At 37.6% G+C, this 125,051-nt stretch overlaps 20 protein-coding genes and 1 long non-coding RNA gene across 28 annotated transcripts; 12 read left to right on the forward strand and 9 right to left on the reverse strand.

Moving 5' to 3' along the window:
- On the forward strand, nucleotides 7,965–11,299 carry LOC18789428 (ABC transporter G family member 14). The gene is made up of 5 exons (XM_020555885.1): nucleotides 7,965–8,358; nucleotides 8,596–9,421; nucleotides 9,535–9,717; nucleotides 9,838–10,022; nucleotides 10,123–11,299. Exons 1-5 carry the CDS (start codon nucleotides 8,176–8,178, stop codon nucleotides 10,774–10,776), a joined length of 2,031 nt encoding a protein of 676 aa, XP_020411474.1. The 5' UTR covers nucleotides 7,965–8,175; the 3' UTR covers nucleotides 10,777–11,299.
- On the forward strand, nucleotides 13,277–19,051 carry LOC18793315 (uncharacterized zinc finger CCHC domain-containing protein At4g19190). The gene is made up of 7 exons (XM_020555886.1): nucleotides 13,277–13,603; nucleotides 13,730–13,792; nucleotides 13,922–14,091; nucleotides 14,175–14,297; nucleotides 15,027–15,228; nucleotides 17,659–17,773; nucleotides 17,852–19,051. Exons 1-7 carry the CDS (start codon nucleotides 13,379–13,381, stop codon nucleotides 18,655–18,657), a joined length of 1,704 nt encoding a protein of 567 aa, XP_020411475.1. The 5' UTR covers nucleotides 13,277–13,378; the 3' UTR covers nucleotides 18,658–19,051.
- LOC18794035 lies at nucleotides 20,145–21,406 on the forward strand. The gene is made up of 2 exons (XM_007223735.2): nucleotides 20,145–20,569; nucleotides 20,843–21,406. The coding sequence occupies exons 1-2, from the start codon at nucleotides 20,375–20,377 to the stop codon at nucleotides 21,056–21,058; spliced, it is 411 nt and encodes a 136-aa protein (XP_007223797.1). The 5' UTR covers nucleotides 20,145–20,374; the 3' UTR covers nucleotides 21,059–21,406.
- Nucleotides 23,128–26,763, forward strand: LOC18790212 (F-box protein SKIP31). 2 transcript variants are annotated; one of them, XM_020554609.1, is made up of 8 exons: nucleotides 23,128–23,511; nucleotides 23,799–24,073; nucleotides 24,386–24,461; nucleotides 24,661–24,771; nucleotides 25,280–25,454; nucleotides 25,561–25,679; nucleotides 26,235–26,295; nucleotides 26,407–26,749. In XM_020554609.1, the coding sequence occupies exons 1-8, from the start codon at nucleotides 23,434–23,436 to the stop codon at nucleotides 26,475–26,477; spliced, it is 966 nt and encodes a 321-aa protein (XP_020410198.1). In that variant the 5' UTR covers nucleotides 23,128–23,433; the 3' UTR covers nucleotides 26,478–26,749. The 2 variants fall into 2 exon arrangements, with proteins under 2 accessions (XP_020410198.1, XP_007222722.1); XM_007222660.2 differs by having other exon boundaries at nucleotides 23,129–23,511; nucleotides 23,796–24,073; nucleotides 26,407–26,763.
- On the reverse strand, nucleotides 26,403–30,699 carry LOC18789203 (U-box domain-containing protein 15). Its single transcript, XM_007221907.2, has 4 exons — nucleotides 29,670–30,699; nucleotides 29,440–29,553; nucleotides 28,613–29,038; nucleotides 26,403–28,324 (listed from the first exon to the last, which is right to left on the reverse strand). Exons 1-4 carry the CDS (start codon nucleotides 29,991–29,993, stop codon nucleotides 27,269–27,271), a joined length of 1,920 nt encoding a protein of 639 aa, XP_007221969.1. The 5' UTR covers nucleotides 29,994–30,699; the 3' UTR covers nucleotides 26,403–27,268.
- LOC18788493 (BTB/POZ domain-containing protein At2g30600) lies at nucleotides 31,427–37,653 on the forward strand. Of its 2 annotated transcripts, XM_020565923.1 has the most exons (14): nucleotides 31,427–31,519; nucleotides 31,616–31,771; nucleotides 32,293–33,165; nucleotides 33,529–33,858; nucleotides 34,092–34,322; nucleotides 34,680–34,841; nucleotides 35,044–35,256; nucleotides 35,352–35,399; nucleotides 35,510–35,568; nucleotides 36,002–36,134; nucleotides 36,230–36,304; nucleotides 36,408–36,488; nucleotides 36,714–36,782; nucleotides 36,964–37,653. In XM_020565923.1, the coding sequence occupies exons 3-14, from the start codon at nucleotides 32,368–32,370 to the stop codon at nucleotides 37,180–37,182; spliced, it is 2,418 nt and encodes an 805-aa protein (XP_020421512.1). In that variant the 5' UTR covers nucleotides 31,427–31,519; nucleotides 31,616–31,771; nucleotides 32,293–32,367; the 3' UTR covers nucleotides 37,183–37,653. The 2 variants fall into 2 exon arrangements, with proteins under 2 accessions (XP_020421512.1, XP_007221940.1); XM_007221878.2 differs by lacking the exon at nucleotides 31,427–31,519 and having other exon boundaries at nucleotides 31,604–31,771.
- LOC18788466 (small nuclear ribonucleoprotein SmD3b) lies at nucleotides 37,358–39,400 on the reverse strand. Its single transcript, XM_007223839.2, has 5 exons — nucleotides 39,162–39,400; nucleotides 38,348–38,400; nucleotides 38,169–38,235; nucleotides 38,029–38,085; nucleotides 37,358–37,693 (listed from the first exon to the last, which is right to left on the reverse strand). Exons 1-5 carry the CDS (start codon nucleotides 39,318–39,320, stop codon nucleotides 37,634–37,636), a joined length of 396 nt encoding a protein of 131 aa, XP_007223901.1. The 5' UTR covers nucleotides 39,321–39,400; the 3' UTR covers nucleotides 37,358–37,633.
- Nucleotides 40,278–46,385, forward strand: LOC18790312 (1,4-alpha-glucan-branching enzyme 1, chloroplastic/amyloplastic). Of its 3 annotated transcripts, XR_002269965.1 has the most exons (15): nucleotides 40,278–40,706; nucleotides 41,008–41,133; nucleotides 41,259–41,469; nucleotides 41,548–41,617; nucleotides 41,715–41,984; nucleotides 42,217–43,123; nucleotides 43,346–43,462; nucleotides 43,836–43,898; nucleotides 44,292–44,399; nucleotides 45,028–45,129; nucleotides 45,233–45,300; nucleotides 45,405–45,486; nucleotides 45,651–45,767; nucleotides 45,959–46,173; nucleotides 46,264–46,385. XR_002269965.1 is itself a non-coding variant. In XM_007225158.2 (14 exons), exons 1-14 carry the CDS (start codon nucleotides 40,617–40,619, stop codon nucleotides 46,121–46,123), a joined length of 2,496 nt encoding a protein of 831 aa, XP_007225220.2. In that variant the 5' UTR covers nucleotides 40,278–40,616; the 3' UTR covers nucleotides 46,124–46,385. The 3 variants fall into 3 exon arrangements, 2 of the variants coding, with proteins under 2 accessions (XP_007225220.2, XP_020411641.1); XM_007225158.2 differs by having other exon boundaries at nucleotides 45,959–46,385; XM_020556052.1 differs by lacking the exon at nucleotides 46,264–46,385 and having other exon boundaries at nucleotides 40,586–40,706; nucleotides 41,008–41,130; nucleotides 45,959–46,181.
- On the reverse strand, nucleotides 45,428–48,106 carry LOC18791621 (2'-deoxymugineic-acid 2'-dioxygenase). Of its 2 annotated transcripts, XR_002269966.1 has the most exons (5): nucleotides 47,775–48,106; nucleotides 47,390–47,649; nucleotides 46,955–47,273; nucleotides 46,482–46,832; nucleotides 45,428–45,513 (listed from the first exon to the last, which is right to left on the reverse strand). XR_002269966.1 is itself a non-coding variant. In XM_007222153.2 (4 exons), the coding sequence occupies exons 1-4, from the start codon at nucleotides 48,033–48,035 to the stop codon at nucleotides 46,572–46,574; spliced, it is 1,101 nt and encodes a 366-aa protein (XP_007222215.2). In that variant the 5' UTR covers nucleotides 48,036–48,106; the 3' UTR covers nucleotides 46,387–46,571. The 2 variants fall into 2 exon arrangements, 1 of the variants encoding a protein (XP_007222215.2); XM_007222153.2 differs by lacking the exon at nucleotides 45,428–45,513 and having other exon boundaries at nucleotides 46,387–46,832.
- On the forward strand, nucleotides 48,288–50,723 carry LOC18788725. Its single transcript, XM_007222141.2, has 5 exons — nucleotides 48,288–48,687; nucleotides 48,888–48,938; nucleotides 49,268–49,401; nucleotides 49,675–49,775; nucleotides 49,893–50,723. The coding sequence occupies exons 1-5, from the start codon at nucleotides 48,307–48,309 to the stop codon at nucleotides 50,066–50,068; spliced, it is 843 nt and encodes a 280-aa protein (XP_007222203.1). The 5' UTR covers nucleotides 48,288–48,306; the 3' UTR covers nucleotides 50,069–50,723.
- LOC18788713 lies at nucleotides 50,939–52,203 on the reverse strand. The gene is made up of 2 exons (XM_020562119.1): nucleotides 51,915–52,203; nucleotides 50,939–51,830 (listed from the first exon to the last, which is right to left on the reverse strand). Exons 1-2 carry the CDS (start codon nucleotides 52,066–52,068, stop codon nucleotides 51,133–51,135), a joined length of 852 nt encoding a protein of 283 aa, XP_020417708.1. The 5' UTR covers nucleotides 52,069–52,203; the 3' UTR covers nucleotides 50,939–51,132.
- LOC109946647 (salutaridinol 7-O-acetyltransferase-like) lies at nucleotides 55,173–56,916 on the forward strand. The gene has a single exon (XM_020555094.1). The coding sequence runs from the start codon at nucleotides 55,173–55,175 to the stop codon at nucleotides 56,814–56,816; it is 1,644 nt and encodes a 547-aa protein (XP_020410683.1). The 3' UTR covers nucleotides 56,817–56,916.
- On the forward strand, nucleotides 59,059–63,892 carry LOC18789868 (carboxypeptidase A6). 2 transcript variants are annotated; one of them, XM_007222229.2, is made up of 11 exons: nucleotides 59,059–59,583; nucleotides 59,995–60,052; nucleotides 60,126–60,236; nucleotides 60,487–60,624; nucleotides 61,214–61,283; nucleotides 61,617–61,672; nucleotides 61,955–62,080; nucleotides 62,348–62,487; nucleotides 62,862–62,934; nucleotides 63,028–63,102; nucleotides 63,222–63,892. In XM_007222229.2, the coding sequence occupies exons 1-11, from the start codon at nucleotides 59,438–59,440 to the stop codon at nucleotides 63,537–63,539; spliced, it is 1,311 nt and encodes a 436-aa protein (XP_007222291.1). In that variant the 5' UTR covers nucleotides 59,059–59,437; the 3' UTR covers nucleotides 63,540–63,892. The 2 variants fall into 2 exon arrangements, with proteins under 2 accessions (XP_007222291.1, XP_020415717.1); XM_020560128.1 differs by lacking the exon at nucleotides 59,059–59,583 and adding an exon at nucleotides 59,637–59,848 and having other exon boundaries at nucleotides 63,222–63,740.
- LOC18788795 (pentatricopeptide repeat-containing protein At5g42310, mitochondrial) lies at nucleotides 63,988–69,139 on the reverse strand. 2 transcript variants are annotated; one of them, XM_020560117.1, is made up of 5 exons: nucleotides 65,820–69,139; nucleotides 65,049–65,201; nucleotides 64,866–64,937; nucleotides 64,456–64,650; nucleotides 63,988–64,274 (listed from the first exon to the last, which is right to left on the reverse strand). In XM_020560117.1, the coding sequence occupies exons 1-4, from the start codon at nucleotides 67,596–67,598 to the stop codon at nucleotides 64,543–64,545; spliced, it is 2,112 nt and encodes a 703-aa protein (XP_020415706.1). In that variant the 5' UTR covers nucleotides 67,599–69,139; the 3' UTR covers nucleotides 63,988–64,274; nucleotides 64,456–64,542. The 2 variants fall into 2 exon arrangements, with proteins under 2 accessions (XP_020415706.1, XP_007225185.1); XM_007225123.2 differs by having other exon boundaries at nucleotides 63,988–64,288.
- Nucleotides 69,266–73,925, reverse strand: LOC18791587. The gene is made up of 8 exons (XM_007222437.2): nucleotides 73,729–73,925; nucleotides 72,003–72,534; nucleotides 71,758–71,847; nucleotides 71,545–71,625; nucleotides 71,226–71,357; nucleotides 70,471–70,689; nucleotides 70,027–70,119; nucleotides 69,266–69,686 (listed from the first exon to the last, which is right to left on the reverse strand). The coding sequence occupies exons 1-8, from the start codon at nucleotides 73,923–73,925 to the stop codon at nucleotides 69,525–69,527; spliced, it is 1,506 nt and encodes a 501-aa protein (XP_007222499.2). The 3' UTR covers nucleotides 69,266–69,524.
- On the forward strand, nucleotides 82,743–88,204 carry LOC109946505 (uncharacterized protein At1g04910). Its single transcript, XM_020554590.1, has 10 exons — nucleotides 82,743–83,369; nucleotides 83,448–83,501; nucleotides 83,624–83,714; nucleotides 83,952–84,028; nucleotides 84,526–84,614; nucleotides 84,758–84,947; nucleotides 85,801–85,982; nucleotides 86,331–86,433; nucleotides 86,727–87,058; nucleotides 87,150–88,204. Exons 1-10 carry the CDS (start codon nucleotides 83,181–83,183, stop codon nucleotides 87,592–87,594), a joined length of 1,752 nt encoding a protein of 583 aa, XP_020410179.1. The 5' UTR covers nucleotides 82,743–83,180; the 3' UTR covers nucleotides 87,595–88,204.
- On the reverse strand, nucleotides 89,896–94,576 carry LOC18788990. The gene is made up of 11 exons (XM_007222054.2): nucleotides 93,991–94,576; nucleotides 93,780–93,871; nucleotides 93,403–93,596; nucleotides 93,004–93,043; nucleotides 92,416–92,497; nucleotides 92,192–92,269; nucleotides 91,955–92,080; nucleotides 91,613–91,734; nucleotides 90,737–90,776; nucleotides 90,558–90,632; nucleotides 89,896–90,360 (listed from the first exon to the last, which is right to left on the reverse strand). The coding sequence occupies exons 1-11, from the start codon at nucleotides 94,323–94,325 to the stop codon at nucleotides 90,201–90,203; spliced, it is 1,344 nt and encodes a 447-aa protein (XP_007222116.1). The 5' UTR covers nucleotides 94,326–94,576; the 3' UTR covers nucleotides 89,896–90,200.
- Nucleotides 96,694–101,405, reverse strand: LOC18788630 (WD repeat-containing protein DWA2). The gene is made up of 13 exons (XM_007222172.2): nucleotides 101,222–101,405; nucleotides 101,037–101,120; nucleotides 100,758–100,890; nucleotides 100,051–100,162; nucleotides 99,519–99,618; nucleotides 99,013–99,140; nucleotides 98,412–98,481; nucleotides 97,966–98,054; nucleotides 97,746–97,791; nucleotides 97,562–97,635; nucleotides 97,395–97,468; nucleotides 97,263–97,321; nucleotides 96,694–97,107 (listed from the first exon to the last, which is right to left on the reverse strand). The coding sequence occupies exons 1-13, from the start codon at nucleotides 101,264–101,266 to the stop codon at nucleotides 97,066–97,068; spliced, it is 1,056 nt and encodes a 351-aa protein (XP_007222234.1). The 5' UTR covers nucleotides 101,267–101,405; the 3' UTR covers nucleotides 96,694–97,065.
- LOC18788743 lies at nucleotides 102,082–104,572 on the forward strand. The gene is made up of 2 exons (XM_007222087.2): nucleotides 102,082–102,967; nucleotides 103,577–104,572. The coding sequence occupies exons 1-2, from the start codon at nucleotides 102,407–102,409 to the stop codon at nucleotides 104,354–104,356; spliced, it is 1,341 nt and encodes a 446-aa protein (XP_007222149.1). The 5' UTR covers nucleotides 102,082–102,406; the 3' UTR covers nucleotides 104,357–104,572.
- On the forward strand, nucleotides 107,817–109,527 carry LOC109946593. Its single transcript, XR_002269715.1, has 5 exons — nucleotides 107,817–108,252; nucleotides 108,337–108,421; nucleotides 108,493–108,588; nucleotides 108,747–109,130; nucleotides 109,250–109,527. It is a non-coding gene; the product is annotated as an uncharacterized LOC109946593 (long non-coding RNA).
- On the reverse strand, nucleotides 122,774–123,089 carry LOC18788659. The gene is given in 2 exon segments (XM_007221715.2): nucleotides 122,774–122,851; nucleotides 122,853–123,089. Coding segments are annotated over 2 exon segments (315 nt in total).

Genomic DNA, 125,051 nt, shown 5'->3' on the forward strand with positions numbered 1-125,051 from the left:
TTCTAGCTCGATCTTGAAGCTTCTTGTCCAATCTTGGGCAAACCCACAAGAAAATTCTTTACACCGTTGCATAAAAGTATAATATTAAAAGTCTTTTATCATATAAGGCGTTAAAAAGAATTAATCTGAGTCAGTTCCCCACTTAGAGCACAACGACTTGACTAGAAGTTAAAATTCGTTAAAAACCAAATAATAGACCAATCAATCATTTTTCTATGGGCTTAACCAAACATCAATAGTGGCACGCCTATCAAACAAAACCATTGGATCACTCTGAGACCTGTTGCTTGGGCTCTAAGCAAACTCTCTTTCCAGTTTAATCCGATAAAGAAAAGGACAGTGTACTGTTTACACAGTGTGCCTGACCCCACATCTCCTTATGCGGTGAACAGATGGGACTCTAAAATTTGATGGCAGTGGCATGCTTTGGAATCTACACATGCGTATGTGTAAAAATGTGTTTCGCCCTAAAAGGGTTTGTGAGTAGATATTATATAAATATATTTCGATCATGGGTGGATGCAGCATCCTCAACTTGCGTATAGGTATGATAGCCCAGATCTAGCTCGCTAGCTCCTTTCATTTACGCGAAGGTATTCATTGTTTTGTGTACTAATCCACTCTTCTAATAACAATCTCATCTCACTACGGAGATGGGCACCGAAAGAAATTAAAAGAAAACACCAGTATCCAACCCAATCACTTTTAGCAGATTTCTTCCATTCTTTTTAACACCAGTCACAAGTGCTGTCGTCCTCATGTGATCATTAAGACAACCTCATGTGATCAGAATCAACTTAGTTCAATACTCGATCGCAAACTATCAAAAATCATTTCCATTTTGACTTACTCGTCTATTATTACTCCCGACTTATAATTTATAGTAATTAATATCGACACGTGTACGCTCGTAATTAATATAATTTTTTTGGTATATTCTTGAGAGTGGACAAATTTGAGTAAAACATATTTTGACACGCCGAATGGAACTGTTGTATGTGTTAAATCATGGGATAGTTGTTGGTTGAGCATAATATCATATCATCCTTGATTGATTTGTGATCATGTCCTCTTATATTGTTTTTATTGAGGCTGGCTGAATGCTCTTTCATTTTCTTATAAAAGGCAGTTGAAAAAATAGTTTTGGGTACTGTTGGTGGGGACGCAGAAAAATGACCAGGCAGCAAAATTTGGTAATAAAATTACGTAGGTAGCACGCGAAGCTAAATTAATATAATGAATCTGCAGAAACACCATATCTATCATAATAAACAATTATCACCTGACTGACCTGACCTGACCAAAATTAAAAAGAAGAAGGAATGATGACAATCCACACGGACCATCCAAGATCCATCCAACTACTTTACATTGATCGATCCATCGATCTGTCCTATAAATTATAATGCTCGCTAATAATATTCCTTTGCCTCATCATCATCATATGATAATTAAATTTACTCCAGAAGCTGGCTGGACGATATTAATGATTAATATAATATGTTCAAAGATAACGAAAAGTATATGTATGTGAGAGTTACTAAGGCCGGAATCTGTTGGCTTGGCCAGACAAAACACTTACTTAAAATGAAGATAACATTATTTTGTTATTTTTAATTAATCATAATATATTATACGTGATAACTACTTTCATTTCATACAAGTTTTTCTGGCTGAGCGAAGGTGGCTCATCTCATCTCCACCAAAGTAGACATTAAAAGAAAGTGATCTTCCCTCACCACTCAACTGATTATTCCCAGTACGACACACATCCCATCCATCAAATAATATTATTATATGATAATGACACAAACAAACACTTACCTCCACTCCACGCCACTCCACGCGTGTGCGCTGTGGACTACTTACTTGTATATGTGACAATTAATTAATTCAGCCATCATTTTCTGTGTTTATTTTATTCAGCCATCATTTTCTGTGTTTATTTTATTCATGTGTGTATGTGTAGTGCCTGCTGCTCTCATGCCTGCCTATATCTCTCTTTACTAATCATCAGTAACTAGTTCTTGTAGTGGTACTAGTCCTTTCACCTTTGGTTAACATATCTTTCCAAATTTTAGGTCCAAATATTAGCATTAAGTTAATATGAAAACGAGGCTTCATATATATGTAGTGGAACATTCTGAGGTATATATATATATATATAATATTGGCTCATTGATGCGCTCATTCCTATTATTAAGAGAACCTTCATTTCCTGTTATAAGTAAGTGGGTTCTGAATATTATTTTAAGGACACTGTCTCCGTCATTTCTTGTAAGGAGGCATTTATATTTCTTGTAAATTACAATTTGACATATATATAAAAATAATGCATTAAAAACATAAAATAAAATAAAATCTCTATATACATGTCAAATTATGATTGACAGAAAAAATAAGAACATCGACTTTCAAGATTAATTGATGATTACGGCCTTTTTTACTTTGGGAAATAAAGGAATGGGAAAAAAAAATTTGTAATTTTGGTAGGAAGTTGAGGAGCTAGAATCATTCTCTTTTCTTTTTATTATTTTGGTTAGAAGCTAGAGTCATTCTTAAACATATAGAGAGGGAGAGCACTAAGACTGAGCAGATAATAACATGAGTTGGCGGGACCACCACGAGTCTTCCACCAAATGATTTGAACGATGTCGTAAGGATCGCATTCGCATGTGTAACCATTATGCAAGCTTTTTCGACCGGAAAAAATAAAAAGAAAAAAATATATTATACAAGCAACGCCAAAAAATCCCCACCCATTACTAACTGGCATTGCAGGCCACGTGTAGATTCCCGAACTGCATTGCTAAAGCACACGAGACGAAAATTGTTCGGAAACTCGGCCAATCATTTTATGAACGTTCTGTACATTTCGCATTCTTCTCTCTTATTTTTATGCTATTCTTTTTTTCAAAGGTAAGAAGGGAAGGAGAAATTTACACATACGAATATAATGGGAATTTAAATCCAATATTATTTAAAAATACACAAAAGGCCCTAACTAATTCAACTAACATCCATTGATTCTTATATTTATGCTTTCATATACCCTTTTTATCAACCACAATATATAAAATGTCAGGGATTTGTCCTTTCATTTTTTAGTAAAGTAAAATCAGAAGTTAAAGGTAATATGATAAATAATACCTCCCACAACTTCTCAAATACCCCACTTTTTTTTTCTCACTTTTTTATACCTCTATTTATATATAACTTCCAATATGCGTAGTTCTAATAATTTTTTTTCTTCTTATACAAATGATATTTTATTTTAATTTAATATAAATTATATGGAGAAGGATTCGAACTAGACTGCAGAATGAAGAGCATTTCTGCTCTAACCAACTTGGCTAAACTCATATCAACTATAGCTCTAATAATTCAATTACTAGAAGCATCACATATTTTGAGAAAATGGAACGTTTCTTGTGATTAATATATCACATTATAACTATTCATGTAAACTTTTATATTAAAAAATCGAAAATAAGTAAATTTCATTAACCAAAGCATTGGTTACAATGAGGACATCAATAATACAATTCATTGGCTACTTTGGCCTTCTTCTAACTAATAATTACAACCTTATTCGTGTAAAGCAAAACGGATAAAAACATGAGTCATTGTGTTACAATCCCTAGGTGGATATTGGACTTCCTTTAAAGAAAAATGCATAAGCAAATCTTCCACATCATCCACAATGTTGTCCACAACAACCCAAATAGTCTCCCCCAAATTAATTATCATGATTGCCTCAAAAGAATCATTTTCTGTAAGGAGAGGGAAAAAATCAACATTTGCATATAAAGCGCATGCAATTATGTAGCTAAAATGAAAACACTGCAGTTGCTTGTATAGATATGTTCAACCATAAAAACTCCATTATTGCCTCAAACCACTACTCAAACTTATAGCATTGTCAGCAGCTCCATCACCATTGAGCTTATGCAAGCCTTCATGCGAACATCTCTGAGTCTCATATGGATTCACCTTATCAACACGTGATTGTTCTTGTTGAAATTTATGAAATACATCAAAAAAATCCCTCACAAAGAATATGGGTAGGATTATGCACATCTTGACCATAAAAGTTCTAAACTATTCATGTAACCTATAAACATTACACATTATGCCAATATGATTTAGTCCAGTTGAAAAAGGGCCTTAACTTGCTGACTCATGGTCTCAGGTTCGAACTTCTAGGACATCATAATAGTGTGTGTGAGTGAGAAACCCTCCTCCCATATAGTTTAGACTATTGCTAGTACCAAAAAAAAAAAAAAGACACATTACAGCTTAATTATTACCTAGTTAATTATTTGGAAAAATGAGATATATACTTAAACGATATTTAAGATAATTTTATAATTTATTTACCCAAAAAAAAGTTAGTATAAATTAATTACCCAAAAAAAAGTTAGTATAAATTTTTTCTATTTAGATATCTGTACTATTATTAATAGAACCCTCTTTGTTAACCACATATGATAAAATGACCATTTTGTCCCTTTTCATTTTAATTGAGTACAATAATAGTTTTAATAATTGAGGGTGCTATAGTAATTCTAACTTGGCCACTTTCTATCTTCCACATTTATCTTTTTTGTAACTTTTCAAACAAATAACTTCTTTTTGCACATGCATAGTATGTGACGAATTTATTCTTCTATGAAATTACTTTAAAGCACAAGTTAAATTCAGTATGGTGTCCACGTAAGCAACGAAGGAGTTGACCAAGTGCCACTCCAAAAATAAGTGCTTAACTTGATAGTTTGAATGAGCAAAAGAAAACTTGATAAATTGAATGGAGGGGTAAATGGTGTACGAATTTGTTATTTTAAGTGTGATTTTTATCAAGAAACTGCAGTTTAATTTATATAGCGTACATGATCCTTTTTTTCATTGCTGACAATCAATTGCGAGGAAGCTAAGGGAGGGAGGTGACCACTACCCCTCCTCTCCTCCGCCTATCTTCCCTTTTCTCTCTTCATCTCCTTTTCTTTCTCTCTCATATTTTCCTTTCCTCTATTTTCCTCCATTTTCCCACCCTAGATAGTCTAGATCTGTTTGGATATAGGTCTGTTTGTCTGTTTGTTTTGTTTGGTTATTTTTGCAGTGTTCTAGGTGACATGTGTTGTCTTTGTCTTGGCGGCGGCGATAATAGTGATGCTGGATTGTGTCTCTTCTTGGGAGAGTTGTGATACCTGGTGGCTGATGTTTTGTCTCTATTTTAACGGCGGCGGCAGCAACGACATTGGTGGTAGTTGTTGGGATGTGGTGCTCTTCTTTACTCTGCGCCGACCGAAGAACTATTGCTCTAGCCCCAACTCACTTAACTTCGGAGTTCTCATGACTCCAAAGCCAGTGAGCTCCCAAAAGGCATTGTGTTAGATGGAGAGGGGCATGTACATATAAGGCACATCACCCCCTCTCCGTTGGTCGATGTGGAATATTACAGTCCACCCTCCTTAGGGGCCCGACGTTCTCGTCGGTATACTCGCACGACACGGCAGAGTGGCTCTGATACCAAATTGTCACATCCTGGGATCCGCTCCGCCGTAGCACGATATTGTCTACTTTGGGTCCTCCTCTCTGCCCTCACGATTTTGTTTCTGGGAACTCACGAGCAACTTCCCAGTGGATCACCCATCCTGGGATTGCTCTAACCCCAACTCGCTTAATTTCGGAGTTCCCATGACTCCCAAAAGGCCTCGTGCTAAATGAAGGCGTGTATGTACATATAAGGCACATCACCCCCTCTCCGTTGGTCGATGTGAGATATTACAACGGTCCTTTCATATGGATCTACTGTGTTGGTCTCTAGTTGCAGTTCTCGTCAGAGGTCTTTGTATTAGGTTTTATTTTTGACTTGTTCTTTTATTGTAATGGTCCAAAGTGAATTGAATTGGACTCTCCTGTTAGTCCATAACATGTGTGGTACTCTTTCCTCCCTTGGGATTTGTCCCATAAGGGTGTCCTATAAAGGTTTTAACGAGGCCACTGTATCATGTCGCTCTTTGTACGTCTGTGGTTTTATGAATGAATTTCTCCTTCTTAAAAAAAATTTATATAGCGTGCATATATATATATATATTTGATGACTTTTCCTATTGAGAGGGGCGATAGCATACTAAACTCACACACACTACATGAATGCTAGGATTCGAACTCAGGACCTTGCCTGAGAGAGTAAATACTCTAAACCACTATATTAATGGGTTCTTTGGGCATACGTATATTTTAAAGAAAAGAAGAGAGAATCAATGATATATATATATACATGGATAGATATAATGGAATTAGTAGGGAAGTAAGTAATGAATAAATATATCAAAAGGCAAGAGTAGACTCCAGTGGAATAAAAACTCCATATCTCATGGTCATATCGACATACATTTTTATAATGAAATTTTAAATGGATACTGATACACAAGTTGGGAGAGAAAGAGAATGCACTAAAGTATGATGCGCGCGCCACCCAGCGTCCAGTAGCCAAAGACTTCCAAGTCTCAGAAACGAAAAAGGGTAGGCTCCACTCCACCACGCAGGACCCATTTACTCTTATCTCTCTCAGACCAGTCTCAGTGCTCTGCCATTAGAATTTATTTATTTATTTATTTATTTTTTATGGACACAAATTGGAATATGATTGATGGGTTCTTCCTTTAATCATTCTTTTCTGTTATTCAGCTCAAGTTTAAAATCGAGTAACCAGCAAAACGAAAGTGTGTGTGTGTGTGAGAGAGAGAGAGAGAGAGAGAGAGAGAGAGAGAGAGAGAGAGAGAGAGAATAGGGAAGAAGACTTTGTTTCGCATCTAACTTTTAAAATGAATATAAATTAATACATATGCAATCATAAAATACAAAAGTCATATCGAATTTCGGCGATACGAATGTTGAAAACTACAGTCCAAATTCAATTACTACATATTTAAAGGAAGGGAATATAAGAATCAGTCGACTTTACAAGGAAAAGCACACCATTACTTTCACTTTTAGTTTACTTAAAAATTCTTTAGGGCAGCGTTCAATTCACCATAGCTTTCTCTCGTAATCCCATAACTCTTCTTTTTTCCTCTCCCAGCTTTTACTTTTGAACTTATTCTTGCTCTTAGCTAGAGAAAAAGTAAATTCCATGATCAGTAGACTGTAGAGGCATGTATTTCTTATGCTCTATCAATGAGAATGTACACTGAAATATCAGTGAATCGCATGCCATACCATCCATAGCTCAAATCAAAAGAAGAAAATGCAAAATGTAATCGTCGATCGTCATTCATCACTTTTCCTTTAATCCCAAGAAATAGAAACCAAAATAAGTACTATGGAACAACTAAGCGAGAATTGAAAGGTCATTATTCCTATTCCTTCTGAAAAGTTAAAATATTTCTATTTTATTTTATTGAATTTGAAAGAGTGGGAAGCCTTTTCTAGACATAGTATCGTTTATGATTGTGATGTTTTTTTTCTTCTTCTTCATTTGATACACGCGATATTAGAGAATGAAAATTGAAAGCAATGTTATTAACTGATTCATATTTCAAATGATTGTAGGTATTTCAATATAACCTACAAACCTTTTGCTTTGAAATTAAATGATTGTTAAGAAAGAGTATAGCATATTAGCATATATCTCATCTTTCCCAGTAGTCATAAAGTGGTGTTAGGTGTTTTATGTACGTTATAAATTATCATTCATATGTGTAAAAAAAATTTCTTAATCTACGTCCCATAATATTAATCAAGAAAAGACAGAAAAGATTCCGGTAAAGGAGACTCTATCTTATCTAGCTAGGACGATATCAATATAAAGATTATAATGGTTAATAGTTAGTGTTAGAATATAAGTATGATAAAAGGTGGGATCCCACCATCACCACATGGAATGGAGGCTAAGCCCAGGCCTACATCACCATCACCATCACCATATAGGAGTGCACACAGAGAAGTCAGGAGAGGATATCCTCGACTCGACTCGATCGATTATATATATGTATCTCCATCCATATATAATTGGCTATATAATTATGTGCTCCTAGGTCACTTCACTTTGGGTTGGGACGCCAAGTTAAATTAAGCCAACTCAAGTACTTCTCCCAACCTCACTAACGCACGCAACCAAAAAATCCAAAAAGGGAGCGAGATTTTGTTTTGTTTTGTTTCAGATTTGCCATGTCTCTCAGCAGCATAGTGCCAAAACCAGCAGAATATGGCGGCAGTGACAGTGCTACTGTGGAAGGCACGCCGGAGATGTCTGAAACCCATAGCAAGGCTGTGGTTGCCTACCCGGCAGCCGCCGCCCAGGTTAACTCACAATCTTTCCTACAACTCGCCATGTACCCCATAACTTTGAAGGTCGGTTTCTCTCTCTCTCTCTCTCTCTTTGTAGATCTGATCATCTCATTATAGTTGTAGCCAGCTTAATAATTAATAAATTTAATTTCTGGTCATGAACATCATGATCTATAATTTAATAAATTAGTAAATGAAATGATCATCTAGTAGAATTATGCATGTGCGTGCTATATATATAGTAGAATTAATTATGAATATTGAAGAAAAGCTAATAATAATAAATTTGATAAATTGCAGTTTGAGGAGGTGTTTTACAAAGTGAAAATGGAGCAGAAAGGAGGAAGAGGAGGAGTGTCGTGGTGGGGCACAAACACTAGTAGTAGAGAAAAAAGTATACTGAGTGGGATAACAGGTACGGTCTGCCCAGGAGAGATACTGGCGATGCTGGGCCCATCTGGGAGTGGGAAAACCACCCTTCTTACAGCTCTGGGAGGGCGCCTCAATCATCAGAATAATTGCAAGTTTATGTCAGGAAAGATCACGTACAACGGTCAGCCATTTTGCGGAAGCATCAAACGAAGAACGGGGTTTGTTGCCCAGGACGACGTCTTATACCCGCATCTCACTGTAACCGAGACTCTGGTGTTCACGGCTCTGCTGAGGCTGCCGAAGAGCCTGAGCAGGGATGAGAAAGTGCAGCACGTGGAGCACGTGATCAGTGAGTTGGGATTGAGTGGGTGCCGGAGCAGCATGATTGGGGGCCCACTGTTTAGAGGGATATCAGGTGGAGAGAAGAAAAGGGTGAGTATAGGTCTAGAGATGCTAATCAACCCAAGCTTACTTTTGCTAGATGAGCCCACCTCAGGCTTGGACTCCACTACAGCTCAGCGAATCCTGACCACGCTCAAAAGGCTGGCCAGTGGGGGTCGAACCCTCGTCACCACCATTCATCAGCCCTCCAGCCGCATCTACCACATGTTTGATAAGCTCGTCTTGCTTTCCGAGGGCTCCCCCATTTATTATGGCCCTGCTTCCGCAGCCCTAGATTATTTTTCTTCCATTGGTTTTTCCACGTCCTTGCCTAGTCTCAATCCGGCAGATCTTTTGCTAGATCTTGCAAACGGTACGTACGTTACTGTTACGTCTGTCTTTAAGTCTTGTACGTACCTACATGGATACATATACATACATACATACATACTCCCCTGATTGTTTGAATTACTCACGTACGTACAGGAATCGCCCCTGATTCAAGACATGCATCTGAGCAACGCGAGAACATGGAACAGGATCAGAAGACCGTGAGAAAAGCTCTCATTTCCGCCTACGATAAGAATATTTGCGCAAAGTTGAAAGCTGAGCTGTGTGCTGGTTTGGAGGTCAACAACTACAATAATTACATGAAAGATGCTTCTGCAAGTAAACATATCCTCTCTCTCTCTCTCTCTCTCTCTCTCTCTCTCTCTCTCATTTTCCTTCCTTATTCCCTCTAATTAATTGCTAGATCTTGCAAATGCTAATACCAGTGGTGTAGTGCAGGACAAGGTACAGAGCAACATTGGTGCACAAGCTGGTGGCAGCAGTTCAAGGTGCTGCTTCAGAGGGGGCTGAGGGAGCGAAGGTACGAAGCATTCAACAGGCTAAGAATTTTCCAAGTAATAAGTGTGGCCACGCTTGGTGGACTCCTTTGGTGGCGCACACCCACGTCTCACATTGAAGACCGTGTAAGAAAAGAAAAGAAATAATTAATATGTATTATTTATTTAATTTAGTTTTAACAATAATAAAATGAATTAATAAAATTGATATTTGGTAAATTTGCAGATTGCTTTGCTCTTCTTCTTCTCCGTGTTCTGGGGGTTCTACCCACTTTACAATGCAGTTTTCACATTTCCCCAGGAAAGAAGAATGCTGATAAAAGAAAGATCATCAGGAATGTACAAGCTTTCGTCCTACTTCCTAGCAAGAACAGTTGGAGACCTGCCACTGGAGCTGGCACTCCCAACAGCATTTGTGGTAATAATTTATTGGATGGGAGGGCTTAAACCTGATCCCTTCACTTTCATCCTCTCCCTACTGGTTGTTCTTTACAACGTCCTTGTGTCCCAGAGTCTTGGCTTAGCCATTGGAGCCATTCTGATGGACATAAAGCAAGCCACTACTTTGGCATCTGTTACAACACTTGTTTTCCTCATCGCCGGCGGGTACTATATTCAACAGATTCCTGCCTTCATTGTCTGGTTAAAGTACTTGAGCTACAGCTACTACTGTTACAAGCTTCTTCTTGGGGTTCAATACGACGAGGATGAATATTATGAGTGCTCCAAAGGAGTCCTCTGCCGTGTTGGAGATTTGCCTGCCATCAAATCAATGGGTGGCCTCAACCACTTGTGGATAGATGTCTCCATTCTCGCCTTAATGCTACTGGGTTACCGCCTTCTTGCTTATCTTGCACTCCATCGAGTGCGCTTGAGGTAACTCATGAATTCACTTCCTTCATCATGATTCATATCATCATCGATCATATCCTTCCTTCTTTCCTTCCTTCCTTCCTTCCTTTTGGATGCATATCGTACGTCGTTCATGTCCACGTCTTTGTCCTCCTCCTCCTCCTCCTCCTCCTCCTCTGCTAATTATAATTCATAATCAAGCTAGCTATACTTACAGCAGCACATCAGTCTCGATCCATCTGAAGAGTTTTCTCCTTTTCTTCAACCGATCGATCATCGATGAAAAGTCATTACAGTCGATCGGGGGTTTAGTTAAATTAATTAGCGGGAAAATCATCATGTGCTGAAAATTATGAGCCAACTTTGATATGTATATATCCTTCTGAGTTCGTCCTGATCAGTTGGATATACAATATTATTGTACCAGAGCTTTAGATCGATATTCCTAACTTGAAGTTTCTAATTTTAGAATACATTGACTATATGCTGCTCGTATCGTATAAAAGGAAAGAACATATATAATATATGCTCTCCAATATCTCAATCAACCATATGAAACCGTTTAATCATTTTCATTATTTTTGTATTCGTCCATTTTGTTAATTATTTTCTTGACAAAGTGTTTGGCAACACAAATATTTGTATTGCAAAACTATGCATACGAGTCGTTTTTTTAATTATACTTTTATTAGTGTTTATTCTGATTTTATCCCTAAATTTAATGGTAAAATTGACTTTGACGGTAAGATCAATTTGATACTAAATGGAGAGTTAGAGGACTATTGAAATGAAAATTTTAGTTCGTGGACCAAAATGAGACTGAAGTAAAATTTGGGGGACCATTTCGGTCAATAACCTATATTTTTTTAAAATTTTCAATACCCATATAAATTGTAGTTTCTTCTTACCCGTTTGTTTCAAACAAAGTTTTGTTGATCTATTCTTTAGTTCCTTTTCTATGTAACGAGTATTGCAAATTTGTCTCCTTCTCTATGGTTTATTACATCATCTAATGCTGAAATTGATGTCAGCTTATGAGAGAATATAAAATCGATGGTTGACATTATACCCGATGCCTCTGTGCGCAAGGCAATGAATGAGATTAATGCATGTAATTTGTTTGAATTTTTTTTCTTCACAATCTTACATATAGGTGTTGTTTATAGGTTTATTTTGGGGTAGGAAAACACATTTTGGAACTCATTATATTATAGGATTATAAGTTTTTAACAGCCTTACATCAAATTTTCTGTACATAAGATATTTTTTTAGAACGTATGTAAATTAAGTCCACCATGTTTTCAAATCATGGATTTGTCCCTGGCTTCTTTCATTGAAAGGATAGGAGACCTTTGTTCCAGTGTGCCTTCAAATACGTTTGAAATAAACAAAACAGTAAAAGAAGAGGCCCACACTAGAAGGAGTTTTTGTACGTGCCAGTTCCAGGAACACTAGACGGTGTGAATCCATAGATGATAACTGAAATTGGGTGGAGGAGCAGCATGCAAAGGAATGATGGCATCCAGAAACGAATGTCATTTCATTTCCTACTTTGATATAGTGGAAAATCCACGCCATAAATTATCGCCTGAAGCAGTAGAGAAGGACAAGAATTCATGTACTATCTTGTCTCTTGATAGGCTGTAGACTTGTGGTCTTCGTTGGAGTATAAAGAAAGTGGTAGCCTTTTCCTTCTTTTTTTAAGGGTGTTAAATAGAATGTACTACCTTAGTCAAGGTCTCTCCCTCCCACCCCCGACACTTTTATATCTACATGTTATTTTGGATAACCTTATCTCTGAAGTTTATTGAGAAGTTTAGTTATATACTTATTTCGAGCACTAGTATTATAAATTAGCACCATACTCTTTAATTTGTATAAATAAATAAAAAAAAAACCCTACTACTATCCTAATTTCCGATTTTACTTAATATACTAATTTCAGATTTTACTCTCTTTTTTTTTTGAGTGTTTTGAGTTTTTTTGTGAGGTTTTGAGGTTGTGCTTGTTTTAAGAAAACTGATGGCAGTTTTGTAAATTATAGAAAGTTCAAAGCCCCTTTGTTATGTTGTAAGTGGGGCTTGTGTGTGTTTCTAAAGCCCATTTCATGTAGGAAACACACCCAAGTCCCATTTACAAAATAACAAAGAGACTTTGAACTTGCTATAATTTACAAAATTGTCATCGATTTTTTTAAAACAAATACAACCTCAAAGCATTTTATAATTTGGGCCTTATATTAGTGAAACTCCCAAAGTTGTTAATTTGTTTCACTTAGCTCCCTAATAATTTTGACCCAAAAAAAACTCCTTGAACTTTATTAATGAAGATGGGAATTTGAATTTAAAAACCCAAGTTGTCTTAGTGCAAAATTTAGAAGCCCAGATAATGGGCCAGCCAAGCAGTAAAGCCCAATATGCCGAATCCACCTGAGGCAGCATGGAGAATGGGCCAAGTCGTAAAGCCCACTATTTCAATTTCCACAGAGCGTGCGCGGAGTACCACAAGTACCTCTACTCCTACCGAGTAGCCCTGGTTTGTTTCAGAAGGGAAGAAGACCACATTCTATTGAAAAATACGAACAATAATAAAAGAAGAAGAAGAAGAAGAAGAAAAATAAACGAAAAAGGATGGAAGGTGAAGAAGAGGGAGGAGGGATAAGGCTGAGCAAGAGATTTTCGGACAAAGGAGGAGGGGAGGTTGATTACAAGACCAAGTCAGGTACGGCCTGGAGCCACTCCTACCTCAACCAGAAGCCATGGCACCCTCTCTCTTACCCCAACCAACGCCGCAAGTGGATCGCAGAGCAGATCCAGGCCCAGCACCAGCGTCGCACCGAGGAGGTCTCCCGCGAGGCATGTCCCCACCGCCCCCTCTCCCTTCGCATCCCTTCACCTCAATTTTCATGCTTTCCCTTCATCACAATTTTTTTTGGGTCTGTTGGTAATTTCAGTTCTCTCTCTTTCTTATCATTTGTGCAGTATGCCCAAGAGCAGGAATTCTTTCGCCAGGCCGCTCTCGTCTCCAAGAAAGACAAGGAAAAGGTGCTAAAACTTCTTCTTCTTCTTTTTTTTTTTTCGAAAACATTTGATTATTCTCTTTATTTATGCCATTTACTACTTATTATTCCAACTCCGAAAGGACCCGTTCCCATTGCTTGAGTTAATGTGTAGATTGAGATGATGAAAGCTGTTAGCTTTATGTATGTTCGTCCACCCGGTTACAACGCCGAAAGTGCCAAAGCTGCAGAGATTGCTGATGAGAGTGTAAGAGAGCACCATAATAACACCTCCTTTGAAGACCCACAAACACAAACGCAAACAGATGCCCCTTCCACTTCAAGGTACAATGCATTATATTATTTTCTTCCTTATTGTATGATATGTTTTCATTACATCTTTGAACTAATTTTCTCTTGCTAATTAGGCCACAGCCACCAGAGTGTATGCCTCCTAGTGGCGAAGAAGCCAAAAAACCAAGACTCAAAGACGTGTTTGGCCGTCCTTTACCAACGGAACAAGAATTTGAAATTTTGAAAAATGCTCCAAGGTGTGCCTGTTGCTGCCTTTGCAGTAAGATGCAATGTTTTTATGTTACTTTATAGTTTCCCGATTGAAATACATTAAGATGCTGAGAAGAAAAGGGGCTTAGTTATGACAATGATCTTTCACGCACTTTGGGTTGCATTGATAACTTTGATAACTTGGCAATGCTTTTAGGAAATTAGATTATAAGATTCTTAGATTTGGTTTTATCTCAGTGTAGGCATTTTCAGAGTTTGGCTCAGTTTCTTGTGATCCATCAACTTCTTCATAACCCAGACTTTAACTGAATACCCCGGAGTCCTTGCTGGACTGTTTAAAAGTATAAAGTTGATGGGTTGTGATTCTAGAAATACATACAAGAAGCTGTTACATCACTCGAGTCAGAATCAACAAAATTTGTTATGCAACTCTTTCAAGTCAAGCATATCTATGACTAATATATTGACTTATGCATTTTATTATTAAAAGGAGTTGAGATCTCGAACTGAGATTTCTCCTTCCTCACAGATGCAGTTGTCTCTCTCTGTACCATGGTTGGTTTCTCTTAGTGTCTATTTATATTGAAAGTGACCGAGGCTCACAGTTGGTGCATGTAAGGGTACCTTTGAGCCTGGAAGTCATGCTTTATTATTTGCAATTGTTGCCCACGGTTACATTACAATTTCTACAGTCAAGTTGATACTACTCTATTGTTTTGATGATGATAATAATAATAATAATAATTTTTCTAAAGGATGGAGACTGGTGTCCCTACGAGGGCAAAGCCATTTGGAGTTGAAGTGCGCAATGTGAAGTGCGTAAGGTGTGGAGCATTTGGTCACCAAAGTGGTGATCGTGAATGTCCGTTGAAGGATGCTATAATGCCTAATGAGGAGGGCCGATTGAAAAGGGATGACCCTTTGACTGCTATTCTTGCCCACACAGATCCTAGTGAGGTTTGTACTTTTGTTTTTATCTTGAAACCTAACAGTGGGGGATTTTAATATCCCTTGCTCACAAAATTTTTCTTATCTCTGTCAAATTGGTGAGTGCTTGAGGTGACGCCTTGCATGGTAGGCTGGCATAAGGCTCAAAGCATTTGGCTTGGATCTTTGAAGTTTTTTTTTTGGTTTTGTTTTTTGTTGTTGAAAGAAGTGCACGTTATATTTCCTACCCAATAAAAAGAAGTGTGGATTTCTATTACCATCAAAATTTGTTTAGATCCCTTTGGAAAAGTAGAGATTTAAGCTCATTAAGGTTACTCTCTGAAGTTTGCCTTCTAATTCTATAAGCTTGTTTTTTACTATCTTAGCATCGCTGGCTAAGAGTTTGGGAAATTGGAATAGGGTTTTCTTTGAACAGGGATGGTAGATTACATTTTATGAACTGGGAGAAAAGGATATGTTTGTTGTCACTTTTGTCTAGGGTTTAGGGTTGTTTGGTAAATAAAATGTCTAGCTTAAGTTATCTAAAAAGGGAAAAAGTCTTTATCAAATTTGTTGTCCCCATTATGGGGTTAGCGTAGCCATAAGGAGGGTTCAGTTGTTTAATAATGCTTATAGGGGAAAAATGGCAGTACAATGTAAGTAGGGGGAAGGATGGTTTATGGAATAGAATTATGGTTCATTTGGACATGAAGACTTGGGGATTTTAGCAGCCACTTAAAGAAGAGTGGCAGTTTTGAAGTATAGACAAGGAAGGCCTATTGTTCTACTTTTGCAAATGGGAGTGTTATTTAGTCTATGGGAGACCATAAAAACAATTGGGAGGATGATTGTTACATGTGGTTTAGTTGGAAGCTTGAGGTAAGAAACTGTGGTTTTGGTCATAGCATTCAAACTACTGCCGCTGGAAAAGTAAGGAATAAAAGGGGAAAGACTGTCGATAAACAGGTTATGGTTTTGATCACTACTAATTAGTACTGAAAAACAAAGGAAGTAAAATTTCTAGGATTCTCACGTAGAATCTTATACTCTTATAGATTGGGAAGACCTAGGTTGGGATTGTATCTCAGAAACCTCAAGGAACACCTCATAACTTCAAAGATAATACTAATCTAAGAGAATTTGGTTTTCAATGTGTCATTTCATTTACTAATATTTAAGTTGTTGCAGACTGCAAGTACTGTTCTCTTAGTATTATGAGAGATCAGTGAGTACCAAGTATAATAATTTTCTTGAAGGAAGAATTTTCTTTTTGCTTGTGGTTCATGTTATTTCATTGTTCTTCCAGAAATACTTTGGTACATGATCGAGCTCATCTTTAAGTTCTTTGCGTCTATAATTTATGTAGCGGAAGAATTAGTTGGTGTTACTTACGGATTTGGAGCAAGTTTATGAATTGGGGATACGGTCACCTCGTTTGGGCCAGTCATTTAATTCAGATTGTGACAGTTGTTCATTATTCTTTCCATGAAATTGTAAGTCATGACCAATATACTGATAGGTAACAGCTTGCAAGAGTCAAACATTTGTTATACATGTTAATTTGGGTTAAATTAAAATTGTGTTGCTCAGAATGCAGTTTATTATGGCTGGAGAAATGGAAGCATGGTAGACCATTGTCAGGATGTTAGACAACAATTGTAGAATATAAATATAACTTAAAGTAAATTTCTAAGTTAGTGACTCTTAATTTTCACAATTATAACCTCCTTCCATCCATCATTGTTAAAGGCAAAATGCCTTATTTCCCTGATGGAGGCACATCTACAGAAATTTCAACCATATATTGGTTGTATATTGCCAGAATTCTATCCAACTTCTCAACTTACCTGTAGTATTTTTTTCTTGCTCATCCAGATGCAAGAGAAACTAATGAAGTTGTGTAGAAAAAGCCTTCCAACAAAATTATAGCTTGTAAATGAAGAAATTGTAAAGCAGCTGTGAATCTGTGACAGGAAAGGTAGTATATTTATATGTTCTAGACAGTGGTGGAACACTTTCTCTTTTGCCTACAGTTATGAAGTGGATTGGTTAATGTAACCGATCAGTTGTTTGTGTGTGTGTATTTCTGGTTTGTTTCTTTTTCCAGCTTGTTACTTTGCTTCTTGGTCTGTTTCGATTGTTCCATCCTTTGATCTCTACATATGTTTGAGCCATATTTATATCTTCTGTTTTGCTGTCAAAAGGTTGGCTCTAACATCAACTTTTGTGTATTAGTACATAAATAGATTAATTAACTTGTCTATTTGTTTGTTTAATCTCAAAATTATGCTTACGTACGATAACGAAGAATTCTCCTGTTTGCTCTGTTTGAAACGCTTCTACTATACATATAGTGCCCTACATCCCTGGAAACTGAGTAATGCATTCTTATATGATTATGATGCAAAAAAGAAAAAAAAACACTAGGACTATATATATTATATCTTGCTTATTTTGCAGCCTCTAAAGTGGGAGCTCAAGCAAAAACCAGGAATTAGTCCTCCACGTGGAGGGTTTAAACCAGATGACCCCAACCAACAAATAGTTGCTGAGGACATATTTGACGAGTATGGAGGTATTTGCATGATGATTTCTTTCTTGTATCTTTGTATTGCATGTGAGGTAACTACCACCAACCTCATTCATTTTTCAGGCTTCCTCAGTGGGGATGTCATCCCTGAGCTACTGACCAACTTCTCAAGCCAACCCAGGGACAAGTCCAAAAAGAAGACCAAGCACAAAAAAAAGCAGTCATCACCAATGAGTGGGGAAGACGGGTTGTCATCTTCTTATGAGGATGATAAGAGGTCAAAGAAGAAAATATGCAAGGTAAATAAAAAGAAGCATGGTCATTCTGAATCGAGTCCATCAGAGATTTTGGAATTTGATAGACATAAAGTAAAGAGTAGAGACAAGCATTCTTATTCATTTGAGAATTCAAATAATGAAAAACATCAGAGAAGTACAAAGAAAAGACAGAAGCATTCTCATTCATATGAAGATTCCGAGATTTGTAGGCATTACAAAAGGGACAACAGCAGTGACAGGTGTACTAATTCATTTGAAGATTCTGAACCTGACAAGCACCATAGAGATGTCCAGCGCAGACGCAAGCATTCTTTTACAGTTGGGGATTCGTATCATGAAAAACATCATAGAAGTAGAAAGGTCAGACAGAAGCATTCTCATTCATATGAAGATTCCAAAATTGATAGGCATTGCAGAAGGGACAAGAGCAGAGAGAGCTTGAATAATTCATCTGAAGATTCTGAGCCTGATAGGCACCTTAGAAGTATCAAGAGCAGACACCGGCATTCTTATTCATCTGAAGATTCTGGCACGAACAGGCAAAACAGAAATAAAAAGAGCAGGGATAGGCACTCCTACTCGTATGTTAAAACCGAAGATGAGAAACATCATAGAAGTAGAAACAGCAGACACAAACACTCGTGTATCTGAAGATTCAGTTATGAGGGGGATGGTAGAAAGGGGGATGGCACATGTGGGCACCCTATTGTAGTCAACGTCGCCACTATCAAGTTATCAACCTCACTGTTTATCAGAATTAGATTTTAAATATCTTTACAAAGAGCTGGCTTAGCAAGTGTTGTGGTGGAAATGAGCTCGCTACTAATTGTAATGACGAGAAGGAAGCGAGACAACTGACATGACCGATTATCTGTCTCGTGTTCTTGTTGTGGCTTAGCAAGTGTGTGTGTTGTTTTATTTTTGGTATTCGAAATAAGAAAAAACATGTATGTAATCAGGCAGCTGCTTTTCTTCTGTATGCAAACATGTATGTTATTGACTCCCAGAAAGAAACCCAAAAAAAAAACAAAATGATTAAATTAAAGTGTTTTTTATTTTTATTTTTATAATAATGTGGCCAATTCCAGCAGCAGCAGCCCGGTCCAGCCAAATTAATTGAAATAACAAGGCTAATTTATTGTAGTATCTCTTGAAATTTCGGTCAAATTTTATTTTATCTTTTTAAAGTTAAAATGATCCACTTAACTTCCTTGACTGTGGTTTTGTGTTTCACTTTATCTTCAACTGTTATCTCTGTTACTAACTCTGTTAATTTTGATGACATAGCATGGCTATTTAGTCTTTTTACAACAAGTGTTGATGTGTGATGTTTGAGCCCTTTTTTTTTTTTTTTTCCTTAAGTGGAATAATTTTTTTTTGTTCGAAAAAGTGGAATAAAATAATGTAATTCCTTTTTTCTTTTTTCCTTTCTTTCTCTCTCCCCATCTGGATCTATTTGGTTATCTTTCAAATTCAATCCCCATCCTCAACAATAACAAAATCTTCAAGTTCTTCACACCCAAACCCAAAAACTCAATTCACCAATTTCCCCCATAAACAACTCCCAAAATAATGAAAAATCTGATTTTGGCCTTTTTGATCTGCCTCATGTTTGCTTTGTCAAATGGGTATGGAGGAACCAAGGTCAGAGGCAGGCGACAGCTCGAAGACGTGAAGACGAACAAGGATGTTTAGGAGTCGGGGGGGTTTTCGATGGTGCAAGACAACCAGAGCCAGCGAAAGAGCCACCAAAGCAACGTCGGTGAAGGGATTCAGTTCTTGGAGGTGGTGGATGTGCATAGGTAGATGGTTTTTGGGATCAAGTACTATCTCAAGGTCTTTGCCGTGAAGGTGGTGAAGCTCGGAATAGAGAAAGAAAAAAGGGCGAGATAAAGAGATATAGAGAGGAGTTGTTGGGAGGGGGTCGGGTATAGAGAAGAAAGAGGGAGAGAAGAGAGAAGGGGAGGGGAGAGAAGTAATAATTTGCTAAACTTTTTCTTTCCTATTTGTTATATTTATTAAAATAAAATATTTTATTATTTTTTACACATGGCATACAAGAGTGGGTTCTATTTGTGCCACATCAGCGTTTTAACAGAATTTTTTAATAGAATTAACAGTGGAGGGTAAAGCGGAACACAAAATCACGGTCAAAGAGATTAAGTGAGCCATTTTAATTCTAAGAAAAATAAAATGAGATTTAACTAAAATTTCAGGGTGGTACAGTAAATAAGTCAAATAACAAATCCAAATTACAATACAACGAAGATTGATTCCGAGGCGGAATAAGGAAAATAAAAAGGGCGTGGTGCGAGAGAGAGAATACTCCCATCGCATTCGCATCGCATCCGGCAATAGGGTTTGATAGATGGCGGGTGCTAGTGCTGCTAGGGCAAGTAGATCAGTAATGGCTGCGGTTATTCCGGAGTCGAAAGTAATTGCGGCGAAAGTGAAGACAAAGACTTGTTGTTCAGAGTTGTGCAAGTTCCTTGGCATCCCTGAACGCACTCGCTCTCCCACCGCACTCTTAATTTCCAGGTTCATTAGTCTCTACAACCATCAGGTATATTAATTAATTTAATTTATGCTCTCAAATTCTCTATCATTATTCATTTTCATTTGACAGACAGACCTACTACGATTTATTTGATTTGATTGATGCAAGCAATGCCCCCATTTCATTTCATTTCACTTGCATTGCAATTTGCATTTCACCGCTAGTACTAGTGTAAATCTATGGTTCTTCTTCTTCTTGTTGTTGTTGGATAATCAAATCATCAATCAACGCCTCAGATCATTGATTCATATTGAATTGTTAGCTATTCCGTGTTTGCAGAGTCCCGGTATCAAGGACCGTAATTGGGAGGAGAACTTGAAGACCTTATTGCATGGGAAAAACAGAGTTGGACTCTCTGAAATCACCAGATTGCTCTCCCCCGAATTCACCTATTCTCGTATCAAAAGCACCAGCGCACCCACTGCCATCGCTGACCAGAAACAGCACGATCTCAATAAATCCAAGAAAACCAAAGGGAAGATGAAGAACAAGTAGCAAAAACTGCCTTCAATTTACATTTTCTGTTTCAAATTTAATCTTTGAGAACCTTTAACTGTTCTATTTCGATTACCATCTGTTTATGCATATTAGAATTACTTTGCGTCATTGGACTGTCTTCCAATGAAATGAAGTGATTAAAAATTTGAATTTCGAAGAAGAAGAGGAGGGGAAATGAGAGAGAGATCCACCCAATCTTTAATAAAGGATTCCGTGGATCTCCACCGAATGACCAACTATACTATAGGATGTGTTTTTCTGGGTTGGTTGATCTAAGTTATGTTTCGTATAACGTATTAGACTTTGGATATGAGTAAATAATATATGTTAGTTGTTTGGTGTCAACTTGTATTATTTAATTACCTGACTATGTTAAACGGATTGGGGTTTTTTGGTTGTTGGGAAAGATGTGTTATTAATACATGTTAGTCATTTGATACACACTCCGCTTAATTATAAGGTTAGGGAAAAGAAAAAAAAACCGTTTTGAACTTCAACCTGTCTAAGTTCGAATGAAAAATACTTCTTATCATAAAAATGAGCGTAACTACAAATTTGGTATTTGTATTTTGGTTCGGAATTTCGTAGTTTCAATTTTCTTATTTTGTTAACGTGCATCAGTTCTAGACTTGATAAACATGTCGTATCCAACGCAATTGCTTTCTTAATGGGTCGGTTTCATATAAATTTGGAGATGATTGCATAATGCTTTTCAATTTAGGGATTTTTAAGTGTTTTACGTTGAAATATACGAAAAGAAGCCCATTTTGTTCACATAAATGAATTGATGGGAAATCACTCCCCATATATTTTCTTTGGGGAAGGGAAATACACGGACGAGGAGCCACAAAGAGTCTGGACAGGCCCAAGCCCCTTCTCTTTTTCTTCTTTTATTTTTTGGTAATGAGAAGAAATATAAGTATAGGCTATAGAGGCAAAGTAGCCTTAAGGTTTCAAAGAGTTCTAGTTAGAACTTCGAATACAATCCTATTACTAGATACAACAGTTAGAACATATATACAATTGGTGTGTTGAATAATTGAGATATCTTTGCTAGTCTTTTTTTTCTCCTTCGTTTTCTCCTCTTTTTCTTTCTAATCAGATGAAATCAAAAAAAGAAATGAATCCAAACATAGAAATCCTGCACTTTATGTTCTACTAGCCCCTTGATATATGCTTACGCATGTGCCAATTGATTTTATTTTTTATTTTTTATTTCATTTTTGGATTTAAGAAAAGATAATATGAGTAATTATCTATATATATAAAGCAAAAGGCAGAGAATGGTGAAACATTCAAAATACCAGAAAATGCCCTTAAGAATTAAAATTAATTCAAACATTAAGAATTAAAATTATTAATTAAAAGTAGGACCTATTATCTGGTTTTATTTTTTTTAGGAAGACTTTGGAAAAGACCAAAGGAGAGAGAAATTTTTTAAAAGAAGTCAAAATAGACAAAATTGCCCTTATTTATTTTTGGATTTCCTAAGGAATTCTTTACATTTGTATATCTTTGTTTTGAAAGTTGAGAGTTTTTTTTTTTTTTTTTTGAAAAAGCTTTGGCTTTTTTCAAAAGTGAAAGTTTTTTTTATGGCTAAAACCTAAATTTACTTTTTTGTTAATATGAAACAAAATGAATTTACCATATTATCCTCATTTAATTAATAATTTTAATTCTTAATGTTTGAATTAATCAATGACATTTTCTAGTATTTTGAATGTTTCACCATTTTTTACCTTTTGCTTTATTATGTTCTATTACTAGATTGTTTCATTTTTCTACATTTCGATAATTTTTTTCAAATAGTCTAAGGTGCCCTTTCTAAAATGATATCATTTTATTTATTTATCATATTTAATTTGTGCAAGAATTTGAAACAAATTTTTTATATAAAAATTATACCCGTAAATTAGAAATATACAATAAAAATATATAATTAATGTTTGTTTTGATATTTTTAATTGTTAATATGGACAAATTTGTTACTGTGGCTAGGAAAAATGAAACTCAAATGATTGGAGGATTTCATTTTAGCCTCTATTTTTCTATGACAAAAAAACCTTTTCCTATGCCATGACTTACCAAAGATGAAAAATCAAATAATTTTCCATTTTCTAAAAACCTCTGTTCCTCCGCCCTTTACCGTCCTATCGCATCCGACGCTCCTCATCTCAGCAATCGAAAACGTTGGTAATCTGAATTTTGAAGCTTTGGTGGGTAAGGAAGTTGGTTTAATTCCACGAGCAGGAGCAGGGGCCTGTGAAGATATTTGATGATGCGTAGAGAATCAGACAGAGCCCACTTGTGGTGACCACAACTTCTCCGTTAGAATTAGCCAGTGCTTGTTCCTGCAGTCTACGGCCACCGACATGACTATATCAGAGGATGAGGACGAGATTTTGGCTCATTTCCTTGAATCGGAGGTGCTCTCCGAGGTTTCAGACCAGGTTTATCTTATTCGTTATTCTTCTCATCTTCGATTCTGTTTCTGTTTGATCTATTTTTGTGCCTAAACAATTCTCTTAATATATCGCTTTCATCCATTTCAAAACTTTATATTTCCTGTGGCTTTTGAAGACATTCAACTTGCGGAATTAGGGTTTGTTTTTCTTGAATTTGCTCTTTGGTTGTTTGTTTTATAATCATATTATATAGATAGCGGAGGAGAAGAATATCGTACATTGGGTAGGACTAAATAAATGATGTTGTTGGGTTTTTGATTGCATGGTAGGAGGAGGAGGATAAAATGAAAAATGAGTCCAAAGCAAAGAGAATGCGAGTAGTAGAGGATAAGACTGAGGAAGACCCTAAATTTCACAAAAACCCAGAAGACAGAGGAGCCTCGTCCTCATCTTCTTCAAGGATTGAGACTGGCATTTTCGGCAAAATCCCTCCTGAACTCTTCCCTCACATCCTCAAGTTCCTCTCTTCTGAGGATCTTATTGCTTGTTCTCTCGTCTGTAGATTTCTAAATTATGCTGCATCGGATGAATCCTTATGGCGCCGCTTGTAAGTAACTCTTTCAAGTCCTTGTATAATTATTTAAAGAGTTTTCAATCTTTCTAAGCTTCTTGCTTTTCCTTTGTTATCTTGCCAAAAGTTCTCTATGAAATCAATCAATCTATGTATCTATCAAAATAGGATAAATGGCTGCTCTGTAAAATCTTTTAGCTCCACCTGTTCGCATTTTTAAGAGTTTTACATAATTGTTATTTAACAAATTCCTTCTTAGTATAGATATGTTGATTCTTTAATGACTGATGCATTGAGTTTATTTACTTCATTTTCATGAGAGTAGTGTGCTTGTACGGCTATTTGCAGGTATTGTATGCGATGGGGTCTTTTACCTCCTACTAGAAAGTTACGTGAATGTCCTTGGAAAAAACTTTATATTCAGGTACTTTATCTTTTTCATTCATCATTTTGAAGTGTTGTGGTAGTTGCTGAAATCATCATGGGCATTTACAATAGAACATACTTTCAACTCGAAATACAGAATTTTCTATATTGTGTGAGTTTACATGAAACCTGAAGCTGCTTGCAGCAAGCAACCTAGATAGATGATATTAGCCTATAAGAAATTCTCTCTTTTGCAGCGTGATGAGGAGGACATGGTGGAACTTGTTAGGAATTGCTCACTTGAGTTCAAGGAATACTATATACAAATGCAAGCTGCCAAAAGAAGCCAAGCACCTCTTCCTTCACAGGTTTGGGGCTTACTTTGTCTTGAAATATTTCTCGATACATTTATGGTGATCTTTTTGTGTGAGATTATGAGAAGAGCCTGCTGTTATGCTCATTATTCCATGTAGTATACTTCTATGCTTCTTGAAACCTTATGCATAATTGTTTTCTCGTGTTAACTTGAGATCCTTCCCGTGAGTAGTCATTGGGTTTTAAAACCTTGTGCATAATGCTTTTCTCTTGGGTTAACTTTGAGATCCTTAATGTGAGACTTACTTTGTTAGTAGTTTTCTAGTGCTGAAAATCTTTCATTCACCCTTTTATTAACTTATCCTTTAGTTGGTTGTTTGTGTTTTTTTTCTACTTATCTCTCTCTCTTTCTGTTTATATACAATAGTAATACTTCTGCACTATATATACAATAGGTTTTCAAAACAGTATTATGTGCAGCAATGTGAATTTTAATGCTCTGGATGTGCTTATTATGAGATCCCTGTTAACTATTTGGTTGTTTGTTGTTTGCATGTGAAGGTGAATGACGATGGGATAATTCTTGACAGGACAGTAGCTGATCAAGTGTCTATGTGGAAAAGTAGTAAAGGCCTGACTGATAAGGTTGTAGCTGATCATGCTTGTTCTGGTGAAATCTGTACTTACTACCAAATTGGAGATGTATTTGTTTGTGAGAAGACTGGGCAGGTTCATGGTTTGTATCAATGATCTTCATGAACTTTGTGTATTCATGCATGTATCTAGTAATTTTATGCAGTACTCAGGTCTCATCCAATTATTTGTTATGATTTTTTCTTCAGTATGTGATGATAACTGCAGAGAAGTTGTTATGGATCCAACCAATGAGCTTTGGGTCTGTACAATATCTGGGCACTGTTTTGATAGGCTACTATCACCAGCAGAAATGGAGCCAGATTCTGTGAGTGAAAATCTCCTCTACCTTGCAATTTGTAGTCATAATATTACAAATTTTCAAATTGCCACTCATTCTTCCTCATGAGATATTTTGAGGTTTATAGAAATAGGTAAGAACATATTTTATTATGGGAAGAAATTCTAGTCTGCATATACAGATGCTAATGAATCCTCATGCAATTTTGTTTCTATTCTTTATCTATTATGCTTGCCATTGTTCTATAGTTTGATGTGCATGGCATCTCGTCAATGAAAATAGATGCAAATATTTTGTGTTTTGAGTTCAGACTTTCCTGTCAGAACTTGCGAGATGCTCAGTGAAAGAATGGCCTATACTTGGTTGAAAACCACTTATATTCATGCAATAGGTGATCTTGGCTATATCATGCCTAGGTGATATTGGCTATATGTGGTTGACAATCATCATTTTCTCATTTCTTGTAATATTGTCAAACGCCACTAGGTGATTTTGTTAGTTGTTACCCATGTAGGAAAGTGTTTGTCTCATTTGCTTTATATAGTTGCTAATGCCTTTTCATTTCATTCAAATAAAATTCAGGAACTGCAACAAGGGGGTGTGACAGATGAGGCAGAACCATTCATGGGATCTGGTCGCTTTGGTAATTAAGTTGCCTTTTTGGTTTTTTGAGAAGTGTAATGTTAGTTATCTATGGGTTTTTCTTCTTTTTGTGTACACACACCTTATTTTGCTGTTTTTGACGTTGTGGCAGCAAGAGCCTATCAGTTGGGATACAATTGTGCTGATGAAAAAGAGCTAGAGGATGCTTTGAGGTTTTGTTGAAGAAATATAAGGTCCCATCCATCTAGGTGGATGCCTTTTATGCGGCATATGCAGAAGTTGCAGCAAATCTTAAATCTTTACTATTTGAATTATTTGGTCAAGAGATTATCCAATATAGCTTAATCTTCAATGTTGTGCATTAATGAGTATGCTACTGTGCATTAGGTTAAAACAAGTGTAGTTATCGGTACAGTAGTGCTATTGTATTGTCCTGGGCCGTGCTGGTGTAACTTGAATCAGTATACATATGATATGTGTTCGTGTTCCTATGCTTTTTTTCTTTGTATTCATATTTCCATGGACGGGTCCAAGAATTATCTATGACTATGGGCATCATCCAATTCCTTTTAAAAATGAAAATAAAAGAGGATGGATGTATGAATCTGATGCGCCGCTGATCAATCTACTTACCTGCCATGCCAACTTCCCCCTCTCGCTCTCCTTCTCCTTCCCTCTCTATCATAAACCGAGTGTGAGTGAGACAAAAGATTATTTACAAAAACAGAAAGACAGAGAAAAAGGGTAGAGGAAAGGGGTGGCCGCTGTCACTTATTAAACCCTAAACCTAAGAGAAAACACACGAATTTTGAACCCAATCACCAACTTTTTCTTTGTGCTAGCAGCTAGTCTCTAATCTCAGAGGAACAAAGTAAAAAATAGAAAAAGAAAGTTGACCAGTAGACTACAACTTTACTAAGCATGTTGATTTCTGGTGAGAGGTGCATTTGACCCAAGAATGAAATAAAGAAAAGCATAATCAGCAAATAAACGAGAGCGCATTTTACACAAGTTCAAGGAATTTGTTCAGTCTTGCTTATCAATTGCATAAGTGCATTTGCCTTCCTCTGAGCTCTATTGGTTCCGCTCCCTGTGATCTCAACCAAATGCTCATACACTCCAAACTGAAGTGCGGCCAGTAAGAAGGATGAATTGTTTGACCCCAACTCCAGAAGAACTGATGTTGCACATTCCTTGTTCTTGGGAGTTCCTTCTCGGATAAATTCAACAAGAGTCTCAATGAACGAGAGCTGTCCAATCTCTTGCCGTCCATCTGGATGTGATGCAAGAAGTAAGAAGATGGAGAGGGCTTCATCGACCATGCCCAAGTTTCTGTCCTTGAGTATCTGGAGTAGAGGTGGTACAATGCCAGCATTAATGGCCCTCGACCTATTTGCTTGGTTCAAAGATAAGTTGAACAGTGCTGTGGCAGCATCTTTTTTACCTCTAATCGTCCCATTCTGCATTAAATCGACCAACGGCGGAATGCCATCTGATAACCCCACAGTTACTTTGTTCTCATCCAGCATTGATAAGCTAAATAAAGCTGCTGCAGAATTCTCTCTAGCTTCTGTGCTTCCATTCTGCAGGACTTCTATAATAGCTGGAATCGCTTCTTCTCCGGTTATCAGTTTCTTGTTTGTTTCGTCAATCGATAAATTCAAAAGAGCCGTCACTGCATGCTGTTGAATTTTAGAATCTGGATAGGAAAGAAGTTGCACCAGTGGTGGGATTCCTCCACTTCTGGCAATCAAAATTCTGTTCTCAGGATTCTCTTTTGAGATTAAACGAATCTTCATCACCGCCTTCCTCTGCACTTCTAAGTGACTGGAAGATAGCCGTTCAACCAATGATAAGATCTCCTCTTTGTGTTCGGTGGAGGAGCTTTCCTGGCCTGCGGAAGTTTCTTTCTTTGGGAGCTGGAAATTGTTCTTCTCACACCACTGCATGATTAGATTTTTGAGAGCATAATTTGGTGCAAGTGACAAGTGAGCCAGAGTTTCCCTGGTCTTAGGACATGTTCTATGATTGGTGTCAAACCACTTTTGTATGCTTTCTCTGTCATATGTCTTCAGTAAATAACCAAACCAGGAAAAAGAAAGAAAAACAAAAAGAGTAATTAGTTTCCGTTTCGTTATGCTCCAACACATAAGTTAGTAGAAGGAAGAAGAGCCCAAAAATCTCTGCTATATATACATATATTTTTTTTAAGACTTGAATATAGTATCACAAAATGAACTCAACTCAAAACGATGGTTTCTAATCCCTGTGATGCGAAATACTTTATTAATCTACCACATATTTCATGTTTGGCTAGTGTTAAAAGAGTTTGATCCAATTTGCACATGTAAACTCACCTGTCCACTTGCAACAATAACAGGATCCGTCATTATTTCTAGCGTGATTGGGCAGAGGAACTCGTGAGGGATCATCAAAGATGGGCACTTCTCAAGCATTTTAGGCATAACAGGGTCGTCAATAACATTTGTTGCTTCCATTCCAGCGATTTGTCTGAATCTGTTAAAAAGATCAATGATTTGCTGAGTAGTCTCTCCACTTGGCCCTCCTCTTTCTTTAACAAGGTTCCTTATAGCTATTGCTTCTGTGTTAAGGTCCTCAATTTTATGGAGGTCTAGCTTTTGCGCCAACCTCTCTATAATGGCACTATCAGCATTTCTGTCTTCTTTTTTGGACAAAACCACCATAATATCCATTGCAAGTTCTATGTCCTGTGTATCTGTTCGTTTCCTTGCTCGTCTAAGTTGCATGATCATGAGTTCAATCTGAACCGAGCAAAAACTTATATCAGAAAGAAACTACAATTCCATTCAGAAATTACCAAGCTCCTAATGGCCCCAAAACAGAAAGAGAGCAAAAGAGAAGAAAAGTGAGAAAGAAGCATTTAAGAACAAGTTTTTGATATGCAAAATCTCTATTAAACGCGCGCAGTGCAGAAAGAATAGTTTGAATTGAATAAGATCTATCTTTATGTATTCAAGTGCTAGCAGGAGATTTATGCTTCTTAATTTGTGATTTCAAAGTTAAGCCAACCAGACCATTGGAATATTCTTACATGCCGGAGAAAGATCTTACCACTCTAGTCTAGATGCACAACGAAACAACACATGGAAGCATAAGCATGAGCTAGCCAGAAAAAAGAAAAAGAAAAAGAGGACATATATACCTGTTCCTTAACTTCATCTGAGATGCAAAGTTCATCAGGCAAACCACCTAAAGCCTGACTGAGTTTTTCATGAACTGCATGAAATCTAACCATGATTCCTTCACTTTCAAGTGCCTAAATTGCCAGAACAAAGACAAAACAAATAAGAGTCCTACAATCCAATTCACATTTCAGAAAGAAATAACTTAATTTGAAAAATTAACTTTCATTTTCAAAAAGAAAACCCTAACCAGATAAATTTTGCTCCCCTCATTACAAGTCTTCAACAATTTCTTGGCCATAAGAAGCACCTTCTTCAAATTAGCCAACCAAGCAACCCCCCCCTCCGGAATTGGCCCATCCAGCTCTCTCGTCTCTTCGAAAAGCGGCAACAAGAGCTTCATACGCCGCACCAGGTTATAGCATTCTTTCCTCTGCGTCCTTCGGTAATCCCCGAATTGAGCAACCAATTCTATCACACCCTCGGCAGTTTCCTCTCCTCCTCCTCCACCTCCGCCTCCACCTCCGCAACCTCCACCTTCACCTTCGTCTCTGATATCTCCATCCATCACCATGGGCCTCGACCTTTATACATATACGTATATAACCGACAACAAAAACACACACACACACACAAAAGAAAAACGAAAAGCCTAGTTTCTAATTATATTCGTTGGTTTCATGACGAGTAAACTAACTAGCTAGGGTTTATGCAAGTTTCATTCGCGGCCTGAATAGAGGGCCAGGTCGAGGGAAAAAGAAATGTGAAGGAAACCCTAACCTTAATTTCCATGGATTCTTTCTAGGTGGTGTGTGTGTTCTTGGTGCCTGCCAGAAGCTTTTCGCGGGCTTTTCGGGTCTGTCGCCCTTTAAATTGGAAATACGTGCAGCCTAAAATAGACTGGCATTTGAAAGTTAGTTAATTTCTAACTAACTTACTTTTGGGCTTTCCGGTAAATTGCAATTGCCTAAACTCGGGACACATAGCAACAGCGTGCACCGATATGGAACACAAACAGAAAAAGGATACTTAGTAATATTATATAAAACTATATCCTCTTAACAGATGTTGGTTTAAATCAGTTAGCTAGGTTAATATGTCCCCTCCTTTACATTCATATATGATTTCACATTCTTATAAATAAATTAGTTTGGAACAATTTAGAATGGTTGCTGATTTTTCAATTCTTTTTTTGTCTACTTACTTTGTTTTTAAAAATTCTGATTTTCATCAGGCAAACCATCAAAAGCCTGACACTCCTCTTAGAAATTCTCCTTACCCCTCTTAACTTTTTCTCTCTCTCTCAAACAGACACAAATAATATCAGTGATTCACCCTCCTGTACATGTAAATATGAATAAGTTTTGCAAAAGATTCGTTAATGTAGTGGTTTGGAGCAATTGCCTTCTAAACAAGGTCTTATATTCGAATCCTAACATATGTATAGTTTACTTGAATTTAATATATTATCATCATTTTCAATAAATAAAAATTCCTGGAAAAATATGAATAAGCTTTTTGGGAGACTTTGGAAAAACCCAAAGGAGAGAGAAAATTTTTAAAAGAAGCAAAAATGGACAAAATTACCCTTATTTATTTTTTAATTTCCTAAGAAATCCTTTACATTTGCATGTCTTTGGTTTGAAAGTTGAGAGGTTATTCTGTCTTTTTTGAAAAAGCTTTGGCTTTTTTCAAAAGTGAAAGTTTTTTTATGGGTAAAACCTAAATTTACTAAGCTTTTTTGACAAGATGGTAAGAAATGAAATAATAGTCAAACAAAACGCCTCCTGAAAGTACTGACCCAGCCCCAACCCAGCCCAATCCCCTACCTTCCACTGGGCCACTACCAAGTGTTGGCCACCAAAAATCGAAGAGCAATACGAGTAACGAGGATGTTTTATTGTCAACAGTAACAGTAATTGGTTAAAAACAGAAAGAAGAAATTAAAGAAGAGGACATACTATGTCAGAGATCAAAGCCGGACAAAATCTTGACCATGCTCACTCACACATGCACGCTATTTGATTGTGATTGATTCGGAATTTCGGATCAAATTGAAATGCATGCACAACTGCCACGTACGTATCTACCAGACCGTCAGTAAGTGTTCTTCTACCATTGTCAATAAAGGGAATTAATTATCTTGATTTTAACTATCAAATTCGTTGTTTAAATTGCCTTTCCCAATTGTTTAAGGTCTCTGTGTTCTTGAAGGGAAGGGGTCAGTCAGGTAATGTCCCATTCGCCGACAAATAAGGACCCATCCCATGAATGATGATTGTTCAACTTCAACCAGGTGAAACCAAAACATTCCCACCACGAAATTTTCCATTTGTCAATAAATTTTTAGAGGTGGGTTCTTCCCTATTCTTCTATGTCTGAAACTGATTTTCTTCTTGTTATTATACATAGACATAGGCATGGCCTGGCCTTCATTTGTCGTTTCTGGGGAATTTTTTATTTTTTATTTGGGGGGCGAAGGGACTGACTGGATGATGTTTTCCTTCTAGATATTTTTATTTTCTTTGTTGTATTGATCGTGTACTTGGATAAGAATGTGGTCTAGGATTGACAGCGATTTCTGATTGATCTTTGTCATTGTTAGTGGGTTCAGATATTTGTGGCAAGTTGAGGAGGGTATTGATCTTCTAGCAATTTCCTGCTTACTTTTTCAACTGTAATAGCTTTCTGTTGACCCATCAAATCTTAGAGTTACAACAATTACGTCAGAATTTGAGGATAAGGTTCATCCTCACGTGATTTCGATTGATTGAAATTGAAATTGATAGCCGATTATAAAAGCCAGTCATATTTTAAATTCTAAGATGTTGTATATGTTGTTGCCTAAATCAGAATCTGTCCTTATTTTCCAGATAGTCAGGGTGGTGTCTAAGGGTGCACTGCGAGGTGCTGCCCATCTATGGGAGATTGATATTCAGTAGGAAGAGATGATGGATAAGAAAGAGAAAAAGTTCCTTACTGTGGCGCCGTTTGAGTGTGCTTGGCGAAAGGATTTGAAGTTCCGGGAAGCCGGGCGGGGTTGCGTGGCTTTTGAAGCTTTTGCTCACAATGATGTAACGCTGGTGTTCCGGGAGAATGTGGGGAGCCAGCACAATCACTACAAAAGAGATAATAGTCCTCACTATACTGTTATTCTGGGTAGTCATAGGAATAGGCGGTTGAAAATTGAGGTAGATGGGAATACTGTGGTTGATGTGGAAGGTGTTGGACTTTGTTGTTCTTCTGCGTTTCAGAGCTACTGGATCAGTATCTGTGATGGTTTGATCAGTATTGGTAAGGGAAGATACCCTTTTCAGAATCTAGTCTTTCAGTGGCTAGATTCAAATCCAAATTGTAGTGTTCGTTATGTTGGGCTTAGTAGCTGGGATAAACATGTTGGCTATAGGAATGTCAGTGTATTGCCATTAACTCACAACCATATATCCTTGTGGAAGCATGTGGACTGTAATGAGTACATTTGTGAGGAGGATGGTGAAGAGGAGTTGGATGATGAACAAACGGTTTATGAGAAATGGGGGATTGAAAATTTCCTTGAAAGTTGGGAGTTATCTGATGTTCTTTTCATTGTTGGTACAGAAGAAAGCCCTGTACCTGCTCACAAGACTATTTTGGTAGCATCTGGTAATTTTCCTTTGAGTTCATCAGAAGATGTTATCCAGCTGAAGGGGGTAACTTATCCGGTTCTCCATGCACTGCTTCAATATATTTACACAGGTCGAACACAGGTATAGCTTAAAAGTATGGGGAAATCAGAACTGCATATATATTGAAATCTCAAAAGCATGGGATAATTTGTATGAATATGCAAAAGATTACAAATATATGTTATTTTCTGCTACAGATGCTCGGGAATCCTTGAAAAGTACATGTTTTATGACATTCCTCTCTCTTTCTCTCTCTCTCTCTCTCTCTCTCATTATATATATAAGAAAAAACTTCATGTGTGTTGTTTTTATGTGAAGTTCATCATCCTTACTATTTGATACAGACATTTATGCTAAATATGCTATCCTAGATGACTCTTCGCAGTTCTAACTTTGTTTCAGAGGTGCCAATTCTAATAGGTCTTATGGAACTGTTTGATATAGATTCCAGAACCACAACTTGGTTCCTTAAGGGCTCTAGGCTTACAGTTTGAAGTGATTCCATTAGTGAAGCAATGCGAGGAAGCAATGGAACGATTGAAACTAAATAAAAAGTTGTTTGACTTTGGAAAAAGTGTGGAACTGTCATATCAATGCATTCGGCCACATTGTTGCACAGCCTTCCCCTTTGGAGTTCCCGTCAATATACTGAGGCTTAAACAATTGTATTTAACGAGCAGGTACAGTGACGTAAATATCCACATCGAGGGTCATGGCCTTATTGCCCAGTCACATAAAATTATTCTTAGTTTATGGAGTCTCCCATTCGCAAAGGTGAGCCTATTCATTTTTATTCTGCTTCATATTTTTATTCTGTTTTGTGTACACCCTTGTGCTTCTCGGATAAACCACATAACTGCATAATTTTCCTGGAGAGGAAATGCATCGTTTTAAGAGTATGATGTTGGTCATAAATGTGTTCTTGGAGTGCACTCTTTTCTGTTCCTGCACATTTGTTTTCTTAAGTCTCATGGATGACAATTCTAGAAAAATGTTTCATCATGCAGATGTTCACAAATGGAATGAGTGAAACAATTGCCTCTGAGGTCTTTTTAAGAGATATATCACCTGAAGCATTCAAGGGTTTGCTTGAGTTCATGTATAGTGGGGAACTCAACTTAGAAGCTACTATTGATTCTGGTGCCTTATTACTCCAACTTTTTCTGTTGGCTGATCAATTTGGAGTCACTCTCCTTCATCAGGAATGCTGCAAAACACTTTTAGAATACCTCTCAAAGGTAGTTTGGTAATCTTTATCTTTCTACATAGTTTAATTCATCTATAGTAGTTCAAATCAGGCCTATGATTTGTCAGTTTTACAGTATGGCACTTGCATGACTAGAATAAAAGAATGGAGAAGTGACCTGCGGTTTTGGACTTCTGAAAACAAAAGAAGAGATTCCTTTTATGATAATGAATTATAGAGATATTGATACCTCTCATGTGCACATTATATGCAGGGATGGAGTTCTAGTGGAAGGTCATACAGCAAGAGTTTTACTATTATGCACAAGTTTAATGGACGTGGAAGCAGACTGTTTTGGCAAATTAATTGGACTGTTACTTTTGATGCTAACTGTTGACGTTTGTTGCAGGATTCAGTATGTCCGATCCTTCAAGTTGTTTCATCAATTCCATCATGTAAACTTATTGAAGAAACTTGCGAGATGAACTTTTCAATGCACTTTGACTATTGTACAACTGCAAGCATTGACTTCGTTTTGTTAGATGAGACAACCTTTAGCAATATCATTCAGGTAGAATGCCACTGTTCTTAAGCAGAGTTGTTAAATAAATTGAAGTTTGGTATGATAACCTAATATAATGGACCAAAGTAGTTGTCACTTCAGCTGCTTAAAAAGATTATATGAATATGGAGTTGGAGGAAACATTTAGAATTTGGTACCTTTTCATAATCTATTTTTGAGTATTTTCTTAAAGTAGATTATGTTATTGCAGCATCCAGATTTGACTGTAACATCTGAAGAAAAAGTTCTCAATGCAATCTTAATGTGGGGTGTGAAAGCAAAGGAATTGTATGGGTGGGAGGTGGTAGATGAAATGATAATTTATTCCACCCCGGAACTTCTTTTTGGGGATAGGCTGCAGACAGTTCATGACCTTTTGTCCTTTGTTCGATTTCTGTTACTGCCCTTGGCCTTGCTTGAGAAGGTATGCTGACCTTGGATATAGAGATGTATCACTAGCCTACCAAAGACTTGAAATCTTTTGTCTGACTTCACCATTATTCAATAATAATCTTGCAGTTGGAGAAGAGCAACATTAGCAGGAATATTTCTACTTTTAATAATCTTGTGAGTTGAGCATTTCTTATGATTAGTTTTTGAAAAAAAGAAGCTCTAGGCCTGTGTGAAAATAATTATCATTCCTGAAGATTTTTTCTTTTTTAATGCTAATATCACAGGTCAAGGAGGCCATCAATTGTATTAAGCATGGATTGGCAGGGCCAGAAAATGAGCATAAGTGAGTGTTGAAGTATTACATTGTTCTTTCATGTTCAAACTTTTTGATCTTTGCTTTAAGGAGGCCATCAAATTAAATTTTTTATTTGGTTGCTGAGAAGAGAAGAATGTACAGGAGAACCAACCTTTTACTTCCATAATTTCTCATGGTTCATGGAAATTCTACATGCATGAAATAGTTTAAAGAGAAGTTATTACATGGTAGAGGGCCATGCACCATTATTATTGAAATAAGACCTGCATTATGTCAATTTTGAAGAGATTTGGAGTCTACATGGTGCATCAAAGGTGTATGGTGTTCATGATCCAAGCTTGAACTTTTGGATTTTTAATAATTTGCATGCTCTTTAATCCTATTGATAATGTGCTTGAGAAGGATTCCTGACTAATGTCTGGATGGGTATTTAGTCAGTTAACATGGTTTTACTTTGTAGCCTGAGAATCCAACACAGACGATCTAGTTATAAGGAGCTCCAGTACATACGTGATGGGGACAGCAATGGAGTTCTGTACTTTGCAGGCACATCATATGGGAAACATCAGTGGGTTAATCCTGTTCTGGCCAAGGTCTAATTCTTTCATCTTTCTTCCCTTTTATGACTCTCCATGGGTTTAGTAGTTTTTAATGCAGCTGTCCATTCTTTATAAATTGCACGTTTCAGAGAATTACTATTACAGCCAGTAGTCCCCCTTCTAGGTTCACTGATCCCAAGGCTTTGGTCTCAAGAACTTACCAGGTATGGTAAACTGAAAGATTAAGGTACTGCGAATTGAAATAATGTAATAAGTGGTTGCTGGAGCTTCTTTGCATAGTAACTGAACAGTATATGTCTACATCAGGGAACATCCTTTGCTGGGCCACAGATCATAGATGGACACAATTGCACCTGGTGGATGGTTGACATTAGTGCAGATCATCAGGTATTTCTGAATGTTCGCTCTCCGTCGTTCATTAATAGATATCATCGATGTGCTTTTTACATATAAACATCATCATTTTGTAGAACATCATAATCTAATAAAGTTGACAAATTGAAAATGTTTTACGTCCCCCTAATCATATTCTTTTGGACTACCTTCGTGTCTAGTACATAGGAGTAACTTTGTTTTGATTGGCTTTCTGATGCATGAAATTGGCTGATACAGCTTATTTGCAACTACTACACCTTGAGGCAAGATGGGTCCAGGACTTACATGAGATATTGGAAGTTCCAGGTAAAATACCTTTTTTTTCCTCGGTTACATGAGATGAGATATTGGATGGGAAAGACCTTCAAAAATGAGATATTGGAGCCGTTTTTACTTTTTTTATGCTATTGGTTTTGGGGGTTTTATGAGTATTGCTGGATATGGAAGAAGAATGTATGAAGTGAGCCTTTGTTTATGTCTATGTTAGGGATCTCTGGATGGGAAGACATGGACAAATCTGAGAGTACACGAGAATGACCAAACAATATGCAAGCCTGGGCAATTTGCATCATGGCCTGTTACTGGACCGAACGCTCTTCTTCCTTATAGATTTTTTAGGGTTGTTCTGACCGGTCCTACAACAGATGCTTCCAACCCCTGGAATTTCTGCATTTGCCTTTTGGAACTATACGGATACTTCCACTGATACTTGTGCAAATTTGGTCAGTGGTCACCAGTCTCCTTTTTTTTTCCTCCGTCCAATTCATGTAATGTATATCCACGTATATGGTAGTTAAACTGTATAAATAATAAATGAAGGGAACTTGGGGGCTTGCATCTTTCAATTGTTTGCTCGTTGTGCCCCCAAAAAAGCGCAAAAGTTCAGCGACAAAAGGGACATGTATACTTTCGATTCAATATAAAAGATGTCATGATAATTTCGACTGAGCATGTTAATCTTCACAGGAATGGGTCGATTAAAAAAAACATAGCTATTACATTAACAATAGAAACTACATGAAAACCAGACACAAGCGTCAAAAGATTTGGCAATTCATGCATACAATAAGGGAACAGCCTGCCAAGATGCTCTCTGGTTTCTTCTCTTCTTTTACACCATTTTTTAGGGTTTTGAAGGTACGCACGCAACAGGCTGATTACCTCCGAACAGGTGGTACAACACCCCTACCAGCTGTTCCACGGCCGGCAGCTTGAGCCTGCACAACAATATATAATTAGCGAAGCCAATTCCATTTTCTTTTCTTTTTTTAAAGAGTCGGTCAGGCTTGACAAGCAATATTTTCAGAGTTTTGTATATCTATGCCTCAAATATGATGGTAAAAGACCAAACTAAGGAATACAATCTGCTTTGTCTCCACATTTCTCACACGGGAAAGTCCAAATGGAAGGCATCAGGCATGTCAATTTTTTAAACTAAAATGTTTGTCAACGCACAGATTCTATATCACTATGCTTTTAATATAACCTGTTTTTAAAAGGTTCTATTGACAAAAATAAGAAATAGATAAAGATTCAGTAAAGAACAGCTTACTTTAGCCCGCATTGCAACAGCTCTACCTCTGCCAACTCCTAGCGAAGCACCCTTACCCTTCAAGATTAAAAATCAAAGGTTAGTTAAACACAATGTACACACTAGGGAGAATTCAATGATCATTAGAAATGAAACGTTACCTTGATTCTAGAATCCAGACGCTTGAACATTGGAGCATTCTTCAGCATGTCCGGTATGACCATAAACCTATCAAAATTTCACATCAATTTCAGAGGAACAGTCAATTTGGAGTAGTAAAGCAACATAACTCAAAACAAATTATGAATGGATGCTGTCAAACCAAAAGTGACCTATATACCTTACTTTGCTCCCTCGAATAAAAACATGCTCAAGTTGTGAAACCTTTCCGTCCTGAAGAGGAGTGTAACAAGATCAGAAACTAAATGAAAGAAGAAAAAAAAGGATAAACCAATTGTTCAAGCTTTGAAAATAAGAACAACACAATAGCATATTCTTTTCAAAATTGAGAATCATCATCAGGACATGGAAGAAGATCAGAGAAGAGGAATGCATGTGACAGACAAAGGAATTAAGGTGTCAGTTTTTTTCGTAAAGAAGAAAAGGTATTTAAGTGCTTGGTTTAAGCCAAGGAGACCAAAATCCAGTTAAACTAAAATCGTTTGATCCAATTTTAATCTGTACATCAAAGGAAAAGATTTTCGATATTAGCGAGTTTAAACCTTACTGGCTCATTCTATTCCACATTTTGAAATTGGGCAATTAGACCATCTCTTAAGATTCTGCACCACCCTTTTTGAACCTAAAAAAAATTGAAACAATCATTCAGCTTTATCTAGGTAAATCGCCTCACACAGAGTAGAACTTCAGATCCTTTACAATTCAATCGACCTTTTTCACCGGATTTTAGGGCTACATCGCTAAAAGCCCAGGGTTTTGGAACACTACTATGCATCGATATTCAACCACTCTAGGGACTAAAACAAATTCGCTAATCTTGCAAGTGATAGGTCAGATTCACATTAAAGGTGCGGTCTAACAGCAAGCCCGTGAAATCTAGGGTTTAACGTGGCAGCGGAGAATGCAGGACTTGAAAATTAACAACACATTGAAAATAAAGGAACAAAAGAAAGATTAGATTGAGTAAGTGATACCTTGGCGGTGTAGGTGATGTTCTCGAGCTGACAGTTCCAGTTATCCTCGCACTCCACCATGCTTCCTCTGTAAAGCTCACCGCTCTTCAGCTCCACTGTTACCACGTGCCCTGACGCTTCGTGAAGAAGCTTCACTGGTATTCCCAAGCTTCTGCTCATGACTATACTCTCTTCTCTGCTGTTTTTGGCTCTGCAAAACCCTAACTAAGACCCACCCTTTACCGTTGAATTCCTTCTCCCCCTAATTTATAGTCGCACACATTAGGTCGTTCCTTTGCGGGTGGGTTTTTCTGTAATTTCAAAGTGTAAAAATACACGAAGACGACATGTCGTTCCTTGTATAAAAAAGTAAAAAAGAAGATGTTTTAAAACTATCTGAGGTATACTAGTGATTTGTCACATAAATTTGTACTTAACTTTCGATTGACCCCTATCCTTTTTTTTAGAAAATTAAGGATATGAACTTCTTTTTTTGACCAATTTCCCCCATGCCGTCTAAATATGCAACATTTCATGTAGTTTGCCGTTAAATATGAGGGCAAAATGGTCATTTTATACATTAAAAATAAATAAATAATGAAAAATAAAGTAAAAACCAGAAAATTCAAAAAGATCTCTTTGGGCAGGGGTCTGTGGGGTTGGGGATTGGTTTGGGAGTGGAGGGTGGTGGTCATGGGAGGAGAAGAAAAACCAAGAGGAGGGGGGGTTTTGTGGGGGTGGGGGATTGGTTTGGTAGTAAAGGATGTTGGTCATGGGGGAATGAGAGGGGGAAGGGATTGACATTAAGTTTACTCTTTTTCTTCAATTTTTTAAACTTATTTAACTGAAAATTAGATGAAATGTTGAGAATTTAGATGGTAGGGGGGAAATTAGCGAAAAAAAGAAGTTAATATCCTTAATTTTTTTTTATAAAAAAGATAGAATGTCAATCGAAAATTAAATACAAATTTATGGGGCAAATCATTAGTATATCCAACTATCTGAAAGCAACCAGTTACACGTAGCGCCCAACCAACGGTTGTAGACGACTTTGGCCAGCGGAGGGAGCATATACTTGGTCCCATTCGCAAGCAAATCCTTTACCCAGAAACAGAAACAATCGAATTGAACGACAAAATGTTGGGTATAACTCAAGTCCCACGGATCTTTCTTTCACGCATTGCCATTTTCTATTTGTTACTTTATATTTATTTAGATTTAGGCTTTTATTGTCATTAGATCACATCAGTAATGTAGTTGCTAAATATGATACAATTAACACCACTTGCTGAATAAAAACATGAAATAACAGTGTTGATTGAAAATTAAGATACAGAGACATGATAATATCACATGCTATTGCTACTGTATTGAGAGAGAATGAGATTTGTGTCTAGCTCTGACTCACAGGGAGAGTGAGTGAGTGACAGTCTGACAGATAGGCCGAGAGAGAGAGAGAGAGAATAGGTGAAGAAGATGTTGGGTTCTTTGGTTCTTCATCATCCCAATCCTGCTGCTGCTGCTGCTCTTGGATCCTTAACCAGCAACAACTACCTGAGACTGAGGGTAAGCAACTCAACCGAAATGTTTCCTTTCTTGGTTTAATTATTAATTAATTAATTTCTACCCCTAAACCCTAAACCCTAGTCAGTTGGATTAATCAGAAAATACGTTTCTAGCCTTCCTGGATGGTAATCTGCACTATTCATCATCTTCAACCACAACCACAACCACCATTTTTTTTTTTTATAAAGAATAATTTTTTCTTCCAGCCGCATAAATTGTGATCTTAATTAGTTTCTGTTGTGTCTTGAACCTTGAAACCTCTTCTTCTTATCATCTCTCTTTTTTATTACTATTATTACAGGCCTTGAAGATTAATCGACACTCTGGCAAAAAGCAAGCACCACCAGTAACCTTTGGATCTCAAAACTCATCGCTTGGGTACCGCAGACTTGTTTCCCCGTCAACAAGTTCAATATGTGCCGCGGTGGTATCTAATACCTATGCTATGCTTGACATTTTTATCATCAACTGCTAGACGACAGCCAATCTTTACTTCCCAGTATCGACTTTTAGTAATAAAAAATAACCCATGATCTGTGCTTTCCTTGTTAGGGGGAGGATAGTTTCAAAAGTTCAGCTGTTTTCACAGACGACAGCTCCGCAGTGACAATGACTGATGAAGAGATGGAAAGTATTGGAATCTTGAGCATCGATCAAGCCTTGGAACCATACAAGGAGCACTTCAAGTATAGAATAAAGAAATATGTGGATCAGAAAGGGCTTATTGAGACATATGAAGGAGGTCTAGAGGAATTTGCTCAAGGTGAGGTGACTTTTATTGTTACCTTTCTTTTTGGTATCTTAGAACAGATTACTGAAAACGTGTTTGCTTCATCTCTAGGTTATGTGAAATTTGGATTTAACAGAGAAGAAGATGGAATTGTGTACCGTGAATGGGCTCCTGCTGCTCAGTGAGTTCATTAGCTTCTGAACTACAATTTCATAACCTCTTGAGGCATAATATTTGTCTTAATCGCTTAAATAGAAGCTATATTTCTTGTACCTTAGGGAGGCACAGCTTATTGGGGACTTTAATGGATGGGATGGCTCCAAACACAAGATGGAGAAAAACCAATATGGGGTTTGGAGTATCAAGATACCAAATTCTGGTGGAAATTCAGCCATTCCTCACAATTCAAGGGTTAAATTCCGGTTCAAGCATGGAAATGAAGTTTGGGTTGATCGTATCCCTGCTTGGATTAAATATGCCACCGTGGACCCAGCCAGGTTCGCAGCACCATATGATGGTGTGTACTGGGATCCACCACCATCAGAAAGGTGCCATTTATTCATACTTTCCTCTTCTAAGCTGCATTAGTGAAAAAAATGGTTAATTGATATGCAGAGTTTCCGGGGAACATAAATTCTTGCATCTAAGTCCAAAAGCTAGAAACATGCTTCATAACATATTATAAAAGTCAGATTGCAAATTACACTTAAATAATCTTTTGGAACTTCTACCTTGGCTTGGCCCATTTCATCCAAACAAGAGAGTCTTTTGACCATGCAGGTTTCAGTTTAAGCATCCTCATCCTCCAAAACCCAAAGCTCCGCGAATATATGAGGCTCATGTTGGAATGAGTAGCTCAGAACCCCAGATCAGTTCATACAGAGAATTTGCTGATGATGTTTTGCCTCGTATCCGAGCAAATAACTATAACACAGTCCAGTTGATGGCTGTGATGGAGCATTCCTATTATGCATCATTCGGCTATCATGTGACAAACTTCTTTGCCGTAAGCAGTAGATCTGGAACACCTGAGGACCTTAAATATCTAATTGATAAAGCCCATTGTCTAGGCCTGCGGGTATTGATGGATGTTGTTCACAGCCATGCAAGTAACAACGTTACTGATGGCCTCAATGGCTTTGAAGTTGGTCAAAGCTCACAAGAGTCCTACTTCCACACAGGGGATAGAGGCTACCATAAGTTATGGGATAGCCGACTTTTCAACTATTCTAATTGGGAAGTTCTCCGCTTCCTTTTATCCAACTTGAGGTGGTGGCTGGAGGAGTTTAAATTTGATGGGTTTCGATTTGATGGAGTAACTTCAATGTTATATCATCACCATGGGATAAACATGGCATTTACAGGGGATTATCATGAGTATTTTAGTGAGGCAACAGATGTTGATGCTGTGGTTTATTTGATGCTTGCCAACTATCTGATCCATAAGATTTTGCCAGATGCAACTGTAATTGCTGAAGATGTTTCTGGTATGCCTGGACTTGGTCGGCCTGTCTCTGAAGGTGGTATTGGTTTTGATTACCGGCTGGCAATGGCCATCCCTGACAAATGGATTGATTACCTGAAAAACAAGAATGATGAAGAGTGGTCAATGAACGAAATTTCATGCAGCTTGACAAATAGGAGATACACTGAGAAGTGTATCTCCTATGCGGAGAGTCATGACCAGGTATGAGGTTTTGCTTTTTGTGTCTATGTGTCGTTCTATCATGGATGAAGAAAGAGACAAAAACAAGACGAGAGTTCAAGTTTTATTGTAGTGAATAGGCTTTCCCAAACTGCACTTATAATATCATTCCACTTGTTTCATTTTCTCATTTATTGTTGCCAAAATTGCTCCCCCTCCCCCCTTTTCTATCTCTTACTTACTTTTGGTCGTAACCACTTGCAGGCAATTGTGGGTGACAAGACAATTGCGTTCTTTTTGATGGATAGAGAAATGTATTCTGGCATGTCTTGCTTAACTGATGCTTCTCCTACTATTGAGCGAGGGATAGCGCTTCACAAGGTTTTTTCTGTTACTTCTGTACAAGAAGCAATCTGACGCATATTGTTTTTTGGTTCATAGCTGTCTATCTGAACAGTCTCTCTCTTATACTCTTATATTGTTTTTTGTTGTTTTTTTAATGTATGACTATCAGACTGCACCAATCATGTTCACCGCCTATATAACTGACAAAATTGCAATTTATTACTCTTCTTAACAATGATTGTGGGGCTGACTTGGATTTTTGGATATGGAGAACTGAACTACTGTCAGATTTGTTTGAAGATTCATCTTTTAAATGCTTTTTACCATAAATCTTCACTTCATTCGTCTTCTTTATAAAAAAAAAAAAAAAAAAATCAATTTGTTGTCATTGTTGTCTCCATTTTTGCAGATGATACATTTTCTAACTATGGCATTAGGAGGTGAGGGCTACCTTAATTTTATGGGAAATGAGGTAAGCACATTGGCCAAGTTTGCAGCTATTGTTTTTTTATTGGAGAGGAAATTTTGAACATATGAAATAGTACTGTTGCAACCCAGTAGAAAGTTTGGTTCTTTATCACTCTTAAATTGTATGTAACACATGGAACTGAGAATAACGGGCAAAGGAGATCTGGCTGTGTTCTTTATATTACCACCTTTTGTCAAGTGTGGGGAGGGAGAGACACTAAGGGTTACTAAATAACTTGATGTGAGTTCCCTAGAGAAGGGCTTACTGGCTCTTCCTATCAATCATGTAAAACCCACTTTTTCTAAAGAGTCAAATGTACATCCCTATAATTCCTTCTGCTAGCTTTGTAGTTTCAAGATTTCTTTTGATAGTTTTCTTACTGAATGATTTGTGTAGTTTGGCCATCCTGAATGGGTCGACTTTCCAAGAGAAGGCAATGGGTGGAGTTATGAAAAGTGCAGACGCCAATGGAACCTGGTGGATACAGATCACTTGAGATATAAGGTTAGAAGACAAATGTTTAGTTTTTGGCATTTGCTATGTTTTGCATACTTTATTATTCTTTTTGTCAATGGGCTCCTATTGCACTGTAATCATTGAAGGATGAAATGATAACTGGCCACATAACATTCACATAAAACTTTAATTACTAGCAATATTTGCATATAAACTAACACAAATTAGATAGACATCTAGGCCGACAAAGTATTATTTATTATCGTTGCCTATATTTAAATGAAGCTCTTGTCAACAAGCTTCCTCTTTTTTGTTTTTTTTTTCTTCTGAGGTCACACTTATTGCAATTGAGGACCATACATGCCTTTGACCATCTGATCTATATTTCAGATTTGATGTCCTAGATTCTTCTGTTATAACGGTTTGATCAGGGGCCATATCTAACCTAAGAATCTGCGCATGTTTATGATTGATAACTTAAGGGATGGAATCGTGGTGGGACATTATTGATGGACTCTGCCACTTCCACCTCTGTATCATGCAAAAGGGCACCCATGTGTACCATGTATTTTTGTAGGATCTTAATATATGATTTCATGTTGCATAGTTGATTTTTCTGCTTTTACTTGCAATATATTTACCATTTCTTACATCCTTATGCTTGGAACTTGTCCAGTTTATGAATGCATTTGACAGAGCTATGAATTTGCTTGATGAAAAATTTTCATTCCTGTCATCGACACAGCAGATAGTGAGTAGCACAAATGAAGAAGACAAGGTCAGATAATCTCTTTTTTAACCCAATTAGAGATAAGCCAGTTAAGTGATAATGTAAACAAAGATAGATGTTTGAAACATTGAGTAATTGTTGGATGTTACAGGTTATTGTCTTTGAGCGTGGAGATTTAGTTTTTGTGTTCAATTTTCATCCAGAAAACACATATGATGGGTATGTTTGTTCTTACCTTTGCAGAAGTATCTGCATGCTTGTTTGCTTCTGCACAAATAACGTTGTTTATTTGAGTGACTTGTGTTGTGTGATGAAACATACAGGTATAAAGTTGGGTGTGACTTACCTGGGAAGTACAGAGTTGCACTAGATAGTGATGCTTATGAGTTTGGTGGACATGGAAGAGTAAGTGATTCCTTTCTTTACCTATTCCTGGTGGGGGTGAAGGAGAGTACTGTTAAGGATAATGCCTACCAAAAAGAAACGAAAAAACAAAAAGGGAATGCATCATGTCTCTTTTTGATCAGATGCAAGCCTATTGATTATGTTGATTTCACTCTACCTGGCAGGTAGGCCATGATGTTGACCACTTCACATTCCCAGAAGGAATACCAGGGGTTCCTGAAACTAATTTTAACAACCGTCCCAACTCCTTCAAAGTACTCTCACCGGCTCACACATGCGTGGTATGATAATCTTTATAAAAAAAAATTTTAAAAAAGTTATTTATGGTTTTATTGAACATTATTATGATGTATTTCTTATTTCAGTGCAAATTTGCAAATACATATCTAAATGTCACGTCCTGCCTAAAACTTCACTAATGAAATATCAGTGATTGATTTGATTTTTAATTGTTTCTTTGCAAATTTTTTAGGTTTATTATCGAGTGGATGAAAGTCTGGAGGCAGATGTGGATGAGACATCAATAGCAGAAGTTGTGGTTGGGAAGGAGAATTTTGAAGAGTTGGGTTCCGTGATAGATGATGGCAATGTTGGTCCAAGAGCAGAAAAGAGTGGCGAAGGGTCATCAGATGACTGAACTGAAAGTTTTACTCTCTGTAAATTGTGGATGTGAATAAAAATAATGGGGTTTGCTATCAGTGTTAAAAACAATGTAACTGGGGACTGAACTGAAAGTTTTACTCTCTGTAAATTGTGGATGTGAATAAAAATAATGGGGTTTGCTTTCAGTGTTAAAAATAATGTAACTGGGGTCATCAGATGACTCCCAGATGACTGAGCTGAAAGTTTTACCCTCTGTAAATTGTGGATGTGAATAAAAATAAGGGGGTTTTCTATCAGTGTTAAAAACAATCTAACATATTATAATAACAATTGGCTTTATCACACAAGTGCTGCAGAATGAGCAATTTAACATATGTAAATTGGATACACACCTTGATCTTCTCTTTTTGCCTCCGCAGAGAGCAAAAGGACATTTATTCAAATGAGCAAGGCTCAACAACATGAAATTCCTTTTCACCCATTCAGCTAGCTAACCTTGCTTGGAGCTTAAAGCGATCCAGTACTTGTTCGGTTTTACCTAGCTTTGTACCGAAGTTGAGAAAGAAGTCTTTGTATTGGAAGCCTTTATAAAGTTGGGGATTGCTTGCATTAATAAGAGCTGCAGCAGGTTCTATAAGGCAGTCATTGGAAGGCATCACGAAAAACCCAGCTGAAATCCGAGCTTCACTTGAATTCGTCACTGCCCGATGTTCAGCACTTTTCAACTTGCCATTGCTGATAATCTACATCCCCATTCCAACCATAATTTGTCATGGTAAAGAAAAGAAGGAAATGAGGAACAATGCAATAATCTTCACAATAAAGAAGGGTGCACTAGTCTAGTACTAGTAGTAGTGTAGTGTACCTGTAACTGATAACCTACATTAACCACAAGTGCATGTGGAAGAGGCTCCACACCAATCCATTCCCCATCCTTGAAAACTTGAAGACCATTTACATCTCCTTGAAGTAAAATGGTTATGAGGTTTGGGTCACAGTGTTTAGGTAATCCTAGTGTCAAACTTGGTTCTGGGCAAGGTGGGTAATAATTAACTGAGAGTAACATTTGTTGGCTTAGTTCATCCCTGAAATACCCAGCTCCAACCCCAAGTCCTTCACCGATTAGCTCCAAAATGTTTGAAGCCAGTTCCCTCACTTGTGTGGAACATGCCCCAACAAGCTCTCTGTAAATTTCATTGTCATCATCACTAAGTATATATATATATATATATATATATATATAATATGTGAGATATATCTAAAGGTTGGTCTTGGACAATCATCATCATATGTCACTCACCCATATCTAATTGGTTTTTGAGGCCAAACATGCTTGCATTCCTCAAGAGGATGGCAAGGGTGTTTTAGGCAGTCACGCCAGATATGAACATCTTCCCCATCATAATTTCCAGTGCTGCTGCTGGTGAAGAGCCTGCAGCTTTTGTTGGGGTCCTCAGAGTAGAGGCTTGCTTTGTCCTCTGCAGGCAACTCTTCAAAAAACTCCTTGAACACACGCATTGTCTCACTCAACAAATGTTCTGATATGCCATGATTAATTACCTGCTCTATAAAATAACATTAACATAATTTTGTACTTAATTATGACAGTTTAACTTTAAGCAGAGTTTTAAGTTATCAACCCTAAACCTAAGAAGAAGAATTTAAAGCCTAATTAAATAAATAACCTGAAAAAATCCAAATTCTTGGCTAGCCTTGAGTATTTGCTCTAGTATATAGGTTCTTCGGTCATCAGATTCAGAAGCTTCTTCTGCTCCACCACCCAAATCAATCACTGGAATGTTGTTGCACAAAGGAACGGCAAGCTTCCCTGGTCTTGCATCAGGTGGGAATATGTAAGTCTCAGGGAAGGGTCTTTCCTTGTAGCTGCTTGAAATAAGCTTCTCCATTGTTTTCAAGCAGGTACAAGGAAAGTCGTCCCGTTGCATAAAGATAAAGTCGTCTTAATTTCGCTCGGTTCGGTTGCATAAAGATAAAGTCGTCTTAATTTCACAAACATAAATAATATAAAACAAAGGGAACTGGCCCACTTTTTCTTTTCTGCCAATCAGATGACAATACTGAAGTAGTCGAGTTCTCTTTTGTAAATTAACTTCTGTTATTCTGCAGTTAGCAAGAAGCAAGCATCAGGCCCCAGCTTATCCAAAATGGCGGCTATTCAACTCTGAAGCTGAGCTCCTAATTAATTTTGATTGCAAAATGAAATCTGCTCACTTCTCACACCTCTCAGCCCCAATACGTGCCCAAAATCCTAAACACACTTCTTCTTCTTCTTCTTCTTCTTCTTCTTCAGTTAATCTTCTCCAGCCCTGCAAATTCAGCTCTGTTTCTCTGACTTCGCCTTCAAAATCGTCCCGTTTATTCACGGTTTTTGCTTCCAATTCCGCTAAAACGTCCCCTTCCCTGTCCGACCCTGCCGTGACGGAGCTCACCAAGGATGCTTTTCTTCAAATCGATAACGACGTGTCGCAAGGTCCGTTGAATGTGGAAGTCAGAAACCCTAGCGTTCCGAGTCCGTCGGTGGCCAAATTGAGCTTGAGCGACCAAGCTTTCTTTCTCCTGACCTTCATCGCCTGCACGGTATTGGCCTCAATTCTGTTCTTCCATATTTAGATCACTTAAATTTTTATTTTTGATGTGGAAATTGGGATTAATCTGTAAAATAAATGATAAATTTGAAGACTTTTTATTTATTTATTTTGATGCAAGAGTCACGGATCAAGAAGTTAATTTTGTTCATCATTGCTGATACGAGCATGGATTAATTTCATTGTGTGCAGACTTCTGTGGCATTTACGAGCCTTGTAATTGCAGCTGTACCAACGCTTTGTGTAAGTTGTCGTCTGCTCATTCTGCATTTCAGTTTAAAGGAAAAAGCAAGTGCTTAGAAAATCAGTTAATTTGTTTTAGGGAGTTTTGACTTTACAATGGGATAATATTTTTCACTTAAACCCTAAACCCTGAATCATATTCTATTCACTTCTATTTCTATCTTTCTACTATTTGTTCTTGGGTCTTGGTTCGTTTGTAATTGATCGTTCCATCCATTCTTTGATAGCTGTAAGTCACTTTTAAAATCTTTTCTTTGGTTTGAATCTCATGTTTGGAATTTGGTCCAAATTCTGGTTCCATTGTGGCTCGTCTCTTGTATATTCTGTAGGCAATGGGGAGAGCTGCACTATCTCTTTCAAAGCTGGCAGATACAGCTCGTGAAGAACTCCCTAGTACTATGGTTGCCATTAGGCTTTCAGGCATGGAAATAAGTGATCTTACACTGGAACTGAGTGATCTAAGGTGATAATTACATCTTTCTTTCTGATTCGTTGTTATGATCCATTGATTAATCGATTGAGTGCTATTGAAGCAATTATAAAGAGAAGCTATAAAGTAATGCTGAAAGGTTCAATAGTGAAGATTTCATGAGGCAATTGGCTATCAGTCATATCTGTCAAGCCTTTCTTATTAATTTTCTCCTTTATGTGTGTTTCATTCATGTCGTGTGAGTTTTATATCTCAATTGCTAAATTGGGTTATGTATTTCATGCTTTTATTCCATTCTTCGCTCAGCCAAGAGATAGCTGATGGGGTCAGCAAATCCACTCAAGCTGTTCAAGCTGCTGAAGCTGGGATTCGGCAGATTGGTTCACTTGCTCGACAGCAGACTATGTGTATGTTTTAAGCTCCATCTTGTATAGAATTTGATCTGCTGCTGTTTTGCGTAATACAGGCTTTCCATTGATCTTCACCCACTTCTAAACAAGTACTATTAATCTATTGTGATACAGCTATGATTCAAGAGAGGGCGAGCCTGCCCATCATCTCTTTGCAACCTGCTGTTGTTGGAGCAGCAAAGAAGACTTCTCGTGCTGTTGGCCAAGCCACCAGGACGCTCATGAATATAATCTCTCGAAGGGACTTAGAGAATAAGGATGACATTGGAATTGATAGGGTGGAAATTTGAGTTTGCCGCACTTAAAATCAGTAACACTATTCTCACCAACTTTGTGCACATACTTGTATGGACTCCATTATTTCCACCACTAAGTCAAATATTTTATGGGTAATATGGAGAAGAACTTTTGCACAAACGTTTGTGAAAATAGTTTATGCTGAAAAGTTTGCGCGCTTGATACAGCTTGTAGAGCAGTTATTGTAAGTGCAAATGCCCCGAAGTTAGGGATAAGTCGTCAAGATACCGTTGACTTCATAGTAGCTCATAAGCTCCCGTTGCAGTGGTGGTCCAGTTCCTCGAATTCAAGCTGTCAAAGGAGTAAGAAGTTCCTAAGCTCCTATTGTGATGCTGGTCCAAATGTGAGATTCCTATATTACCGTTCCAAACTAAGGTTGGCCGGTACAACAACATTGATGATGTAATGGACTCTTTGTGGTACAGAGGTGCTGTAGAACCGAAAGAAAAGGAAATTGCTGAGAGAAAATGAAAAAGAGGATAAGTTTGTTGTTCATTCAGCTGTTGTTTATTTATGCTTGCCAACTATCTGATCTGATCCATCAGCTGTAATTACTGAAGATGGTTCTGGTATGCCTACACGTATGCTCTCTTTCTGAAGTATGAACTTGGTATGGTATTGGTTTGGTCATTACCATCATTAGTTTTTTTTTCTTCGTAATTGCTCTTTTTTATTGCTTTCACAGTAGAAGAGACCTCCTCCTCCTCCTAATTCAATGGTGGACCGTCCCCTGCTCCTTTATTGTGTGGTTGAAAAGGAGCTAAGCGACTTGAGAAACAAAGAATTTATCGCAAAGATAAGGGTTATTTCAAGCAATAACTTCTTCCTGTTCCGAATAATAACCTAAATTAAATAGCAGGAAGAAAGGAAAGAGGGTGATATGATAATATTAATAGAATAGGCATGCAGGCACATCAATTTTATATAAGTTGAGTTTCAGAAACAGAGAAAACAAAACAGAGGCGAGGCAACCCAAATTTGCCTGCCTGAATGAGTAAGATACGGTTCATCAAATCAAGTCAATCAACTAAAACATCCCAAACTAATGAAATCTTGCCTAATAATACCCAACCCTTGGAGATGGAGTTGGAGTTGGAGTTGGAGCTCCGGTTTTCCGTCCCCCACGGTTTGCAGATTTATGATTTTGATGAGAGGAGTACAAAGTAGGCTGAGGCAGAGGAGGCTTCATATTCTCTTTGTTCATCAAGCTTCTCAGCATATACCTGGGAGTCGGAGCCGGAGCCGGAGTTGGAGACGGAGCCTGTTGAGTCTCCACCACCGAGTAAGCAGCAGAGACTGATTTCCTCAAGCTTTGAAGCTTCCTGCTGCTAGTAGTAGTACGAGTGCTGGTAAAACTGTTTCTTTTGGCAGATTCTACTGTAACACCCAACTTATATTTAGAGGCGGACGCAGACGCGGCAGTTTTTGAATAATTTGTCTCACAACCGCCCTCCTTTACCTTGATCTTATTCTTCCTATTCAACCGCTCATTCCTTCTAGCAGAATACTCCTCGTAAAACCTACCCCTTTCAAACAAAGGACTCGAATTCAACGAACTCAGCCTATGGCTGCTGCTGCTATCAGTATCTCCACCACCACCACAATAATCTTCCTTGCCCAATTCCTCTCCAGTTACCATCTTTTCTAAAGCCCTCAGTTCCCACGAAATGGAGCGGTATTCAGGTCGAAGCTCCGCTTCTTCCATCTCCCATGTGCCTGAGCGCCTTGCTTTCTCCGATTTTCTTAAAGATCCGCCTGAGCCAATTCCAAAATTATTGATATAATCATATCACTTCAATGCCAAAATTAAAAACCGAATTCGAAAACGAAAAACCAGACCTGTTAAAATTTTATCGGTTTGCTCGAACCCGATCTCAGACCGCCCTGCTGGGGTTGGCATACAGTTTGCGTTTGATCCGAGGACCCGACGGGGTCGAAGCCTGATGGGTGATTTAGCAAGCGGAGGCTTGCGATCCGGTTTCATCTTTGACATTGATGATTGATGGTATTCAAACTTCAGAGCAGATTACAAAATACCCACAGAGAGAGAGAGAGCGCAGAGAAGAGGAAGGTGCTTAACTTTATCGTTGTATTGGTATCTGTGTTGCTTGGTTTTATTGTGTGAGAGAACTAGTGGCTTTGAAATATTGAAAGGTCTAGCGCCTCCAACGGTCATATTTTTTATCGGACGGTCTAGCGTGCATTCTTTGAAATTTAAACGGCAGAGTAGATTTTTCATTAAATACCTGGATTTTCCTTTTATTGTTTGAGGATTTGTCAACTACTAAAGCGCTCATCTATACTGAGAAATTATAGAGTGTTACTGTCCCAAAATGAGAAAATTATTTAGCGAAACTCTAAAATGCGAAAATTCATTGGAATCCCAAAATATGAAAAATCCATTAGTGAAATCTCAAAATGTGAAAATGCATTCGCTGAACACCAAAAACTCCATAACTTGAAGTTTTGTGAAACCCCAAAAGTGAAAATTTTATAACGGGGTCCAAAATGTGAAATTTCATTCTAGCAACCCATATAGGCAAAAATTTCTTCATGATAAAATTCATTCACACAGCCCCGAAAATGTGAAAATTGATTAGCGAAATGCTAGAAGGGTAAAACCGTTCACAGAGCTCCTAAAATCTGCTTATGAAGTTTCTCATTTTTTTGTTTGGTGAATTGCAAATAGGAACCCTGAATTATGAAAATTCATTTAAGAAATGTCAAATGCGACAATTCATTTGCACAACCCCAATGGGGAAACCCGGGGTCTTAAAAGAGAATGCTTAGGGCATGTTTGGGAGGCCTCACTAGACTGGACTGGATTAAATAACACTTGAAACCCATGTTTGGTAAGAGAAGGGACTAACTTGAATGAGATTATATAGTCTAACAGTAAAAAAATTGCCTCACTCGCAGCTAGCTTGAAACATGGCTCGCAAAATAGCGAGCTCTCTAAACAGAACACGCGAGTCCAACTCGATACCAGTTTCTTCTTCTTTGTCACCTAGACACGAGTCCTGGCAATGGACATCGAGTCCTTCACTTCTGAGTTCATCGAAAAGGCTTGAAACCCAGTAATCGCCTTGAGATCTTGTTGCTACTGATGGTTGCCGAAATAGGCCGAGCTTTGGTTGTACATGTGGGTCAGGGACGACGAGTCTTGGGTCTCTGTTTGGCTATCAAAATAGCGCACGGTGTCGACCCTGAGCTTGGAAGGCGACGACCATGGGCCCCAACTTTGGGTGGCCTCTAATAGAAGCCATGATTCATTGAATTGATGCAAGGGTCGAAGCAGCCATGGTAGACACAAAGAGTGGAGAAGATAATGGTGAGGCGTGAGATTGAGTTGAATCGTTCATCGTATGAACAAATTGAGTAAATGAAAAGTGATTAGGAAAAAAATAGAGAAAAAATTGATGAAATTTGTGAGAGAATCACAACCGAAGAGTGTTTGGCAGGGAAGAAAATGTAAGAAAAAGCTAAAAAGAGGGCAGGATCAAAAGTCGTGAGGTGTTCAACAAGAAGTTTGATCGGAGAAGTTTGCACGTTTTTTTTTAAAAAAAATACAGAAAAACATCCAAAGTTAGATTTGAGAAGTTTGCATATCTTGTGTTGAGACTTCGGGTTCGTCTAACCTTTGAGAAATAGAAGAAGAAATTAAAAGAAATTAAAAACAAAAACTCTGATTATTCGCGCATGTAGTTGAGATCAAGCAAAAATACCATAATTTATTAAATAATAAATTATATATTTTTCATTATTTATGATAATTTTATCCTTTAAAAAAATATCAAGTTTTATTTGTTTTTAATTTTTTTTTAGAACATAAATTAGCAAAAATACACTTGAAAAATATGTAAATAATTATTTTTTAGTCCGACAGAGCATCAAACATAGGTCTTCACTATTTTTACAATTCAGCTTCGTAGTTCGACGTAACACCAAATGTAGGTCAATACTTAATCCAGCTTAGGCCAATCCGAGCTAATGAGAGACAATTCCAGGATTTAGTCTAGTTCATGACAGTTCGCCGTACCAAACGACCCCTTAGTAGATTAGCTGAAGCCAAGCCTCGTGCTGAATGCACTTTAGAGTTTCGTGATGATTTACAAAACTCCAAATTACAAAATTCATTTACGAGGTAAGTTGTATAACCCTAAGATAACATGCCTTTTTTTTCCAGCAATCTATGTAACTTTTTGTTTATTGATTCCTATTACTTTATATGTCTACTTGCTATAGTGCCTCCTGACTCATATTGCCCTTTGGAAGTTAAAGTGATTCACTTTGCATCCTTGACCAGAATTTGGTGTTCTATGTTGCCCCTTGCTATAACTCCATTTAAATCTCTGTCAATTTTGATCCATGGACAAATTATATGTAAGCCATGGGAAAATTCACCCACTTCCCTGTTGTATGTAGGCATAGGAGCAAAGTACTGATTCGATTGATCCATGGAGTACGTCAACAAAATGTTTGATTGTTAGGACTTAGGACAAACACAGTGGCTCTGCTGGCGGAGCTTCTTATTAATCGCTTAATTAGCAAAGGGTGCCTAAGAGCTTAGCTTAGGAGAGGACGATACCCTACCTACACTACATGATATCAAGTTAAAAGGGGGTCTGTCTGTCTAAATCATGAATCATGATTAATTCAAGGGCTATATAGAAAACGAATAACTAGAGTGAGTGTGTACGCACGTACCCAGTTTGGTATCAAGTCGATCGGCAATGATTTTCATATCATATGTCATATGTAATGGACTAGCAATAGCTTTTTTAACTGCAAAGAGGTTGCTATCATGCTTTTCGTCAACTCTTATCTAACATGTGTAGTCATGGTGATCATCGATCGAGAATCAAATGCGCGCACGCTTCACTCTGATAAACATCACAAATATATATAAAGAGAGAAAATTAAAGAGGGTAGCTTAGCTATGGAAAGGGACTGATACGCATTTCACATAATATTCCACAAATAATATGACAAACAAAGCTGGCGCCGCACCTAATGCATAAAGATGCCTTTCTGCCGCTTATAAACCAGCTAGCCAGCTAGTTGAAATGACAAATTCTTTTGCCAAACACATTGAAAATGGAAGTAGAAATTATTTCCAAAGAGAAAATTAAACCATCTTGCCCAACACCCTCTCACCTGAGAATTTTTAAGCTTTCACTTCTGGACCAGCTCATACCAGCTCCCTATGCTCCCGTAATCCTGTTTTATCATCCTCCTATAAATGGAAATGACGATGATAATATTAATAGCAGGTTACATTTGCTAAAGACCTCTTTGGCAGAAACCTTCACTGGGTTTTACCCACTTGCTGGGGAGATCAAAGATGACCTGTCCATTGACTGCAACGACCAAGGAGCTCATTATGTGGAAGCCCGAGTTAACTACTCTAGTCTTGATGAATTTCTCAGCCGACCTGACCTTTTGCTACTACTACATCGCTTCCTCCCTTGTGATGTAACAACTGCAGGTGCAAGTGTAACGAACATTCAAGTCAATGTGTTCAAATGTGGTGGCATCGCCATCGGCCTATGCATCTCACACAAGATCCTTGATGGTGCTGCTTTGTGCACCTTTCTCAAATCCTGGACTGCCATTGCTCGTGTGCGCAGCAGCACCAGCAGCCCTGGCCCCGGCTCTTTGTTAAGAACATCCTCCTCCTCCTCATCATCATCATCAGATTCAATATTAATATCATCAGATTCAGATTCAGATTCAGATGATCATCAAACAGAAGACGCAACAACATATGCAAGCGTAGCTTCTTCAATAATAGGAGGGCCCAATTTATTTGCTGCAACTCGTCTGTTCCCCACCAACGATGATTTATGGCTTAGAGATTCATCAATTCCGATGTGGGGTTCCTTGTTCATAAAGGACGGCAAGTCCTCATGCGTCACAAAAAGATTTGTATTTGATGCCTCAGCTATAGCCAACCTCAAGGACATGGCCAAAAGTTCATCATCATGTGTGCAAGTACTGAAACGTGGACCCACGCGTGTTGAAGTGGTTTCAGCTTTCATATGGCAATGCGCCATGGCTGCCTCTAAACAAAAATATGGTTTCCAAAGGCCTTCAGTGCTGACTCACACGGTGAACTTGCGCCCAAGGATATTCTTAGATGATGCTTATGAGGCTGCAGCAGCATCAGATACTGCCGCTGCTGCGGATTTAAATTTGGAGAATTCTATTGGAAACCTCCTTTGGATAGCGGCTGCCCGATGTCCGACGGTAATGCTAGATGAGGAGGAGGAGGTGGTTGTGGTGGCTAATAATAATAATAATAATAGCTCCGCCTCCGGATCAAGAATATTGCATGGGTTGGTGAGTGAGTTGAGAAATGCATTGTCAAAAGTTGATGGTGGTTTTGTTAAGAAAATGCGATCAGGCGAGGAGGGGAAGTCTCTCATGTTGAAATGTCTGAAAGAAATAATTAAAACAAAAGAAGAAGAAAAAAAAGATTATTATGGGTTCAGCAGTTGGTGTAAGTTTGGGTTGTACGAAGCTGGTGATTTTGGGTGGGGAAAGCCAATCTGGGTCAGCAGCATTGCTTCCACAGGTAATTCCGTCTTCATGAATCTCATCATTTTGGTGGACACCAAGTCGGGTGATGGAATAGAAGCATGGGTCACGTTGGACCAACATCACATGGCTCTTCTCCAATCCAATCCCCTACTCCAAAAATTCGTTTCATTCGACCCCACTCCTTTACTACTCCTTTGATATCATATTATTGTACTATATATCATTAATCTTTATTTTATGCAAACAAACAAGACAGGTTAACTTGTTAATCTCATTTCACATTTTTGTGGTACAAAAATATCACCTTCCTACTAACATTACTCTTTCACAAATAATAAGCTTAACTCAACCTGGAAACATAATAGCTCACACTTGTAAATTATAAGTCTAACTGAGAGACTACTAACACATTTAATGAATGCAATTCAACGGTCGAGATTAGAAGTATGTGTTGAGGCCCAAAAAATCAAAGGTTGGGCCCAAATATATTTTCAGCCCAGTACAACACCAAGCGGAAAATCCTTATTTAAACAACATGCCACGCTACAAGCTTAAGTGGGCCCAAGCCACGAGAATGCCTGGAGCTTGTAGAGCGGGTTGTGGTATGAATGATTACGAGTATTCACGAGGCCCATTGATGGTCCAAGGAGTGGAAGTTTTAGGCTACTTGGGAGCACCAAAACTCAAGCTCATTCCTTGATCCCAAACATATGGGTAAGCATGAGAGAAAACCTAGTAGCCCATCACCTTAAGAAAACCTAATAGCCCATAAAAATCCCTCATCAGCCAAAGCTTCCAGCAGTCTGACAAAAATGGGAACTCATAAGCCACTGGAAACAAAACAGCCCAGCCCAGCACCTTATAGAATATCCAACATCGTGCATCTCTTTAAAACCAAATCGCAGCCAAACTACCAAAACCAAGCAAACCCATGTGCTGATCACCTTTTTGACCAAGCACCCTTACCTATTCTTTCCTCTTCAAGCTTTGGTGAGAAAACAAGAAACAAAAGTGGGTGGCTCCTCACCCACATGGAGAAGTCCAGTTGCTTAAGGACCTTGGAACTCCAAAAAGCTTCATGCCTACATGCTCAGGCTATAGAAGTTTCACCAAATAAGGTGGAATGGAAGAACGTGAAGGAAAAGGGGAGAGGGTGGCTTGACAAAATTAAGGTTTTCAGCACCTATAAAAGGAAGCACTTTCTACCCAGCAAAAATAACTCACCTTGGTTGCTGCAAGCCTCCCAGCAACCATGAGAATTCATTGAAGGCAAGCATCCCCTCTGGAACCCTTCAATTTCATGCTTTGTTCTTCCATCTTCCTCATTTCTCTCTTTCAAAACTCACATCCAGAGGGAGCAAGCATCATCTCTCATCTCTGGAACCCTTCGATTTCAAGCCTTGTTCTTCCATTGCTTCCTATTTTCTCTTCTGTCAAATCACCTAGGAGCTTGACAAAGCTTTCGTCAATCTGCTAGAAATATGCTAAAGCCACCCATGCTTCCATCTTCTTCATCTCTTTCCATAAACACACATTCAGAGAGCAATTATTATATCTCATCCCTGAAACCCCTGCAATTTCGAGTCATATTCCTCCATCTCCTCCCATCTTCTCTTCTGGAAATCTCAACTCTTTCTCTCTCTCATGCTAAACTCATGAATGCTCAGCTCCCATGCCTCAAGCTTCTCATGCCAAGCCAAGAATTTATCTGTAAGCGACTGTTGGTTTCATTGGTAAAGAAGACCAAACTGTTTCTTAAGGCTCAGCTCTCCTTTCGAAACACTCTTAGGGCCTGATTCTTGAACTCAGACATAGGGGCAGCTTCACCTGTTTTTCTTTTTCGACAGCCCAAGCCCATTCGTCAGGCTGCTGGAATAAAAAGACCCCTATTGTATGTAATTAATCCTTAACACAAAATATTTATTGGAGAAAAAAAAATTTATTTCACTTTTATTTTTTTGTTTATAATAGTTATGATAAATAAAGAAATAAATAAAAATAAAACACACATAATAATATTCATTAATTGATATGACATGACCATATCAGCTTCTACTTAAAATAATTTGCTATTGCAAAGGACCCACTAGTGTAGTGGTTTGGAGTATTTACTCTCTCAGGTAAGGTCCTGGGTTCGAGTCCTAGCATCCGTATTGTGTGTGTGAGTTTAATATACTATCGTCCCTTTCAATAGGAAATGTTCTCAAAAATAAAAATAAAAATAAATAAATAATTTACTATTGTGCTCAATTTTATGTGTCTAAATAGCATTACTTATATACATATATATATATATGTATGCGTGTGTGAGATATTGTCTTCAAGGAATGTATGCAACATTTAACGAAAAAGGCAGACAATAATTTTAATTTAAAAAAAAAAAAAAAAACTGTTGATTTTTCGGGTCAATTCAAATCTAACTGATCTCCTTGTTGTGGGACGATCCACAGTGGATCGAAACCAGCCAAGGCCGGTCTTCTTGCTCTTGAGGACCAATTAAAAAATGTAATGAGTGTCTGACTGACTGAATTCAGAAAAAGAAGTCGATCGATGTATACCTTGCGTAAATAATAATTTAAAGGAAAAAAGAAAAAGAAATAATAAGCGAAGCTATCAAGACCGTTGAACGTGGAAGTTGGAACAAGAGGACAAACTGACAGAAGAAGAGTTAACCCTCTTCCCTTCTCTTCTTTTGCCACACAGCTTGAAAATGGAATAATGAAAACTCAACGACAAGAAAAAAAAACTAAACTAGAAGAGATCAACTTTCTCCTTCATTTCTTCTTCTTCTTCTTGGTTTTGGTCTGACTGGCTCTGGCATGGCTCATCTCCTTCTCCTCTCCTCTCCCTTATCCATCAGTTTGTGTTTCTTTGCTTGGTTGCAAGGTTTCGTGGTCGTTCATGGCAATACTAATCTCACCCGCTCTTCTTTCACGCCCATTAATCGTAATCTCTACCATTCCAGGTGACGTCTACTCTCTTTATCAACAATTTTTCTTTCCCTTATTCTATTTTTTACTGTGTTCCGATCTTTTTGCACTTCCCATATGTCTTTTTTGCCTGAATTAATCTGGCTCCTCTGAGTTGCGCTGAATTGGAAGTAACAGATTCATTGATTTTTCTTTGAATCTTAAAATGGGTTTTCTGTTTATTTCTTTCATTTCTTGTTTTCTTCGTGGAAGGAATTAGGGCTGATACTGACTGACTCTGTGGTTGGCTGCTCAGAAATTGTAGGGAACTGAATGCCTGAATCTTGTTCTGGCTATTCACTAACATTTCATATCTTTGGTTTACTTGATGTCAACTTGTTATGAATTTATCAGTTTATTTAACCTTGAAAACATCATAATCAAACTTTCCTTTTATTGGTCTGCAGTGGGGATTTGATGGAAGAAATAAAAGCTTTGGTCTTTCGTCACCCAGACCGGCTCACTGTAGGTTGCCTTTGCCGGTTTACTGTTTTCCTGATATTCATTTAGTTTCCTAAAACTTTGATGTTAATGACAGTTCGATACAATTAAATCTCGAAACAAGGGCTACTCTGCTGAGATCGCAGTAGTTACCTATTGCCGGAGAAGGCAAGAGACTGATGACAGGCCAAAGTTTCGGATCCTTCTTGTAAGTTTTTAATGTATTTTTATGCGTTGGATTCCTATTAATTAGATTTTGCATTCAGGGTTGGCTGTTTATAGGCGTTAATGTTCTTTGATTTTTCAAGTTAAACCAAGGCAGGGATTTCCATGTACTTCAACACTATATCAAACTGTAGTAATGAATTACAGAATATTTATAATCTGTTTTTTAGTGTATAGATAATCTCAGATTGGTAATGGCTGGTGTTTTTGACAGATGATTCCTTGTCTTCCAGAGTTTTGGACAGCATGGAAGGGAGCTCATTACATCTGAGCTTGCTTTGCGAATCCTTTCAATCTTGAGTAAAGAACAGTTTCTACCCAACCTGGACCCAGCCTCCTTAGACCATACCCTTGACAAACTCTTAATAAAGGTAACTTTATGATAATGTGCTGCAAGACTCTTTCCCTAATAATTATTAATGTAGATGCAATTTGCTTTTACCAGATGATGTCAACTGTTTATGTAAACGCTTCTGCTTTTGCTTCATCCATCTAAGCAGCATCCTACAACATGAGCTAGAAATATTAGGGCCACTAGAATTTGAAATAATGGATAGGCACCTCCTTCTCATATCTTCATCTTCTTCCACTTCAAGTATCTGGCTTTCACTTCAATCTATCTGGCATTTCTTCAGAAATTATGAGCAATATTTTTATGCCCTCTGCTGTTTACCTCTAGTGTGAGTATATGAACTCAAACTTACAAGTTGGCAACTCCTTATATGGAGATGATTTGTTTCCATGTTTCTCGTGGATCCTTCTGCATGCATTGCTCTTGAGAATATTATATTATTTGTTAGGGGGTTTACAACTGGTACACTTGATCTATAGTACTCATCGTTAGAACCTGATGCCCCAGGGCTTGAAATACTTTCCTCTTCAATTCTGATGAGCTATTTCATTGGAGATATTTGAAGAACTTTGGTATTTTTTGAGTTCTGATATCTAATTTTATGTCAGATGGTTCCTATGGAAAACATAAATGGCCGCAGAATTGTTGAAGCAGGAGATCTCTGTGAGAGGAGAAATGGTAAAGCAGTTGATTTTGTGGATTTTGAAATATACATATTTATACACACACTCCATTATAAATAGAATCCTCTTTGTCAATCAACATATATGCAATATCAAATGTTCCCCTATTATTTAAACGGAACTAATAATAGATTTTAAAAGCTAGGATAGCATGGCAATTGTATAAATTACCCCATTTTCCAGTAGTCCATACTTTTACTCCTGTTCCTAGACCAACTTTCTGCACTCACGTGTGAATATTCTTCTAGCATGTATTATGTATGTGTGTGTGTGTGTGTGCCCCATATGTGTGTGTGTATATTGTGTTTAAGTTTGCATCTTGTGACAGGGAGAGGAGTTGATCTCAACCGTAATTGGAGCGTAGATTGGGGCAAAAAGGAGAAGGTTAATCACGCATGATAGTCTTATTTTCTTATTCATGCTATACGTCATTTATCATGTTGCTTGTTTATTTCATCTTTTAATTGTCTTCTTTAGGTGGACCTTGTTTACCATTATATAGCAGTGCACGTAATATATAACACATCATTAGATGAAGCTGTAGTCTCATTCATTGTTCCTGCTTTCCCTCTTTAAATTAAATATTCAACTGTCATTTCGTTTCTTGTGCTATTTTGTGCTTAAGACTCTTCTTTCTTTCATTTTTATGTTGTTTTTCTATCACAGGATTATGATCCATATGAGGAAAATCCTGGAACTGCTCCTTTCAGCGAACCTGAAACTCAGATAATGCGGAAAGTTGCCATGTCATTTGATCCACACATATGGGTTAATATACACTCTGGAATGGAGGTATGTCAGACAAACTTTCAGTTATTATTCTCTACTGTTGACTCTGAAGTCATATTCACAATTTCTGGAAATTTCCGATTAAAGCACTTCTGTTTTACAAAAGTGGCAATGTCACCTACGATTTTGTCACTTACAGTGTATACAGTTTTATATTCTTTTACCAATCACCATTAAAGGGTAGTGACCCTTAATTTTTGTTTAATTTTCAATTTAGGGTTTGTGTACTCTGCATATGGCACATTTCTTATATAGCTTCTGGTTTTTTAGGCTCTATTTATGCCATATGACCATAAGAACACAACCCCTGATGGAGTTTCCTCGCACCAGATGAAGTCATTGCTTGAGGAACTCAACCATCTGCATTGCCAAAGGCGTTGCATGATTGGGTCTGGTGGAGGTTCTGTTGGGTTAGTATTACTAACAGTCACTATTATTGTTCAGCTGTTCGTTGTTATTATTACCAATGATATCTTCTGTTTTTCGCTTGCCCAATATGATTGATTACATGGTGGGGATGCTAGCCTCAATAACCAATTGAATTGTGCTGGAGGATGATGAGGTCTAGAGGGTTTTACAGAGGAAATTTGGCACTCGTGAGGGCATAGGGGTAGTTGGACTGCAAGGCTAAAGCCCAGCTGGGTCTAAAATTTTAAGTAGTTTAGTTGGCTCATTAATCTTTACACCTCAACTCATGAGCCAGAGTTTAAAGGATTTAAAGCTCACTATTTTAAAATGCTTATTGTAAGTTTTTCCATTAAGTTTTAATACGTCTTAATTGTAGGTATCTGGCACACGGGACAGCAACTGATTATATGTTTGATATTGTAAGGGTGCCAATGGCTTTCACCTTTGAGGTTTGTCAAATTATCCCTCTTTTTCCTTCAAATTTATGATCTCGAAGAAAACTTGACTAAGACAAATCTGCATCCTTTTTCATTTTGACTAAGATATATGGAGATGGAGCAGCATCATCAAGAGATTGCTTCAAAATGTTCAATCCCACCGACTTTGGTACCTTCAATGTATGTTAGTTTTTTGGTTCATCTTTTAAGTTTCAGCATATACAGAACCAACAGTTAATGAAATGGAGTCTAAATGAACCAACAGTTAATGTTTAACAGTGTAAAATTTTCGCTTTCAGAGAGTTCTCAATGAATGGTCTGCAGCTTTTTTCACAATTTTTAAATTGGGGCCAAACCAGCTTGGTGAAAATTATTCCAAGACTTCTGTGCCCACCTTAGACAAGTGGGTATCCATAGATGAGTATCTTGACGGGTACTTAGTTGAGAGGAGTAGCAGATATGGAAAGAAGATGGAGGTGCTTGAATTAGGAATGCAGGAGATAAGAACATATTTCAGGCTCTTCTTGTTATCTTCCGTCCTGTTATTGTTCATGTTCTGTTCCAGAATTTCAAAAGGCAAGTGTGCTAGACCAATTGTTTCTGCTATTGCACTCTGATATTGAGAAACAACCCAGCGTCAGCAGCTACCTCCCGCACCGGACCGATCGGATGTGGTTCCCCACGTTCCACCACTTCTCCATTTGTTTCCAATAGTGATTGTGAAACACCATGAGCAGCAAGAAATTGAGGTCCATAATTTGAAGTGAATCTTGATTTACCTGTTCCTAGTCGTCATGGGAAGAACGGGAAAAATAAGATATGCAAAATTTTTGAGATAGGATGTCTCTTCAAATTTTTATATGTACAAGTACACACAATACGAACAATTTTTTTAACTCATAGTGTAATTGTTTACTCTGTAAAACTCATCATATTCTTTTCAAGTGAAGCATCAATGTATTTGCTAACCGAGTCTTCGGATGTCTTAATTTTGCATATCATAACACCGGACTAAAATATAATGCACATCTCTTTGCAGACAGAGAAAAAAAGTGGAAAACAAAATGCTGCCCAAATAATCACGCTCTTCCTATAAAGACATTAAAAAAAATATAAGCCGATTTAGTTTTATAATTACATTCCACTTTATGAAAACAAGTAATTGGCAAATTTTTACAAGATACAAGCAACAATTTTATCTGGTGCTTAACCTATGATTATATTGAGGGGAAGGGGGTGGTTGTTTCTTCAACGGTTCTCGTCTTTGTTAAGAGGGTGTGGCAGGTCTCTTTCTTCCCAAACTCTGGAACATGATCGTCCTTGAGGTTGAATTCCATTGCATGATGGCCAGCCTAAATCATGGTTCCTGCAAATTCATCAGACAAAGAAAAAAGAAATGTTTGGAGATGCTGACATTCGTGAAACTTAAATTCATGCTTGTGTGTAAATACGCGGCTTTGGCCTAACCTTCCTATTAGACCCTAAACTACTGAAGGAAGAAAAAAATATGTCAATATACAGTTTGGGCCTAACCTTCATATGAGACCTGACTAGATCAAGCATGATTAGGTGAACACAAGTAAATTTGGCTATACGATACGACTCAAATCATATCATTCATCATCTGAGTGTCTGTTTCATGTATTTCAGAGCAGACCGCAACATTGCCCTGGCTTTCCTATCTGGAGTGCATCTAGACAGAATCATTTCTTCATACACAGCTGGAACCTGAAATCAAACAACGCAACCTATGTTGAAATATACCAAACATCCTCAGATACTGGAATTATCTAACACGTATATAAGTCACATGGCAATATGTACAATTAAAACTTTATATTAATGCAATAAGAAATGGAGGCACCACAAAAGCTGAAGGCCTATTATGCATACAAAATGCAGAGGTCATCTATGATAAAGGACATTATACAAAATTCATATACCTTGTAAAATTTATCAACACGGATAAGGGTTTTCATAAGTGTAGTATATGTAACTACATCTGGTTTCAGGTCCTGCAGTTATAAGGAAGCAAGTGAATTGTAATAAAATCGCACGATCAATTGTACCACTTTGTGCAGTAATAATAAATTACAAACTGTGAAAAACATTAGAAATTAACTTACATTTTCCTTCATGTACTGCAACACAGAAAAGGCCTCAGCATCCCTTCTATCTTCACCAAATGCATTGATTAATGAATTGAGAGCTAAGAGACTGGGTTTTAAGCCATCTGCTCTCATGACCCTAAATGCATTCAGTGCTTGCTCAGACAAACCCTGTCAAACATTCACATGGAAGATCAAAAAAAGGCCCAACCATCACACTCATGATAAGACTATCCAATTCATTATCAGAGAATAGAGATCCAAATAGAAAGATAAAACGGTAGTTTGAACTGAAGTAATGAGAAAAGCCTTTTGGTTGGAAATTAATCAGCATATCTAAAGCTTCAGCAGTCCAAATATAAGTAAATAAATGGTATATTCAGCAATATTTTTGAACTTCGTCACTGGTAGTACTGAGGACAGGTTTGAGATTGTGTCAAAGCTAAAAACTGAGGGAGTGCAACTTTCTCAAATGGTAGGAGAATCCACTTGAAGCTGGTCATGTCATTACGAATAGATATGACACTGAATAAAAAATTTGTCATATGATGGTTTCAATTCACAGAATAATGTTTTTTCAGAAAGAAAAAAAGAAGAAGAAGAAAGATCAATTGTATAATGCAAGGGAAAAGTGAAGGTAAAATCACCTAGGATAAGATGGTTATATGCTTAACATATTCCAGTATTCTACATTCTGAGAAATGCCAGCAAGTGTAATGTAACTCAAGTGAGGAGGGTGCATAATAAAATTACATAAGGTGTGTCAGAAGTGTAGAGAATACAACTTACTCTTTGTGCATAGGCATTAATTAAGGCATTGTACATAGTCGGGGATGGTTTCAAGCCTGCAGACTTCATGACCTCCAAGCACTCTATTGCATCATTAAATCTCCCCGACTTTCCATAAATATCAACTAGGGTGGTATAGGTAACTATGTTGGGCAGTAAACCCTGAGCCTGCATCTTCCCCAACAAGCCCTTCACCTCAACCCATCTCTGCTGCTCCCCAAAGGAATTTATCATGATGTTATAGGTGGTGGCGCAAGGGGCGCACCCACTTTGGTGCATTTCCTCAAATAATTCCTCTGCCCTTTTATGGTGGCCTGACTTGCAATGACAATCTATAAGCGTATTCCAGGTGACGGTGTCGGGTTGAATTCCCTCGGATAGCATCCTTTCAAAGGTAGCCATAACATGATCAAGACAGTTGGACTTTCCAAATGTGTCAATCATGACATTGTAAAAATGCCTGTCGGGTCTTACCCCGCTGCTCTTCATCTCCCTCAATACTTGGAACGACTTTTGCCACTCTCCTCTATCACGGTAGCTCGCTAAGATCCTACTGAAAACATAGGAATTAGGCTGCACATTGCTGGCTTCCATCTCTTTCAGCACAATTCTTGCGCTTTCCCACCTCCCCGCATTCGCATAGGCATCAATGAGCAGGCTGTATGTGTGCTCATCGGGTGAAATGCCGCTCTTCTCCATCTGAGACACGATGGATTCGGCGTCTTTCAATTGAGCAGCCTTTACATAGCCTTTGAGCAGGGCATTGTAAGCCCTGGTCCTGGGCTGCAATCCTCCTTCTTTCATCTCCTCGAAGATAGCTTCGGCTTCAACCACCCTACCGCAATTCCCCAGGGCGGAGATGAGGGCAACCAGAGTGGCGGTTTTGGGGCTCAAGCCAGTGGCCTGGACCATGGCGAGCAGATGCATAGCCTGCGTGGGCTCACCGGCTTTTGCGAAACCAGCAATGATGTCGTTGTAGAGCTGGCCATCAATCTCAATGCTCTCGGACTCAATCTCCCGGTAGAGCTTGAGCATAATGGGGGAATCAATCTTGTTGGAGCGGGAGAGGGATTGAATGATCAAGCTGTAATTGACGAAGTCGGAGCGATAACCGTCTTGGCGCATGCGGGACATCAAATGGAGGGCCTTCTCGAGGTCGCCATTGCGGGCACAAGCGCCGATGAGAGCATTGTAGGTGAGCGGTGTTAAGGATTGTCGCTGGGAGAGCAAGAAAGCCTCGTAGAGTTTCTCGGAGCGGCCGAGGGCGTGGATGAGGATGGAGTAGAGGAGTTCGTAGGAGAAGCAGAGGTTGTGCTTTTGGAGCCAGGAAACGACGGCGTAGGCTAGTTGTATGTCGGAGGAGGAGGAGGAGCAGAGAGATTTGAGGAGAGAGTGCCAGAGTGGGGCGGGCACGGCCCGGTACGACTCGGCGAGCTGGAACTCGGCTGGGTCGAGTGAGGTTGGGGAGGAGGCGGAAGATGACATTGACATTGACTTGGCGGCGAGGAAGGTGAGGAGGGGGCTGAAGTCATAGCGGGAAACGGCAGCTTGGTCGTCGTCAAAAGAGCGCCGTCTTGAGTTTGAGGTTGAGGTTGAGGATGGAATTGGGGGTAGATGGGCTTGGGATGAGTTGGTAACGGCAGCGGCTGTGGTGGCGGACAGAGACCACAAATGGAACATATGGTGGTGGTGGTGGTGGTGGCGGATGAGTATTGGAGAAGCCAATTGAAAGGAAGGGAAGCGAGTCGACCCTGGTACTGGAACCGGAAGAAGAAGCATGTTTGTTTGTCGATAATATTTGACTGATTGCTTGCTTTACTGAGAGACTATCTAATATCTGTCTGTCTCTGTGTTAAGCCAGACAACCCCAACCAACTAGCATACTATTTTATCGGTTTCGTTTCTGGCTCTGGCTCTGGGGATAGTTTTAGTGGAGGGAAGGCGAAGAAGAACAATAGCCAGCCAACAAGACATACATGATAGTAAGTACACTAAACGGAGGAGGGCCTATCCTCTGTTTTCCGGAACAGGGATATCAATCGTTCACCTGCCACGTAAGCTTTATAAGATTCCTTTTGTACTCGGGCGTGCTTCTTGCGGAACCACTTGATGAAGTTGGATTTTCCAAAATCTCGCACTCGCAGTATAAAAATGCTTCGCCTTTAAACTTTTTAAACCCCTCCTCTCCCCCTCACCCTTGGTTGCTCTTGCTTGCTGTCCGTCAGGCTTAGGGTTTCTCTGCAACAGTCGCTTTGAAATTGGATGTTTTGTGTTGATATTAGAGTTATTAGCACTCCTGCTAGATTTCCGAAGTATCTAACTCAATTTATTCTTTAGATATTGAGATTTGAAACCATCTCACGGACATGGAGCCTGCGATCATGTATGGAAATGGCCATTACCCCGCTTATTGTGACACCAAACTTGTGTTTGAGTTGAGTTGTAGCTTGCTCAATGCTGATAGATATATCAGCGCTGTTGTTGTTGTTGTTGTTGTGGCTTCAGCAAGCTCTACATCTGAAGAGTCCGACTACATTGACTCATTTGGAAGTCAATGTCTTTCTGTATTTGGGTCTCTTGGTTTCGTGTTCATTTGAACTACAGGCTACAGCTAGGTATAGGCTTTCACATATGAATATAAGCACAAGTTGTCTATATAATCACCTTGACCACGGATTTCTCCCTTCCTGTATCCAACTCTTCTATTATCGGATCATAATTATTATATTTGAATTCAGGTTGAGTCTGATGATGATGATCATGATGAGCCATGGCCTCCCAAGCTTTGAGAAAGACACTGAGCGAAGCCCCATCCAGGAGCATCCAGAAGCATGTTTGAAACGGTGGCAGCAATGGCTAATCCACCACATGCAAAGACGGTGACCTGTATCATAGCAACTGGAGCACCTGGAGTGGGAGCATCCCATGTTCTTGGAGATGGAAGAAATTTTGAGATTAAGGAGGACTGTTGAGAAAGTGATTCAAATGGGAGTTAGTGCGGGCCTCAACATAGTAAGCTCCTTGGTCGTTGCAATCTATGGAAAGGTGGCCTTTGATCCTTCCTGCAAGAGGGTAAAAATGGGTTAAAGTTTTAGACACAGACTGCTTCAGCAGTTGCCATCTTTTATCATCCACTATCTCCAGCATAGGATTGGGATTGGTATAATAGAGGAGCATGGGGAGATAGACGAGAGGAGCGAACTGGTCCAAGAGAGACAGATTGTATATATAGCATGGCTTCTAACTGCTGCTAAGCGCTAACGCTCGCTCCACCGTAGTTTCATGTACCCGCAAAATCTTTATTAACTTTCCCCCTTGCAGTCATAATCTCTTATTAAACTTACTGTCACATTAACGCAATTTTTTATTCATCATCAGTATGGTTAAATATATATATCTATATATGGCTTAAAAGTTAATAGCAAAAAAAAAAACAGAATTTATGATTAAAAATAAATAGGACAAAAGTTTATTGCTAGAAAAAATTGCTGTTTGGGGCTTATGCTAAAATTCCCCAGCCCTCCACCTAATTGGTGTCTGGTCATCTCTCTATTGAACCCTCATCTACTTCCAGATTCTAAAGGCACACACTCACAGACTAAGTAGTAGATCTAGTATCACCATTAGCCAGGCCTTGTGGAGCCTTGTGATTCATGAACTTGTGCCACTATATTGAATTAGAAATTCCACGAGGAGTAATCATAATTAAACATTTTCTCCTGGAGGCAATTCTGCGAGCTTTGGAGGAGTCCCAAGTACTCTTTCCATATCAAAACGAACTTCAATATTGCGAAGGCTGTATCCCACAACCATCAGCCAATACAGCAGTTTGGCAAGTTCCGGTGCACTTGTCTCTGTTACACTTGTCTGTAGCAACAATTCAACAAGTTCAGGTTATATTCAATTTAAGTGATTCAAGACAACTTAACTTGATTAGAACAAACATCACTGATTTTGAGAAGAAATAATATGAGATGCTCGGCTTCAGCTCATGACATGAATTGACTTCGATCCAAGGTGCATGTAACACAGTTACTAGTTTTCAAGTTATTGCCCTCCCAACAGTCCAACCCGCAGCCCCCCACAGTGACTCTATTTCACCTTATTTTTTTCAGCACATAACATATTATGATATAAAGAAAATTATGGAAAATACTTCACTGAAACTTCAACCAGAAACTTCAACCAGCTCATTGCAAAGGCAAACCTTCATTTGGCCAGGATCTGAAACAGCCAAAAGCCGCTTGATGAATGTATTCATTGCAACCACAACATCGTCTCCAGCACTGCTTGTCAACTCCTACAAATTTGAACACATTTAACCAGAGGTCACAAAGAGATTTATGGCCCCTTTAATACTAATATACAAGCAATAATAGCCGATTCTCATGACATGAAACAGAGCATAGTTCACATTATTCCGCTACCATATCCTGGGGACAATGGCCCAACTGACTAGTAGCAGGTAGGATCTTCCCAATCAGTTTTACATCGAACAATAACAGAAATAATAATAGTGCTCGTCTTCAGATATTCCAACAAAAAGCACCTAGCCTTTAGCCACGAACCTACCATTCCTCAGCTACCAGCCACGCACCCAGCATCTAGCCAATAAAAAGCAGTTCAGATAAACAGAGGGGAAGTTGTTTACCTTTAAATTTTGGGGCTCAAGAGACTTGAGATACTCCAACAGTTCATTTTGTCCACTCGCAGATTTCCTCCCAACTTGATGATTTAGTTCCTCAATCTCTGCTTCAAGTAACTCAATGTACTTCTTAGCATCTATTCTCTCGGGGCCAGAAACATTATTCCACCTAATAACTTCACCTGACACATTCTTCTGTGTCCCAGGTGCATAATCTGGTGCATCCTGTAAGTCACAGGGTACCAATTAAAGGTTGTACAGAGGAACCTCTCGAAAATAAAACAGAAGCATCAAAATGAGTGAGTAAACAACATAACTAAATTTTTTTTTTTTTAAATTTTTTAAAAAGATTTATTGTTTACAGCTTTATGAATTTTCCTAGACAAAAACAGCCTTGATTAGAACCAGTAGCTAAAAGTGCACAGCTTTGAAGATACATCTCCATTAAGAATCACTGGAATTTCACAAGCTCTGCATTTTATTTAAAGATGTGGTACTTTCTACGTTAGTACGACAAGGGTCAGATAATTAGGAGTGACATTGTAGCCTAATCTCAATGCCATCAGAAAAATACAAAATGACTACATGGTAAAGAAAAGCCTTCCCAAAGCACATAGGTCAGAGAGGTAATGTCCGAAAGTGTAGCCACCACAAGGCTTCTCCTCAGCAAATGGTGATGTAGCAAAAGGTTTCCGCAACCACACAAAGGATAAGAATGTTCATAAATATAAACTGAAAGATAAAAAGGGAAAAAATATCACCTTTTTATCTTGCACATCAGGAAGAGCAACTGGCTCTAAACCTTGCTGGAGTTCCAACCTGTACTGTGCATTCTGAAACATATATCCAGTCATCATGATACTGTACATGAGTTGTGCAAGGTTTTCGGCAACCTGAAATGGAAGTCAACCAATCCCACTGAATATATAAATGGCTTAAGCACAACTATTATGAAAACATGAACAAAAGATTTGCATCAATAAATCAGTCAGCCACCAAGTATAGAGAACCCATCAGATCGTATGATACTCATGCTGCTAGTTCTATGATGAGAAAGAATATTAAAAGCTATATACTTACGGTGGTCACTGTGACTGCAAAAAATTGTGGGGGTAGAGTTCCAATCATGTTTGTGACTGTTTGGCGCATTGCATCAACCACCTACATGAGTAACCGTGAAAAGTGGTTTGATTTCAGCCGATTAGTCATGGAAATAGAAATCCATAGCCTCTATCTAGTCAGACAGATATTTTATTCATTTTAATGGGTTTGTGCCGAAGACGAATAAAATACCTGCTGGGGTGCCCTTTTTACAAAGAGCTCCATGAATTCTGGCTGCACATTTTTGACATACTCCAAAAGAATTTCTCTCCTGCTCTTTGGCTGTTGAGTTCAAGAAATTTAATCAATCATATGAGTTGGGTTGGCAACAATATATGTGTTTCAACTAGACAATGGGTCTACTTTAGTAAGATTAACAATTCAGAAAAGAGAGAGGGAGGCATCTAGCAGGCCAATTGGGAGAGATAAAGAAATACCAGAGTGCCGTTGGGAGGCTTGGAATCGCCAGACGCATTGGGACTGTCGCTCTTTGAAGACTCGTAAGCGTGAATTCTCAACCTGCTTCCTCTGTTTTTTGTCTTTATTCGGAAGGTAACCGAAGAAGAACACGACCCAGCCCAAAAATGTACAGAAGAAGAAGAAGCCGACGAAGAAGAAGTAGAAAATTTTGGTAAAAAGAAAGAGGGCTTCACCGTCAACGAATACATGTTAGTTAGCATAGCAGCCTCCAAAGAATCCAATAAACTTGGAAAACCCAAAACTAAGGGATTTACTAATTCCTTGTTCCCTAATATCCTTGTTGCTGTGCTCTTGCCATCAACAACACCACCACCACACACATACACAGTGGGTGAGGGTGCACAGTGCAGGGGTGGATGAGGAGGGTTTTCACGTTTGCATAAATTGAGAGCGTGTAATACAGTCCATGGAAAGTACCATGCGGCTGCAGTATTGGATGATACCTCTGTCCCTTTTTTAAATTTGTGGGATTTTTGGAAAAATCTCATCCTGTTATAGAATTAAAATAATCAGAGTATGAGAAGTACCACTGAAATATTGGGAGTGGAATTATATTTCTCTTTATGGTGTTTACCCTGACAGAATTTCTCCTCATATAGACTTCACTCTTTCTTTTCTTCTCTGACTCTCACTCTATTCTCTTCTCTGACTCGTGTGTGTTTACAAGCAGAAATAATGCCTATTATAGGCAAAGCAAATGGCTTCTAAAGGAAACATAATGATTTCTCCCCAACATCATAATTTCATCTTTTGACTAATACCCCCTAGCTTTATCTATGTGAGCTTTACTTCTTTATAACACTCCCCCTTGAAGACCACATGTCCCTAGATTGGTTGCCTTATTAAAACCTTGCTTGGAAAAACTTAATGGGAAAAAACCTAAGCGAAGGAAAAAGAGTACAACTTTATTTGGGACATAAGGGTAATGCGCTCATGTTACCTCGTTAAAACCTTGCTAGGAAAAATCCGGTGTGAAAAACCCTAATCGAAGGAAAAAGAGTACAACGCGCATATGTCCTGTGTTAGAGGACTCTTGAATGATCCCCTTGATTTTGCATGCTCCAACTTGATTGCTTGCAGAGTTGTCATAATCCGATGCCATGCACTAACTTTTTGAATGTACATTTTGGCAATGATTTGGTAAAGAGATCTGCTAGGTTATCGCTTGAGCGGTTTTGTCTGACTTTGATTTCTTGACTCTTCTAGAGCTCATGTGTGTAGAAAAACTTTGGTGATATGTACTTGGTCCTGTTACTCTTGATATACCCTCTTGTGATCTGAGCAATACAAACTACATTGTCCTTATTCAGGATTGTTGGAGTGGATGTTGCTGAGGGTAGGGCACATGTGCTTCGGATGTGATAGATCATCGACCTTAACCAAACGCATTCACGACTGGCTTCATAGAGGGCAAGTATTTCTGAGTGATTGGAAGATATGGCCACTAGTGCTTGTTTCGTTGAGCGCCATGAGATTGCAGTTCCTCCACATGTAAATACATACCCAGTCTGTGATCATCCTTGATGTGGATTAGAGAGATATCATGCATCAGCATGGCCAACAATACTCGGAGCGTAGGTTGATTCATTGGAATAGAATAAGCCCACGTATGTTGTCCTACGAAGGTATCGTAGAACATGTTTGATGCCGGTCCAATGTCGCCTTGTTGGAGCAGAGATGTACCTTGCTAACAGATTTACTGAAAATGCTATGTCTGGTCTGGTACATTGTGCTAAGTAAAATAAAGCACCTATTGCAATAAGATATGGTACTTCTTGGTCAAGGATCATTTTATCATCCCCTTTTTGACGATATGGATCTTTCTTAGTGTCAAGCGACCAAACGACCATTGGAGTGCTAAGTGGATGGGCTTTATCCATGTCAAACAGTTTCAATACTTTTTCATTATAAGTTGATTGATGCACTAAAATTTCATTAGCACTGTGCTCAATCTATAAGCCAAGACAATATTTTGTCTTTTCAAGGTCTTTTATCTCAAACTCACGTTTGAGATAATCAGCAGTCTTTGGGAGCTCTTTAGGAGTTCCAATTAGATTCATGTCGTCGACATATAATGCCACTATCGCAAATCTAGATCTGATTTCTTAATAAACACACATGGGAAAATAGGATCATTTATGTATCCTTCCTTCAATAGATACTTACTGAGACGATTGTACCACATTCGCCCAGATTGTTTTAGCCCATATAATGATCTTCTCAATTTAATTGAGAACATGCCTCGTGGTTTATTCCTGGGTTTCAGGCAGCTTAAGTCCTTCTGGGACTTTCATGTATATATATGTATCCAATTCTCCATACAGATATGCGATAATGACATCAATGAGTTTCATTTCAAGTTTTTCTAAAACCGCCAAACTTATTAAGTAACGGAACGTAATTGTGTCCATTACTGGAGAGTACGTTTTCACATAATTAATTCCAGGCCTTTGTGAAAAACCTTGGGCAATGAGTCGCTCTTTATACCTTGAGATCTCATTTTTCTCATTGCACTTTCTTGTAAATACCCACTTGTAACCTACAGGATCCACATTGGGTGGAGTTGGAACAATAAGTCCAAAAACACTCTTTTTTTCCAAATAATTTAATTATGTCTGGATTGCATCTTTCCACTTAGGCCAATCTTGCCTCTGTGTGCATCCATCAATAGAGCGCGGCTCAATATCATCATCTTTTATGATCTCAGCAGCCACTGAGAACGCAAATATATCATCGATGATAATCTCGTTCCTATTTCACAATTGATTGGTGGATGTATAATTTATAGAGATTTCTTGACTTTCAGCTACGGCGGCCATTTCAGGGGCACTTGTCTCATCAATGACATTTTACTTTTCAGGAAGTACTTGTCCCTCTTGGGGGGGCATTTGAATTATGAATTGTGAGCTCTTCATCTATTTCATTTGGATTCATTTTGGCCATCAACTTCCTCTTCCGGAGAACTAAATCCTTTGAGCCTAGTGGTCTGCCACGCTTCAGGCGCGCAGCAGATGAACCATTTGCTGGCACATTGCTTTGTCCATTATGGACATCAATCCTTGCGAGTGCATTTGCAGCTGGGATATGTGATTTCGTCACCTTTGCTGCATCATTAAATGTATCTGGCATCTGATTTGCAATACTTTGGAGGTGAACGATCCTTCTCACTTCGTTTTCGCATTGAGCAGTACGATGATCAAGATGAGACAATGTGAGTACATCCCACGATAATTCATGTCGTTCTTCAGGAACGAGTTTGCCTTGTTGTTCTCTAGAAACAAATTTTTCTCCCCCTAATGGTAGGAAGATTGTCTCATCAAAATGACAATCTACAAACCGTGCGGTAAAGATATCACCCGTCAGGGGCTCCAGATATCTAATGATAGATAGTGAATCAAAACCAACATAAATTCCCAATTCGGATTGTGGGCCCATCTTAGTACTTTGTGATGATGCAATAGGCACATATACCGCACAATCAAAAACTCTTAAATGGAAAATGTTTGGTTGATTACCTAACACGAGTTGTATTGGAGAATAATGATTGTTGGCTACGGGCCTCAATCATACCAGTGATGCTACATGTAAAATGGCATATTCCCAAGCAGAAACTGGCAATTTTGTCTTCATTAGCAAAGTGTGTGCTATTAACTGAAGACGCTTAATTAAATCTTTTGCCAAGCCATTTTGAGTAAGAACATAGAGAACAGGATGTTCAATGTCATGCAATAGTCATCAAAAGTCTGAGATGTAAATTCACCAGCATTATCGAGTCTGATTCACTTAATAGGATAATCTGGGACTTGAGCTCGTAATTTAATTATTGAGCCAAGAGCCTAGTAAATGCCATATTCCGAGTGGACAAAAGGCAAACATGTGACCATAGGGTATATGCATCCACGAAGACCATAAAGTACCAAAATAGTCCACAGGGAGGATAAATAGGACCACAAATGTCCCCTTGGATTCTCTGCAAAAATGATTGGGACTCAATGGTTGTGATGGTCTGATCACCAACTTCCCTTGTGAGCAAGCTTAGCAAAAGCTGTCACTTGATGCCATAATGTGTTTTGCCAATAAGGAATGACTTTTAGAGTTGGTGATTATCCTACGCATCATGGTGGATCCAGAATGACCCAACCGGTCATGCCAAAGCTTCAAAGCATTTGAGTCAATAGACTTCTGGTCCACGACACTATGTGCCTCAATTGTCCGTATGGTTGTATAGTACAACCCTGATGACAGCGCACAAAGCTTCTCCAGTATACGCTTCTAGGTATCACTGGAGGTAATGCAAAGATATTCCATGTTTTTCTCATTCTTTGTTTCAACATGGTAGCCATTCAAACGTATATCTTTGAAACTCAACAGATTTCTTCTGGAGTTGGATGAATACAAGGCATTTTGAATGGACAGTATTATTCCATTTGGTAACATAATTTGGGCTATTCCTGAGCCTTCAATCAGATCTGCAGGACCTGATATGGTTGCTACCTTTGCTTTTGTAAGCATCAATTTTGAGAAATACTTTCGATCTCGAAGGATTGTATGAGTAGTTGCACTGTCTGCGAGACAAATATCTTTGCCATAGCCTTTGTTTTGAAGGCACCCATAATTTACATTCATGCCTTCAAATAAATAAAATAAGCTGAATCAATAAACAAAAAAACATTGCCACTTTTATTGGATTGAAACGAAAATTAAACAACACTTCATATAATACAAATAGTACATTAAGAAATTTAATCTAATTCAGACCCCATAAGCTTCATTCCCTCTTTCAGTAACAAAATCAGAAACATCTAAATGCGTCTTGTCTAGCTGACGCGATATTTCTGATGAGCTATCTGTGGCTAGCGGATCTGATATAGCATGATTAATGTAATTTGTCTCAACTTTCCTGTTCTTAAGTGAAGCTTGATAGAGATCCGTCAAATGCTTGGGCGTACGACATGCACGAGCCCAATGTCCCTTTGCATCACATCCGTGACAAGTGCTTTCAACATTTCTAGGTACATGGCTCGTCTGTGCCTTCACCTTATTATATGATGCATTTTTGCCATTCATGGATGGACTGCTCCTTGGACATAAACCATCTGAACGAGCACCACGATCTTTTCTGCTTCCTTGCCAGCGGCCACGCTTGCCCCCTTGCCCACATTTATGGATACTGCCACGAGATAAAGTGGCATTCACTTCCTGAGATGCAACATTTATTTCAGGAAGTGGTGCTGAGCCCGTTGGGCGAGATTGGTGATTCTTTAATAAGAGCTCATTATTCTGCTCAGCTAACAACAGGCAAGATACAAGTCCGAGTACTTCTTAAAATCGCTATGTCTGTATTGCTGCTGAAGGAGGACATTTGAAGCATGAAAAGTGCTCAGAGTTTTTTTCGAGCATATCCTCCTCAGATATATTTTCACCATATAGCCTCATCAAGGAGGTAATTCTGTGCATAGATGAGTTGTACTCGGACACTGTCTTGAAATCTTGAAATCTCAAGTGAGTCTATTCGTATCTAGCTCTTGGGAGAGTCACCATCTTCTGGTGATCGTATCTTTCACCTAGAGCTTTCCATAGAACCAACGATTCATCAACCACCACATATTCGCTCTTCAGCACTTCATGGATGTGGCGGCGAAGAAAGATCATGGCCTTTGCATTTTCTTCAGGCAAAGCATTATTCCCATCTACAATTGTTTGTCCGAGGCCATTAGCACGTAGATGGATTTTGGCATCTAGGACCCATAATAAATAGTTGTCCCCAAAAATGTCTAAGGCGGCAAACTCCAGTTTTGCCAAATTTGTCATCCGAAACTTTAGACTCGGGATATGGGACATTAAGCCACTTATTAATAGGAATTTCAGGCCCTCATTATTCAGGTATATTAATTGATGATAAAAATAAAGTGCTATGAATTTGCTGGTATGGGCGATAAACCCGCATCATACCTTAAATAAAATTAAATGTGCAGTAAAGTAAATTCATAAAGTAAATTGCTTGTTGTATGGACGTTAATTCCATACCATACTTTAAATAAAAGTAAATGTGCGATAAAGTAAATTCATAAAGTATGAGGGTTAATTCCACATCATACTTTAAATAAAAGTAAATATGCGATAAAGTAAATTCATAAAGTATAAGGGTTAATTCCACATCATACTTTAAGTAAAAGTAAATGTGCTTGTATGGGCATTAATTCTACTCCATACTTTTAAATAAAAGTAAAGGCAGCTATGTGGACGATAAACTCGCGCTACACTTTTAAATAAATATTGCCGTATGGGTAATAAACATACTCCATACCATAAATAAAATAAATGTGGGTATAAAAACCACTACCTAATATATATGAAGTGCATAACATATCATATATTGCGGGCAATATAACTGCGCCACTATTCAAGATATAATAGATGGATTTTAATATCACACCATCATTTTGTTATGATAATTTGTGTTACAACGCGATGGGTAATAAAAATTACACCACCATAAAATAACAGAATGGGGGGGGTATAAAAACCGCACCATTCCAAATTACGTTACAAAGAAGTAAATTAAACAAGCATGGATGAAACAACATAAAAATTGTGAGAACACAAAAAAGAAAGTTTGCATGTCGTCATAGTAGTAAAGTGAGAGTAGACATATGACAGAGAGGAGACAGAGAAATAACCACATAGTGTTGAGCTGGAAAAAATTCAGAAATAAAAAAGAGAGACTATCGTGCTGATAACATGTTATAGAACTAGAATAATCAGAGTATGAGAAGTACCACTGAAATATTGGGAGTGGAATTATATTTCTCTTTGTGGTGTTTACACTGACAGAATTTCTCCTCAGATAGACTTCACTCTTTCTTTTCTTCTCTGACTCTGACTCTATTCTCTTCTCTGATTCGTGTGTGTTTACAAGCAGAAATAATGCCTATTTATAGGCAAAGCAAATGGCTTCTAAGGGAGACATAATGATTTATCTCCAACATCATAATTCCATCTTTTGACTAATACCCCCTAGCTTTATTTATGTGAGCTTCACTTCTTTATAACACATCCGAATTTTATACCTCAGTTTTAATTTGTCATTTTAAATAAAAAATTTAGAGAAATGTAATCTTTATGCCTCTATCCCTCTTTCCACCACCCCAACCTCACCCGCCCCCAGGACACATCGCACATGAGCCCCCCTCCCCTTCTACTCTCTCTGTTTGTCTCTCTCTTTCCCTCTTAGCATGTATAAATTTTCTTATGGTGTTCATTGAGCATGTCTAAAATTTTCAAAAAGGAAAAAGAAGAAGGTGGACTCGGTTTGGGTGGTCTGAGGAAATTTGTGTGTGGAGGGTAGGTGTTCCATGATATAGAGAGAAGGAAAAAGGGGAAGAGTGAAGGGGGAATGGAGGAAGGGGTTGCGAAGAGGTTAGAGTGAATGGATTTCATGGTGGGTGGGGTTCAATGGAGCTGCCGGTGGCACATAAGGGATGAGGGAAGGTGAGAATTTTTTTTTTCTTTCCAATTTTAATTATTTAAAATATATACAATTTTTTATATAATAATTTTTTCATTTTTAAAGTACCATTTAAAATGGATGGAAAATTGGATAGTGTTAAAATCATATGACAAATCATGAATTTTGAAAAATTAAGGTGACATTTCTCTTAAATTTTTCATTAATTTGACAAATTAAAACTGAGGTATAAGTTCAGTTGACATTTGTACAAAAATCCCTAAATTTATTTTAGTTTTCTAAAACAAATAGCACTCGTTGCCCTTTCAACATAATTGATAGCATCTACTTAATAAGTAAATAAATAGAGGACAGATTTAAGCAATAAAATTGTGAGTTTAAAATTTGCTAATTAAAAAACAAATTAAAGAAAAAAATGATTTTGACATAAAAATAAGTGGTGAACTAATTAGAAATAAATAACTGAAAATAAGCCTAAACAATTACCACATACCAGCATCAATTCGGCTGAACCAAATTGTAATTACCGGTTTGGTTTGGTTTTGACCTAAAAAAAGTCAAACGTTTTAAAAATCGAACCAAATCATATATGGTTTCGTTTGATTTGGTTTTGAATTTTTGTAAATCGGCCTAAACTAAACCAAACCGTTCATCTGTATATTTATTCATTTATATTATATTTTACATATGTAATACTCTAATTAGGTAATAACTATATATGGATATTTGAATTGAGCTATATTAGTTATTGAAATTTGAAGTGTTATGGCATATTAAGCTTTAGGACAGTTTCGTACTCTAGAATGATTTAAGTATGGAGCAAGTTGTGAATTTGTTGGTTGTAATTGGGCTAACAATGTTGAAGAAATGCAAAAAGAAAGAGAATTAGGCTTAGGCCCAAACCGGCCAAAACAAACCGTCATACATTGCATTGGTTTGGTTCAGTTTTCTTTATGGCTTTTTTCAAAATCGAACCAAACCAAATCGTTATATTGTAACTGGTTTGGTCATGGTTTTGAGGTGAAACCAATCGGAACTGTGCCTACTCCTAGCAACAAGACATCAATGAGGTGCACATTCATATTATTTGTTTGGCAATCAAATTAAATGAAACAATGTACTTATAAAGTAGGGGGTGGGTTGTTTTTTGTCTCAACCCGTAATCCAACTCGATATATAGCGGTTTATGATTTCTTGGACTCAAGATCTACTAGGATAGGTTCAGTTCGGCAACCAAACAGAGTGGCACAACCCGACTACCGAACCAATGGTGGTTAGAATGCTAAACACGGGACCACTACCAACACCGACGGCGGTTTGACGTGTGTGTGTGTGGTGATAAGATAAGGCAAGAGAAATAGAGAAAGAGAATATGAGAGAGAGAGAGAGAGAGAGAGAGAGAGAGCACCCATAGATGATGGATGAGGAAGAAAAGGAGGCTTTAGGGACTATAATAGTGTTAGGGTGATATTAGGGTTTTCTAATAAATCTCTTTTTTTAATTTTATCTGAATGATACCACTAAATATATTAGCAATACGTAATTTGAACAAAGAAGCGTTATGGTGCAATGATAAATGGTTGAGTATGTGAGTTGGAGGTTAGGGGTTCGAAATCTTCTGTCGATTCAGTTCAGTCGTACTAACGGTTTGCAAAACCCAAGCTGGGTGTCTAATCGGTTGACAGCTGTCCAATTCAATTTATGTGCCAAAACCGAACATTTTAGAAATAACATCAAATTGGACCATTCGGTTCGATCAGTTTCCTAGTTCGGATCGAGTTTTGGGTTAAAAAATACCAACTCTATGATCCACTCATTATTAGGCTAACCCAACTTAACCCAATTCTTTTATAATCGAGTTGAGCGGTTCGATCGAATTAACTCAAAATTAAGCCCACTTTTAAGTTTTTATTCTAATCCATAACTCAACTCGTACATACTAGTTTATAATATTTTTAAACTAGGACATGCTCCATATCCAACCCAACTCAACCAAATTCTCTAGTAATTAAATTGAACGGTTTAATTGGGTTGACTCAAAATTGTCCTCCCCCTCCCCCATTGTAAAGTAGGGATTAAAAAGGGATCATTTAATTACATGTACACACTATTTTAAGCTCAAAACTAAAGAGTGCTGCTAAACAAACCCTAAAATTAACTGAGTACACCCTACTATCAAACTATTTATTGAATTACTAATTTATCCTAACATAAAATGACCAAAAAGAATATTTTGAATTGTGAAACAAATGTAATTTTATTAAGTACACCCTACTCACCACATTCAACTCTAATAAAACATAAACGAAAAATCCTACTCCAAAAACTGTGTTATTTCCTTTTATTTGACAATAAAAAAATATTAAAATACCAAACGAGTTCATATGTGCTTACTTGGAATTGAAACATGAATTCAGTAATTGTGTATGGAAATTCTAAAAAATTGAAGAAACCCAATTCAATTTGGGTGAAAACTAAGAAAATACAGATTGAAACTTTTGAGATTTGAGTTGAAGAATCTGCTTACATGGGGAAAATAGATATAAACCCTATTCCATTATGTGGTTGAGTGAGGTACATGGGCTAATTCATTCAAACTCGAATCTGGGAAAGTGATGCATAGAGAATTCAAATATAAGGAAAATTAAAAGATAAAACTGAGGAAGGCCCATTTAGTGTTGAAGGAGAAAAGGCCAGACACATTAATCATACAAAAATAGGATTTCCTAGGGGTATCCCAACAAGGTCATCACGATACATGCATCCCTAAATTGAACTTTTTATCTTTGTTTTTGTCCATTCTAATTTAAGATCCGGTAAACATCATTTAATCAATTAAAGAACCACATGGCAATGACAAATAATAAATCAGAGAGAAAACAAGAGGCTTTCTGCTACCTTTGAATCAAAGCTTCTCAGCCATGATATCCGAATAATTTAGTATGCCACTTGACCTTGACGAATGCTGTTACCAAATTCTAATGGGTTTGATGTCGTGTGATAGAGTGAATTAGGTTGTATTCGGAGTATTTTTGGTAATTAAATAGAGTGTACATAGTTAATTTTATATTTTAATTTAAATATTATAGTGTACTTAAATCATAAAGTGTACTTAGTTAATTTTAAAGTTCGTTTAGCAACACTCAACTAAAAACTGGCTAGGTTAAAACAGATTTTAAAATTTTATATTTGATTGGTTGTTTGTTTGTGTCCCCCGGTGAAGGGAGTATTTGATTTTGATAGGAAAGGATAGACGGACACGGCAGCACCAGAGAAGAGCAGAGAAGTAGTAGCAACAGGCTGGCTGCCAACCACAATCACAAGCACTCTCCTCCTCCTCCTCCTCCTCCTCCTCCTCCTCCGAAAGGCCAAAAAGGCCGAAACTCCAAAGCCAAGTCTTGATTTGAGAGACAATGTTGTATTTGTATTTGTAACAGCAACAGTCAAGTCTGCGGGTGCGAGGGAGGGACGGAGGGAGGGCGATTTGTTTCTCCGTGCTCTCTCTGTTTGCGTTTGTGTTTATAGCAGCTCATTCTCTTTCTTTCTTTGTTTGCCTCCCTCGTTCATTTCATTCATCCAAATTCCAAACCCAACGGATTTATTCATACATAACACACAGGAGACTGAACGACTCCAAAATACCAACAACAAAAAGGAAAAAAACGAAATGGCCTTTCATTTTCAACGCCGCCGCCTCCACTACTACCACCGCTTTCGCTTTCTTCTTCCCCTCATTTCCGCCATCTCCGGAGCCCTTCTCATCCTCTTCGCTCTTCTCTTGGTTCTTGCTCCTTCTCCTTCTCCTCTTGATGTCAATCACCTCCATCAACCACGTCACCAACACTCTTCCTCTTCGGTACGACAGTACAATTTCACAATTAATTTCATTACATTCTTATCCTAATTGCTTCTATTTTCATCTTTTTCTTTCCAGTTCAATGTTGGCGTGGACGATGATGCGATTGGAGTTCCAGTCTTTCGTGTTCCGGTTAGGTTTTTCCTTTTCTTTTCTTTTTATTTCTTCACTTCGTTATTTCCTCCGGATTTGAGTCTAACAATGTCAGGTATTGGTTGGATCTTTACGCTTCTCGCTTACTTCTTCAAAATCAGAGCCGTGGAGGGAGATCAGATCGCGATATTTGGACTTCTAGGAATTCAAACTTCTACTATGGATGCAGCAATGCGACCCACAAGTTTCCAAGTGCGTATATTTTTCCGCCGTTTTCTTCTTCTTTTATTCCAATTATCTTTCCATTTTAAGTATTACCAAGGTCTAGGGTTTTGTAATTGATTGACAGTGCCTGTTTGCCGTTTCTATCATTTTTCTACTGTTATGAATTTATGTACATGGTTCGTAAAATGACAGTTCTGTTTGTGTTCACAATGACACTCTTGTTTTCGATTTGATCCTGAATAGCTGTCTTGTTCATATTTGCAGATGTTGATGAAATTACACCTCCTAATAGGTACTTGGCAATTGCAACCAGTGGAGGTTTGAATCAACAAAGAACTGGGGTAACTTTCCTTACTTTTTTTTCTCAACTGCAGCATTCCAATCATAATTAGTGCATTGATGGTTCTTTCAGCATGTCGGAGAGGATGTTTGATTTCACCTGAACTCTGACAGTTTAACTGATGGCATTAACGAGGGTAAATGGAGTAATTAGGTAGACTAGGAGTTTTCCTTGTGTTAGTTAAGATATTTGATGCTTGGATGTATGCATTTCTAACCGTTTTATTCCCTTGTATTTGTGAGAACTCTGGAGACACAATGCTCTATTTAATTGGTTGATATGTTTTCTTAATCCAAGAGTAGAATTTGTGACGCAGTTTGTTGCCTTTGATTTAGTTGATTTTTACTGTAAATAGTTTAGTTTCTCCTTATATTGGAATCCAGAAATTGCTATTCAGTGACATATCTTGTGACCTATCTGTGTCGCATTTGTGCTAGAGTTTTGGCATAATCTTTTTTACTTTTGGTATGGAACTTACTCTACCTATACTTTGGGCAGATTACAGATGCCGTTGTTGCTGCTCGTATACTGAATGCTAGTCTTGTTGTTCCAAAGTTGGACCAGAAGTCTTTCTGGAAGGATGCGAGGTCAATCATTGAATTGCCTACATATTCTACATATGCTGCCCTCTTTACTTACACTCTGGATTTTGTTATTACAGTAACATGTGACATGTAGAGGTAGTGTTTTCTTTAATTAAAATTTACAAATCAATTGTTTTCTTTTGCAGTAACTTTTCAGAGATCTTTGATGTTGATTGGTTTATATCTTTTCTATCAAAAGATGTTAAAATCATTAAGCAGCTCCCTAGAAGGGGAAAGGGAGGTAAAACATGGACACCATCAACTATGCGTGTCCCAAGGAAGTGTAGTGAAAGATGTTATCAGAATCGTGTATTACCTGTTCTTTTGAAAAGGCATGTAAGTTTTCAGTTCTCTTAAGCTTCTAATTTCTTGTAGAGCGTAGAAACTTCTTTTATTATTTCCTCTCTAAGTGGCAGGGACCTTCTTTTTTGCTTATTTTTGTATCTTGGTATTCACTTTGCTTTTCAGTTGTTACTTTTAAGTTTTCACTTTGCTTTTCAGTTGTTACTTTGAAGTACATGATATTTCCATAGTTCATGCACTCACATTATCCAGTGCCCAATCTTGTGGACCAAATGATGGAGTTATTTTCCTTTTGTGAAAATCAAAACATTTCTTAACTGCCATGAATCCAATGCGAAGTAAACACGGAAAGGCATAACAGAATGAATTTCTTGGTCAGACGTTTTGTTTTCCCTAAGTATAATATTTGTAAACTACCAACCCTGTTCATTGATACAAGATTAATAGATTAATTTATCTGCACATATCCTGTTAAATCAAAAGACACTTTCTTATAGACTCTTAATTCATGAAGGTTTCGCGTTTTGTAATAAAAAAGGTATTAACTCCCAAACTTATATTCACATCTAATATGCTCAAAAATATGAATCGTTGTAATATTATTTATTGCCTATACCATTTAGAAATGTCCCCTTTCTGGCTGACTTCCTTATATGTTACCCAGTTTCAAATTGAGTTCCTATTATTTCTATAATACATTTAAGGCTGCAAGCAGGGGAGCCAAACTGAGCTTTAGGCTAACTAGACTCGGGTCTCTAGTCCTTTATCGATCCCTTGATGAGTGGCTCCCCTTTTTTGGCACCCTGAATATGTCTTCTTGAATAATCGTTGTACAAGTATCTAAAATTTACAGAAAAGGCACTTATTAGTTTTCATTATGTGACAGGCTGTTCAGCTCAACAAGTTTGACTACAGACTTGCAAGCAAGTTGAGTACAGATCTTCAAAAATTAAGATGTAGAGTAAACTACCATGCTTTAAAGTTTACTGACCCAATACAGAAAATGGCTAAAAAGTTGGTTCATCGAATGAGGATGAGAAGCAAGCATTATATTGCATTGCACCTGAGGTAATCTTATCTGTCTTTTAATTTTTGTGTTTAGCACTACCATATGGTCTTGGTTTGTTGCTGTCTTTCTTGGATATATGTAGATTAATCCATGGAATTGCATGTCGATTCTTTGTTCCAACAATCATATATTTCTGTGTACATTTGTATACTTGGATTTCCATATCTATTTGATACATCATACATTTATAGAAATACATGTTCATGAGTAGACTAACAAAACCCATTAATTCCTTCACACACTTAGGCAAGTAACAGGTTGTGCCCCCATTACTTATAAGATTCTGCAAATTTTAAGGGTTACTTGTGAAATGGTTTCTTGATATAATTAAACGTTTACTGTTACAGGTATGAACCTGATATGCTTGCATTCTCAGGATGTTATTATGGTGGAGGAGATAAGGAAAGGAAAGAACTGGGTGCAATACGAAGGAGGTGGAAGACTTTACATGTAAGGCTTAAGTGATGTTCTTTTGGATTTGTGTAATCTTATGTCTTACCCTGAAATCAAATATTTAAGAATAAGACATTTAAAACCTAACTCTCTGTTTTTAAAATTTTCAAAAATGTGCAAGTGCAAGTTGTATTTACATAGTGAAGACAAACAAAAACGCTACTATCAGGGCAAATGAAAAGAAAATGTTAATCGATCATGCGTATGATGTGTGTATTGAGTTGATTTCTATCCCATTGATCTGGATCTATAGATTGGTATGTATAAGATGTATTTGGATGGAGTTGCAGATAAGCAATCCTGATAAGCCAAGGAGGCATGGGAGATGTCCACTTACTCCAGAAGAAGTTGGTCTGATGTTGAGAGCACTGGGTTATGGCAGTGATGTTCATATCTATGTGGCATCAGGGGAAGTGTATGGAGGAGAAGAAACATTGGCACCCCTTAAGGCACTATTCCCCAACTTTTATTCAAAAGATACAATAGCAACGAAGGAGGAACTGGAACCATTTTATTCATTTTCTTCTCGCATGGCTGCACTTGACTTTATAGTTTGCGATGAAAGTGATGTCTTTGTCACCAACAACAATGGTAATATGGCTAAAATATTAGCTGGACGAAGGTATGTTATCTTTCTTTGCCCTTTCTACTTCTCTTCTCATCTTATTTTTCTTCCCTCTGCCTGCTTAGTTCACATTTTTTATCTTTTGCAGGAGATATTTTGGACATAAGCCTACTATTCGTCCGAATGCTAAAAAACTCTACCGGTTGTTCCTAAGCAAAGAGAACATGACCTGGGGAGCTTTTGCTTCTAGCGTTCGTACTTACCAGAGAGGCTTTATGGGCGAGCCAAATGAAGTGAGGCCAGGCAGGGGTAGCTTTCATGAGAACCCACACACCTGCATATGTGAAGATTCGCAGGCCAAGGTCAAGAGGGATGTGGGACCAAGAAAATATGGTAAGGGTATTAATGAAACAAGAAGAGATGAAGTAGAATCTGATGCCCAAAACGTGGAAGATGATCCAGAATGGCCTGATACTGATGAGGATGAGGATCAAAGTGGCCCTCTGGACAATGATATGTTTAACAGAACAGGTGTGGATTATGACGCTGTCAGCTCCGAGGAACCTGAATTGGAGGAGTTGCTTTCGGATTAGACGATATGTTCAACTGATTATAATGTGCAATTTCTTCCTCATATCTTTCCCTTTAGCTATTTCCAGCTCTAGCCTGCCCAAAAGTTTTGAATATGGACCCTCCTACCTGCCTATATCAACTGTATATAAAACTGAGGATAGATAATGTGCATCCCCTACTTTTGTGGGTACTGGCACGAGGCTCATTTGATGACAGCAAACTGATTTTCGGCCTCAAAACTTGCGAAGCATCCTATGTGCAATTGCAATGGTCACGAACGGAAGATGGATTTTGATGGGGCAATGAGTCGGAAGCGGATGTGAGCAGTCAGAGAATGGATGTTTGGAAACAAGGTTGGATTGAGCCTCGACGCTTATACTAAGAATATTTGAACTACTCACAAGAATGTTTAGCTTCTTTCCAAATCACCTGAGATATCATAAAGGTGCAAGGGGAGTTGGTTTTGAGGGGTTTGGTTTACAGTCTTTCTAATATTTTTTACCGAATTGAGAGACAGATGGCAGTTGTAAATTAATTATAAGACTAGACCTGTTTTTCCCTTTTTCCTTTTGTCTGGAGGACTTGACCAGTTTAAAATCTAGAGATATATATTTTCCTTTTGATGTCTAATTTTTTTTCTTTTTCTCATCAGTATGTACGAAGTTGGAAGACTTTGAAGGTGAAAATTCAAAATACCAAGAAATGTCATTGGCTCTCAAATATATTAAGAAGGAAGAAATTTACTAAATGAAGATAATATAATATTAACAATCTTTTAAACTGAAATTTTTTTAAAAAAATTAATCTATATATATAAAGCAAAAGGTAGAGAATAGTGAAATATTTAAAATACCAAAAAATGACATTTGTTAATCCAAACATTAAGAATTAAAATTATTAATTAAATGAGAATAATATGGTAATTTCATACTTTTTCATATTAAAAAAAATATAAAATAAAATAAAAATCAGATAATGAATCTTATTTTTATAGAACACAACTATCCATTATTTTTTTAATTCTAAAATAAATTAAAATTTTTTTTTTAAAAACCTCTCTCAAGCGCGAAAGCGCGTGCTGAGAGGCTAGTAATAAAATAAAGCATAAACATTTCCTCAAAAATAGGAAACGATTTTCTTTGTTTTCTTTTAATTTGTTTCCGTTTAGAGTTTAATTAATATTTGCATAACAATGAGAAAAAGGCCGCAATATAGTGAAAAGATTAAATTAGACAGATTGAACGAGATAGTTCTTCGACCCAAAAAACACCAAGCCAGTTCAATAGCGTTGGATTTTTAGTGTAAAACCACAAATAGGAGGACTTTCAACCATTGCTGAAACTAAATTTTGACTTGGCATGGCGAACTCTAAATTTTGATTTTTAGTCCAGCGCCTGAATACTATGACTCTATGTTGCGCCGATACTTCTAACTGGAGGGGTATGCTAGTATTCAATACTCCAATATGGGTAAGATACGCCTTCGATACAGATATAGGAGTGTCGTTGACTTTTTTGAAAGTTTGACCTTACGATACTTTTCCAATACTTCAAGGATACGATCCTGATACATTTATGATACTTTAAGGAGTAATTTTGAAAATATGTTCGGTCATTTTCAAAATTATAAAATCCTATGGAGTTAGAGAGATTTGGGAAGTGACTTCTCAACGTTTTAATTTGTTTTTGTGGAGACTTATATTTTATGTTTTGTTTATAGACATGTATTTTGTGTTTTGTTAATAGACTTGTATTTTGTGTTTAGTTTTATGTTTGGTACTTACGATGGATGATTATAACACGATAGATGCAATATTAATTTTTGCTATTTATATTAATTTTTAAATATATATTACCGTATCGGTGCCATACCTGTATCCTAGTTTTTGAAATTTTGCCGTATCGTCAAATCCTATCGTATCGGCGTACCCGTGCAACATAGCTATGACTTGAACCCCGACCCTCAAACGATGGATAAGATATCATTGCAATAGCAGCTAGGCCTAGGTGCCAACTTCGCCGGAATGTTTTAAGTCTAGCCCAATCAAAATTTACAACATTCTTCTAGTTTTAGGTTTTTAGTGGTAAGCCCATTTTAATATGACATATTATACAATTACCCATATAGAGTTTATGTGGTATTTTTTAATTGGTTTTTAGAAATTTTTTAACACACTAAGAACCAATTAGAAAATAACAAGTGACTAGTTTTATATTTTTCCCTCCAAATGGGCTCTATATGGGTAATTGTATAATATATCATGCTAAAATGAGCCTATTAATGAAAGCCCTTCTTTTCCTTTCCTACTCGAAAATGTCGAATGAATCTTTAACAAAGATCACAACTTGAAATAAATTAATCCTAATGTGTAGATTGCTAACAGAATCCTCAGTGCCCACTTTGAACCCTAGCAATCTACGTTGGGCCAGGAAAAATTACAATGCAACTCCCAAATAAATAATCCGAAAAAATGTAGCAGTCGCCCAAAATGAAAATAATGACGATTGAAAGAATGAATAAATTAAAGACTAAGGTTTCCGTTACATGAGAAGAGTTTCAGCCAACATAATTGGACTTGGAATGGAACAATATTCTAAACTAAGGCACCCTAAACTTCGTCACCTTTTCATTGTGGAGAAAATTCCTCTGGTGGTTCATCAGCTGGAGGTGGCGTTGATCCAAACTCAAGGTTAGGGTAGACGCCAGGTGGCCTTTCACGAGGTTTAATTGAAAGCAACTGGCTAGAATCGCCAACAACATCTGCCCATCCGTAATGCGGCTCAGCCCTTCATAAAAAAGTGAAGATCAAAATTACTATACAGTAGGCAAGCATTAACAGAAGACTTTAAAATCTAAATTTTTATTTGAGCCCCAGAGATCCTTTTCACTGCTTCAATATACTTAATCTCTAGATAGAACCAACTTCTGAGTGTGTGTGTGTGTGTGTGTGTGGAGAGAGAGGGATACGGAGAGCAACTCTTACTCGTAATAGGTCTCCTCATCCACAACAATATCCCAGCTTTCACCTGTTGTGCTTTTCCCATATTTGTGCACCTTACTGCAAAGAGAAAGGAAGTTGACTTCTCAAAACAACGTTTATACATGGCTGATTTCTAAGAATAGATAAAAATGCAGTTCAGCAAGCTTATCCCTTTTGCATACCCATTTCCGAAGTGCTCTTCTCCCCATGTCCTTGACCAACCTAGACATGAGAGAACAGAAAACAGAGTTTCATCAAACTTCATAAATAAAAAAACAAATGAACATGAAGATCTGAATATTGGAAGGGATTCAAGACAATTTCTAATTTTAGGGAATAGACAACTGAGAAAAGCAGTAACATAGATATTCCTTTAACATCTTGAAAGAGAGGAACAATAAATCAGGCCTGTTACATTTGTGCTAATGATTGTACCCTGCAAATCAGGAGTGCTACAGTGCATAAACACACACAAAAAGCAAAAAATAATAGGAGGCTAACATTATGTCTGATACGAAGTATCATAAATGGAACATTCTTGTAGCTCTCCAGGGACAAAATAGGTGGCCGGGCTTGCTTATATAAACATGTAACCCATGACCTGTGGCTGAAAATATATAGGTACCAGCTCATTACTGGAGGTTTCAGCAAGGGTGATGTGTGCTTATGTGCAGTGATCATGGAATAATCCTTCACCCACAATATAATACATCATGTCTTCCATCAAGACTGTAAATGGGGCTTGAAGAGTGAGGCAAAAACTTATTCCATAATATAATATTTCCAGCATTTCTCAGGTTTTGTTGCCATATACCTTTGAAAGCACGCTGTACGTGTGACGTGCACTTAAATAGATAATGTGGTGAGAAAATTTGTATTATAAATTGCGATATGCTAGAAAACCTTAAGGAGAAAAACAATATGGATACTAGCAGCTACACAAGGAAATTCTAAAACATAATATAAGAATGCCGCATGATTTAATGGTTATAGAAGGAAACAAAAGAAAGGCAGATAAACTTCGTGGGTTAATCATAGTTCAATTTGCTTGCACATACGTTCACCACTAGGAGATACGTGCCATGTCTCCCCTTGTCGCGAACCTATTCCAGCAAAGAACTTCTCTTCCCACTTGTCTCCCCATTTGGTTCCAAGTTCAGTCTCAGCCCATTTATCAGTCCTGAAAATTATAACAGCCCATATATCAATGACTGGATACTTTTAGCTGGCTGCATTCAGCTACATACTTTCAATTGTAAATTATCAAAATGCTAATAGAAGATGCCAAAAAAACTTTTTAAATTTCAGAGAGGAAGGATTGCACAATGAAGTGTCTTTCAGTATAAAAAAAAACACTGAAGAATTAAATCAAGTGGATCAGAAAATGTAATTAGAGGAACCATTTGAGAACAGATCCCCTTCCGTCATAATGCTCTCCCCACTTCTCCCACCATGACTGCTCATTGAGTCTACCATATTTGTGTGCTCCTTTCTCAGTCCAGCCTTTAGCGTCATATTTCTCCCACCTGTATCCAAATTATAAAGTATGATCGTCCATATATTCCACATATTTCATCATTTCTTTAAATGCATTACAATGTGAATAAAGATGAATTAGCATCCAGACTTTAGCTTACCATTTCTCATACCATCCAGCATTCTCAGTGCCTGATTTTGCTTGTTTCTGTGCACTTCTCTCAATCCTTGCTAGGTTACTGCACTTTCAAAGTTTCCACATTTATTGTATTGGGAAAAAATGAAACAAGAGGTTCAAAAATCCTATAACTACAGCTCAGTTAGTAACTTACAAGTAATTCTCTAAATTTTAATATGAAAAAAAAAAAGAGCGATAAATAAAGACCTCCATTCATCTTGATGAAGAACTTCTTGCCAAGTTTCCCACCATGAATCGCCTTGAGCATTTCTACCAGATTTCTCCACACCTATGAAAAGATAATAGATGTGAATTATGCATGCCTATTTGTATCCATGCCCCATGATAGATAGTAGTGAAATTTTCTGAAAGACTACTGACGGTAAATGTATACATGACAGAACAGTGGCTTCACAAAAACAGATATTGATTAATTAATCTCGTATGTTATGAATGATTGTCGCTCAATGCCCTCAGACATTTGGCCTGTTTGCCACAGCAGTGGGAAGTGTTTAGTTGAAAAATTCTAGAAAATGGATGAATATAGAGACTACAAAGACAGTGCCTACAATTTTTATTTATCAGATGACCCACAATGTTTAAATTTGGTAAAAAAAATTCTCCTGTATTTAAAAATGATTGTGTTGCTTTGTTTATGTGGATTTCAGTCTAAAATTTGTGGTTTTTTTTGGTAAGAAAAAAAATATACAAAACATAAATAAATCATTGAAATGTCATGGTGATGGATAATGATAGCCAACATTTGAACTTTGAAGATAGACAAGAAAGACATACCTAGCTCTTTGTATCCGGTCCAGTCACTTTTCTCCCACCACTGTCAATGAGATCAATAAATCCAATTAAATGCATCCACCTGGGATGATACTTAATGGGGTTATAAAAAAAAAAGCCAATCTAGCAGAGTTAGTTTTTATGATAATGATGATGATAGTTTACAGGTAGCAGGATGTCTAAATCCCCTCTAGTTGTTTAAAACTTCCTGAGTACGAAACAAGAGGAACCTAGAGAGTAGAAACGTAGAATTTGATCATAACTATTGCTAAAGTAAACAAATGAGAGAGATTGCACGAGTGCCAGTCCCAGTCCCCAGAGAGGTGAATAAGAAGGATAGTCAAGTCATACATGGCAAAGGTTAAGAAAAAGTATAAGTAAAAGCCGAAACCATTATGATACCGTTTCTTTCCATTGTGAAGAAGCATCATGGGAGGTACCGCCCATCCTTGTCCACCTACATCTGTATCCATTGTCGCCAATGTCCTCCCCACTTTCTCGATACCATGTACTGCCATCTTCATTAGTCCCAGACTCGTTTACATTTTCGGTTAACAAGCTGATGCCCCAGTCCTTCTCATTGGCAATACCAGTATCTAATAATAGAGTAGAGTGAATCAATATCAAGATGCACAATCGCCAACCAAATATGTTATTCTTATTATCATCCATGGAACAACAACAAACCACTAACTAACAGCAATCTGATTCTGCGCAGTACAACATATTAATATTACTATCTTATATCCTCAAATAGATTGATTGATTGATATAATTACCTCGTTTGGGTGGAGTGTCACGAGATTGTGGACCAGAGTTTCTAGGGGTACAGCGGGGGTAATTTTTCTCTTGTCTAGACAAAAAATGAGATCTGCAGCAATCGACAATAGGCAATAGCAATTAGACAATTGATTCATTATAGACACTAAAATAAAACCCAGCTAGCTACAAAACAAAACCAGCAGAATAGATTTGAAGTTAATAAGGTACTGAGCAGCAGAAGAAGAAGACGAGGACGACGAAGCAAAGAAGGGCAATGCAGCAGAGGCTTGCACTCCAGCTCTAGGAGGCCTTTTCTTCGAATCGAACCGCCGCTCTTCCGCCTTCTCGGCGTTCTTTCCGGAGCGAATCGGAACAACCGAGTCTGAGCAGCAGCAACTGATTCGACTGACTCCGCGTCGGTCCCCCCGAAGGCTGAACCTCCTCCGCTTCCTCAGCTCCTCCAAGCCGCCATTGCTGGTACTAGAGTGAGGGCGCGGATGGAAAGCGAGGCGGCGGAGCTTGAAATCGAGGTGAGAAGCGAACCCTCTAGAAGTGGCTGCCATTGCATTTACGAAAACGCCATAATTCTCAAGCGGAGGAAGTTGAGGAGTCCTCAGAGAGCTGAGTTGAGGGCTGAGAGAGAGAGAGAGAGAGAGAGAGAGAGTGGGAGTGGTGTTGTGTTGGTGATTGTTTGATTGTTTCTTTTAAGTAAGGAAAGGGGAAATAATAAGGGAGTGGAGAGTGGAGAGTGGAGAGTGGAGAGTATACTCTCTCTGGTTTTTGGATTTTGGGGCAACTGATTGATTAATAATAAATAGTAATCTCCTTGTTAATTTATTTACATAGAAACTGAGTAAATTGTATATTTATTTATAAAGAGCCACCTGCTAGCCAAAGAAGGGAAGGAAGGAGAGGGGGGCCAATGAAAGCAACAGATAGAACATTTGAGCCACGATTGAATGATTTGGGGCTTTGAATGCAGAAAAATTTATTTGTAATGTGAATAATAATACTGTTTGATTATTTCTAACTAATAATATAATGATATGTAAAATAATTACTTTATATGTCATTAATTGAAATAACAAAAAAGTGTTATGAAAATCTTTCTCCTACAAATGGGATGCAGCAGAGCCTAGGAGGAGCTCCCCTCTCTCGAGTCCAGTCTCCTCAGCTCTCCTATGAAAAAGGTTGGCAACTTGCGGATGAGATTGGTGGTTGCAACGCATCGCAATCGGCCATGGCTCCGCATCGAATCCCGCAATTTAATCTCATCACCGTGACACGTCAGCATTGTGGACCCACTTTGAGTTTCTCTCCCTCCCCCTCATGGCGCTCTCTCTCTCTCTCTCTCTCTCACTTTGCCACGTGTTACGCGCTGAGCCATCAATCCTATCTTAAAAATTCAAATCAAATTCATTCCACCTGTGAATTTTATACACACATGTTCGGTGTTCACCTATTTCAATTTGCACTCATTATCACATAAAAATATGCGAACAAAAGGTTTTTCTGAAGGATGAAGCATCAATAAAATATGTTATCATTTTCTATTTTCTCAATTACGTAGCTACATCAAGGAACATTGAACCATTTTCAACTATGCATGTTGAGGTGACAAATTATAATTTGAGTTAAAGTTCAGTTGTCCAAATTTTCCTTACTATCAAAACATGTCATTACCTTTTATTCATCCTTCTTTTTCTTTTTGGCTCAAGTTTGTTATTGTTTTCCAACTAATTCAATTGAAGGAGGTTTCTTCTATTAAAAAAAATACGTTTATGAGCTCAAGTTATCCAGAATAAAGTTCAAAAGACAAGATATAACTATAATTATGGTTCACTTATTTAGAACAAGATTCAATTTGAAGTTTGGTTTGTTATAAACTCAAACAAATAAAAGATACATGGTTGAAGAGGCTTGTAATAAAGTTGCAAAGTGGCTAAAAATATAAGGGGAACTTGCTGATTCCAATTCCCAAACAGTGGATTTTGCCTCGGAAATGGAAATGAAAATCAATGTTGGAAGAGAAACTTGTCTGCAAGTAGATTTTCTAAACTACGGGAATACTGAATGAATAGGGATGAGAATTCAGAAACGAGCATAACTTTATCCAATTCCAATTTCCAAGCAGGACGGAAGGGAGGGATCCGCTTCAATTATCCAATCCAATCCTAGCAGTACTAGTCACTCCGAGTCCCTCTCCACTCTACTAGCCCCTAGCCACTAGGCAGAGTAGTTGGTAGTTAGTGGGCACTTGTTTGCTGGGCCACGCGTCAGCAGTTTGCACCATGATGACATGGCGAGGGCACCTGTTAACCATGAGCTTCTTTGTGGATAAAATATCTTACGTGTAAAGCAGAACGTGTCATTATTTGAGTATTTGTGGATAAAATATCTTACGTGTAAAGCAGAACGTGTCAGGTAAGCCGTGGTGAAGTGAGTGCCACGTGTCTGGCTGATACAACATGTGCGAAAACTTGGATCTCTGCTGGTGCTGTCGGACGAGGAAACCAAACACATTTTTGTGATCACAATACAAAGCAGCAAAAGGGCACGTGTTTGGATAAGCTTAGTGTCACTTCGTGAAGAATATTTAGGCGCCAACAAATCTATTTTTGTCTTGGCATGCTACAAGCTTTTGAAATTTGAACACCAAGTTATAAACCAAACAAAAAATCCAACTTCAACAGTCTCCTCCGAGTTTGACGTTACAAGTTTTCCCTTTTTGGGGTAAGATTGGAGGCCTTAGCCTCTGCAAAGAAAAAGATAATTGAAGTATATGATCTTCTTGGCTTAGGCCGGCCAGCAATGTCAACCTTGAGAAACTCCAAAATCGGAGGAGAGAGATAACAAGGTTTTCGCCAGAGGCTCAGTAAACATTTACCACATGAATCACTGGTTCTTTTTTCTTAATTCTCTCCCAATCGATTAAGAAAGGAAATCAATCTTTAAAATTAAAAAAAACCCAATTCTAAGAAGGAGGAATTGTACTCTTAACACATAAATGCCAGTCCATCTCACAACATTAGCCCTGCCTCTTTTGCAGTTTTGTATTCACAGCACCCAAAATTCTGTTGATGTTTGAATCGGAATAACATACATTGTTGTCATGTGAGGCATGTAATCAGGGAGTGTATGGTACACTCAAAAAATCTGGAACTAGAATCTGATCATTCAGAAGAGTTTTCGTGGTCTCCTTGAGTGATTTATCTACCAGAGACGAGACAAGAGGCAAACAAGGATATCTAGAATCACGCACCCAAGTAGACCCATCATAGCAATCGACCAGTGTGCCAAACCTTATTTCCTCGAGAGAAATGGTTTCACTGATTCTACAACTACCTGTTTTCCATGGAAAAGAAGGAATTTACATTAAATAGACTGAGTTCAAATGGTCCTACAGGATGCCTCATTTGACACATATGCAAATTGCAATTGAAACTAGCGTCATTTAACATGAAAGAACTAATAGAATTTAGCGTTACTAGTGTTCTTACCCTCCCATCATAGGATAATGATGCAAAGATCCAAGGCTCGCGAGAGCTCCAAGCTAGGCCTGTAGTGTCAAGTAAAAATATTTAGTTTATGGTAGAAGTTCAGGTATATACCTACGGAGTTGCAGCAATTACCATAAATACTATCTTCATAGTCGCTGTAAGAGTTCAGCGATGGGTCAATCCGCCTAGTTGGTGAATCAACCAGGCTGCCAAAAACATGATAAGAACGACCAGTATAATCAAGGAATGTAATTAGTCAGCACAAAAAGTATTCATGGAACATCAGGCAAGAAAACTACCTTTCAGATATTGAGCCATCATTGCTAGATGGAGAAGCCAACCACAGGTTGACAGTTGAGTCTGTACCAGAACTCTGCAATAACATATTTTTATCAGAAAAGCTTCAATTTAATAAGCATGCAAACCAAGGTTTTTAGTCTCCTCAACAAAGTCAACATGTCCAGAGAAAGAGAGAGAACAAACCAAAATCAGCCCGTCATACTCAGGGTTATACCTGACAGCCCACGTCCTGGAAACATTTCAATGGGTAACAATCAGAGCATTAAAGTTTGCAAGTATTGAAACTTCTTCAACACAAGTATGAGCATCCCAGAATTTTTGAACCATACACTGATACACAAAGGCTCATCAAGCAAAAACATGGTTGAAGAGACCAAAATGCAACAGTACACAAAATAGTTACCAGTGTGTGTGTCCAGGAAGCTCCTGGATAGGGACCTTTGGCTTCCTAAGATCCCATATGCGTATCCCAGATTCATCTTCTGCAGTAATCTGTAAAAGTGTTAACAATTTGCGGTATAGCAAAGGAACAAAAGGTAGTGATATGCGTCATATTGAGAAATGAAAAAAAAAAAAACACTTCGTCTTGACTTGGAAGATACAAATGCATCATGTAAATCCTTGTTTGTGTGAAAATGTTCAAACGTCATTTTACTAATATTGTAAATAAATATCCATACAAAGTTGAAAGAAGATATATTTCTTATGAGATAAAAAGTACTGTTACTCATTTTCTATGCAACACAATAAACTACTAATCCATGTCTTTGTGTGAGTGCATGTGTACAGACATGCAAGTTACGTGAACATGAGCATACTCAGAGAATGGATAGAAAACTAAAATCTTACAAGCACGTGTTTCTTCTTCGGGTTATAATCAACATTGCGGACATGAGCATGCTCAACTGAATTTGTCTTCCTGCATATAAACAAGTACTATTATTGATCAAGAAAGGATATTGATGCCAAAACCTCAAACAAGTAACAGCCCCTCAAATAGTTTCCTTCATTCTTGGTTGATATAAATTCTAATTTGCAAGATGATGAGGCAGTCCATATAGCAGTATGGCAGTACCATGGTAGCCATTTGTACAAAATCCTTAGTTTGAGCTATTTCATTGAAGACACACTTCAAATGCCAAAGACAACATGTTGTGACTATCAACTGGAACATTAGTTTGTAAGAAACACTTGGCAATACTTTTGGTTCATTATAAATTTCCTCTGTTGAGAATCAATACAAAACACAAAGCCTGGAGTTGCAAATGACTAAGGACACTGTCTACAACAAAAGCTATTCGACTTATGTGCTGAATTTACCAAACAGAAAAAATGAGGAAAGGATACATGCTTCAAACGCACACCTGACTTTTTAAGTTTTGGACATTCATGTTGGTCCTGATTAACAAATAAAAGCAATGCAATTACATAGTATCAAAAGAAAACATACTTCATTGTCCGCAAATCCCAAAATTGGATGGATGATTCACAAGTTGCTGCAACAGCATTCATATCATGAGGATCCCATGCACCACCAGATAAGTAGTGCATGACGCCAGCAGACTCCTGTGATTGTACCTGGACCCAGAAAAAAGACCTAAATAAGAATCAGTCTGAAATTCAAAGTGATACTCCATCAACTACTAAGGCTTTTGTAGGAAAAGCTTTTAAGGTCTTAAAAGGCCCATAGGTTTCTTATGGTAACAAGATTGAATACAAAAATTGTGAGAGAGAGAGAGAGAGAGAGAGGACAAACATCCTGTCTTTTTTCCTCCCCCAGTTAGTCAATAATATGCATATTTTCTCCTTCTACAGTTCATGCATAGTAAATTTTGATGAAGCAGGAATCATATTAATTTCAAATCTTGGAAAGAGAAAGAAAACTTATCCTAAAACATATACTATAACTGCAGATGATTGACAAGAGATCTCATCATCAATTCATTATAAAAATACCTGAGCAGCTTTTTTGGATAAATCTAAGCTCCACAGGGACAGATTTTCTTCATCAATGCTGATCAGCTTATCATGTCTTCCAGATGGCCACCAAAGAATGCTGTTCAATGCATATATACATTGAATAAGAGAGCCACAAAACAACATGGTAGGATCAATGAGTCCAACAGAGGATACACAGTTCATACCAAACTAAATCTCAAAACAAATAAGACAAGTTTAAGCTCAAGTTATATTCCAAGAAGTTATAACAATATAACACATGTTACCACAATAGTACATGAGTTACTTCAAAAGAGTGTATGATCCAAGAGCATTACATAAGCATCTTCCGTTTAAGCATATTATAAATGATTTTGTACCTTAAAACTTAATTATTAGAAGCAATGATTTATTAGTGGTCCTTTCAGTTTCATTCAATATTTTTACACACTGTAATATACAAATTAAGAAAAAAGAATAAACTGAAATTCATAAAATGCAATTGGGAAATTAAATATGCCCAGGGATAGACAAGGGTAGGCATACTGACCATTTAATCTTGCCAACTTGTGAGTCAAGGGAGGTAATTCTTTCCAACTGAGGGGAATTCAGTTCACCATATAACTCGGGGATCTGCCATATTGCTGCTCCATATGACTCACCTTCAAGTACATGGAATTTTATATAAAGAAAACAATCCCAATGTCCGACATACCAGATTTGCAGAGAATTGAAAGAAAAAATATATACAGAAAAAATAAATTAACAGATGATGATTTCTAGTTAACATTATTAGCATAAACATATAGAGCAATAAGAAAAATAAAAGAGTAAACCATCCAACTAATAGTGGAAATATGTAATCAAAGTATTTTGGTGGATATACTCACTCAAAAAAGAAAAAGAAAAAGAAAAAAAGACCAAAAAGCTTTATTGAAAGGTTAAATGATATCAGGGGAAATACGACTCCAACACTCAACCAGCCGTCGTTGTTTATATTTGGATTTCAGCTATGCAATTGACAAGCTTATCCTAATGAGTTCAAATACCAAATTATGAAGCAATCAAATTCCCAATTTTGACTTTATGGACCACAGAACCACAAAACATGATCCAGCTTCAGGCATCACTAAGAAATCATTCACAATATGGCAACGCATAAGCATCAGGTTGAGCGCCAATCATATTGCAGCAACACAAAAGGTGGGACAAACAAATAAATAAATAATAAAAAAAGAAAAATGGAGAAGAAATTACCTGTAGAATAAACAGTAGAGAAGATGCGCTGGTCGAATGGACAGGAAGCAAGGTCCCAGATCTCGTTGGGGTGGGAAAACAAACCCTCGCATACGAGTTCGGTTCCATCCGAAGAAAGCCGAATCAAATGCACCTATTCAATTTCAATCCCATTCATTAGATCAAATGCACCTATTCAATTTCAATTCCATTCATTAGATTAAAAGATCCAGATCCAAAATACAAACTCCCATTTTATATATTTATTTATAAAATTTGTGGAAGACGAAGAAGGTGAACCTCATTTTCTTCTTTGAGACTGAGAGTGCCGGTGATGAAGCTAGTATGATCTGTGTCAGCTTTAACATCCGATATACATCTAGCCTGGACCTCTCAGAACACGGGGATATAGTTACAATCAGAAATTCAGAATCAGAGGGTTTATGAATTTGGGAAAGGACAAAAAGAAGAAGAACGGAATTGACCTGGTATTTCAGACCATATCCGATGCCCGACGATCCTCCTTGCATGGCTGCTGCTGATGCACTGCCTGATTATACCACCACAATCTTTGTGGACTTGTTGCATGCAACCCAACCCCGCGCTTACAACACCGACTGATAGAGAGTGATTCCTGCATTTCACAACGGCCAATTACCAAACAAATACCTTCCATTTTTTATTTTTTTCATTATTTCATATTCCATTGTGGGCTAATTCGTAAAACCAACGTAGAAGTCCAACATAAAATGTTCAAAATTTTGTTCCATGTTTGAGTCAAACCAAAGCCCGACAAGCAGAAAACATTTGTAAGCCCAGAGCCCAACAAGCCACACTAGCATCAAATAAAAGACCAAGAAAACCCACCCATCGGAGAATAAAAAGAAAAGATCAAACGCTAGGTCAAAGATAAACAGCAGCCTCTGCAGGATAAAGGACCGAGTTGCTTATACTCTTCCAAACTCTTACTTTTCCTCTCTAACAAATAAATGGATATTGATTCTCCTTTTATGTAAGGAGATACTCTTCCTTCTTGCGAATCATTATCTGATATATGTGCAAAAATAATTTATTAATTACATAAAAAGAAAAAATTATACACACATATTATATTACTATTAGTAAGGATGTAGTCTCATGCAACGGTGATAATATCTTTTACTATTTCCGTCCAATAATATAATAAACATAATGACATATTTAAAAAAAATTTCACGTATCATAATATTATTAGTTGAGAATAATAAAATAATATTATTCCAGTTATAAATAAGTTTTTTTTCCCCACTTACATGATGATGATAATGAGGAAAGTATTTTTCTAAAAAAAACCACCATCTCTGGCCAATATTTATTTAGGTAAAAAAATCATTTCTTTCATTTAATATGGAAAAAAGGAGAATTGAAATCATCGAAGATCACCATAATTATCCTCTAAACCTCATGTGACTCACACCAAAAGTCCTTGCCATCTCCCTTCACACCCAAAAGAGAGTTTGGGAAAGGAAAAAGGAAATAAAAAAGTTGTGATTAAAGTTCAGGTGAGGAGTAAACCCAAAGTCACCCAATTTTCTCCTTGTGCGCAAATTGGTTGGGAATGGAAAAAATTGGATCCAACATCATCAACAAGGGGAGGAGGAGGTAAAGAGGAGTTCCTTGAACCTCAGAGAATGATGGCCAAGTATTTCACAAAATGGTTTTCCGATCTTGATTGGCGGCTACTTCTGTTAGTTATCCCTCTCCTCTTTTTTATCGTCTTCTTCTCACTCTCATCTTCTTACTCTCCCACCAATTTCCCCCTCTCTCCGTTTGCTCCCATTCGATCTTTCCTTCGTGGCCGTGCCTTCCAGTTCCAGCAGCCGCCCCTCAACATAACAACCCTAAACACTCTCAATTCTACAACTAGTGAGTCCAATCGGAATGGGACCGACGAGTCGTTGAAGAAGCGCAAGGATGACGATTTGCATCGGTCCAGAATAGCCGTGTGTTTGGTTGGTGGGGCCCGGAGGTTCGAGCTCACGGGGCCGTCCATTGTCGACAAGATTCTAAACCAATATCCGAATTCCGATCTTTTTCTGCACAGCCCTATGGACCCCAACGCCTTCAAGTTCTCGCTCCTCAAGGCCGCGCCTAGGATCGCCTCCGTCAGAATCTTCCACCCCAAACCCATGCTCGAGACTGAGTTCCAGCTCCGAGTCCTAACCGCTCACAACTCGCCCAATGGCATTCAGGTTTTCTTTCTCGATTCTTGTCCCCTCTTTTCTTTTTCTTTTTCTTTTTCTTTTTTTCCTCAAAAAATTATAATTAATATTTACTGATTAATGTGATTAATATTTGATTTATGATAGTTTTGGTATGTATCTGAATCTGATGAACAAAGACAAAGTAACGATGAATTAATTTTGGTTCGTTGACCAAAAACCACTAAGAAACGAACGTGTCTAATCGTCGTATCTGTTGCTTTTGTGAATGGGAATTGGAAATAACGTGTTTGCATTTATTTCTTCTTACTGCCGTTTTAGTTGTCTATTCCCACTTTTCTTGCTACCGTAGCTATTTAAAAGTAAAATTTGAAACTTGTTTTTTTAATTAATTCATTATAGTATTTTTTTGTTCTTTTTTCTCCACCAAATAATTCAAAAGTGTTTCGCACATACCAATTTTAAATGTTTCAATAAAGTCGTATAAGGTCACTGTTCTCTTTTTTGTTTTGTTTTTTCCCTTCTGGTTAAAGATTTGTTATATATTTTTAATCTCAACTCTTGAATACGGCCAAAACTAGAATTACGTGACTGATGTATTATCTTAATTTCTGGGTCGTGTTGACAATGTGTATGCAGGGCCTTTTGCAATACTTCCACCTGGTTGAAGGCTGCCTTACTATGATCCAAGCATACCAAAAACAAAACAACTTCAGCTACGACTGGATAGTCCGAACCCGAGTGGACGGCTACTGGAATGCCCCGCTCCACCCTAAACACTTTGTGCGGGGACAGTACCTGGTCCCTCCGGGCTCCAGCTTCGGCGGACTCAACGACCGCTTCGGAGTTGGCGACCTCAACAGCTCCATAGTCGCCCTGTCGCGCCTCTCCCTCATTTCCAAACTCCACGCGGATGGGTTCCGCCAGCTCAACTCGGAAACCGCCTTCAAGGCCCAACTCACCACCCGAGGGGTGCCATACGTCACTAAACGACTTCCCTTTTGTATTGTAACGGACCGCCAATACGGCTTCCCACCAAGCCGTTTCGGAGTGCCAGTGGCGTCGCTGTCAAGCCCGGGCCCATTGAGCGGGGCCAAGTGCAGGCCCTGCAGGCCTGTGTGCCAAGGCCCCTGTGTAGCGGATGTGATGCTTAGCCTGCAAAGAGGGTGGAGCTGGACCCCCTGGGCCAAAGGCACGCTCCAGCTTTGTGATGCCCATGACGCATGGGAAAAGGGTTGGGAGACCACATTTGACCGAGTTGCTGGCCAGAAATTCGCTGCCGAGCGAAAGCGAGTTTTGGGGTTGACGGTGAAGCAGTGCATTGATGATTTCAACCAAATGAAAAACAGAACTGCTAACTGGGAGGCACCGCCAGTGGACGAGATTTGTAGCATTGGGGTGCTTGCGCCACCCCACTGAACAAAAATCCTGCCTGGCTCGGTAACTTTTTCTCAAAAAAAAAAGAGTGGCAAAGATAGGGGAAAGAAATATAGAGAGTAATTTTGGATTCGTAAACAATATAGAATATTGTTAGGACAGAGCATCTCTACTCTACATGTGCTTCATAATTGAAAACTTATACAACTTACGATGTGTTTAGGTTTTTTTAATGGAATCTTGGGATTACTTAGTCTTTGTCTTGTTGGGTTTTCTTGGGTTTAAGGCTTGAGGCCCAAAAAAAAAAAAAAATTTGTGGAGAATTTCCGGTGGCCGTGAAATATCTATCTTCCTGGGACGCCTCAGTCAGTGACACAGAAGCTCCACTCAGACTATAATGAGTGGAAAGTTATAAGGGGTAAGTTATAAGAGGTTCACTTTATAGCCATCAGATCAATCCAAGGGCTGGGGAGAATTGAGATAAAGTTTTACAATCGGGTAAGTGAGGAACCCAAATTCGAATTTAATATCCAACAGGTCCGAAAAAGAAGAAGAAGAGGCAAGTTCGAAGTTTGAACAGAAAAAACTCATCGCTCTAAAACCCATAGCTCTGAGAAACGGTTGAAGGCAACGGTTAACGACGGTTGAAGGCCATTCTGTTCTCGAGACCCTGAAAAAGTATTTATTTTGAGTAGAAAGGGCAAAGGTGTGGATTCCGAAACAGTGAAGGGGCGAAGTAGTGGAAGGGGAAGGAGAGAAGCCGTATTCGTTGGAAGTGGTAGGTTCCATTTGTGGAGCAAAGCCACACAAAGACCCCGCACAGACACCTTGCGATTGTTCAATAACCATCATTTGGTGAGTAATTTATGGAATTTGAGTTTAGGGTTAGAGTAATGGTTTTCTCCAATTTGTACCATTAATGTTGTTAGATTTGGCATCTCTTCTTTGTGCTTCACTTGCATGTTAATTTTTGCTTGGGTATATGTTAAAAAACGAATGAAAATCAAGTCAATAACATATCAATAACATGTTAATAATGATATGAATAAGATAATGGTGTTGAATTGGAGGAGGCCCTCAAAACCTTCCACATTTGAAGCAGTGCAGAGTGCAGAGTACCTCTCTGGCACTATAATTTATATATTTTTTGAAATAAATATTATTTCATTTGTTACTAAATTTGCCTATGAGAAATGAGAACATATAATAATAAACTCATGAATAAAAGTGCAAAGCATTTGAAATAAAGGTGGATCTATGACGATTGTGGCTGACTGAAGAAAAAGCTAGAAAGAAAGAAGGATGTAGCAATGGCTTAGCAAGCAGATAGTAGAGTAGATGCTTTGCTTTGCTTCCTTCCACTATATTTCTTATTTATTTATTTATTTTGTGTTGTGTATGAGATGACAATAATTGTCATGTGTGTGAAGTGCAGAACTTGCCTAGATTGCACTCACACTCACTCAGGCATCAACCACTGATTGGAGTTTGGATCCATAAATAAAACACATGAAATTGTTTGTAATTCACATAATCATTGCATTAACAGGTATTTGCACAAAATTTGTCATATGCTTTGATGATATTAAAGCCTGTGATCAGTAATCCCTATACTCATGTACTTTGTAAAATTTGTAATGTGCCTAGTTGACTAGTTGTGTAAATACCAATGTGATTGTGCAAATACGTGGTAGTATATGTGTTCACGTTATTTCATCTTGTATTTCAGGAAATGGGATCCAACGTGGAGCTGGTATGGCCAGAGTCAGAGGCATATTCGTCACGGGTGAACAACTGCTCACATGCAAATTCATCTCTAGCTGCAATTCGAGCGAAGTTGAGTGCGGAACAATTAGAACAATTCAAGACATCATGCTTTGGCCATCTTCTGAATATAGATAAGATTTAGTTTAGCGGGCAGATTGTGCATGGGGTTGTGTTGCGTAGAGTAGTGGGGCAGGGTGTGAAAGACTTGGATGGACAGAATTTCTTAATAGGGTGTGACGTTGCTCAATTCACTCGTCAGGATTTCTGTTTGATCACAGGGCTTCGTTTTGGGGAAGTGCCTGAAGTTTCCAGTTGAGAGAGTGATGAAATTAGACTTCAGAAAAGATATTATATAGACGAAGGAATCACATATAATGCTTTAGAAGAAGCATTTCTGAGGTGCACAGAGGAAGATGACATCTACAAGCTAGCTCTTGTTTACTTTACTGAGTTAGTGGTTTTGGGAAGGGACAAACATTTGAACATCAATCTAAATTACCTGACCCTTGTAGAGGACTTGGATGTATTTAACAGGTATCCGTGGGGTTCGGTGTCCTTTGACAAAACCCAAGACAGTCTATTTTCTGCACCAATAAAGTATGTGAAAAGCTTTGAAAATGAAGAGGGAAGATGGAAGGGAAAAAGTAAGGTAATGTGAACAAGCCGGAGAAATGAGAAGGGCAAGAAGGATAAGCACGGTGAAGCGCAAATGAGTGGCTGAAGTTCTAAAGGTTTCACGTATGCTTTCCAGGTACATGGTAATAATGTTCATGTCAGTTATGTTTTATGGACTTTAAAACTTAAATAATGACTTTTGTCCTGTGAATTGTATAGATTTGGGTATATGAATTAATTCCTAGAATGGCGGACCTAAATTACTGCAAGGTTGTTGATCCGACAGCTATCCCGCGTATTTTGCGATGGAGAACTACTATGTCTGTTCCCTAAATGAGAAAGTTGAACAATTATTTTTTCCAGAGCAAAGAGGTTTGGTTTGCAGCCCTTGGAACTATTTATAAGATTCAATAAAATTATGAAGTAGAATGATTGAATATGACTCTTGTCTGTATTCTAAAACAGTCAGTTCAGTTGCGGGCGCTATGTCTGAGTGAAGAGGAAATGAGACAACCATATTGGAGTTGGCCACAGGATCGCCTTGTTGTTGTCTCGGCAGAGTCAATTTTTTCTTCATGTGCTGACGTTGATGAGTTGAACAAGGTGGTAAGCTTGTTGAGGTCCGAGTTGTTTCAAGTAAAGCGGGAAAATGACGTCCTTAAGTTAAAGGTCAAACGGATGGAAAAACTTTTGGACCACTGTTTAGGTCCTCAGTTTGAGCAGGAAGTAAGGAGGGACCTAGCTTTACTGAAAGAGAGGACAAATCGTTGTATCATCTCACATCTATTTAAGGGAAGTGAGGAAATGGATGACATTCAATAGGATGAAGGGCCAAGTAACAGAAATGAGGGAGAGGAAAAGGAAGATGAAGGGATTGAAGGGGGTGAAGGGTCAAGTAATAGAAATGAGAGAGAGGAAAAGGAAGAGGAGGGGATTGAAGGGGGTGAAGTGCAAGGAAAACCAAGTGAGGTAGAGGAAGCTCAAAGGAAAAAAAGTGAAGGAGAGCAAGTGAAAATAAAAAGCAGCAAGGGAGAGGAAGCGCAAAGAAAGAGCAGTGAGGGAGAGGAAGTGAAAAGAAAAAGCAGTAAGGGAGAGGAACTGCAAAGAAAAAGCAGTGAGGGAGAGGATCCGCAAAGAAAAAGAAGGGAGGGCAAGGAAGTGAAAAGACAAAGAAGTGAGGAAAAGGAAGTGCAAAGAAACCAATGTGAGAAAGAAGTTAATGAAGTTATGTTGCTTGGCGATGAGATTGGCGAGAGCACGGAGGGGACAAAGGTTGAGTTTACTCTCGGGGACATTGATTTGGATCAACCTACAGCTGTGCTATCTCAGTTGAACGTTTGGTTGAATGATAAAGGTAAAGTTGTGGAACAAGCGGTCCAATTACGGAAGAGGAAGAGGATCATTCCTATGTGGAAGATCATTGAAGATAGTGAATTGGTTCAAAAAAATCTGCCAGAGACAACCCGACTTCAGATGTTAGACCCAATGAAGGCGATTCCGCATGATGATATGTTAAAATTGCTGAAACTTTGTTAGGAATGACGCCATAACCCAAAGTAAGTCCCTTGTTTTTTAAGATAGAAGGCATGAGTGTATATATTTTTTCATTGTTGTGTTCTAAATTTTTTTTATATTCATAGTTTGGTGATGCAATTTGGCAACGTGGAAGGTGAGATTGAATTCTTCACTTCCCTCGTCAAAGCTGACGGTTGGCTGAAAGCAGATGTAAGTTTAATTGATTATGCATTTGTTTTAATGTACATAGATTATGAGATTAACAAGAAAAACATGTGCAGCACATTGATTTGGGGTTGTATCTCATTCGGAAGCGACAACAAGAGTTGGAAGAAGTAGAAATATCGGACTGGACAACGACCGATGTATTTTTTATGGTATGTCATAGCCCTTGACCAAGTGCTGTTAATAATTACAAATTATCCATACTTGCTTTGTGGAGGTGTTTAACCATTCATTGTTTTCTATTTCATATAATCACATCCATACTTGCTTTGTGGAGGTGTTTAACCATTGATTGTTTTCTATTTCACAGAATCGCATTTATACTTACTTTGCGGATAATAAAAGAAAAAAGAGAGCAGGTTTGGTGGAAAATTAGAAACAGTTTACTGAACGTTGTAAATGGCAAGGTTCCGGCATGTGGGATGGATTGGCAGAACGCTTATAAGGTGTATGCCCCTTGTATGTTGACGAAGTACAAGCATTGGGTGGCTGTAATGATTGATCTGGTTAAGTGTGAAATTGAAGTGTACGATTCACTGGTTTCACTTATTCCAGAGGAGATCTTAAAGGAAGAACTCGCCCCGCTTTCAATTACGATTCCAAATCTTCTCAACACCATCGACTTTTATGAAGAAGGTGTTTATGCAAACAATTGCAGCCGGGATTGGTGGTGTCCGTGGCCAATAGAATGTGTGTATGTTCCACATCAGTCTAATCAGCAAGCACAACTTTTTATTTAATTTTATTACTTTAAATTGTCAATTACGTTAGAATGTCATTAGTTGAATTGATCGAGTTCTTGTTTTGCTTCAGAGGCGATTGTGACATGTTCGTGTTGAAGTACATTGAGCTTTTGAGCACTAAGATTCCGTTAGCTACTTGCACCTTGCAGAACATGCCCTTTTTTCGGTTAAAATTGGCTGCAGAGATAACACGAGGAGATGCTTACATGCCATGATATTGGTTGAACTTGGTTTAGGTACATGATGATTAAATAGGTTTTGGGAATGTCCAATTTCAAACTCATGTAAATACACAATAGAGACCTACGGGTCCTTTTCGAATTTTACCTATGCTCTTCTATTCTTCTTCGTCTTTCTCAATCTTAGTGTATGTTTGTACATAATTTTAGGTTTACGTTATTGGACAATAACAATTAGAACCAAAATAGTGGCAAATATTATAGCGGATGCATGCTTTCATTTCAATTAGTGTGATACTACGCTACGTTTATTCTCATATTGTGCTAAACGTATATGGAGTTGGATGCAGAGTATAGACAGAAAAATGAAGAAACTGAAATGGAGATGCTGAGGCTTGGTGAGGAGAAAGGTAAATGGATCTATAAATCTATTGCACATAGGCAATCTAAATGGATAGGCATATGAGTTTTTGAAGTTAGACACATGTCATTCCCATACATAGAATGTGCCTATGGAGTGTAAAGTATTTTTGGATTTAATGAAACAAACATTTGTGTAATATTAGCCTAACTCCTTCACGATATTTACATAACCTTAACCAAACTGCATTGAATTGGGATTTAAAGACTGCATATGTGAATTGGGATTTGAAGAAGGCATATGTGAATAGGGACTGATGGCTTTTTAAATGTATTACATCATTGCAAAGTGATATGTCATCATTTATGCAAGCCACCATTTCAAATATCATATCTCAATCTTTAAGCCATTCAACATGCCTTGACTTAATCGCAATGGGTTGCATCTTAATAAGGTAATTCTGTAAGGGAATAAGTGGCTATGGCCTTGCCTCCAATGTTTTATTCAACCATGCCCTCTTTATAAAAACACATGAAAAAATGTCCCCAGGTGCAATGCTATAAAAACTCCCTATTGGTTCCGTACCGCCCCTCGGGTTTAAATCCCTCTCTCCTTTATAATCGGTTAATAAATTCGTTGATTTTCTTTATTTTATTAGTTTTGGGCAGCTCAGTAGCATAAAAGTAATGTATATTGGTGTGTCTATATTGCATGTCTGTTACATCTATATTGCTTCTCTATTGCGTGCATATCTTACATTTATTGTATGTGTATTGATTGTTTATTGCTTACGATAGGAAATAAACAACAATACACAGGCAACAGACAAGCAATATACACACAACAGACAAACAATATACACGCAATAGATATGCAATATACACACAATAGACATGCAATATACATCAGTCCCCAATTACACCAACCATAAGGAAGTCGTATTGAATAGGAAATTATACTTAACAGTTGTTCTTCCTACTAAAAGAAAGAATAAGGTCCGTTTCCCCCCTTAAATCTTACTTGAGTGGTACTTTTGCCCCCAATAAACATCCAATATTGGAGCAATAACATTCGATATACATGCAGCAAACAATCAATAAACCTTCAATAAACATTCAATATCGGTTCAATAACATGCGAAATACATGCAGTTAACAATCAATAAACCTTCAATAAACATGTAAACAATCAATAAACCTTTAATAAATATTCAATATCGGTTCAATAACATGCGAAATACTTGCAGTTAATAATCAATAAACATTCAATAAACATGTAAACAATCAATAAACTTTCAATAAACATTCAATATCGGAGCAATAATATGCGAAATATATGCAGTAAACAATCAATAAACCTTCAATAAACATTCAATATCATGCGATTTATATGTAGTAAACAATCAATAAACTTTAAGTATACGCAAATAAACAATTTATATACACTAAATAATTATGCAATTTTCAAAAAAAATGTATTGTCTTATTATTACATCGTATTGGCCCTGTATTGTGATTTTATCGTCTTCGTATGACTTTATTTTTTTAAAGTAAGTCTTGGAAAGTTTTTGCTGGGTTTCAAACAAATAAATGCTTTTGTTTAAATTCAATGCCAATCCACCTATTTCAAGAACAAAAATTACAAAATAGGTTTGAAAACTCATTGGTGATGCGTGCAACATGTCTTTTTAGGGAGAACTTTCACAATCCTTGAATCGGTGCACTTAACTGGTCATTAAAAGAACAAATAATATAACAATTGATACAACTAATAAAACTAATACCAAGTCCTTAATGGACTTCAGCATATTCAGCACTGTAGCATCATACGTGTCATCTTGCTGTTCTGCTTCAGCGGAGGTTACATCAACCCATTCGAATCCATTGCAATTGGTTGCTCCCTAATTGCAGGCATCATATATGCAAAATAATTCTATCAGAGTTAGACTTAGGTTTTTTTCACCGACATACATATTCTTGAAATGAAAACTTACATAGGAGGTTAGACACTTCCAAAATGGCTTCCCTCGATTTTTATCTGATTTTGAAACCCGAAGCACTATTGTAGCTCCACAATACTGACACCTCTTTGTTTGAGCGGGAGATGAAGACGAAGACATGTTGAATCTTCTCACTTGTACCTCTTCTCACTCAGATCTTCTCACTAAAACCTTTTCGGACTCATACCTTTTCACTCATAGTTCTCAGTCATACCCCTTCACTCATAACCCTAAACTTCTCACTCAGCTCTCTCTCATCTCTGCCCAAATCAAATTATGTCCTTCTTGTCTGTGTGTGGGTGGGCTGGTCACGATCTGGACACCTGTACCGTTAGAATTGTGACACCTTTTACCCTGAAAAGCAATATAATATTTCACTACCAAATATTAATCTGAAAATTGAGGGGACACTGCTTGAAATATATTATTTTATTTATATTTCATTAAGGCAACTAGTTGGATAAGAATCCATCATCATTGGTTCCATTTTAATAACATTACTAGGGGTAGTTTGGTGAGGGAAAATGAAAAAGTATCTGATGGGACATTCTATGACTAGTCAGTAATCCATCACATTTGTATCAATGAATTTGATGGGGGGAAAATCCTAAAAATGACTATGAAAATAGGTTATTAATTGACTTTTTGACTGTCTGACTCTCTTTGCATTTTGATGACGTTTTCCCTTCTTTTGTCTTGAGTTTTAGGGTGTTGGGTTCTGGTTTTTTAAAAATGGTCAACTTGGAAAAACCCCAAGTGGAAACACTTCAAAACACTACAAACAGAGGCTAAAACAAAACCAAAACCTCATATATTCTCATTTCTCCCCTCTTCCACTCCTCAAATAGTTCCATTCCAAAAACATTTCAATGAATTCGAAACATTTCACTACACTCGGAGGAAAGAGAAGGAAGTATCACATTTGGATATGCCCCAAGCCTTCATCCCGGAGTGAGCTTGGTTTAAAGTGATGTTATACGTGGCAACCCAATCATCAGAAGATCTCTTCCGTATGGCATTTGTGTGCTCATTGTTCTATACGTTGGCAAACACTCCACAAGTGTGGAACACCATTTCAATGACAAAGTACCCAGACTATCCTAGCTGGTACCATGCCAATCCTGCGGTCCAACATTTCTTACAACAATGCAGGGCTTGCGATAACCCTGAGTCAATATTTAGAGAAGCATTCGAAGTGTTTTTCATGCAGGGTAACGTGGAAGCATTGTATGGGATGCGCATTGCAGCCACGGCTGGCCATATGGAAGCGGCATATCTAGTTGGACTACTTGGCATGTTTAGAATTGGTCTGTCAAAAGAGGATGCATTAGAATTCTTGTGTTCTTTGAATCAACGTAACAACATTGATATAAAAGGAACCAGGGATGCTTTGAAACGAAGATTAAGCCGAGTTTTCTCTGTTGCAAGACATATCATATATATGTTTTACTATGGGAAGATTAAGTTCAATCACTGCAGCGCTTGTAACAACAATGAATGGTGTTTTGTTATTCAAGGCTGGCTTACTGAAGAAAAGATAAATCCTGCCTTCTGGACTTGTTGCAATCGATGCAAATGGCACCGTGAGAGTATTTATTTGGTTCAAGGTGATGCGTGTGTATGTTGTGCAAGGGAATCCATACCCTTATAATTAGTTGTAGTACGTTTTTATGGTTTTTATGCATTGTGGACTTGCTTCTCTTCAGTTCTAGGTTGGCTGGCTACGTTGTACAAATATTGTTTAAATGTTGGGTTTTAATCTATTTTGTATGGTGTTTGTGCTGTCATAAACCGTTTTATATATAAATGTATAATATATATTATATAGTGGAATGATTACTGACATCATAGACGGCCACGAATGACATTTTACTGACACAGATATTTTCCACAACTGCAATCTTAATATTTGGTAAATGAAAAGGCATGCATGGAGTGAGTAGGTGTTTTTTCACCAGTGCTTGGGAATGACATTTTCCCACTTAGCATATCTCAAATGATTTGGTTACACGTTTCTTAAGCAAAACTTGAACAGTGAATGACTTTAAATAATTTTTTCCTGATGTTGTAGAATGGATGACTTGTATATTTCCATTTTATTTTTCAAAACATTCCTTAAACCTAAAAAAGAAAAAAAAAATTAAAAAATTGAAGAAGAGAGAAACTGATTTGCACCAGAAATGGTCTATTCGCACGGAAAATAAAAATTAAAAAAAAAAAAGTTGGAGTAAATATAATTGACAAATGTACATACTAAAAAGTAATATAATAATAATAATAATAATTTAGGATAAATAATAATAAAATACTAATGTAGTATAACCATGAAACAGGGAATTTAGTAGGAAGATGATTGGGATTTTTGTGTATTTAGTTATGAATTTTTCAAGAAAAAGTAATAAAATAATAATTTTTGGTAAAATGCAAGGATGTGGCCATGTTGACTGACGTACACTTATGCAAGTGGTGAAAGGTGACGGGCTGAGATCGCGTCAGGTGTCCTCTTGCAATTATTTTGGCCTTTTTAGTGCAAAAATCTTTGAAAAAAGGTAATAAATAGTAGGAACATCCTAAAAATGCCCCGACAATTACTCCGGCCTCCTTGTAACGTTATAAAACTAGGGGAACCTATAAATCATTTGTTTCGTAATGAAAAAATCTAAATTATTTTACATAACTCACTTTCCTCTTAACCCTAAGTATATATGTTTGTTAACTTTAACTTCTATAACCTACTTCAACAAGCATCTCCCGTTAATGTTCGGAATTATTTTTTAAAATGCGTAACCATGAATCGGAGAATTCAACAAGGGAGATGGAGTGTCAATGAGTTCGTAGCAATTTTTGGATCATTTTTCTAATTTTTGTGTATTTATTTATGAATTTTTTAAGAAAAAGTAATAAAATAATAATTTAGGATAAAAGACAAGGATGTGGCCATGTTAATTGACGTACACTTGTGCAAGTGGTGAAAGGTAATAGGGTGAGATTGCACCAAGTGTCTCTCGTAATTATTTTGCCTTTTTTAGTGCAAAAATCTTTGAAAAAAGGTAATAAATAGTAGGAAAATCCTAAAAATGCCCCGAAAATTACTCCGGCCTCCTTGTGACGTTATAAAACTAGTGAAACCTATAAATCATCTGTTTCGTAATGAAAAAATCTAAATTATTTTACATAACTCACTTTCCTCTTAACCCTAAGTATATATGTTTGTTAACTTTAATTTCAATAACCTATTTCAACAAGCATCTCCCGTTAATGTTTGAAATTATTTTTTAAACTGCATAACTATGAATCGGAGAATTCAACAAGGGAGATGGAGTGTCAATGAGTTCGTAGCAATTTTCGGATCATTTTTCTAATTTTTGTGTATTTAGTTATGAATTTTCTAAGAAAAAGTAATAAAATAATAATTTATGATAAAAGGCAAGGATGTGGCCATGTTGACTGACGTACACTTGTGCAAGTGGTGAAAGGTGAAAGGCTGAGATCGCGCCAGGTGTCCTCTTGTAATTATTTTGGCTTTTTTAATGCAAAAATCTTTGAAAAAAGGTAATAAATAGTAGGAAAATCCTAAAAATACCCCGAAAATTACTCAGACCTCCTTGTGATGTTATAAAACTAGGGAAACTTATAAATCATCCGTTTCGCAATGAAAAAATCCAAATTATTTTTACATAACTCACTTTCCTCTTAACCCTAAGTATATATTTTTGTTCACTTTAACAAGTATATTTCTTTAATATTCGTTATATAATTTATAATAATACAAGAATTTGTTTCCTTTCATATATAAAGATGTAAAATTATCTGTTTTGTTATAATAATGTACATATATAATAATTGCACATGCTTTGAAGCCATCATTGCAACTACGCTTAGAGCTTTGAACACGTCGTAGGTGTTCAATAAGTTGTCCACATGCAACTGCACCTAGAGTTTTGAACACGTCAGAGGTATTCAATAAGTTGTCCATATGACGCCGCATTGGGAATCAGTAATATATTTTCTATCATGTCCAATCACATAAAATAATGCCATACTTTTTCTGAAAAACCTCACACAAGTTAAGCAATTTTAAAATATTTGTGAATATTTGTCCTAGTCTATATGAGTGATTATATATTCAGTCTGCATTTTTTTCACAGTACATGTTAACTTTGAAAGGGATTCCACAAACATATAATATAAAGAAAGAAAGAAATAGTAGGAGATGAACCAGTACAAAAAATAATATATAAATGGTACATAATAATTCTATAACCTTGTCACAAACGCACTCACAAATGCTTTTCCATAAACCTTGTCCTAACATATAATAAATAAAGGCAACGTTGCATATGATGCAACCATGTCCAAATCTGATACGTGATAATAATAAAAAAAATGGACATGGAAGCAACATATGAGTGAAGTAGATAGGCTCTTTGCATCTTGTGTTATCGTAATTAAAGACATCAAAATATTAAGGATGAAATCTTCCATAGTAGTAAGCATCGAAATAGGTTTGAAGCAGAGTTTAACAAAAATTCCAATTCCACTGATTTACCTCTGCTCAAACACGAGAACCAAAATGGTTACTTCCCTTGCTGAGTATATTTGTTAACGTCGGAAACGGTAAGAGATGACCAATCAAACCCGGTTACGACGAGTTTTGCATAGGATCGGAAGTAGTCGAATCCAGCTTGCATCACACGCTTCTTTGACTCCACTGCATTAGATGAGTTCTTGTATTTTTGAACAGCTACACTCCGAAGTCGTTTGTGTCTACGCTTCATGCGCTGCAACTTTGCCCTATCCAAATTGGCCTGCCTTTTGTCATCTTCAATTTGGCCTTCAATAAATTCCAAACGTGCCCTTGCCCTTTGGATTTCATCACCAAGTTGAAGATGTCTCTCCTTTCAAAAAGCAAGAACTCTTTCAGACTCAAAACTTCCAACAAAATGGTCATTCTGTCTAGGAATGTGACATTGCTTGTCTGGTGACTCACTTGCGTTTCGAAGGCGGTCTTTGTTTGGAGGGGTGTTTATTATGCTCACATCAAACTTGGTTAGTAAATCCATTCTATGGGGGGGAGTGAGTTTCTACGGAGGAGAGAGTTTCAGTAGATGGAGACAGATTCGGTGGAGGAGTGAGTTTTTTGTGGAGGGAGAATTTCTATGAAAGGGGTGATAGTAATACCAATAAAAGGGTTCCCGCCAAAAAATATTTGGTTGACAATGTATAAATTAATTTTTGGTCTGATACAATCTAAGTTTAATCCTAATAGTTTGGTTGAGTTCACTAACTAGATGTCACTTCCATTGAGTTTCTTTCAACCACTATCAGTGGTGTAAGGAGAGTGTGAGGTTGACATGCTTGAAAAGCAAAACCTGACACGTCTTTTTTAAAAAATTGAAAGAAAGTACATATGTTGACTACACACAAGCTTTGGCATGTTGGTCTATAAACCTATGTTCCCTTTCTCAAACGAAATTGCATATGCAATCCTCATCCTCCCAAAACAAATAGGATTATTCAAGCATGTCAACCTCTTCAGGCGCCAACAATCGAAGATGACAAATTGGAGTCGCAGGTTCTATTTTCACATTGTACTCACTGACCCCTTCCATTTTCAACATCATTTGGGAGTGAGGGGGACTCCGATGATCCATTAGAGGCAATACATGCAGTCAGTAGCAAGCTGGATTATAATTCCAGACTGATCAATTCATGGCACGAGAAATGTGTTGAAGACGAGGCCATTTTGGCTGATCTTAACATTATAGTGAACAAAGCGTTCTCCCAAAAGAACAAGTACTTGAAGCTGAGTCATAAAAGGAAGCTGAAAGCTGAGGAGTTAGATACAGTAATGAATGATGAAATTAAAGGTTGTTTGATGAACCATATGTAATGCGAAGAGCACCATAGTGAACTGGAGTTGGCATTCAACGAAGGATTCGAAAAATTCTGAGCATTTGCGGTAACTACTCATACAAGTTATAATTGGGACTATGTGTCCCCTGATGCTGTGAGAGAGATACTAGACGATGGTGGTGACATAAATGAGCATAAGCACGTCAAAGCTGCTCGGAAGAAGCCGACCCATACAACTAAGTGATTGTGGCTACTGCTGTTCAGTTGGTTGAGGGTGATCGTGGTATTGCACAAATTAGAAGTATATTCCCTTAATGTCATTATCTAATTTAAAATAATACAAATATCAGTTTCATTTGCTTCATATATAATTATTGGGACTATGTATTACAAGTCATCATGTGTTCTTTCTGTCTAACATTATATTTTGCAAATATCGAAATATTGTTCAATAAGCAGTCAATATCATAGCAAGTTGGGAATCAGTAAAGCCCTATTATCATGTCCATTCATATTAAAGAGTTGGCGTACTTTTTCTCAAAAAACTGACACGTGAGTCATAAGTAACATAACATGTGCTATACATTGTTTAGTGAATGGTTTATGGTTTATTTATATATAATAAAATTCCAAATATTGCTGAATATTTATTTCGTCTATATCACTGGGGACATGAGTGACCGTAAGCATGTAAGACCTGCTAAGAAGAAGCTGACCAATACGATCGAGTGATTGTGGCTACCGTTGTTCAGTTGGTTGGGGAGATCGTGGTATTGCTAAGAGGGAGCACATAATATGTTTTGCAATCAAATTTTCTTTTGTGTGTGGAATTATGAGTAGTTCAAATGTTAGTGTACCTTTTAATATTCTCCAACCGTTCGAAATGTGATTAGCTGCAATGTACTTTTTTACACGCTGCTTTCTAATCACTCTGTTCCAACAAAGTGCTTCAAGTATCCTTCAGTTACAAATATTTACAAAATCATGCCCCTAATAACCAGTCGAGCTCAGATCTTAATAACCAGTAAAACACTAGAACATAACATTCGGAAAAAGTGGGTACTGCTGGAAATCATTACTGGTAATGAAAACAACAGCTGGCTGCTGGAAATACTGCATTAGCCTGTGATATAATCAATGAATCTCTGTTAAAACATAATTCATCATAAACTACCCATTTTACATGGTAAAAGTCATTGCTTCTTCACATAACTCAAAATTTGATACTTTATCAAATGTCTATGAAAATTTCTAAATAGGGAGAAGACGTAAAATTAACATGTGTCCAAATTTCATGCAAGAATGAAACCAAGCAAATTTTCATTTCAATTATCAGTGGACATAGTAAGAGCTCATCGGTGGACATGAACAAAAAAATAATAATAATAAAAACTGAATCTAGAAAACTTCACCTGATCATTAGTCTTCATAACAACTGGATTTCGTCTAATAGAAACATAAATAATTCAGTTAGTCTGTGCATCCTGTCAAATTCATCGAATAATGGGTCACTACGATCTATTAGAGTTGATTCGTCATTGTTCGACGGTGATGTCCTGCATAAACATCAAACACAAGCACATAAAAAATGTATCTATTCAAATTTTAGGTGTTATTATAAATAGTGTTAGCATCTTATGGTGTGTTCAAATTTCTTGGGCATTGTCTTCTATCATGACCAATGTGTCCACACTCCCGACAGTGTCTAATCCCTCGCTTCATTGCCTTTTTCTTTGCTCCCGTTACTCGTTTCGACCTTCCTTTGCACCTCACTCTCTTAGGATCTTTCATATATTGTGTTTGAAAGCTGGACCCTCTAACTTCTTTATTACTTGGTCCATCCTTCAACAACTTCAACTTCACCTGCAAACTTTTTAGAGTCTCTGATAGTAGCTCACATCCTTCTTCACTCATTAATGCATCCTCAACCACATCTGAAGCAAGTCGAGACATTGTACTCCGCTTTATTAAAAGACCAGGATCTGCAGAGTCTTTAATTTCGTTGCCATTTGCATATGATTTCGCAGTTTTCTTCCACCTCTTCAAAATATATTTATCGGGCATATATTTAATCTGGTCCCTTTTAAACAATGCTAGGATGTGCTTGCAAATAATTCCAACAAATTCAAATCTTTTGCAACTACACGATGCGTGGTCAGAATCTTTGACATACACTACTTCTGCCACTCTTGTTTCCCAATTTTTCCTTTCACTAACGTTAAAGACAACTTTAGAAGCATCATCTGTTTTGAGCTCTAAGAAACATGTTGTACTTTGTATTAGTTCTTGCTCAAACTTTTGAAACATTGTCCTTGTGTACAAGGTAGCCATTTGTTTGTTCATTGACATCGGTAGAATACATTGAGCCATTTCAAATGCATCTACGTGATCAGCAACTAACTCTTTTTGACGTTGATGAGAAAATACCCTCTCAAATCGTATTATGAAATCCATCAACGAATTTCTCATTGATATGTATTGATTGAAAAAACCATGAGAACCTTCCGTTCTTTGGCTGCTTGACATTCCAGTGGCAAAAAATTGACGTGCGTAGGCTGGAACCCAAGATTCCCTTAAATCAAACATTGAACTTAGCCATGGATGGTCAGTCAAACCAGCCTTTGTAACCACAATATTCCATTTTGCATCAAACTCATCCTTATTGTCAGTATCCCATATGGCTTTCTAAAATTCACGCCAATACTACTTATAAGCAGAATGTGGTAACTTAACAGAGAACTTTGATGCGATGTGCCATATGCAAAGTCGATGAAATGTAGTCGGAAAGGCTATTGAAATCACTCTGGTCATTGCCGGATCTTGATCTGTAATGATCTTTATAGGTTTGCCACCTGGCATGGCTTTCTTAAACTCCTCAAACATCCAAATAAATGACTCAGTCGTTTCCTTGCTCAAAAATGCGCATGCTAAGACAATTATCTGACCATGGTTATTAACTCTCAACATTGGTGCAAATGTCAAGTCGTATCGATTCGTGTTGAATGTGGTATCGAATACAACAACATCTCCATAAAACCTGTACGCCCGTCTAAAAGTTGCATCTGCCCAAAAACATCGACTAAACCTGTCATGGCCATCTCCCTCAATCTTGAAATAAAAAGCCTCATTTTTTTTCTATTCAGCCATAAAATACTCGGTCACTAATTCAACATCGTGGTTCCTCAGCTTCTCATTCACACTACATTCAAGATTGTAGATATCTTTTTTGATAAAACCAATTTTATCCATTCCTCCGGATTGCACCTCGAAAATACTTACCTTCTGATGAATGGGAATATTAACCGAACCCAACTGTTTTGTGAGTACTTTTGTAGAATCTGAAATATGACAGTGTGATCTCAATAAATGCATTCTTTCTTAGGGTGTCATCTTATGATTGTGTCCCTCTGCAAAAAGAGAGATGGTATACTTCTTGCTCCCATTTGTCTTCACAACCACAATCTTAACTTTGCAATTGCATCTACTTATTCCCAGCTGTCTTTTCCTCTCCCGAGTTTCATCTCTCCTGTATGCACCTTGTTTGCAACATACAAATTCTTTCCTCAAAATCTCTTTATTATTTTTCCCCCAAAAGCTGAAATGAAGTCGAATACCAAAGCCAGCCAAGAATGCATATCTATTATGGAAATTATAAACGAGGTCAAGCGAGTCGAACTTCATCCCAACTGCTGGTGTTTCCTCATTTCTTACTTCAGGAATATAAACCCTCCCATTAGCTGTTACACAGTCATCACTCTCTGAGCCCCCAGACATTTTATCTATGTATATTATTGATCCACTTCTATATTACTGCATAGCAAATATTAATTCATTAATCAATCATTACTGCATCACAACATATCAATGCATTCCACTTACACAAAATATTGCCCAAATTGACACAAAACATGCATAGCCTAACTTGTTGGATTCCGATTACACAAAACGCAAGCAAAATTTAATAATAGTTACGTTATCTCTTGTGAAATAATCTGGAAAAAATAACATTAGAACCAACATGTTCAACTAAGAACACAAATGCAATTCAAACCAGCAATCACATAACTTCACCCAATATCCTCTCCAAATGCTTACTCCTAATGTCATTAAGCCCAAGTTTAGGATCTTTTACCTACATTTCATAATTTCCCACCCCCACCAAAAACAATCAACTAAGTATACTGAATATTCATAAGGAAATGACGCATTATTGATTCCACAAATGACGCATTATTGATGCCACAAATGACGAATTTCCCACCCTCACCAAAAACAAACCAAACCCAATTAAATCAATCCAGAAGGAGTGAACTTACCTCTCAAAATCAATCGGGAGCTCCGAAGTCAGTAAGCTTGAGAGAATGTGGTGGACATTAGAGAAGACTCTTTGGTATTAGAGACTCCATCTCTACCAAGATCGAGGAACAAACTGCTGCTGCGGCGTCTAGCTACAGAAAGAGATATGCTACTTTGCTTTCATCTGGAATCTTGTCTGCTGAACGAAAAAGAGAAGGGGTTTTCACTTGAGCCATAGAATCAAAACAGGGCAACAGCTAGGTAAGAACCATTAATCGTCATACTGAGGATACCATAGATCGCGGGCTTCCCAAGGAGCTAATGACAATGGAGCGACTATAGGGTTTGGGAGCTTTGGATCCTTCTAATTGTGGGTTTGCGTTACATTCAAAGAGAGGATTGTGTTCTTGAATTTTTCACAGAGAGGGAAAGAGGGAAAGATCTTCAACTGAAGTTGGGTTTCCAACGGGTCAAATTTCAACTCAGTTCTACATGCACCCTCTTTTAAAAACTCACCGTTAGATGAAATCCAACGGCTTGTACATACCCCTCAAAAACACCCCTTATAACTTTCCACTCACTATAGAAGCTCCCTAGAAGCTCTTTTTCACTTATAATTTCGCCATTGATAATATGGTAAATGGCTCAGTCCCCTTTGCATGTGGCCCAATCAAAAGGTCGTTCGCGTTGGCCCTAATCAAAAAGGTCATGGTAAATGGCTACAACTTAAACACATAACATCAAAAAGCACTAGTATGAGTATGACTTTGTAGTGGTTCTTCAAGTACAAGTTTTGAAAATATATTTATTTATTTTACATGGAAATGGAAATGGAAATGGAAAGAAGGGTAAATTGAAATATATAGTAGGCAGATGCAGTGCAATATATTGATATTGTACTAATTACTGAATATAGGTTTGGCCAGTGATATCAAGGTCTCGGTCACCGGTGGAAGGTGGGGGTGGATGCTTGGGAGGGTCCCGTAGTGGCTTCATCAGGTCCATCAGCACTCTGCGTCTCTCTGGCCAGTGGCTTATTTGCTTTTGGTTTTGCCGCTATTTCAGTTTCACCCTCGTCTCTACCGTACATTCCACCACCGTAGGCTTCATATGTTAGTGGCTTCATCCTTGATCCGTCTTCCTTCTCTTTCTGCTTTACCTCCTCCCTTCTCTGCTTCTCCCTCTCCTCTTTCACTTTTGGATGATGATCGTCATCCATTATTATTAATTCATCAAATCAGATCTTTCTATCTACTCACTAGCTAATCTCTCCACTTACTTGAAATCGATATATATATATACACGTAAGCTATACTCCACGGCGCCGTTAATGATACGTGTCTTGTTTAATGATGAAGTGGCAAAAAAGTGAGCCGCCAAATGTCATCCATGCATCTATATATATAAAGCAAAAGGCAGAGAATGGTGAAACATTCAAAATACCAGAAAATGCCCTTGGTTAATGCAAACATTAAGAATTAGAATTATTAATTAAATGAGGATAATATGGTAAATTCACAATTTTTCATATTAAAAAAATTAAAATTAAAAGAAAATTCAGATAATTGATCATATTTTTATAGAACACAACTATCCATTATCTTTTTTAATTCTAAAATAAATTTAAATTTTTTTAAAAAAAAACCTCTCGCAAACGCAGAAGCGCGTACAAAGAGGCTATTAGTCCTAGTACTATAACAAACAGCTGACACTGATCAGAGCGCACAACTTATCCTCATGGTCTATCTTTTGAAGAACCCCCTCTTAATTTCCTCAACCTCATCATCATAACACATTTTCCGCCATTAGCATTTATGTATTCTCCCTCTGTCACTCTCTCACTCTCTCACTGTACATGTACATCATTCATTATTTTGTGCCACGATATATTCTTTAATTCGTATATATAATAATAATAATATGCTCATCTCTATCTTATAAATTATATTGCCCCCAAATAATTCTCCCTTGAAAAGTTGGACTGGAGGTTAATAAATAATAAGAGACAGCCCAATCCAATCATAATATTGGTTGGTATAAGCTGAGTCAAAACATAAGTAGTGGTAATCTCATTCATTATTATATGCGTTACTGTTGAGCACCGTCAACCACCCTAAACCTCAGCCATCATCTCTCCCTTTCATTACAATTAGTCTCTTCGCACGCTCTTCCGCGTCTGCGAGATGTTATTTTTAAAAAAAATTTAAATTTATTTTAGAATTAAAATAAATAATGGATAGTTGTGTTCCATAAAAATAGGATTTATTATTTGATTTTTCTTTTAATTTTAATTTTTTTTAAATATGAAAAGATGTGAATTTACTATATTATCCTCATTTAATTAATAATTTTAATTCTTAATGTTTAGATTAACCAAAGATATTTTCTAGTATTTTGAATGTTTTACTATTCTCTGCTTTTTGCTTTATATATATAGATTTACGTGCAATACCAAACACTATTACATATATTTATCAACCATATTTTAACCAAAAAAAAAAAAAGGGCCTCCACCACTCCATATTAGTTGCTTTTCTGGACCAATCCACCGCATTGTCCTGAAAATGAATAAAATAAATACTGACAGAACTGTGACACATTCTTAGTTATTTTATTTCAAACATTTATTTGAAGGATGTCCCATAAATAAATTTATTTTAAACATTCCTCAATGAAATATATATACATATGCTAAGCCTACCGTTTGACAAAATATACTTGATCATCCATATGCTAAGCCTGTATATACCATCTTCACTTCACGTTGCCGTTATATATAATCAAATAATGCCTAATGGGAAGGATGGGAGTCATGACTCATGGCCCGTGGTGGGACACGGAATTTCTGACTTAATTTCGAATTCTTTTGTAAATATAAAATGAACGTCCATAATAATTATTTGACATCTTATTCTTCAGGTCAGGCATGTCTGTAATGTCTGGATGCCAATGGTATATGAAGAAGCAGCAAGTTGCAACGCTGCGTTTGGAATTCCAAAACTAGGGGAGGCCATCTAGCTGGTTAAATATTATTTTATTTAACATGAATTATTAAGAGCTAAGGACGTTGCTGGGATTCCAACCTGGTGGTCAGACTCTATTGACCGTAGACACACCCCAATTTATGACTGACTCTGACTGGAAACGTTTCTTATTAATTTTTTCTTAAAAAGTTTTATCT

This window comes from Prunus persica, chromosome G1, assembly GCF_000346465.2.
Source record: "Prunus persica cultivar Lovell chromosome G1, Prunus_persica_NCBIv2, whole genome shotgun sequence".
Lineage (NCBI taxonomy): Eukaryota > Viridiplantae > Streptophyta > Magnoliopsida > Rosales > Rosaceae > Prunus > Prunus persica.

Excerpts from the sequence above, each read along its gene's own strand:
- LOC18793315 (XM_020555886.1), top strand. The coding sequence starts at position 13,379 with ATGGAAGGTGAAGAAGAGGGAGGAGGGATAAGGCTGAGCAAGAGATTT. Across the intron at positions 13,604-13,729 it reads CCGAGGAGGTCTCCCGCGAG|TATGCCCAAGAGCAGGAATT; the intron begins GCATGTCCCCAC and ends TCATTTGTGCAG. Across the intron at positions 13,793-13,921 it reads CCAAGAAAGACAAGGAAAAG|ATTGAGATGATGAAAGCTGT; the intron begins GTGCTAAAACTT and ends GTTAATGTGTAG.
- LOC18788713 (XM_020562119.1), bottom strand. The coding sequence starts at position 52,068 with ATGTCAAAGATGAAACCGGATCGCAAGCCTCCGCTTGCTAAATCACCC. Across the intron at positions 51,831-51,914 it reads AACCGATAAAATTTTAACAG|GCGGATCTTTAAGAAAATCG; the intron begins GTCTGGTTTTTC and ends GAATTGGCTCAG.
- LOC18788493 (XM_020565923.1), top strand. The coding sequence starts at position 32,368 with ATGATGGATAAGAAAGAGAAAAAGTTCCTTACTGTGGCGCCGTTTGAG. Across the intron at positions 33,859-34,091 it reads GGAGTCTCCCATTCGCAAAG|ATGTTCACAAATGGAATGAG; the intron begins GTGAGCCTATTC and ends TTCATCATGCAG. Across the intron at positions 35,257-35,351 it reads CCTTGGCCTTGCTTGAGAAG|TTGGAGAAGAGCAACATTAG; the intron begins GTATGCTGACCT and ends ATAATCTTGCAG.
- LOC18788466 (XM_007223839.2), bottom strand. The coding sequence starts at position 39,320 with ATGAGCAGAAGCTTGGGAATACCAGTGAAGCTTCTTCACGAAGCGTCA. Across the intron at positions 38,401-39,161 it reads ACATCACCTACACCGCCAAG|GACGGAAAGGTTTCACAACT; the intron begins GTATCACTTACT and ends ACTCCTCTTCAG. Across the intron at positions 37,694-38,028 it reads CTGTTGCAATGCGGGCTAAA|GCTCAAGCTGCCGGCCGTGG; the intron begins GTAAGCTGTTCT and ends ATTGTTGTGCAG.
- LOC18788795 (XM_020560117.1), bottom strand. The coding sequence starts at position 67,598 with ATGCTTCTTCTTCCGGTTCCAGTACCAGGGTCGACTCGCTTCCCTTCC. Across the intron at positions 65,202-65,819 it reads TTAATGCCTATGCACAAAGA|GGTTTGTCTGAGCAAGCACT; the intron begins GTAAGTTGTATT and ends AATGTTTGACAG. Across the intron at positions 64,651-64,865 it reads GTGTTGATAAATTTTACAAG|GTTCCAGCTGTGTATGAAGA; the intron begins GTATATGAATTT and ends GTTTGATTTCAG.
- LOC109946647 (XM_020555094.1), top strand. The coding sequence starts at position 55,173 with ATGGAAGTAGAAATTATTTCCAAAGAGAAAATTAAACCATCTTGCCCA.
- LOC18788743 (XM_007222087.2), top strand. The coding sequence starts at position 102,407 with ATGATGGCCAAGTATTTCACAAAATGGTTTTCCGATCTTGATTGGCGG. Across the intron at positions 102,968-103,576 it reads ACTCGCCCAATGGCATTCAG|GGCCTTTTGCAATACTTCCA; the intron begins GTTTTCTTTCTC and ends ATGTGTATGCAG.
- LOC18788990 (XM_007222054.2), bottom strand. The coding sequence starts at position 94,325 with ATGGCAGCCACTTCTAGAGGGTTCGCTTCTCACCTCGATTTCAAGCTC. Across the intron at positions 92,270-92,415 it reads CTTCATCAAGATGAATGGAG|TAACCTAGCAAGGATTGAGA; the intron begins GTCTTTATTTAT and ends TTGAAAGTGCAG. Across the intron at positions 90,361-90,557 it reads GATGAGGAGACCTATTACGA|GGCTGAGCCGCATTACGGAT; the intron begins GTAAGAGTTGCT and ends TTTTTTATGAAG.
- LOC18791621 (XM_007222153.2), bottom strand. The coding sequence starts at position 48,035 with ATGCAACGGGACGACTTTCCTTGTACCTGCTTGAAAACAATGGAGAAG. Across the intron at positions 47,274-47,389 it reads CAAAAACCAATTAGATATGG|AGAGCTTGTTGGGGCATGTT; the intron begins GTGAGTGACATA and ends TGAAATTTACAG. Across the intron at positions 46,833-46,954 it reads ATGTAGGTTATCAGTTACAG|ATTATCAGCAATGGCAAGTT; the intron begins GTACACTACACT and ends ATGGGGATGTAG.
- LOC18789203 (XM_007221907.2), bottom strand. The coding sequence starts at position 29,993 with ATGGTGATGGATGGAGATATCAGAGACGAAGGTGAAGGTGGAGGTTGC. Across the intron at positions 29,554-29,669 it reads AGGGGAGCAAAATTTATCTG|GCACTTGAAAGTGAAGGAAT; the intron begins GTTAGGGTTTTC and ends CTGGCAATTTAG. Across the intron at positions 29,039-29,439 it reads CAGATGAAGTTAAGGAACAG|ATTGAACTCATGATCATGCA; the intron begins GTATATATGTCC and ends TGCTCGGTTCAG.
- LOC18794035 (XM_007223735.2), top strand. The coding sequence starts at position 20,375 with ATGGCGGGTGCTAGTGCTGCTAGGGCAAGTAGATCAGTAATGGCTGCG. Across the intron at positions 20,570-20,842 it reads TTAGTCTCTACAACCATCAG|AGTCCCGGTATCAAGGACCG; the intron begins GTATATTAATTA and ends CCGTGTTTGCAG.
- LOC109946505 (XM_020554590.1), top strand. The coding sequence starts at position 83,181 with ATGGCCTTTCATTTTCAACGCCGCCGCCTCCACTACTACCACCGCTTT. Across the intron at positions 83,502-83,623 it reads TTCCAGTCTTTCGTGTTCCG|AGCCGTGGAGGGAGATCAGA; the intron begins GTTAGGTTTTTC and ends CTTCAAAATCAG. Across the intron at positions 84,029-84,525 it reads TGAATCAACAAAGAACTGGG|ATTACAGATGCCGTTGTTGC; the intron begins GTAACTTTCCTT and ends TACTTTGGGCAG.
- LOC18788725 (XM_007222141.2), top strand. The coding sequence starts at position 48,307 with ATGAAATCTGCTCACTTCTCACACCTCTCAGCCCCAATACGTGCCCAA. Across the intron at positions 48,688-48,887 it reads TGACCTTCATCGCCTGCACG|ACTTCTGTGGCATTTACGAG; the intron begins GTATTGGCCTCA and ends CATTGTGTGCAG. Across the intron at positions 49,776-49,892 it reads TGCTCGACAGCAGACTATGT|CTATGATTCAAGAGAGGGCG; the intron begins GTATGTTTTAAG and ends ATTGTGATACAG.
- LOC18791587 (XM_007222437.2), bottom strand. The coding sequence starts at position 73,925 with ATGGATAAAGCCCATCCACTTAGCACTCCAATGGTCGTTTGGTCGCTT. Across the intron at positions 71,358-71,544 it reads TTGCAGTCACAGTGACCACC|GTTGCCGAAAACCTTGCACA; the intron begins GTAAGTATATAG and ends CTTCCATTTCAG. Across the intron at positions 69,687-70,026 it reads CAGATCCTGGCCAAATGAAG|ACAAGTGTAACAGAGACAAG; the intron begins GTTTGCCTTTGC and ends TTGTTGCTACAG.
- LOC18789868 (XM_007222229.2), top strand. The coding sequence starts at position 59,438 with ATGGCTCATCTCCTTCTCCTCTCCTCTCCCTTATCCATCAGTTTGTGT. Across the intron at positions 60,237-60,486 it reads CAAAGTTTCGGATCCTTCTT|AGTTTTGGACAGCATGGAAG; the intron begins GTAAGTTTTTAA and ends CTTGTCTTCCAG. Across the intron at positions 61,673-61,954 it reads ATTGGGGCAAAAAGGAGAAG|GATTATGATCCATATGAGGA; the intron begins GTTAATCACGCA and ends TTTCTATCACAG.
- LOC18789428 (XM_020555885.1), top strand. The coding sequence starts at position 8,176 with ATGTCTCTCAGCAGCATAGTGCCAAAACCAGCAGAATATGGCGGCAGT. Across the intron at positions 9,422-9,534 it reads TTTGCTAGATCTTGCAAACG|GAATCGCCCCTGATTCAAGA; the intron begins GTACGTACGTTA and ends ACGTACGTACAG. Across the intron at positions 10,023-10,122 it reads CGTCTCACATTGAAGACCGT|ATTGCTTTGCTCTTCTTCTT; the intron begins GTAAGAAAAGAA and ends GTAAATTTGCAG.
- LOC18788630 (XM_007222172.2), bottom strand. The coding sequence starts at position 101,266 with ATGCAAGGAGGATCGTCGGGCATCGGATATGGTCTGAAATACCAG. Across the intron at positions 101,121-101,221 it reads GATATGGTCTGAAATACCAG|GCTAGATGTATATCGGATGT; the intron begins GTCAATTCCGTT and ends TGAGAGGTCCAG. Across the intron at positions 99,141-99,518 it reads TATCCAAAAAAGCTGCTCAG|GTACAATCACAGGAGTCTGC; the intron begins GTATTTTTATAA and ends TTCTGGGTCCAG.
- LOC18790212 (XM_007222660.2), top strand. The coding sequence starts at position 23,434 with ATGACTATATCAGAGGATGAGGACGAGATTTTGGCTCATTTCCTTGAA. Across the intron at positions 24,074-24,385 it reads GAATCCTTATGGCGCCGCTT|GTATTGTATGCGATGGGGTC; the intron begins GTAAGTAACTCT and ends GGCTATTTGCAG. Across the intron at positions 26,296-26,406 it reads CATGGGATCTGGTCGCTTTG|CAAGAGCCTATCAGTTGGGA; the intron begins GTAATTAAGTTG and ends ACGTTGTGGCAG.
- LOC18790312 (XM_007225158.2), top strand. The coding sequence starts at position 40,617 with ATGTTGGGTTCTTTGGTTCTTCATCATCCCAATCCTGCTGCTGCTGCT. Across the intron at positions 41,134-41,258 it reads GTTCAATATGTGCCGCGGTG|GGGGAGGATAGTTTCAAAAG; the intron begins GTATCTAATACC and ends TTTCCTTGTTAG. Across the intron at positions 45,130-45,232 it reads GCACAAATGAAGAAGACAAG|GTTATTGTCTTTGAGCGTGG; the intron begins GTCAGATAATCT and ends TGGATGTTACAG.